Source organism: Anopheles coustani, chromosome 2 (genome assembly GCF_943734705.1).
Source record: "Anopheles coustani chromosome 2, idAnoCousDA_361_x.2, whole genome shotgun sequence".
Classification (NCBI taxonomy): domain Eukaryota; kingdom Metazoa; phylum Arthropoda; class Insecta; order Diptera; family Culicidae; genus Anopheles; species Anopheles coustani.
In genome coordinates, this window is record NC_071289.1 from 47,496,088 (window position 1) to 47,617,983 (window position 121,896).

The 121,896-nt window shown below is 37.8% G+C and overlaps 6 protein-coding genes across 7 annotated transcripts; 4 read left to right on the forward strand and 2 right to left on the reverse strand.

The window, feature by feature from the left end:
• Positions 1 to 8,183: 8,183 nt before the first annotated feature.
• LOC131262525 (probable arginine--tRNA ligase, cytoplasmic) lies at positions 8,184 to 10,693 on the forward strand. Of its 2 annotated transcripts, none has more exons than XM_058264550.1 (5): positions 8,184 to 8,422; positions 8,485 to 8,816; positions 8,903 to 9,965; positions 10,041 to 10,347; positions 10,421 to 10,693. In XM_058264550.1, the coding sequence occupies exons 1-5, from the start codon at positions 8,243 to 8,245 to the stop codon at positions 10,528 to 10,530; spliced, it is 1,992 nt and encodes a 663-aa protein (XP_058120533.1). In that variant the 5' UTR covers positions 8,184 to 8,242; the 3' UTR covers positions 10,531 to 10,693. The 2 variants fall into 2 exon arrangements, with proteins under 2 accessions (XP_058120533.1, XP_058120534.1); XM_058264551.1 differs by having other exon boundaries at positions 8,494 to 8,816.
• Positions 10,694 to 15,950: 5,257 nt separating this feature from the next.
• Positions 15,951 to 16,640, forward strand: LOC131262555 (large ribosomal subunit protein uL18m). The gene is made up of 2 exons (XM_058264595.1): positions 15,951 to 16,163; positions 16,222 to 16,640. Exons 1-2 carry the CDS (start codon positions 15,994 to 15,996, stop codon positions 16,568 to 16,570), a joined length of 519 nt encoding a protein of 172 aa, XP_058120578.1. The 5' UTR covers positions 15,951 to 15,993; the 3' UTR covers positions 16,571 to 16,640.
• Positions 16,588 to 17,001, reverse strand: LOC131262559 (cytochrome b-c1 complex subunit 9). The gene is made up of 2 exons (XM_058264600.1): positions 16,773 to 17,001; positions 16,588 to 16,694 (listed from the first exon to the last, which is right to left on the reverse strand). Exons 1-2 carry the CDS (start codon positions 16,902 to 16,904, stop codon positions 16,656 to 16,658), a joined length of 171 nt encoding a protein of 56 aa, XP_058120583.1. The 5' UTR covers positions 16,905 to 17,001; the 3' UTR covers positions 16,588 to 16,655.
• A 3,995-nt stretch (positions 17,002 to 20,996) lies between these two features.
• Positions 20,997 to 23,053, forward strand: LOC131262527 (ATP-dependent RNA helicase abstrakt). The gene has a single exon (XM_058264554.1). It carries the CDS (start codon positions 21,159 to 21,161, stop codon positions 23,001 to 23,003), a length of 1,845 nt encoding a protein of 614 aa, XP_058120537.1. The 5' UTR covers positions 20,997 to 21,158; the 3' UTR covers positions 23,004 to 23,053.
• A 20,262-nt stretch (positions 23,054 to 43,315) lies between these two features.
• Positions 43,316 to 100,540, reverse strand: LOC131262496 (sodium channel protein para). The gene is made up of 37 exons (XM_058264512.1): positions 100,520 to 100,540; positions 98,946 to 99,205; positions 98,592 to 98,861; positions 83,918 to 84,004; positions 83,572 to 83,759; positions 82,033 to 82,065; positions 78,306 to 78,461; positions 77,922 to 78,127; positions 76,959 to 77,087; positions 74,884 to 74,975; positions 72,871 to 73,083; positions 72,661 to 72,724; positions 72,355 to 72,499; positions 71,848 to 72,012; positions 69,711 to 69,986; positions 68,033 to 68,053; positions 67,087 to 67,149; positions 66,506 to 66,689; positions 64,460 to 64,656; positions 64,287 to 64,386; positions 64,002 to 64,070; positions 56,672 to 56,925; positions 56,388 to 56,561; positions 55,981 to 56,143; positions 53,873 to 54,060; positions 53,601 to 53,808; positions 50,487 to 50,668; positions 50,042 to 50,183; positions 49,706 to 49,971; positions 49,474 to 49,647; positions 46,905 to 47,027; positions 45,706 to 45,828; positions 45,443 to 45,637; positions 45,132 to 45,377; positions 44,781 to 45,051; positions 44,408 to 44,712; positions 43,316 to 44,344 (listed from the first exon to the last, which is right to left on the reverse strand). Exons 5-37 carry the CDS (start codon positions 83,716 to 83,718, stop codon positions 43,316 to 43,318), a joined length of 6,303 nt encoding a protein of 2,100 aa, XP_058120495.1. The 5' UTR covers positions 83,719 to 83,759; positions 83,918 to 84,004; positions 98,592 to 98,861; positions 98,946 to 99,205; positions 100,520 to 100,540.
• On the forward strand, positions 85,352 to 120,988 carry LOC131264470 (uncharacterized). Its single transcript, XM_058266769.1, has 7 exons — positions 85,352 to 85,388; positions 113,829 to 114,234; positions 114,297 to 115,861; positions 117,350 to 117,594; positions 118,185 to 118,360; positions 118,789 to 118,982; positions 120,347 to 120,988. The coding sequence occupies exons 1-7, from the start codon at positions 85,352 to 85,354 to the stop codon at positions 120,364 to 120,366; spliced, it is 2,643 nt and encodes an 880-aa protein (XP_058122752.1). The 3' UTR covers positions 120,367 to 120,988.
• The last annotated feature ends 908 nt before the right edge of the window (positions 120,989 to 121,896 follow it).

Here is a 121,896-nt window from a genome sequence, read left to right on the forward strand (position 1 = left end):
GATTTCATATCGCTGTCATATCCCCAGCAATCTCTGCTATTGGGAATGTTTAGCAATCTTTGATACCTGTCTTTTGTATACGGGACACTCGCTACTAAAAGCAGCATGTTCCGTGCTCCCCCTTGAACCCGCCAACACGCAGTTCACACATTTTAAGGCCGCCGACTTACATTCCGACGTCCTGTGTGCGCCACTGCACCTAGAGCAGGCTTCCTCCTTATTGCACTCGGTGCGCTTGTGCCCAAACTGGCCGCACCGGAAACATCGCAATACATGAACAGAAGTGCTTATCGCACAACTGTCAAAACCTATTTTGACCTTGATGTCTAGAGGACCTCAACTCTAGACATTGTGCCGATTCCTTGTCAACATCGATCACGACATTGTACTTCTGGTACTTGTAGAACCTACTTTCGTACATTCCAACAAGCTCCAGTGTCGCGAACGAGATCCCTGCATTCTGTTCCTTCAGAAGTGCAATCACATCCACACCAGAATACTTCTCCGTCATTCCCATTATCCTTACTCTGGACAACGGTAAACGAACGGAATAAGCATCCCCGAGTTTGGACTGCACCTCCTTGCTAACTTCATCTAACGCGGATGCAGGACACTGTACAAAAACCTGACCTTTCCTACCATTACGGAAGTCCGAAACCTGCTGCTTCCTCGGATCCAAACGGGTACGTAGATCGACTGTTGTCTTGTCGCAAGATTGATCCACCTTCTGTACAATTACTAAAGACTAGGAGAGTTTTTGCTCTGCCACTTTAGCCACGTCTTTTTTACCTATTTTGGGCCCAGAGCCAGCCTCCTTCACAACACTCTTGGTTGCTGTGGGCTTGGTATTAGCTCTTCCCACGTCAAAATTACTAATAATAGTTTAAACCTTATTCTTCAAACTATTATCTGCCCCACTTTTTTTGGCCACTACTGTTGCAAAGCTCTCACTCCCCTTCTCCTTAGCACTCACCGGCGAAGGCTTCTCAATGATAACCTTCGGTACAGGAGGGGCTCTCAATGTAGTGGTGGTGGCATCGCGCAAAGTTGATGTATCTTGGCGCTTTACCGCCTCACACACTTCTTTTTTCATTTTTCCAGTCCCTTCTTCACAGCACTCTCAATCAGTGCACACAATTTTAAATCTGCTGCTTGTAGGGCTTGGGATTGCTCTCCGCTTGACGGTCGGCTTTCTTCCACCACTACATCCTGCATGCCCGGTTTCTTTTTGCAAGCGATACAAGTATCGCACATAAACACAACATTTTTAGACTTTTTAACCGCCTTTGCAACCGACTTAGTCAGATCGGCGCACAGGTGGTGAAAATGACAGTCGCAATCATTGCAGACGATTGAGTCATCGCTAGATAAGATTGAAAGATGATTGGCACCGGGCGGTCAGATAAGATAGATAGCTAGACAATAAGAAAAAGACAGATATATGTTTCAAGCATGCTTATCAAATACAGGTGAACGTCGATTATCCGGGGGTGTCGGGACCGGGAGGTCCCCGGATAATCGAATTCCACGGATAATCGAACATGTTCTAAAGCTGCAGATAAATGACAGCAACTTTCATGCAAGAGAAACTTTCAGTCGTCGTCATTTCAGTGGACTGAAAGTTTCCGAACGCATCACGCGTTTACACGACTCACAACAAATTAACGCTAACTGTCAACCGGCAGTCATGAGTTGGTAAACAAACTATGTAGAATTGTAAACGAGCTGTATTATTTCATCTTCAAAATTAATATTAATACTCATTTATCGTTGTGAATCATGCAAGTGAACTTAAATCGCATTAAACAACTTTGATTATTTCGTTTAACGATCATTTTAAATGGTTTTATACTGTTGACGCCTTCGTAATCTGTCAGTTGCACGAGCTGTCAAGAAACTTTCATTGCTGTGAAAGAAATTTACAGCCCGCCCAACTAACAATTGACAAGCATCTTTGGAACATTCTGTCTGTTCTTTAGAACGTTTTTCCACCTTCCAATAAACCGCTACATTAGGAACTGTAACCCAGCCGTTTGAGTTTTGACAACTCATGGAGGCGGCCATTTTTACCGACGGTCAAACCCGGTGAAAAAGTATAGTGATATGAAATAAAAAAAACGGTGAATTTAAAATAGTTTGTAGTTCCACTTGACGATCTTGCATCTCCCACTCTTTGGGATCAGCCGCTGTATTTCCACCGGTCTCGCTTGTCATTTAGTTGCAACTATTATTGTCCAACCTATTAGAGGGGAATATGGATCATTTGGTTCAAATCTTTTTATAACTAGTATTGTTACTTACTTGTGTTGGTGTTTGCTGCTTCTGAGGCTCGAACTGGTTGGGACAAGAAGAGGTATGTTGTTGTCGGCTCACCAAATCACATGAGCCACGCTCCGCTTCGACGATTGGTAGCTTAGTTGCCAATATCTATCAACAAACATTTTCAACAGGTGATGACCACAGTTATTCCTTGGCACAACGAAAAGCACCAGTCTGTAAAAGTAGCCGCAATATATCTGTATGTATCTGTATGCTGAAGCACTGCTTTTGCTTTGGTTCACTATATACTGCCACCAAACGATTAAATCTTTCTTTTTGATCTTGGTTTTGCAGGTGCGTCTTGTGGGTCAAAATTTGGTTGCTTGCTTTGGGTAATTCCGTGGAGATGAATGTCGGCGCATCACTTGGTGGAGCATCATTTTCATTGTGTGTTTCATTGATTTGGCTACTTTTCCAACCGAACGGTGCTTTTCATAATTCCATGGAAAGATTGTGAATTGAAAACTGAAAAGTGATTTGCTATTGGGTTTTTTTTAACTACACTATTGTGATTTCCATTTTGTTTATTGGTTTCTCTAGTGTTTATGTATACTAATCGATATTTCTTTTATGTGCAGAATTATTTTAAAGTCAAACTCTAATTAAAATGAATCGATGTCGTTAGGGAACGAAAAACCAATATTTTGTATTTATTGTGTATGTTGGATGCCCATATATGTTACATGTTTATATTATTCTTTCGATTGATTAGTCGTTTCTTAACTTACTCCACTAATGAATGAGATAAACGTATAAATAGATGTTGACCCTCCTCATCTACTTGAATGGCCGCAAGCTTGTATTTTATTTCCCTGGTATTGGTTCCACTCAGTGAGGTAAACAAACCTAGGCAAACATTTAGGCCAGTAGGTTCACATAGATTAACAAACGCCCTTCTAAACTAATGTGTGGGAATTCAAATTATATTCGCCTTCGGTAGTACACTTTAAACAACCATGTTTCTCATTGAAGTTTGTCACACCTGAAAACGGACGACACAAAGATGAGTAAAGTAACAATTAGAGAGAAAGAAAGTCTTACCTTTAATAAATGCTCGTGCCGCTGCATCAGCTATAATTGCACGAACTTTTATCTCATGTTGCACTTCGTTGATGATGGCTCCGTAATCAAAGTCGTTAAGCTCCTGCAGACATGTCTTAGGAACTCTTCGACCCTTAGCGGCTTTGACGAGCCGCTGAAGATTGCCACCGAGCCACTTCTGGTAGCTCATGGATGTTCATAACAATCGGCCAAAACGTGTCCAGGCCACGTCTGTGTAGTGGCAACCCATCGATACATAAATTTAGAGATATCGACATTTCACATTGCTAGAAATAAATAATAATTCAACATCACGATACGTGTTAGCGCATTCGACTAGTATTTCAATCATCTTACCTGAATCGTTTGGACAAACTACATGGGATGGCTTTGTGCCAATATCGACCACCATTCACTGCAATAATGTTCGCGACGGTCCTATTAGTTTTCAAAAGAGTACAACCGTTCTTCGGCAGCTGATTCTCTCGTAAAATATCTAACATCTTGTTCACAATCGAATTAAACAGATTTTGAACAACTGCCAAAAACCTTATACATTCCTCCAACGTCGTGTTGCCTTACTTCAAAGTACTTCCACCAAAGCTATCTACACTGCTCACGTTATCCGGTACACCATCGATTCTTGAGACTTCGTCTTGACCGTGATCGTCTCCAGAACGCGTTTCTTCTTCTGAGGTCTTCTTGGACAACTAGATCGAAGACGATCAAAGAATCGTCATTAATCTCTAGCTGACCCACACTGGTACTAGGAGCTTCTAAAATAAATAATCGTTTATTTAAATTTCGCATTCAAATATTGAGCAGCACAAGCACAAACACTTACGATCCATTCCACAAGAATGTTGGCTCTCCTGATCAAATCTTTTCCCATTCACTTTGTACAAATTACCTGAACGCTTAAGCTGCCCTAGAAAGTTGTTTTTGTATGCCATTTTTGATAAAATCAAAATTTCCGAAGTGCTGGAAGCTTGCAACGTTGCTTCTGATTTTGTTTACAAATTTGTGTGATACAGTGGAAAGGGAGAGGCACAGTGGGATTGCTTCCTTAGTCGTGCGCTCTCGCTCTCGCACATGGTATAAACATTGAATGTTCCAAAGATGACAGCTCGTGGTTACCTGGGCGGCTACGTTAAGTGAAATTTTAGTTGCGCAACTTAAATTGTTTGTTTATTTCGCGTTTAGACGTGCTAAGTTGGGTTTCACATGAGTGAAATGAGTGTTTGACAGTTGCTGTTAAGTGAAAGTTGCAATCATTTAAAACGCCTTTAAAATACATTTATAAAACCCAGTTTTGAGTCTCAGCTAGTTCACTTTGGATGCTTCAATAAGTAAGAATAGAATTTCTCGCAATATAAAGGGTGTCCCAGAAAGTATAAGCACGATTTCTAAATTACGTTTCTGGAAAACGGATGACGCCAAACAGTTGATTCTTCGGGTGTTTGATTGTTTACATTCAAACCTACTAGATAGTGCATCGAAACTATTTTTTCAATCGTTTCTGTTAAAATGCGAGGCATTTCCGTCAAAAAGCGCAAAAGCGTTCTGCACAAATGGTGTTCGACTCCTTATCGGTAGGTGTGAGTATCGGAGCCGTACGAACCGCCATCCAAAAGTTTCGGGAGGAGTACAGCTTCGAGGATACGCCGAAAAGTGGTCAAAAACCTGGTCCTATCGACCAACAGTTGAACCGGGAAAGAGCAAAAGCATTCAAGCAAAAATAGGAAAGTTCCATTCGCGATGTGGCTCAACAAATGGGTACATCAAAAAGTAACGTCCAATGAGACAAGGCAAGATTGAAATTAAAATCGTACAAAATCCAAAAGAAATCGAAACGGAGTGCAAATTAGGCTGCATGCATTAAACATCGGGCCCGGAAGCTGTACGACAAGCTGCTGTGTGGTCAACCCTCATGCATCAGTTCGACGAAGAGTCGACCAAGACCAGACCAATTGAGATATTTTGGGCGCTAACGAAGGCACACTTGAGAAAACATTTTAAAGCTGCGAAAAACATCGACAGTTTTCAAAAACACTGTAAAACCGTTCAAAAGTGTCGAAAACCGTGCTGAGCCATATCGGAGGCGACAGATCAAAAGTGCGGTCATTAGCATACGATTAAATTTTTAAAATTTTTGTTTTTCGCAAATAGTCCAGAACAGAACCCAAACACAATTTATGAAACAAAAATTCAGTTTCTGGAACAGGTTTTATTTTTTACCTAATTTTGAAATCGTGCTTATACTTTCTGGGACACCCTTTATACGGGAATTTGTGTTCCAGTTAGTTGATTAATCATAAAAAAATGTTGGAATTATTTTTCAATTGTAATTTTTATAAGTATTTTTGATTCGACCAATTTAGTTTGACATATTATTCCTAAGAAACTTTTGCAAACTAACTTGAAGTTCATTGAAAAATTTCAACATGGTTGTGCAGTTGTCAGTTGCAAGGCCTCCGGATAATCCGCCCCCCGGTTAATCCGACCCCAGATAATCGACGTCTAACTGTAATTGTAAATTTAAATCGAAATATAATTATAAATAGGTAGGAAATAATTCCACAAGATAGGTAATTAAAATTAGGATAATAAGGAGTATAATTTAGATAGGGTAAGATGATCAATTTATAGATAGATCCTGAAAAGGATAATATTGCGCATCACAAGCAAGCGGTCACCTTACTTTAATTACGTCGTGTCATTGGGCCTTTTGTGAAAGATTGATATAAAAGCGCGCTGCGTGCGAAGGAAGATGATTCGTAATAAACGGGTACAGCACGGACTACCATCGGATAAAATCCGTTCGAATCGAGTTGTCAAAGGTCACTCACGTTGAAAAGCGCGGGCAAATCTGACTGTCAAGTTTCACTCACCGCCTCTCAAATGTGTTCATTTTACCTGCCATTTTGAATATGAACGAAATGAACTCTTTTCGCAAATCCGTTCGTTCCCGTTTGTATGGGAAGAAATCCGCGAGGTTTTATGCCACGGATTCTCAGCGAATTCGTACATTTGAGGGTTCTTATTGAAAAAAAGAGAGTTAATTGCTTTTCTGAGGATCCTATTTGTAGTTTTTTTATGAATTTATCTTAATTTTGTATAATTATTGAAATGACTACTAAGAACTTCGTTTGAAAAGTAATAATCATCCACTTCATGGAAACACGAAGCTGGAGACTTCAAAGGTACCTTTGAACATACGATGTATAAACACACAGAGTTCATTTTTCACCGACCGTCGAACGGATATTTTCCGATCGTAGCCCGTGCTGAGTGCGATTATTTAAAGTGCCGGAATATCACAGTATAATTGCGTGCGAAAATTTCTGTACAACAAAGCAAGCTTGTACATCAGTTTGTGAATACAGATTATATTCTCCGTTGGTCATCAGAACTAAACGTACGTGTGTCACCAGTAGTAGCGGGAGAAGAACGACCAGAAGGTTTAGCAGGAGAAATATCCAATCCTTATTTCAGCTGACTCGGGCCTAGAAAGAAATGAAACATTAACCAAAATATAAAACTAGGAAAGATTTTCTAAACTCACCAGGAGCAGCGGGAGAAGAACGACCAGAAGGTTTAGCAGGAAGTAAAATCACTTTTTGATTCAGCTGACTCGGGCCTAGGAAGAAACGAAACATTAACCAAAATATAAAACTACGAAAGATTTTCTAAACTCACCAGGCGTAACGGAATTAGAAATATGCTGTAGAAAAAGCTGTTTTGGTGCCGTTGGACCTGTGAATGAAGCTTTTTTTGTTTGAAAACGCAACTAAAGCATTGTTATATTTAGGTTTACCTTCAATTATATCTTCCTCTGTGAGGACCAACTCTTTCAAAATCCGACGCTTCTTGGCCGGTCCTAAACATGTCATTCGATGCAATATCCATCGCTGGAAATTAAAAAAAATTAAAGACATGTTATGAAATTGCACTGGGTGAATTTTTTAAAACATATTTGCTCTATATATATAGGCATAGTATCATCTCCAGTTACAACGGCACCAACGGTTCAACGCAATTATCGTGCATCCCGATCTTCAACGATCACAACCCACCCGGGATCAAAACAGCACATCGGCCGTACACAAAGGTAATTGAATGGAAAAGTACTGACCTAACAAAACTGTCTCTCTCTCTCCCACAGAAATACGAAGCAAGAAAATCGGCAGCTCGCGAACACACGGAAGTATCAGAGACAATATCGTAGAAGAAACAGCACCTACTCGTTCACAGTTAACATACGACTGACTAACTGACTAAAAATCACAATTGCATATGAATATGCAGAAAACAACCCACCCGCTAGGCAGCTCGAAATATCGTTCTCAAAACGTCCTCCGCGCGAACAAACGTCCTCCATTTTTGTATGGGGATGAAACAAAAGGAGGACGTTTTTCGAGCAATCGTCCTCCTTGTCCTCCTCACCATACAAAACTGCTCGATGTTTGTGTCATGGAGGACGTTTTTGAGGACGATTTGCTCGAAATTGCCTAGCGGGCAGTTGACAGAAATTGACATTGTTGCTCTATATTCTATATTTATACACCTTGAACCGGGTGGAGTTCTGCTCCTGTCAGGCGACGTCGCGCTGTAGTGTGGACCCCGAGTTAGAATCGAATCAAATCAAATCCCAAACAAGTCAAATCTGATTCGAATCCCAATAGAATCAAATCTTTTGAATCCGTCAAGTTGTTATTCGAATCTTTGGAATCCGTATACGGATCAAATCTTCGGATCTTCTGAATCCCGATTCTGCCCACACTTCTGCCAACACTGACATTTTTCCCTCGGGAACAAAATTTCACGATTTGCAAGCCAAGCACCGGTATATTTTAAAAGAACATTTTCCTACAAAATCAGGATGACTGACTTCGATAACGCCACTAAAAGTATCAGAAAAATCGAGAAAGAAATTCTTCAACTGAAATCTGAAATAGCTGATACGCGTCAAGGGCTCGGTTTGGAATTACTCGATCCGGAACTAAAGAAAATAATGGAAGAAAACACGAGGCTGCGCCACCGCCTTGAAATCCTGCAATCGGTAAGATACGTGGCATCATGTTCTGTGAACACTTTTAATTAACGCCAATGATATCCACGCAGTCGGTAAAGCGCGAGCAGTCTTCTGCTAGTGGCAATGATCATGTCGTGTTTTCTATCCTCGGACAATTGCAACAACTCTTCGCCGAGGCCATCACTAAAGCTTACCCGGGAGTAACAGTGCCGGCAGTGATAACGATTTCTTCCTCTGCTAAGTTCGGCGATTATCAATGCAATAGTGCAATGCAAATAGTACAGCAACTAAAACAGCAATCGATTAAGGCTTCTCCGCGTGATGTTGCTGAAAAACTTATAACAGCGTTGGATCACTCGATAAATTTCATCGAAAAAGTTGAAGTAGCTGGTGCAGGTTATGTCAATGTATTCCTTTCCAGGTACGGTAGTGATCATAACAATCTATTCCTCACCATGTCTGATATTTGTATGTGTAGTTTAATTATACCTTTTTTTCGTTTTGCAGGACTCATGGAGAGAAATATGTTATGAACATTTTGAAAGAAGGTGTATTAGCACCACGTCAGGAGCGTAAGAAGGTGGTTGTAGATTTTTCATCGCCAAATGTGGCTAAAGAAATGCACGTTGGGCACCTCAGATCAACAATTATCGGTGACTCTATTTGCCGTTTCCTTGAGTTTCTGGGGCATGATGTGTTGCGCATCAATCACATTGGTGACTGGGGAACACAGTTTGGTATGTTGATTGCACATCTACAGGATCGCTTTCCGGATTTCCAATCTGTTTCCCCACCGATCAGTGACTTGCAAGCATTTTACAAGGAGTCGAAAGTTCGTTTTGATAGTGACGAGGCATTCAAGAAGCGTGCCTACGAGTGCGTGGTAAAACTACAGAGCGGAGAACCGAGCTACTTGAAAGCATGGAACCTAATATGCGATGTATCCCGTAAGGAGTTCCAGACCATTTACAATCGTCTGGATGTTAAGCTGATTGAGCGTGGAGAGTCCTTTTACCAGAGCCGTATGCAGCAAATCGTAGCCGAACTCAAATGTAGCGGATTCCTGGAGGAAGACGAAGGTCGCCTGATTATGTGGGGAGAAGATCGTAACGGCATTCCTCTAACGATCGTAAAATCGGACGGCGGATTTACGTACGACACGTCCGACATGGCCGCCATAAAGCAACGCTTACACGAAGAAAAGGCTGATTGGCTTATTTACGTAACTGATGCGGGACAGGCGACACATTTCCAGACTGTCTTCTCTTGCGCAAGACGATCGAACATATTAGATCAAACTAAGCATCGCGTAGATCACGTAGGATTTGGCGTAGTACTTGGAGAAGATGGTAAAAAATTTAAAACACGTTCAGGTGACACGGTAAAGTTGGCGGAGCTACTAGATGAAGGTCTAAAACGATCGATGGATAAACTGATCGAAAAAGAACGTAATCTGGTACTTTCTCCTGAAGAGATGCGTGCAGCCCAGGAATCCGTTGCGTACGGTTGTATAAAATATGCTGATCTATCACACAATCGTAATAACGAATACGTTTTTTCTTTCGACAAGGTAAGATATAACTGTCATGACAAATCCGGAATGATCGCTTATTTTGCTTGCATATTTCTTATTTTTCTATTGTAGATGCTGGAAGATAAAGGCAACACAGCCGTCTATTTACTTTACGCTTACACGCGTATCCGTTCAATAGCTAGAACTTGTGGAGGTGATTTTGCCAACAACATGCAAAAAGTAATCGAGAATACGAACATCACGCTGGAGCATGAAAAAGAATGGAAATTAACCAAGGTTTTACTTCGCTTTACCGATGTCATTCTCCTGATCACGAAAAATCTCTCGTTGCACCATCTGTGTGAATTTGTGTACGAAATTTGTACAACATTTAGCGAATTTTATGACAGTTGTTACTGCATCAAAAAAAATGCGAAAGGTAATATCGCGTTTTTACTTTTTCAATTCTCTTAACCTAACGTTTTCTTTTGTTTTTTTTTTTTTATTTGCAGGAGAGATAGTCGAAGTGAACGCATCAAGAGTACTACTGTGTGAGACAACAGCTAGAATTTTGGGAAAATGCTTCAACATTTTGGGTCTTAAACCAGTTCATAAAATATGAATGCTTTGCTAAAAGTGAGTAAGCATTGAGATCAAAAGCGAATTATAAAGTTATATAATTAGTTATAAAGCAAACAAATTGTCCGTTTGTTTAAACTGGTTGTTATGCAATTACAGTACAGTAGATATCCGACATACGCGGTTTTCAAAATTTGATAGTAGATTGGGTTTATAACATCGATGTAAATTACTGAGATGTACAACCACGCTAATAGGTATGTAAATTACACATTTTCATAACTTACGCTTTTTATTTCGTTTATTGCAATTTATTTCATCGAATACGTCTGCATTGCATTCATATTAACGGACAAAGTATTTTTTTAAATATTCTAAGATACATGTACACAAGAACGCGATCTCGTAATTCCAAGTATAACCCAATCTGCAAGGTTTGGCTAAAAAGACCGATTGCCTCAATTTACGATGCAGGGTTGAGGAGTTTGAATGGTTTTTACTGCACTTGGTTTCAGCTTGTGTCCGTATAGTTGTGTCAAGCGGGATTAAAGTGCATTTCGTGCAATTTTCAATCTGGTTTTGAAAGTTCTTATTTTTCTTCCTTGCATTGTATTTCTGTACCGTAGAAGCACCATACTTGGCGCGGGTCCAAACTTGGCGCACTTTCTAATATTTTCTTCGATATTAGACTATTTTCAAAACATTTGAGTCTAAAATATGCAGTAAAATATTTGTTTATGTTTGTACAATACATCCGCATCAAAACATGTTATTGATTTTTGTTATTGGATGTAAATTTAATTAAATGAAAAATTCCATCCTACAAGTGCTCCATTTTTTACCCGCGTTAGCGAAGCTGCTAAGGAGATGGTGAAACTGTTTCCAATCATTTATCCGCAAAGGAAAAATTATTAGGGATTTTTTTTTTATCAGAAACTGTTAAAAAGTAAGTATTTCCAATGAATCGTGGTTAGATTCGGCGCTTTTTGAGATTTTTAGGTATAATCCCAAATGAAGCCCCCCCGTCGCCGCATCGTCGTCATTTTTTCAACATGTGCGCCTGAAAGTATGCAATAGGTGGCACATCAATTCAGTTTGAATATTTTAACAGCTGAATTTCCGTTAGAAGCTGTAATGACTTGAACTAATCGGTTAAACTGAGCAAGATGGAGATCATAAACCAATGAGTTGGACTGAAGAAATGAGTTTGAAACGGCGGCGCGCCCGCAGCGAGCGCAGCGAGCGGACTGCGCTAGGTCTACCGAAAAAGGGAGTTTGTTATAAATTTGTGAAATAAGGGGGGCCCGTGGGCCCCCCTCATACCGCACCCCTAGGTTGATGGCGTAGCCGAATTTTCATACACTCATGTAAGTAATGCATGAGGGAGTTTATGTTGTACATCCTTTCCAGTATAATCATCATCTTTAATTTAATGAGAATTCAATTCAAACGGTTTACACAACGGCATTTGTTTCACCAATTGCATACCTTTAAGGTGCATCCGCTCACAAATGGTGTAGCCACAACAGCGATTTCGGCTGGGGGGGCTTCATTTGGGATTTTACCGATTTTTATACTAATTTTGAAGCATAAATATTTTGCGCCAAGTTTGGCTCACAGTGTTCCTAATTATGCACCGTGGAGAATATGACTGTTCGCACTGCTAGATATTTTTGAATCGAAGAAGGCTTTGATGAATGAGATTATAAAAGTTAACGATGAGATAGTTTTATTTTCACGAGAGAAGCCTAAGTCCGCTGCAAAAAAAGCTAAATTATTTTTTAAATTGCTGTTGAAAAGTGTTTCTATTGTTTTAAGTTGAATTTTGAATAAAGCTGTTGAATTCAATGTACTGCGTCCATTTTGTTTTGAGTGCGCCAAGTAAGGAACACATCGCGTCAAGTAAGGAACATTGCAAAAACAATGCGCCAAGTTAGGAACATGTGCCACACGAAAGGTTTCTGAAACTTGAAGAAATATTAATTTAAGAGTTTCTCACTTATTTTACTTGTATTCTATGGTAGTTAGGCAAAACGTAGTATGATTTGACCGAACATTGATTTGGTTATTCAACTTTTTATGCAGAATTTCCTTAACTGCGCCAAATATGGTACATCTACGGTAACAGCAAAACAGGCATGATACGGATCGTAAATATTTGGTTGTTTATTCCGTGCTGCCGACTATTGTAGCATCATAGATCAGAGTTTTTTAAAGCATTCAATCGGTACAATGATCGAAACGGGTAAAAATATTCATCACAGTGAAGAAAACAACAACTTGTAAGAAGATTTGGCAACAGCAGACGACACAGCTGAGGTAGAGGAAATGTTCGGATCATTGTTCGTAAGTTTAACTCAACGCAGTGATCCCACTTCCATCTTCAGACAAAATTGCTTGTATAACAATCTATGCTGTTTTTTGTTTAACATCAGGGGAATATTCGAAAGATCCGGGCGCGATTCCGAATACTGGTTTTTTTTTCGGACCTAACAACCTGACGGGCGCTACCCGTTTCACCACTGGTCGTTACCGCGAGCTTTGAGCCAGACCCGGCGGCGCAAAATGTGCCAGACCCGGCGGCGGCTGGTGTCATTGCTTTACCGCACGATGTTTTGTCGGACGACAGGTCCGCCAATTTTTCTGTAATTTTTTAAATTCTAAGACGATTAAATGAATTTTATTATTTTTCTTAGATGAAAGGCACAACTCCGAGTTTATAAAGTCCAACTTTGTTGACAGATAAAATCGGATGCGTCCATCCGATAAAATCAAAAGATTTTGATTTTATCGTGCGGAGAAATCGTGCGAACCTTGCAGCTGTCAAATCCCATACATTTTCGTCTGTCAAAAGATCGTGCGGTAAAGCACTGACACCAGCACCAGTAAAAGTGCACCGTTTAGAACAATTGCAAGGTGTACTGTTAGGGCTTCTGTTAAGAAGACCTATACGAAGGTTTCGCAAAGAGCTCTACAAAAGGCCTTTCCCTTTTATTTATTTTATTTTCAAGCCCGGTTGACAGAAATTGACATTTGAGGGTATTATGATCCAGTTCCGCGTTATTGCTCGAAAGTTTCCGCATATTTGCTCGAATAGCAACCTGGGTATTTATACAAGTATTTCAAGGTATATAAATATATAGTTTTTAACAAGTTTCGAGCACTTTGATTTTTAATCAATTTTCAAAACGATCGAGTTATTGGTGTGTTTTATACTATGGCTAAATGGCTAAATAAATCAAAGTGACTTGTCAAAACACAACGTTGATATGAAAAGTGCATCCTGAATTATCATGTTCTTGGTAAATACCTAGATCTATAGAACCCACATATGCTCCGGACACATACGGTCTATAGAGATCCATCGACCAGGAGGTGCTTGAAACTGCTCGACGATAAGGACGCGCGTCGTTTCGTATCCGCGCATCGTCTCGACACGCAGGTGGCGTCGTTTTGGATCGTCGAGTCGCCCAGCCATTTTTTCGCTTTTTTCAAAGTGTTGTTTACCTTTTGTATGGGCCAGCGTCGAGAAGTTTATCGTTTCCGCGCTCCGAATCGTAATACCCTCAATTGTTGCTGGTACTATGTACTTCCAGCAAGAGTCCCAGCAATCTGCCATGGAAAAACTTGCTGGTACTACATGACAGCTGCAAAAAATTTGAATTTTTGTCAACCGGGAGGTTTATACAACTCATAAAGATAAATACAAGAGTTTATTTTTACCACGATGATTTTATTACAAGTTTTTACCTGTACATACTTTTAGTGTTTTTGGGTCCCATTTTTTATCTGCAACTATTTCAAGATGCTTCGAAGAGTTTAACTTCGTACGGGATCAGTCTTCGGTCTGAGAGGAAATATCTCACCCATCCAGCTCTTCCTGGTCTGTTTGTTGTTATTTCTAATTGGCACTGCGGAAAAGAATGAATAAACAAATAGATACATGATTAGAAGAAGTTTAGGTTAACAAACAAATCGTTTTAAATGATTAATACGTACTTATAGTTTCCATAAGCTGAAGATGATATTTTGTACAGAGACGATGAAACTTCTTCGTCGATGCTGCAATGGACGTATTCCGTTCCAATTGTACACTTCCCAATAAACCTAAACTTTCCTTAACACGCACCGTACATATTTGGTCTAAGAACTTTGTACTGAACAAGTTTCCAACTATATTTTACTTTGTTTATCACAACACCAACAGCTAGACGAGAATGCAAATTCCGTTCAGCTTCTTAGAGCTTCAGCAGACATATACACTCGGTGTGGTGCACATATCCACACACGGGAAACATAGGCTGTTCGTTTTGACAACTGGCTAAACAGTACAATTTGGCCGCTGGGGAATATTGAATTGTCAAAAATTGGCGAGGTTGCAACCAAAATGTTTTGGTTGAGCAAGTTTTTTTTTGCAAATTTTTCAGACAGATGGCGATACCATAGAATCTGCATATTGGCAGTGAAAGTTGGCGCCAACATTGGCAATGTGTGCAAGAACTTTTAAACTTTAAAGTGTGTTTCGGAATTATCAAAACATGAGATGATTTTTTTGAGTACGAGAAATAATTTTAATTTCGATTGAAACGAAATTTGTATGCATTCTGACACTGACAGTTGACTGTCAGACCGCGTCCACATGGCATAGTAGCGTAGCGATTTCAATTTTCAGCAGAATTTTTCTAAACGAAAATCACCCTGCTAAAAGGTGGCTATTAAAATCCAACGATGGATCAGATATTTAACAATGGCAAATGTAAATAGCAGTTTCTAAATTATTTTAAAGATTATTTAAACCATAAAACACATAAAAAGCATGTTTTATGTGGGCCAAAATAACGACAAAAAGTGTGTTCGGAAAATTTTTCAGTGAAAACATAAAATACACTCATTGATAAGAATTTTAGTGCATGCTTAGAAAGCTACTCATATTGCCATCATATGATGCGCCGGAACTTCTCTCGGGGCTCTGTTTATACGTCCCTGCGAGAACACTCCGTGCTAGAACGCTACTTGACGTTGAGGTTCGTCGTACCCGTTTTGGATCCTCAGACCCGTTTCTTGTTATGTGCCGCGAATTTAATGCAGTCTGGGATCGTTTTGAACCTGACATGTCTAGATCCGCGTTTTTGTTTTCTATTCGTGGGGTGGAACCGGTCACCCGTTAGATTTAAATGGTATTAAGCTATGTATTGTACTAAACTTAAACGCTTCAAGGGGGCCAAATATGGTCCGTTGAATTTCAATAAAAATTACAAATTACAAATTACTCTACATTACCATACCAAGTTTATCGTTATATGATCGGTACAGTTAATGCAACGATTTTTTGTGGTACCCCTTCCCTAAGTTGGCCAAAATTGGTACTTTTACCCTATAAAAATTCTGTTGACAACTGGTTTAGAAATCGGAGGAATGAAACGCTTTGACTGGACCTGGTTGTACGAGATCTTGGCATAACGACACAATAAGTATATCACATCGACCAACCAGCGACACGCGAACGATGGCGGCTAGTGCGAAGAGAATTCTTTCTAAAATTCGACAAACAAATCAAGCATCCAATGGTGAGCTATGTATGGTAAATAGGAACCCACGGAATTTGGAGCGGTTGAGACTGGCGTATAAAACAGATGGCTATCATTTAGAGAAACCAGTACGGAACTTTTGGCACAGGTAATGAACTTGTTGATTTTTTTACAATCTTGTTCAATGCTACTTTTGTTTTACTTAGGCTGGAGATTACTGCTACTAATAAATACGTAACAGCGAAGGTGGTTCACTTTCAAAACGGACCAGTTATTGAATGTAGCACGACGGAATGGGCACTGAAGCGGCATTTATATAAGGGCAATGATTTTTCGGCTTACACCAATCTGGCAAAAGTGTTTGCAGCACGTTGTTTGGATGCCGGATTGACGGAAATGTGGAGTGATCTGAAACCAAGTGCCGGAGGAAAGGTAGAATCATTCTTGCGGACAGTTGAAGAATGCGGGGTTAAACTCCAAGAGCCAGAACGAATTCGTCCATCGTACAGCTGGGACATGCACCGCCCGGAAAAGCCATGGGAGATTACGGAATAAACTTTCAACAACAATGATTAGATTTTTAGTGAGCTACATTTTATTTCGAATAAATTGTAACTGCAACAGGCGTCTTGTAGATTAGTTATTGCTCGTACTTCTGCTTGATATCGTTCCACAATTTCTGCAATGCAAATCATGAAGGAAATACGTGCATTACATAATGAGCGTCAGGAATGGGGAAGATGCAAGGAGCACTTACGCCTTTGTTGTGAGATTCGAACACAGCATCGGTAATCATGTCGAAACCGCGTTCAAAGAAAAACACACATCCAGCTATTCCCACAAGATACGTCGAGGTGCGTTTCAGAAGCAAATTATTTAGCAGCTTCATTTTGGTTGATTTTGCGAGTTGTACTTCTACGTTCTTCACAGTCACAACAACGAATGTAGCAACACTGCGTGTCAAATGTTCTTTGATTTCCGAGCTGTTGACAGCAAGGTGTATAAATTAGAAGGTGAAGTCGTCCAGTTTAAAATGACATTTCATGACTTGACATAACACTTCTGTGGTATTCATTTAGGCCCTTCCCCAGGGGCGCAAAATCGTCAAAAGTGCACCGCTTAAAACAATTGCAAGGTGTACTGTTAGGGCTTCTGTTAAGAAGACCTATACGAAGGTTTCGCGAGGAGCTCTACAAAAGGCCTTTCCCTTTTATTTATTTTATTTTCAATGTTTATACAACTCATAAAGATAAATACAAGAGTTTATTTTTACCACGATGATTTTATTACAAGTTTTTGCCTGTACATACTTTTAGTGTTTTTGGGTCCCATTTTTTATCTGCAACTATATCAAGATGCTTCGAAGAGTTTAACTTCGTACGGGATCAGTCTTCGGATATGCGTTGGGAGGAAATATTTCACCCATCCAGCTCTTCCTGCTTGGATGCGGGGCTGGTCCGTTTGTTGTTATTTCTAATTGGCACTGCGGAAAAGAATGAATAAACAATTAGATACATGATTTGAAGAAGTTTAGGTTAACAAACAAATCGTTTTAAATGATTAATACGTACTTATAGTTTTCATAAGCTGAAGATGATATTTTGTACAGAGACGATGAAACTTCTTCGTCGATGCTGCAATGGACGTATTGCGTTCCAATTGTACAGTTCCCAATAAACCTAAACTTTCCTTAACACGCACCGTACATATTTGGTCTAAGAACTTTGTTCTGAACAAGTTTCCAACTATATTTTACTTTGTTTATCACAAAACCAACAGCTAGACGAGAATGCAAATTCCGTGCAGCTTCTTCGAGCTTCAGCAGACATATACACTCGGTGTGGTGCACATATCCTCACACGGGAAATATAGGCTGTTCGTTTTGACAACTGGCTAAACAGTACACTTTGGCCGCCGGGGTATTGTCCAGCAAACGGTTGCCATCTTTTTGCCTACGCACAATACGCCTGTTGCGTTGTTGCAAGTTTTGACTCGATGACCCGCGATAGGGTAGTTAGCCACACTTCATTCATCAACAGATTATCCATCTTTTACTTTTTGTGTGCATTGAAATAAGATCTTGTTTGCTTGAAGGAAGATTTTTGAGTTAACTCAAAAATCAAAAACAAAAACCTCTTAGCGCCGCAAAGTTTTTGAGTTTGCGGCTCGTGTAGCATGGCTCACAGAATTGGTACCGCAAAACGCGGCTACACGAACCGCAAAGATTGCGGCTTGTGTAGCAGGCCCACGGTTAATGACTCCGGTTATGGAATAGGGGATTTCATGTCCACCATATTGATTAAACTCAAGTGTCAAATATTGTTTATAAACAAAGGGAAAACGGCGAGCACTGACGACAATTTTCCCTTTTTACCCTTATTAGACAAGGAATGTATCTGTCATATGTTTCCAGAAGTTATCTGCCAAATGCTCTTGACAGATACATTCCTTCCTCAAAATCGGAATCAGGCATGACCGGTTCCGATTTTCTTTCGACTGGCATTTATATGTCAAAGAGGCGGTTTGTTTACTTTTTGCTTTGTTGTTTGCAACGGATTTTGTTCGTCACTCTAGGATGAACAATACGCTAAATTCAATCATGAAAATGATCAAATAACTGCAAAACCCATTTTGTGGAACTTTGCGTTATTACACGAGCGGTCATCATTTATATGTCAAACGCCATGCCAGAGCCTACTTTGACAGTAAAAGGATGGAAAAATATGATAGATACATTCCTTGTCTAATAAGGGTATTTCTGAAGGACCCATCCTTACTCATCGGATATCTTGATTAGAACGCCTATCTGGGACAACTGCGTTTCGGCAGCAACTTTCTGCACTTTTCGGCGGCAACCAGATAGCACAAGCCTGCTTCAGATAGGCATGAGTTTCATTCACCTGCTTCACTAGCGTGATCAAGAAGCAAGACAGCGTTTCGTCGTCCACATTGCCTACTGTGCCGCTGACCGTTTCGCACTTTGGAAGACCCTTCAACGTGTACGCAAATTCCTGACCAATAGCAATATGCAACGCGGGATCTTTGCTCAACTTCAGTAGCCTAAGAAACCGAGACAGCACCTTCCGGAAGTAGTACTCCCGATCGCCGACGGCCAGATAACCGTGGCAGTTAGCAGCATCCTTGCAAATCTGCGTTCGTGTGCACTCAAATTATGCGAAATTTTACTTAAAACAGACACAATTACTACAACCGCAATAGCACTCCCCAACACAACGGTCGTTCTAAAAGCAAACAACATTAACCGGACTGTCAAAGGTTTCTTGTATTTTTCTTTTGACGATTTGTCAAAATGCTCTACAGTATTTGACCAGAGTATTACATTAGACCATGAGCAGGCCGGTCAGATTGTAGACCGGTTTGTTTTGGGTTTCATAGATGCAAATTGTGTACACATACATATATAGTCAACCGTTCGAAAAAGACGTTGCTGTTCACAAATTGTATCCACGCTGTGAATAAATTATTTTAAACGATTGAACGGTTCTATTGAATATCTGTTATGGAAATGGTATATTGTAGTATACACAAATCATAGGAGGGCCCATAGAAACGAAAATGTAAGATTTATTCTTACCAATCTAGATGTGCTGCGGTGAAGGTAATTGCAAGTGAGAATTTCAGATTCCGTGATAAACAAGCTCAGCAAAGGAGAAACAGGATTAATTTGCCCACTGAGGAGTAGTGAGTTGGCCTTTTATTCCCCATTGAAACTGGAAAAGAAGTGTTACCGGGCCGCTACACGAACCGAAAACTCCAACCGAGAACTCAAAAACCGTATAAGTTTACGTCAAAATCTTCTCGGTTCGTGTAGCCGCGTTTTGTGGTACCAATTCTGTGAGCCACGCTACACGAGCCGCAAACTCAAAACTTTGCGGCGCAACGAGGTTTTTGTTTTTGATTTTTCAGTTAACTCAAAAATCTTCCTTCAAAGCAAACAAGATCTTATTTCAATTCACACAAAAAGTAAAAGATGGATAATCTGTTGAAGTGTGGCTAACTACCCTATCGCGGGTCATCGAGTTGAGTACCCAAAACTTGCAACAACGCAACAGGCGTATTGTGCGGAGGCAAGAAGATGGCAACCGTTTGCTGGACAATACTGTAGCAGAGCAAGCAAATGAAACTATAATTAACTTTCTTCGCATGAAGAAGGAAGATTTTGATGTTCTCAAGTTACATAAAAAGTGGTAGAATAAAATATTTTGATCTTTATCATTAAACTTTTTGAAACTTTTAGATTTTGGAATCAGTTGGTGGGCCGGACTTTGCGAACCCCTGATCTATAGTGAATTTATAATTGATATTCTAGCTATAAAATAACAAAATATTAACTAACCGTAACTACAAAAGAAACAAGTAAATTTATCACCATATGTTCGTTTATTTTGTTTTTGAGATTTGTTATGTTTACATTTATTTCTTTTTCGTCTTCTTCTTCTGACGCATTTGAGTTTTCGGTTAGCTGCCAAAAACTTCTCGGGTGCAGTTTTCAGCTCACGGAGCTGAAAAGTTTTTGACGTAAACTTCTCGGTTGTTCCCCTCTTCTCGCCGAGAAGTTTTTGAGTTTTCGGGTCGTGTAGCGGGGCTCTAAAAGGCTGTAAAACAAATAAAAAAGACATTTTTCAGGAGGGCCAAACTTGGTACACAGGTGGGCCTAAATAGAAGCAAAACGGGCCAAAATAGCGACAAAAAGTGTGTTCGGAAATTGATAATTTTTCAGTGAAAACATCAAATAAACTCAAAAATATGAATTTTAATGCATGCATAGATAACTACTCTGCATTATCATACCCAGTTTATCGTGATATGATCGGTACAATTAATGCAACGATTGTGGTGACCCTTCCCTAAGTGGGCCAAAATGGGTACTTTTACCCTATTCGCATTCTAGACGTCAAAATGACCTCCAAATATCTACCTTAGTTTACATCTATATACTTCGGTTCAAATTGTTGTTGCCTTGATACGGGAGTGGAGTTAGAATAAAATAAAATTATAAAATAATTGTTTCTTTTGGTAGCAAGAACCCGGAAATCTTTTAGGCACACGCTGTTGCAAAGAACGCTTTGGCCAGAGGTCAAACTTCACATACGGTTGGTTAAGTCCATTAAGCTGTGGCAGAATGTCTGATGTTCCTGTGAAAAAATATCGAAAAGAGTCCGACACCAGTGAAAATGAAGAGGATAACGACAAATTCGTGCCCTATGTTCCAGTCAGAGAGAGAAAAAAGCAACAACTGCTTAAAATGGGGCGCATTGTTCAACTAACGGCTGAAGCTTCCAATGTAGGAAAATCGTCCAGCGAAAATGAACATGACGAGGAAGGCACCGAAGAGTCCTGGGGACGAAAGTTTAACATCAGCTTGCTAGATCAGCATACAGAGCTAAAAAAAATAGCTGAGGCGAAGAAAATAAGCGCAGTTGAAAAACAACTGAAAGAAGAAGAAAAAATTCTTGAAAGTGTCGCCGAAAAAAAGGCGCTTATGGGTGTTGCAGAACTGGCCAAAGGCATTCAGTATGAAGATCCCATCAAAACTAGCTGGACACCACCGAAGTACATTCTCAATAAGCCCGATTCACGGCACGAAAAAATACGTGAAAGACTCAGAATCTTAACAGAAGGGGAAAACGTTCCACCGCCTCTACGTACGTTTCGTGAAATGAAGCTACCTAAGTCCATATTAGCAGCATTGGCAAAGCGAAACATTAAGAAACCATCACCGATTCAAGTTCAAGGAATTCCCGCAGTCCTAGCTGGGCGAGATCTTATCGGAATAGCGTTTACTGGATCCGGAAAGACTTTGGTATTCGTGCTGCCAATTATAATGTTTAGCCTAGAACAAGAACTTCGTTTACCTTTCATCAGTCGGGAAGGACCATACGGCCTCATCATCTGCCCATCGAGGGAGCTGGCGAAGCAAACACACGATATTATACAATACTATTGCCGACATTTACAAGAAGCCGGAATGCCCGAAATTCGAACGGTTCTGGCTATTGGCGGTGTACCGGTCAATGATGCTATTGCAATAATACAACAAGGAGCCCATATCATGGTGGCCACACCAGGGCGTCTCATGGATATGCTCGATAAAAAGCTGGTTAATCTGGACGTTTGTCGATACCTTTGCATGGATGAAGCGGATCGTATGATTGACATGGGCTTTGAAGAAGATGTTCGAACTATATTTTCATACTTTAAGGGACAGCGTCAGACTCTACTGTTTTCGGCAACGATGCCGAAAAAGATTCAGAACTTTGCCAAGTCCGCACTGGTCAAACCAGTCACGATTAATGTTGGGCGAGCTGGTGCGGCATCCATGAACGTTACCCAGGACGTGGAATATGTAAAGCAGGAAGCAAAAGTAGTGTATTTGCTAGAATGTTTACAAAAAACTTCGCCACCAGTGCTGATCTTTGCAGAAAAGAAACAGGATGTTGATGCCATTCATGAATATTTGCTGCTGAAAGGCGTGGAAGCTGTCGCGATCCACGGCGGGAAAGACCAAGACGAACGATATCGATCGGTAGAAGCATTTAGAAATCAGGAAAAAGACGTTCTAGTTGCCACAGATGTGGCATCAAAAGGTTTGGACTTCCCAGATGTACAACATGTTATTAACTACGATATGCCCGACGACATTGAGAATTACGTGCATCGTATCGGTCGTACCGGGCGGTCGGGGTCAAAAGGTCTCGCTACAACGTTTATCAACAAAGCAACAGAACAGTATGTCTTGTTGGATCTGAAACATTTGCTTATCGAGGCCAAGCAGAAAGTACCTCCGTTCTTGGGAGAGCTTTGCTCGGAAACAGAAAAATATGCGGACCTTGGAGATGGTTGCAGCTATTGCGGTGGCCTGGGCCATCGTATCACCGAGTGTCCAAAGCTCGAGGCTATTCAGAACAAGCAGGTATCGAACATAGGTCGCCGAGATTACCTTTCCAACACTGCAGCCGACTACTAAAAATGTAATTTGTAAATGTTTTCACAATAAATCATGTCGATTAGACCAAAGTGTCAGTCTACAAGCGTGTGTTTCACTCACATAAAAAAAATGTATCTTAATGTTTTATGATTGCATACAGTCGGTATCCGACTTACGCGGATAATGGGGACCAGAGAAATCCGCGTATCTCGAATTTCCGCGTATCATGGGGTCCACACTACAGCGCAACGTCCCGTCACGAAACGCGACGTCGCCTGACAGGCGGCCGAACTCCATACAAAAAAAATGTCGCACAAATCGCGCTAGTGTAGAAACAGCGAAAAACGCGACGTCGCGCTAGCTCTTGACAAACGTCAATTCGAAACGTAAACAAACCAACAGCTGGACAAAACGTAAACAAACCGAATCACAAACGCCAGTTCCAGTTCGGTAGTGCATCAGAGCGGATGTTAGCAGTGCACAAGTTTTCCTGAAGTTAGGGTTAGCTGAAAAGTAGGGTTAGCTTAGGGCACGACCGCGTGGTCACGCCGAGGTGGAGCTCAGGTCAGACAAATCCTAGCTGCCGCACATCTCGTGCTGTTTGAGTCAATCAAGCGGACCACGAGGTTTTTGTGTCCTGACAACGGAAGGAATTATCCCTCCCGTGGACGGCGGGTGGACATATGGCTTTTATAGCCGGTCCTAAAGGACGAGTCCCTTTATAGGAGTTCGGACAGAGTCGGTACGCCTCTGATTACGAGTAAAGGAACAAACGTTCGACTTAGCGTAGGAGGATATACCCCGACTCGCATAGCTAAAGAAGAAGAAAGAAGAAGAATCACAAACGCGAACCAAACTCGCAATATTCTTCACGAAACATCGTATTTTTCGTTATACTACTTATTTTTAAGCTTCACAAATGTTATTCAGTTATCAAACTCCGTTTTAATTGATATTTTTACCAAAGTTTTTTCGGGTGCCGAAACGTAAACAAACTGCCCTTCAACAAGTAGGAGATGACGGAGTAATATATACCTCCTACGGTGGGGCAAAATATCGTCGTTGTATGTTTAAGTTTGTTTTCTCAGTGAATTTCAAATGTAGAAGCGCCAAACTCATTCTTTTTTTTTATGTGGCACGACATCCCCTAGTGGGACAAGGGCTCTCTCTGAAGAGAGTTTGTGTGACCGAAAGACGGTATATTATAGATCGGTGGTCAGCCGTTCGTAATACCGGGGGGTGCCAGACTCGAGATTCGATCCCACACCTGTGGTGTGGTGTTTCCTCGCGCTACCGCTGCGCCATGGGCACCCCCCGCCAAACTCACTCAGGGTGCATAAAATACGTAGCTAAACAAATATCATGCATTACTACGTCAAAATTCAACAAAAAATTTTAGCCGAGTTTGTGCCACAATGTGATACATATTTCCACATACTCCCCGGTAAAAGAGTAAATGAGGCCCCGGCCGCCATGTTTTCGATCGTGGCTACACCTCTTGTGGACGTTTAAACTGAATGTATGCAATTGGTGATACATAAATTCGTTAAATTCAACCTACGAGTATTTGAACCGTAGTTTGTACCGTTAATTTCGGCTACGCAATCGCACCCTAGGGGGTGCGGTATGAGGGGGGCCCACGGGCCCCCCTTATTTCTCAAAACTATAACAAACTCTCTTTTTCGGTAGACCTAGCGCAGTCCGCTCGCTGCGCTCGCTGCGGGCGCGCCGCCGTTTCCAACTCATTTCTTCGACTAAACTCATTGTTTCATGCTGTCCATCATGTGTAGTATAGTTTACTTACTAGTAACTTAACATGCAAAAGTATATAAACCCGCATTCAACCTCCACTACGTGATTAGTTTAAACCGTTATGGTCTTTTAAGCGAACCGTTAGCGTTCAAAAATTCGAAACGAATGCATGTGTCGCGCTTTGCATAGCTTCAGGCGCTTAATGTGAACCAGCAGGAAGAGGAGAATCTAGCCCGGGGCCTCATTTACTCTTTTACCTACTCCCCTACCTCTGTCGCGCTTGGCTTGCGCGATTGTTCTGCCGAAACTGGGCTACTTTTGAAACGGGACGTCGCGCTGCAGTGTGGACCCCGAGTATGGAGTTCAGCTGCCTGTCAGGCGACGTCGCGTTTCGTGACGGGACGTCGCGCTGTAGTATGGACCCCGAGTAAGAATTTCTGCCACTCAAGTGCTGTGGAAGCTAGCTTAGGCACGTAAAACCATTTTCTGATGATCTATGATATACTTAACCATTGTTGTATGTACACAAAAGATGAGTTTTGATAAATTATTTACACTTTGAGGTTAAAATTTGTTACACCACTGAAAGGAATGAAATATTACCTTTTTTACTACATAAATCGATGAAAAATTGCCAAAAGTTATCTGGTTTTATAAATTTAACCAACGTTACTGTTTTGCGATACACCAACAATCGATAAAAATGCCCATATTGTCAAAAATATAACTTGAAATAGATCATCTTACAATAAACTTAAAGGACGATGATGTGAGGTTCATTAAAAACCCAACTGAATTGAAGGCTTTTCCTCTATTATAGATGTCTTTTTTTTTTTTTTGTTTTATGTGGCACGACATCCCCTAGTGGGACAAGGCCTCTCTCCGAAGAGAGTTTGTGTGCCCGAAAGACGGTATATTATAGATCGGTGGTCAGCCGTTCGTAATACCGAAGGGTGCCAGACTCGAGATTCGATCCCACACCACTATGGAGCGAAAAGAGCAAATTGCCGGGATAAAATTCAGAATCAAATGTTTTGCAATTTTTTCATTGTAATATCGTGTAATACTATTATATTACACGAAATTATGATGTTTCGGGACAATCCCGCCAGGTGGCGCTGCAAAAACCTCATATTTTTGGAATTTTCTATGGGTGCATTATTTTTTAATTTTTTTTTTATACTAACTTAAAGATTTTTTAAAGTTTGATATAAAACAAACTAAATTTACTACAAACTTCCATTCAAAATATTGTCATCTGGAATATAATTGATATTCAAAGCATCTAACGCGGACATAACGTCTCCTAACGAAGAGCTACTATCTGAATATTCTGAACTTGTACCATCATCTTCTTGGGTTTGAATTGGCAAGGGACTGTTACTATTTGAGGAGCTGTAATCTACGAAGAATGTTTTTACTGCGTCTGGGTATGGAATTTGTTTTTTATTTTTCAACGATTTAGCCAGAGATATTGTTGAAATGTATGGATCGGATGATTGTAATGCTCTCATAAAAATGTCTTTAATATTGAATTCTCGTGACATTTTACGGGCGTGTTCTCTTCTATCCCTTCTGTATATTTTATTTCTACCTTCTGCTGCTTCCTCTCCTAAGGATCCCAATGGAGCTGGGGCATTTACAATGATTTCACCTACATGCGCAAGAACTTTATGGACAGTGGAAGGCATTTTGTACCAATTCTAATGATGTATGTAAAACTTGTATGTATCTTTGCAATATAGACTAATAGTTTTTGGATTTAAAGGCTGTGAACAGTTGATGGCTATTAAAATATTTCGAAACCTTTCTATGAGTTCTGTTTCTATTTGCAAAATATCGCTCAATTTTTCTATGTTTGAAAAAGCCCGACGACAAACATTTCCCGTCGTACTATTTCCACCCATTTGCCTTGGTTCATCTACTTTTACACCAAATTCCTTGTACATCTTTTCCAATACAATTTTTTTTCGATCATTGTACATGCTTTTAAAATTTTTAGTAACCTTCCATTTTTTAAATTCAATTCTGTACGAAATGTGAAGCAAGCATTCGAAAAATCTGATCCAACAGTGCAGTGGAGATATTCCATAAGATAAATTCTCAGGAGTTGGAATAAATCCATTTTCTAAGTGCTCTACACTGTTCATTTCGGTTGGTTTTGCACCACATATACAACATGTTTGCATAGATAGAGTGTCGGTTAAATATGCCAAAATTTTTCCATCAATTAAACTCATGTAAAATGAATAGTTTACCGTCACATTACTTGTTTCATTTAGCTGAATTGTATAAGGAACTAACCTGGTTATTTGGCTTTTGATTTCGTCTACTGTTTGTAAAACTTTTTCTTTTGACTCTTTCGCAAACTCGATCACAATTGGCCTGCAAAACCTAACACTTTGAGGCATCAAGTTTATCCAGATGATATCTGAATCGTCACTGATGAACGAAAGACGGATAGGCGTTAATGCCGATACTAATAAATCACTGTCTGATGCAGTATTTTCTCCGGAACCATGAAGCGGTTGATTGTAAATGCTGTGTCCACTAGATCCGTTAATGCCCCACGAGCACAATAATACGACGCTTAGTGAATCACACAAAGAAGATGAAAGGTGTCGCAAGATTTCTGCCTTTTGTATTTCAATTATTCTACACGCAGTGTGATTAACCAACTCTTGTAGATTAACTTCAGCTTTTGTTTCACTAATAGAAATAAAATCTTCACTTGGTGCGCAGGTTTTTTTAAGTTTGTTGATTTGGTAATATGACGGAAAAACTTTTTTTGATACTTTATGCAAATCATTATACTGGGATTTTGAGAAACTATTGTCTATAAAACATGCCAACGCTTCTTCGGCAGATACTAAAACATCACTTTTGGTTGTCATTGGCATAACACTTGAAGGATTTTTCAAAAACATGTCTATCATACTCATCAGCCTTAACTGCTTTTCTTTAAAAGCTAACAACCTCACTCAGTATAATTCCTTTTCGAGATTGCCGTTGATATCTGTCTCTTTGGCCACACTTCGACGTTTATTCCTCACGCAGAGATCATTAAACTCTTTTTTTGGCCGTCCACGACTTTTGTTTTCCGTATAGGCACTAATGTCAAATGGTTTGTTCAACCAGATTTTCGAATCCTTTTGAAAATTCTTCGAGTTTCTAGCACATTTCTTCAATCTAGCCTTGAAACTTTTTTCCAGTATCATCAACTTATTAGTCACTTTCAATTTATCACACGGTTTGATGCTTACTTTACTTTCAATGAACTGTAAAGCATACCCAATGTTTTCCTTGCAAGAAGCATTGTTTTTCAAAACGTTTATGATATCATTGATTATAAAGGAACCCATCGTGAAATTATTAAATCAATCTCAGATAGATTATTTACTTGAAAACTAAAAAAACGTTGTTCGTTCTCCAAGGAGCTTTCTGACAATTGGTGTTTATGGTGTTCAAGGTAAAGCTTGAATGATGTTTTTATAAACGAACGTATGTTATATATGTATCTTTTCAAATGCATACCGCTATGGTATGCCGTTCGAAGGTCAAAATTTTAACATCTACCTTAGCTGTTACTGTATGGTTAGGGTATATTGTTTTCAAAAGCAAATATTATCAAATATTTGTGTTCACTTCTATGAGTTATCCACCCACAATTAGCGGCGTTTTACCATTAGGGTAGAAAAAGAGTGACAGGTATATCTACCCAAAATTCACGGCTTTTACAGGTAAGGGTACAAACAGAACAAAGTGTTAGTGTAGGGTACATTTATTATTATTTATTATTTTAGTGTAGGGTACATTATTCCGAGGAATTTTGGGTATAAAAAAATGGGTTTGTGAGCTGTAGAACAAGTAAAAGCGACCTGATACATTCAAAGCAAACCAAACCAAGTTTCATTCTTTGCCAGTGACTTGGCTTGTCTTTCCCCTTTTATGTGATGTTCAATCACTACCCTGCTTCACATTTTTCATTGAATGAGAATTTCAAATTTGAATGCATTGAATGAGAATTCATATTTCTTACCACACATGATGCTGCATATGGCATGATGGAGGCGCCTAGTAGCTGATAAACTATAAGCTTCACATCTAAAGTACAGAATAACGTAAAGATGCGCGCGTATGCGCAAAAAAAACTATCATTTATTGTTACAAAACATTCTAGGCTATAAGTGGGTATGCATCATATTACAATCTTTCGCAATCCTTAGCGATGGCATAAGGTTAAAAACAGAAAATTGAAAAATTTTCCGGGAGTTTTGCGAAACAATGCTTAATATTTTGTGACATTCAATTTCAATTAGCTTAAACTGTCAATAATTTTAAAGCTTGATAATAAACCTTTCCAAAACTGTGCTTGGAATCCGATTCCGACCATTATTATAGGAGTTACAGACCTTCAAAGTTGATGGATTTTTTTCAATTTTTCACGCAATATTTTCACAAATCTTGACTTTGAGAGGCTGTTTCTCAGAACCTGGAAGAGCAGAGGCTCTAGTTTTTGGGTCATTTCTTAGTTTCATCTTGTAGTTTAAGAAAACATGTCTCTTTTTTCTGAAATCCAAAAATGAATTTTTGATTTTTATCCCGGCTTCGCTCCATCGTGCACACCTGTGGTGTGGTGTTTCCTCGCGCTACCGCTGCGCCAAGGGCACCCCCAATCTTAGACATTATAGATGTTTAAGAATTTAATAAAACAATGAAACTATTTACAAGGCACTATGGGGAACTTGTATGGAACAAGCGGACATTACTAGATTTAACGAGAATCGGTGGACATTTCGCGGTGTTTTGTTATTGTAGGCACGTGTCTTACTCAAAGCCATCATTGTAAGCATTCTAGAAGCTTTTAGCTTGTGTAAATAATTAATTATTCGATTTTTATCATATTTGAGCGCCCGAAGGTATGCAATGTACAGTACACATAGTTTTGAAACAAAGAAATCTGTGATTTTTTAAATGTATAATACCCTGCAATTTTCGAAACTCTTTATAAAAACAAATTGAAAATGTGTATTACAAAACATAAAAATCACATTTATTAATTCAATTCAATTTCCTTGGTCATTTAAGCTTATTTTAATATGATCTACTTGATTTATTACATGGTCAATTAACATATCTTCATTTTCTTTGTCCACTATGGTAAAAAAAGTCTGTGACGATGGCTGGAAAGCAAAGCTTTTTCGTATTATGTTGTCTATAGCCTAAAGAAATCGAACTTAGACTTGGATCACTACTGTGTATAGCCCGCATAAAGGTATCTTCTAAATTATTCTCCCTAGACGATTTTCTTGCATGTGCTGCCCTATCTGACCAGAAACATTTACGACGCGCTTCTAATGCTTCTTCTCCTAAACACCCAAGTGGAATAAGGGTCTGCAATATAATATCCCGGGCGTGTGCCAACACTTTATGTACTGTGGCCGGTATTTTAAACCAACTATACAGTGACAAAAATTTACGATAAGTATCTTTGCAATACGAGTCAAATTTGTCAGTATTTATAACTTTCTGGCTGCTTATGGTTATCAATATATTCCTAAACCTTTCTATCACATCTTTATCGACATTAAGAACAGTACTAGCAAGTGCAGGGTCGAAAAATATTCGACGACAAACATTCCCTGAGGTGCTTTTTCCTGACGATCCTGCTCGAGGTTGGTCAACTCTCACACCGAATGCATCGTAGAGGTTTTGTCGAATTATTTTTTTCTGCGCTTCATATTCTGCGGTGTACTCATGAGTAATCCTCCATTTCTTAAATGGGACTCTTTAGGAAATATTTAATAAACACTGAAGAAACCGCAACCAGCAATGTAGTGGGGATATGCCATGCAATAATTCGGAAGGTTGTGGGGTAAATCCTGTTTCAAGCAAAGTTAGATCACTTATCTGAACAGGAGTTGCACCACAAATAGGACAACGCATGCCTTGTTGTTCCGTGATCATTGATAAAAAAAAATGATTACACACAGCTTGACAGCTATGATAACCGACTGATAAGCGTGTTTACATAGTAGAATAAAGAACTTGACTGTTTAGATCATTTTGTTTTCAAATCGTTTTCATTGTTTTTTCATAGAGACCAGGAACGATTAGCAGAGTGTTTTTTTTCGAAATTACGGTTGGGGTTGATCCGGGTCCATGCCGGCGGTGAAACTTTGCTAAATACTTTAAAAATAATAAAACTATGTTTCTAAACGCTAATTAGACCAGAACACATCGAAACATTTTTTTTGCTGCATTATCAAAGTTGAAAAAGCGTATTTTTTCCATAATGCCACACAGTTTTACTTAGCAAAAGTGAGTAAGACATGGTAAATGTGCATATTAAATATTTTTTTATGAAAGCTTAACATATTACCTTTCCAACGATGTATAAAACATCATGGTCATAGTTTAAATACCGTAGAAGCACCATACTTGGCGCGGGTCCAAACTTGGCGCACTTTCTAATATTTTCTTCGATATTAGACTATTTCCAAAACATTTCAGCCTAAAATATGTAGTCAAATATTTGTTTATGTTTGTACAATACTTCCGCATCAAAACATGTGATTGATTTTTGGTTATTGAATGTAAATTTAATTTAATGAAAAATTCCATCCTACAAGTGCGCCATTTTTTACCCGCGTTAGCAACGCTGCTAAGGAGTGGGTTCAACTGTTTCCAATAATTTAAAGGCAAAACAAATATTATCAATGTTTTTTTTAACCGAAACTGTTAAAATGTAAGTATTTCCACTGAATCGTGGTTAGATTCGGTGCTTTTTGAGATATTTATGCTAATTTGAAGCGACAACATTTTGCGCCAAGTTTGGCACACAATGTTCCTAATTATTCTCCATGGAGAATATGAATGTTTGCGCTACTAGATATTTTTGAATCATAGAAGGCTTTGATGAATGAAGATTATAAAAGCTAGGGAAGAGATAGTTTCATTTGCGCGAGATAAGCCAAAGTCCGCGGCAAAAAAAGCCAATTTGATTTTTTAATTGCTGTTCAAATGTGTTTCTATTGTTTTAAGTTGACTTTTGAATAAAATTGTTGAATATCATGAACCTACATCCAATTTGTTTTGAGTGCGCCAAGTTAGGAACACATCGCGCCAAATAAGGAACATTGAAAAAATCGTGCGCCAAGTTAGGAACATAATGTACCACACAAAGAGTTTCTGAAACATGAAGAAATATTAATTTAAGAGTTTCTCACTTATTTTTTTTATATTCTATGGTAGTTAGGCCAGCACTGTGCAAAAAATGGTATGATTTGACCGAACATTGCTTTTGTTATTAATTTTTTTATGCAGAATTTCCTTAACTGCGCCAAATATGGTACATCTACGGTACTTGTAAAACGATTGCCATCAAGCAAGCAATAAAAGTTCTCTAGCGCGGACCATTTTTTATCCCTTTTTTGACTTTGACAGATTATTTCTCGAAATCTACTAGTCCTAAAAGGCTAATAATTTGGATTGGTCTTAGTTAACTTGTCTACTGCAAGGAAATGTAACTGAATTTATCATACTCTCCATCGCCTAATGTCCGCCTTTTCCCCATAGTGCAAGGTTCCAAACTATTTCCAGAACATACCCGCAGAACCCTCAAACAACGCCTCTACTTTACAAAACCTTATATGGACGATGATTTTAAATTATGTTGAAAGGTACTCTTACTATTTCCTTCAAATGTATTAATTTAATGTGGTAATTGTCGTCACAGGAAGTATGACTTACATATGAAGCAAACATACACAGTTTTGGTTAGAAAGGCAGGCAGTTTTCTAACGCAAAACGGAGCTGACGCGTTTTAAAAAATGGTTGTTTTAACTTCTATGCCTTGGAGATCATTTGTTAATGTTGTAGGTGTTTATGTGATCACAATGAACTAAAAAACTTATTATTCATTAAAGTAAGATAGATATACATCACAACGTTCATATGATGAAGAAAACTATGACAGAACTGTTGTCAAGCATCAAGAACCGGTCATAGAATATAACAGAACAATATTAAATATCAAAAACTTGTGAAAATAGTTCAACAAACCACGTATTAAACCTGAAAAGCAAGTGTCCAACTTTACGTTTGGCTGGCAAAACTATGACTTTTTGCACTGGACGCAATACGTCCAGTGCAGCATCGACGAAGAAGTTTCATCGTCTCTGTACAAATTATCATCTTCAGCTTATGGAAACTATAAGTACGTATTAATCATTTAAAACAATTTGTTTTTTAACCTAAACTTCTTCAAATCATGTATCTAATTGTTTATTCATTCTTTTCCGCAGTGCCAATTAGAAATAACAACAAACAGACCAGGAAGATCTGGATGGGTGAGATATTTCCTCCCAAGGCATACCCGAAGACTGATCCCGTACGAAGTGAAACTCTTCGAAGCATCTTGATATAGTAGCAGATAAAAAATGGGACCCAAAAACACTAAAAGTATGTACAGGCAAAAACTTGTAATAAAATCATCGTGGTAAAAATAAACTCTTGTATTTATCTTTATGAGTTGTATAAACCATGAAAATAAAATAAATAAAATTGAAAGGCCGGTAAAAGAGTAAATGAGGCCCCGGGCTAGATTCTCCTCTTCCTGCTGGTTCACATTAAGTGCCTGAAGCTATGCAAAACGCGACACATGCATTCGTTTCGATTTTTGAACGCTAACGGTTCGCTTAAAAAAACATAACGGTTTAAACTAATCACGCAGTGGAGGTTGAATGCGGGTTAACATATTTTTACATGTTAAGTTACTAGTAAGGGGCCCCCCTCATACCGCACCCCCTAGGTTGATTGCGTAGCCGAAATTAACGGTACACACTACGGTTAAAATATTCGTAGCTTGAATTTAACGAATTAATGTATCACCAATTGCATACATTCAGTTTAAACGTCCACAAGAGGTGTAGCCACGATCGAAAACATGGCGGCCGGGGCTTCATTTACTCTTTTACCGCGAAATTCATTGTTATCAATTCTAAGTACTCTAAAATCGATCGCAAAGTCAGATAAGTGTTCTTTTTTCGACCGTCCCACTTACCGATTGGCACACTGTATATTCAATGTTTATGAAATTTTTTTTTTCTAATTTTCATCAGTTATAACAATGTGATACGCGTTTTAACTTCCACTTCATGATCGAATCTTCTACCCGTGTATAACGACCCCCTTAATCCGACTTTGATCATTTTTGAGCTAAAACGGGGTCGTTATACACGCAAAAATACGGTATCAATTAAACCAGCCGCTCGTAAGAAAATACAAGACGACACAAACGAATGATGATTAAAATCAAAGCCAATCGCATTTTTAAAGCAGTCAAGTTCTATATTTATCATTTATTTTATTTGTACAAACTTCAACAATTTTTTGTTTGACATTAATCATAATTAATAATAAATCTATAATCTTGTTTTTCCGCTTTTGAAGAGTTTTGCTGCGCAATATTTGCATGTCGCCTATTTGTGGTTTTTTATTTAATCCTGTAGTCTGCAAACGTACGATGTTTGAAGGTTTTATTGTTTTCAGTTTAGTTGTGCGCGCATTTGCATGTATAAGTGTCGCTGAGCAGTTGTTGTGAGTCTGCTGTGAATGTGTGTGTGTGTGTGTGTTTGTGTGTGTCTGTTTATGAGTATTTCTGTGTGTGTTTACGAGTATAGTGTGGCATTGTGGGTGGGTACAAGCGATTTTGTTGATCCGTTTGTAATGTAATGTAATGTAAGTTCCCTTCCTTTCCATTTCATTGTTGCAGAAACGGTAATCCTCTCTGTAGTACTGCCCACCCCATGTGTCATATGCGGTACTTAGCTTCCAGAGGGAATGTGGGAATGTGTGCGTGTTGCGAGACTAGAGATGATGGAATCCAACAACATTTTATTACACAAATAACACGCCGACCATAGCTAGTTTCCCAGGCTTTGCTTAACTTTTACTCGAGATGTAGCTGGAAAATAGGTAAACTCTATAGGGCAAGCTATATCGAATCATGGGTGTTGCAAAGCTCGATGTTACACCAACTTGCAGCATTCATTTTCTTCACAAATAATAGACGCTTTGATTATATTCATGCTTAAATTAAATTTCATTATTTCAGAGATCGTATCATACATTCCAGAATGTCCATGTTATGAGTACACGCCTGAATCAGTTTTAGCTTTTCACGTATTTTATCGCTCAACGAACGTGTGTTGCAAACGACTGCTTGGCAAGGTCATAATAGTTGACGTAAGTAAAGTAAGCATATATTCTTTGTTTTTCTTCATTCCTTAAATGGTTTGTAACCACGAATATTTTTGAGTTGGATCGCGTGAAATAAGTTTGATGGTGGGCTGCTTGTAAAGTTGTGTGGTCTTTGTGAGTTATCCTCAATATGATCGTCATGCTGGAGCTTAAATTATTTCTTCCATTTTTGGCGATATTTATGAAAATAATGTACTGTTCCTCTGTTGTGGTTTTCTAATTCTTTGGACAGCACACCGAATCCCATGCTCTTACTTGATTATGTGATTTTAAATGTACGGACGATTTCATAGAACACTTCATATCCAAAATGATAATTTATCGAAAGCCAGCAGTAGCCGTTAAACAGGTTTGCTTGAAAGAATAATCCATTGGATTTGATGATTTGGAATGGTTATAAGTGCGGTCCAGAGTAATGATAACATGTTAAATTTTTGAAGAAATGTTGGCCTTAGCGATTCTACTTTCTCTCTCTGCTTCAAGCACAATTTATTTTTGCCATAGAGATAAATGCATCGTATGCATGTATTTTTTCCAACGCTATCATCCATCAATCATGATGTTTCATTCAGTAAAGTAACACACGCTTTCTCCGTTCCAGAAGTGAGAAAGTCAGCCCAACTTGCTGCATGCCATTCGTTACCACATTTTCTAGCGCAGTGATACTTGACCTTATCTATCCGTATGGCTTATGGTTGTATAAAATCACGTTGCAATGAAAAAGCGAAAATGAGTTTCATATTTCTTGTATTGAAGTCGATCTACTCAACCGTTGAATATTCTTCGATACCTACTATTCCAGTTGAATATAATTCGCGCTCTTCGCGCATTTTGTGTAATTTTGATGTTGTGGTTTCATATTCTATTTTTTATTTTGATTTTCATACCATTAATCTATAGTTTTTAATTAGTTCAGTTACCTATTCTTTTTACACTATTTTTATAAAGTCTAAGCTGTACACTTACAAGTTACGCAATGCTGGCTCATTTTACATCTCTTTCGCAAAGTTGAATAGTGTTCTTGCGTAGGAGAGTGTGAGTGTGTGAGAGTTTTTCTTCATTGCTTTGTAGTTCTAGATTGATGTCTAGACATTCTGTAGATTTGGGCACAACTATGCAATACATGGTGAACAGAAACCAATTGTAAAATTGTTCATCAACAAAAGCGATACACGGCGTCCCGGCGAAGCTCTTTCTGTTTCTGTCTGTAAATCCGCGGCTTCATCATAAGCGGATTCGTGGTCATTCGATTATGGAGGCGAACCCTGTAGGGAAGATACAGGAGTTCATCGCAAAGCGGTTTCGTGAACCTTTTTCTAATACTAGTATTTTTTATTATAGTTCTGTGGTATTGCCAGAAACAAAGGAAATAAAATTGCTTTTCACTGTGATATGTTTAGAAGTGGGGAATGAAGAATCCTTTTAAACATCTCCAGTAAAAATACAACACGGAGACCATTCACTATACAAATTTAAAGGTGTGTCTTCTTAACTAAACTTCTATCATTTTAAGCCTTTGTTTCCATAACCCACTTTACATAATAGTACTTTATCCTGTGGTACTGTTGGAAAATGAAAAATGATTCACGAAACGTTTTGCTGTGCCACCACAGTGTCATGGGTGTTTTTTTCCTGTGGAAAATGAAAAACCTACTAAAATTCAACCCAAAAAGAAAGTCAAATGAGACTGAAGCAAACACTACAAGGTCTATATCTCTGTAGAATGATGTCACAAGATATGCTGTTTGAGATATTAATATTTTGTTGCTCAACCAAAGACGTACCCATGCATGTTAACCAAGCATATTGCAGAAATGTGAAATAACATTACACTGATGGTGCAATTGCTATACTGAATGCGAATAGTATGCGTATAAAACAAGTTAATATTTACCGCATCGTTTCGATAAGCTAATTGTGCCCGTTTATGTGTGGAATGTGTTAGACGTGCACCCAGTCCTTTCGCACTTGCATATTTATAGTGTTTAATGAAATAATTATAGCCGTCTTGCACACATTCCTGAATCGCTTAGATTCGTCTGATTTCACTTTGTGCCCTGTCTTTATACATTCAGCTGGGGAAGAAGCTGTGTATAAAACCTGTTCCATAGTATCCATTCATTAGTTCGAACAACCATTATTCTTCTTTCGTTTTCGTTTCGTTTTATGTAAGTTAACAAATGGTAATACTATGATGACCGAATTCACTTCATAATTTAAAGAAAAACAAATTGATTTCAGTTCGTACATATAATGCACAGGAACACAATTTCAACATCTCAATTGATGGATATTAGAACGTTACGGATTTGGATCGTCTCAAACGATGGATTTGATGCGAATTTTATGATTTGCTTACTGAAGTAAAAACAAACTATGAATTTGGACAAAAAGTATCGGACACTCCAAGGGTACAATTACCAGCTTAAAAGCTCCCTCGCCGGGTGCAGAAACGGTATCAAGCTAACACTGACTCAATTGGCAACACAAAGATTTTTGTATTGTACATTGGAAATATTATGCCTATTGTTTCTCGTTGTTGCAATTTAAAATTGTCTGTTGATTTGTGTTTAGCTTGTGAGCTCTGGTGCGTGTAGCAATCTTTGTGTTCTGTATTTCTTTATTTTGCTTCTAGTTTAGCATGCCATCCTTTGCCAAATACTCTTAACCATCTGCTTTCGTTTTCCATCAGTATTAAATGTTCGCTTGAAGTGGCGTTAATTTTTCTCTTGATTGTACAGTTTATAGCTGCTTATAAGCGAGTGATTACTATTGATCGTGATTACACCTATTTGGCATGGTACAACAAAATAAAAAAGATCCTGTTTCATGCCACCGGGAGCTATACTTCCAAACACAGGACCGTAATAGATAAATCAAGAATACTTGGTTTTTGCTGGTTAGGCAGCGTTTTGAGCGATTCGCTCCCTGTGTAGCTACCAGATGGCTTGGATCGGATCATTTCATTATGTGTGACGAATTTTAAGCGTATATACGTATTGAATACAACAGAAAGGGGTGGATCAAAACCAAAAAAAAACAAATCAATACTAAACTGAGGGACAGTACTAGCTCTTGTCTTGGCAGTAAACAACTAGATAAATCAAAGCACCATAACATCCGCAAAAAATAAATCCAACACACCATAACATCCAAATCTGTAGTAAATAAATGTTTGCCTGTTTGTTAATTTGCAATCAAAATTACATCAAACTACTTTTTAACATAAAACTACTCTGAATATCATTAAAAAAACTGCTCTAAAGATGTCAAACTAAGAAAGAGTTTCAAACAAAGCAAATCAAATATGTTACTATAACGGTTTGCGTAAAGGTAAAGGTTTTTGAAGCCTCCAATTTGCTTTTCAACGCATTCTAAATAAACCTAATGACCTATTTTGAACAATTAAAAGTATACTAACTTGTATGGATCTTATTTTTCCAATTTCTTCCACAGATACCACCTTGAAGTGTTACGTGTCTCTTTGGTTTGGAAATCGCCTTCCAAAATTTTCACTAAACTCTATACAACGAATTTTTTAACTGTTGAATGCTCTATTTTTCGTTAAATTTTACTTATTTGGTTAGTCTGCTGGATTGATTCTGTTTTGTATCACGCTATATCCGTTCATTCATTCATAGCTATTCCTTCAAGCAGTAAAGGTCCATCATGGGTGTTTTGTTACTTGCACGTTAATTTTTGAAAAGGCACTGAAATTGTTGTTTATTTTTGGACATTTGGGACGTGTTTCCCACAATATTTTCGACTGTTTTATGTGAGCTTTGTTAATATTGTTCATATTATGTGCTAACTTTAGCATTTAAATATTTTGTTTGCGCTAAGATTTTCACGTTGCATTGAAGCTTAACTATCATGCATTGATGCCTAAGATGCGAATTTTTCGCTACACCTACCACACTCTGTTCTTTAAAGGTAACCGCAAATATATAGTTAAAAGCGCGCGTCTGTGGTGTCGTTCTTGTTACTGTTTTGTCTCACGCTTTTTAAATTGCTTACTAGTTAATTCTGAGATGAAAATTGCGTTCTATCTTATTACGCATGCATCACTTTGATAATGCATGATATTAACCGTTCTCATTATTTTATTTTTCGCATACTACTAGATGACTTTGGTGCGATTTTCTTCTGCACAGTCATTGTCCTTGCTCGTTAAATTTCTATATTTGTTAAGTTGTTCGGTTTTGTCTCCTGCTTTATCTTACTTGTTCACTTTAGTCGTTTTGCAACGAGCTCTGAGATGGATTCTTACAAGACGGAGACGTGGATGATTTCAAATGCGGTTAAAGCACAAATAGCAGGAGGCATGCTACTGGGATGCTAGCAGTAGACGACGACGACGACGACGACGAAATTGGCTGGTAATGGATAGTAAACGCTGTTTGTGGTAAAATATACCTTCGTCAGTTACTTAGCGTACATACATGTTAGTATGACACCTAATGACCGACGGAGAACTTGTCCACACTCATGCAGCGACGTTATTTGCATCGTCATACAGACCATACAGTAGTTATGCCGTATGCTTACGCGAGATTCCTTCACCTCTTCAAGCGAACATTTTGTATTCACATGATGGTAACTTTTTGGAATGACACAATCTGTAAACATTTCATAGTTATTTTTACACTTCACAATGCACTACGAATACTGCTCGGGTCGTTAGTATTGTTTACTAAAAGAATAATAGTGTCCTAGTTTACAAAAACGAATAGTATAGAAAAGGAAGTGGAATTAATTCGTCAAGAAATTGATAGAACTAAACGTAGGGACCTGATTCATTGAAGTTACACACGCATAACTTAAACCAGGTCCTTTGGAGTGAGCATCTATATTATTGAATGCATATGGTAGATTTTTTTCATCTAATAAATATTCTGAATTTAATGCCGTACGTGTAGTCGTGTCGAAATCGTTGTAGTGATTTGAATGACAGTGTTTTTTGTCGTAGCTCAGAGAGTTCACGTAAACTGGTTGGTTTTAAATCTTTGGTATGTTTGCGGTTTGCGACCCTTTGTTGGAAAGTTGTTTCCTGTGTGTGCTTTGACTGATTACCGTGCGAACCCAGGTATGACCTTGGTGGCGTAAACAGGTTCGTTTTCGATCATTCTATTGCTATCTAACTACGTAAACCTCATCATAATTTTTGGAAATATTTACGCCTTGGTTTCATAAAAAAGAAACATAAATCTGATAGCAACGGTCAGGCTAACCGGAAGCAAAGTACTGATCGTTACACGACTCAACAAGGTACAAAAGCAACAAATCATTAAATTAGGAAATTTGTAGCCTCTTCAAATATGTGTGCTATTGAATATGAGTTGTTATTGCATTTATTGTTTTGTTTCAGAACAAACATTTTATAAAACTCATATCCGAAATCTTCGACTACTCGTTTGAAACTTTTACTTTTATGAAAATTCTTTACATACAAGAATGTGAGGGAATGCACGAATGTGGCAGTGATCCATACGCATAATCTTGAGTATCGCATAAATATGAAAACTTTCAAGTGTGTCTTATTTTCTTTTGAATTTTGACCCCTGCTTACATTCTAAACTTCTTCATTGATGCGTCTATACATTCGTTGAAAATCAAGCTGTTTGTTTTTATGGTACGATAATTGGCCAGCTAACATAATTACACACGATTTTGTCATTGATTTGTTATGCGTGCGTTACTTTGGTTTTTACAGATGGCTTTGGTGAAAATTTTAAGAATAAATTTAGTTATTTTGTTTCGACTGCAGGCCTATGTTAGATTCTTGATGTTCTATATTGTAACAAAATCTGGAACGTGTCCACAAAAAGGGGATGTCTCTTGCTTACTTCATATCATCAAGCATTCTAATCAAGCACATTGTAAGGAAAAACGTAGAATCGATGAAAAAATCATTGACTGTCACTATCTTTAGAATAGATGCATCTTAGGTTTAAATGCATAATGTATGCATCAAGCCCAGCTTTTCTATGGTTGTATCAACGCTATTAGATTACATCACTTATCGTTCAAAACCGTTAGTCGTCCTTATTTTTTTGGTTTCATTTTTCATTGTAAATGATTGATATAATAAGCCTATAAAAAGCTTATAGCACATCCCCTTGCCGACTACAAGCTTTATACTGTATTTTTTTTTTTGTTGCTGTTCTGTTCATGTCTGGTAGTGTACTTCCTTGCGTATTGTTACTCTACTCTGCGTAATACTCTGAAACACTGATTAGTTTGGAGTTGCAGTGCAAAACACCTATTACACAGCATTACTTTCTTTTCTGTTACACTGAGTTCGAAAGAACTGTATTTCGATTCGTACTGTTTTCGTGTTCTACCGTTTTACCAGCAAACAAAGATAATCTTTTTTGAACGACTGGCAACAGTACTTTCTTTAAAAAAAGCGATTCTAGTTTGTATAACAGTATGTGTTTGAAGGAATGTTAATTTTGACTCTGTATGAGTGTCACTGCAGTGTACGCATGAAAGTGTGTGTGAGTGTACATTTGTATATTTTATATTAAGTATTAAATTTAAGATTAAACATCATTATTAAAGTCTCGCCCCGACCCCTCGCATTTGATTTTTTTTGTTTCATGTGCCCATTTGCCAACCAAACTGATTATGCTTTTAATAGTAATCATGGAACAACCTCAGCCTCTCACTGTATTTTGAGGTTTCATGTTGGATTCGATAAGTTGTTGTTTTTGTTCGTGGCTTTTTTGATTGCACGCAGAAATATATCAATAATGAAACTTGCCAAGCTTGTTTTTGCTTTGCTACTGGTACTTCGGTTGGTTTGACGATATAATTATTATTGCATGCTTTTTATTATCTTTCTTCATGAACGGTTCAGCTGACTTCTTCTGCCATAGTGATCAAGAGAGTAACTTGCTTTATCAGAAATTCCAATGACAACACTCCGGCGTGAATGCTTGTGAAAAGATTGAAATGTATATCCGTGTGCAGAATTAAATGTTTGCAGAGCTTTTCATGTCTATATGAATTTCTCCCATCATTTTCTTCATCTCATGTTCTTCGGTTGCTTTTGATCTTAGTTACGAGTATCTGGCCTGTACCTTTGACTTGAAAGTGTGTTGGATGTTTTAAACAACATTATTTGATTAATATTGCCTCTGTCCCAATGCTGAAACTTTTCAAGCCGAATTTTTCGATCAATGGTCACTTACTTTTTGTGTTAGAAACTTATTGATAAGATTGTATTGAAAAAAACGAAAGCAAACAAAGCTTTGAAAAGAAATCAATTTAATCTAAATTTTAAACTGTTATGTTAAATATGTTTCATCCCATTAACATTCCATGATGCGCATCTAATGAGGTTGGTTCGTAGTAGACTCCATGGCATTAAGGTAATATTAGAGACACAGATCTCGATGACTTGTTAATCTTGATTTTAGTAAAAAGCTGGGGAATCAGATTATTCTTTCTTGAATAGATTCTTTACTAGCTCTGAATATGTTCTATAACATGATGCAATAAAGTTGTTTAACACGTTAGAAAAAAATGCCCCGTTGTAAGGAACGACTACTTTGTACTTGATATATCGATTACCTTAAGCAAAATGGGATGTTGTTCACAAACAAAATTTTGTATTTATAAAAAGCGCTCCTATTTACTTCGCGTAATTTCAAAAAAGGTTAGCAGCAGCAATGCAAAACTACTTTCGAGCATAACTAATTTCGGGCGTTACTTGAATTTCGTAAAGTAATAGGATCCGTACTCTACATCGGTGTTGCAGGTGTTAGGTGCTAAAATTACTCCCAGTAAGTTTCGCTTCACTGACATCATGTATAGAACTGACTCAGAAGAACAAATATAAACAAGGATAATGAAATGAACAATTGATAGCTCCTAATAGACGTTACTAGCAACGTCAACAGTTGGACGATTATAACCCACTTGCAGTGTCAATGTTGTCCACACCTGCGTAAAAGAAAATAATTTACAGATCGGAGCCATTCTGATTTGTCTCGAAAATGGTTGAGCACTGTTAATGTATGTCCCTTTGCCAGTATTTATGCTTGGTAAGAATATTCATGTGTAAAATGAGCAGTTTTCCGCTACCCTTTCCAGCTGGACACCCTTTTGGTTTTTACCGCATTGAATGATCGTTTGTGTAAGTTACATTTTTATCAGCCGATTGCTCATGACCACGTGGCACTAGTTGCAATCAGCATGTCAAGTATGTTTGATATCTTCGCGCGAAGTTGGGAACTGTGATGAATTTGCTTCGACGTTTCAGAATCATTTTAATATTATTTCTGTCGTGCTTCGGAATCTGAATCCGAGAGAGGGGGGCGAGGCCTGGCTCAGACATCTGCCGTACGTGATGTTATACTGGGCGATCGTGAGTGTATTACGACACGATGTCCGTTCTTAGTAACAAATCCATCACTTTCGACAAGAACGGCCGTTTGTCGGCCTTGCGGATCACCGTTTCCATCTGGTGACTCTTTAGGTGATAAGCTATGATCCACTATACCTACATTTGCCTGAGATCCTCCTAATATTCCTTTACTCTTACCACTACCAGGAGTGGTGCTGCCTCCTCCTATACTACCTGTACCTGCGGCACGAGACCCAGTGTCATTGCCTGCGGTACCAGCTCCACCTCCTCCATTACCGTCGTCATCACTTCTCGTGCCCCCTTCGTTGCCGTTATCACAGGCATCCGATTGCTGGTCATCACCGGAACCATCGGCGCCTCCGCCCCCGTGGCGTTGTTTATAGCGCTTCCAGGCGTGTTGTATCAGCCGGGCACAGTATTCTTCACGCTGCCGCCAGAGGGTTGAAGATACCGGTTCATATCCCACCTCGTCGGGTCTCTGCTGCACTTCACCCAGCTCGGCCGTTTCTTCGATAGGGTTTCCTTTACGTGCAAAGAAATCCTTCGTCAATGCATCCAGAATATCGACGCAGAACATCACGTCCCCCCGGCAGATAGGGATATCCATTGAGATTATCTTATAGCGGTTGGGCTTGTGTATTTGCAGGGGTGGTTCCAGTACGTCCAAGAAATCCGATAACTGATCGAGTCGAATGTACTGAGTGCCATCGGGATCAAACTGCTGCCATATTTCGTAATACATATCGTAGTCATCATCCGTCAAACCTTCTTGCACATCTTCAGTGGCTTGGGAGTAGTTTTCGAGAATGACAGCGATGTACATGTTGATGACGATCAGGAAGCTGATAACTAGATACGCCAGCAAGTATGTGATTCCGATGGTAGCTGAGCCACAGTTGCCAGGATATCCCTCGTCGGTATTGGGTGGTAAACAGCCTTCCTCATTGATAATACCATCCAGTACACCATCCCATCCAGCCGAAGTTGACATCTGTAAATGTGTCATATTAGCAAAACACGCTATCCTGTATAGTTGGTTAGGCTAGAAACCTACCTGGAACAACAATATCATGCTTTGTCCGAAGGTTTTGAAATTGTACACATCGTCTAAGCCGCTCTTATCTTGAACGTGCATGAAGAACGACATTCCAAAGATCGCAAAGATGAACATCACAAGGAAAAGCAGCAGACAGATGTTGAACAGCGCTGGTAGCGACATAGCCAAGGCGAACAGCAACGTTCGTATACCTTTAGCACCCTTAACTAAGCGCAAAACGCGACCCACCTTCGCCACTCGGACAACACGCAAGAGTGTGGGCGATACAAAATACTTTTCGATAAGGTCACTGAGGACCAGACCTATGCAGTGAGGAACACTCAGTTAGAGAAATTGTAAAACAAGAACCACAATTCAAATCGTGTCTTACCTAAAATGGACAGAATAACAACAACGAAATCAAATAGATTCCACGGCTCTATGAAGTAGTGATAGCGCAAAGCGAAAATCTTCATTAAACATTCACTGCTGAAAATGCAGATGAAGATCATGTTTAAGTAATCAAGTACGGCGCTGAATGTTTCCGACTGTTTGTAGTGATCGAGAGTCATTGTGAGCATATTAAATCCGATGAATAACATGATGATCATATCAAACTTCTTGTTTGTTACAATTTCAAACACTATTGCTTGTGGTCGCCACTGGAAGAAAGGCAGTTCAATCAATAATTCAATAAAACCAAAGAGATTGTATACAACGTTTCAAAAATATATACACTTACCCTCGGGCGGGGTATAGCTTTGAGTGGTTTCTTGGATCCCATTTTTTTCATAGCATTGTAGTATTTCTTCTGATCCTCTGTCATAAACATTTCCAACGATCCGCCGGCTTTCTTTTTTTGTTCGTTAAAATTATCAATAATCACACCAATGAATAGATTAAGCGTAAAGAAGGATCCAAAAATGATGAAGAACACAAAGTACAGATACATATAGATGTTTGTTTCTCTGATCGGTTGTTTATCAACCTGTAAAATAGACACAGAAAAGTTTGGTGATCCAGTCCTTATTTGGTTCGCAAAAAAAAACATACATCTCGCGAATCTATTGCATCGTTCATTATTTGTATCCAGCCCTTGAATGTAGCGACTTGAAATAGACACAGATATGCTTTTCCAACATGATCGAAGTTCATCGGTGAATTCACCCACGTATAATTCTCGGCCGTGCACGCGTTCTTATCTGGTATTATCTCGTGAGATATTGTTGTTTTGTTGCTGTCCAGACACTGCAAAAAAAAAAAAACATTACAACACGGTGATAATATGTTGGATTTATGTCAACTCGTTGTATTACCTTGTAATATTTTCCTGCAAATAGCTGCACACCCATGATGGCGAAAATCAGCCAGAATATCAAACAAACCAGCAACACATTGAAGATGGACGGTATAGCTTGCACCAGTGCATTGACGACAACCTAAGTTTGATATCAGATTTGAAATGTTACTCCATAGAAGGTTAAAATTCACTAGATTTGGTAAATTAAAGACATACGTAATATGCTATCACCATGCGATTAAAAATATTCAATTATATTACAGTTTTATTTGATGAGAAGATAAGAAATTTAGCACAATTGCATCATAAGAGCAAGATAGCAGACACTATTATTAATGCTTTAAACTCAAATCATTGGCGACAAGCATTTACTTTACACAAGCAGTTTTAACATATAGATGTGCGGATCTTTATGACAATGCGATGCATGATGATATTCATGGGGTAACTTTATACTTGGTGGCCTTCAATGGTGACAGATATACCCGCTAAAAATAATCATTAAGCCCATTATGTGCTGCCATAATGGGCACATAAACTATGTGTCACACATAACAAGTCATTAACAAACATAAAAAAAAACGTTGTGAAATACAGAAACAGATATCAATCATCTTTTATACAACATTTACTTACTGCTACGCAATAAAAGCCGTTGGAAATGATTGATTAACAAAAGCTACCCAATAGCTGGCAGTAAGACTAAATGAACATTACAATGACAACTTTGTTATTTAAAATCTAGGAAGAGGAAAAAAGATACTTCAACAGAAAAAGTGGTGATAACACTGCTGTACATTGTACCCGTATCCTCTAAAAAAATGTTGCTTTGAGGAAATTTTAAAATTGCCAAGTGAAATTACATTATAAAATGCGCTGAAAACAGTTATCTACGATACGGTCCAAAAAATCATACTAACAATGTTGCAGATTACTGTATTTGATGTTTAAAAAAATGCGTAATTATAGTAAAAATTAGTTGGAGCTACATAATTTTTATTAATATTTTTGCAAAATAAAAAATTATTAAATGTGAATATGAACGTTATGAGGAAATCTTAATGTATTAAATGCAATTTAGCAGGGTTATTGTTACTTAAAAATTGAGTGTTTGTAATTATAATCAAAGGCTAATGCATGAACTAATTTATGATGTCTTTAAAATATCTTTAATAATAATTAAGATTGACAATGGCTACATATTGAGTTACGTACCCTCATTCCCTGCATACGGGACATGGCACGTAGCGGTCTCAGGGCTCTAAGAGTTCGCATGGTTTTGAATGCTTGAATACCACCAGCCCCACAAAGTGAAGCAACGAAGTTTATCAAAGATACCTAGGAAGAGTATAGGTCAAATTTGTAGAGTAAACCGTATGTAGCGAATTCAGTGAACCTTTCAGTGTCCATAACTGTTGATGCCACCAATTTAAATGGGTTATATGAGCTGAATTTGAGATGATTGTGTGTAAACATGTAATGTGACTCATTTGTAGTTGCAACCTCTTCTAATTCATTAGATGTATGGCACCCGATAATGTAGGTGTTACTTTTCATAAATTCTCTTTTTTTTATTTAATTTCTATCTATTTCGTATTTATCCCCATTTTCTATCACAGCTATCCAAACCAATATTCTGATACTGAAGAGTTTAAGTAGAATTTTGAAAAACCAAAAGTTTTAAAAACCAAAAACACCGATGCACAGTTAAGCATTTCCTGTAGGAACGTCGAGAGTCGAAGCCAACACCAGTAGCAACGATAGCATTTATACATAAAAGCCTTTGCTTGCATCAATCTGAATGACAAAGCTTGAATTACAGTTAAAGAAAATATAATCACACATTTTGAAACAACAAAATGATCGTAGGTTTTTTGTACAGCTTCGTCGAAATTTTTATCTTAATTGTAAGGATCAGGATAAATGGGAAAGAATATTCCAAAAGAACATCATTCATCATGTGTACTTCATTTTCATTATAAATTATTCAATTATAAAGAAAATAAAAACGTTAAAATGTCTCTCGGGTTCATCCGTCAATCTCAACTCATGGTATGGTATTTCCCGTTAAAGTATACAAATTACTTCAAAGAACAAAAATGAACCAACACCAAAGATTGCAGTCATAGGGCAATAAAGTGATAACAGAGTGTTATAAAGATAATGGATGATGTTCCTGTAATTATATAAATAAATAAAACTCGTGAAACAATAAGCCAGTTGATTTTATAGAAAAACTGTTATAGTAACTGCATCCGAAATGAAACGAAATCATAGCAACTAAAATATGTGTCTCGATGAAATTAAATGATAACCGGTATTAGTGTACAAATATTGAATACCAAAATATAATTAGAAAACACTACACATTTTATACAAGTACAGCTGTGGACTGTAACAAAGTGACATACATTCAAATTCTAAACCCAATCCATACAAAGATTTTGTTATATGAATGAATTTAGAGAGCATCTCTGGTACCTTCAACAAAAACGTCTCAACAAGGTAACAAGTATTACTTGTTTAATAGAGAGGCTTAATAGAGAGGTTTTATTATACACGGTAGATAGATAAAGAGGAAACAGGCCGGTCAAACAGCTAGATTGAAAGATATAGGGAGAAAAATGAAGGAAGTACAGTTTGGAACAAATAATAAATTATTGAGGCCAAGTGACAACAGACGCGAGATAGCTTTCACAAACATTGCTTCGTTACGAAGTTCGCCATCAAGCCACAATGTGCCTTCCACCAAAGATCGATACGGCAAGTTAACCAAGACACTTGGTACTTACTCTCATACCCTCCCATCGTGAAACGGCACGAAGCGGGCGTAAGGCGCGAAGCGTACGCATCGAACGGAAAGCTGGAATATCCGCCGCTCCTACCCATGTGGCGGCAAGATTTATCAGCGATAGCTAAAGAAAGATTGAGGCAACGGATGGTAACCGATAAAATGAAACAACCGACCGTGAAAAATTTAATAAATAAATTCGTCGAATGAGGTGATTTTTTTCCTCCCGAAGCCTTACAAAGGGCTCACTGTGGGTGTCATTAGTTTGGGGCCACAGAGCAAGATTATATTTATTTTAAGTATGATTATGATGTTTGTGTATTTTATACCCAATGCAGTGTGTGGTACAGGTATGAGGTGAAAATATTCTTAGTTTATCGGAATATGTTGCATCAAGTGTTGAGACTGATGCAGTTTTTTTAACCCTTAAGGACCTAGATTGTTTGGAAAGTTTCAAAACTGACAAATAAAGATAAAAGTTTGCTCAGATTTAACACGTTGACTACCATGTCACCCAAAAGTACGTGACAGCAAAACTCAGTTCTAAAAAGTTTTTGACTCATGAATCAATGAAAATGCAACATAAAAATTATAGTAATATTTTATATCAATTCGTTAGGAAGCTAAGTTTTAGCTTAGCCTTCAAAATGGTTGGTTTAATAAATGTTTAAAACAAATTAAATTCAAAAAGATTGTTCTAAAAAAGTGTGCTATAAACGCTTGGCAGTCAACGTCTTAATGAGCGCACTATTGTTAAAATAAAAATCGACAACGAAACAGTGCCGAGCTGCTCACTATTATCAAAATTACAAAAAAAAGTAAAGACAGTTCTCTTTTTCGTCTGTGTATTGAATTTAAACAAGCTACAATTCCTAAAAAATGAGGTTTGAAATTTTAATTCAGAAACTGTTTGCCATTTTGTACTACAACTTTTTGCCTTTAAGGGTTAGAATAGTCAACGGTACTATAAAGGCGGTAGATTATGTAACTTACCATGACAATTATAAAATCAAGCCAACACCAAGCATTAGTAAAGTATACTTTGAAACCTAAAGCTAACCACTTGATTAACATCTCTATGAAAAAAATGACTGTGAATATTCTATCCATGTAATACAGGACGTCTTGAAGAATTGGTCGCTGTGGAAGATGTACATCTTCGAGGGCCTGCAGAGGGATTGAACAGATTAAATTCATGTTGCTTCACAGTTTACCGCAACCTTACCAGAGCCAAGCTGCTAAGCAAAATCATAGTAATAACAGCAGTCTCAAAATACTTGTTCTCGATAAGCTGAAAGGTTTTCAGACGCAAGTTTCCCCAGCCTTGCCAGAAAGGGGCATCGTCATCTCCGGCAAGAATCGGAAACTTTTTGTAGCAGTTATCTGGGCAGCAATCAGCAGGTGCATCTTCTATCACTTCATCTTCTTCCGCGTGTATAATGAGCTCTCCGTCTAGGGGACCTTCTTCGCCCTCACCTTCATCATCTAGTTCTGAAAAAGGAAAAATGGATTGAAATATCCACTACATTTTCAACAAGCCAGTCTTTTGGTTAAAGATTACCTTCGTCAATTCCGAGGTCTTCCTTACTGGCATCACGTTTTTCTTCGCCTTCCATAGTTTCGGCGCTGCCTTTGTGGCTTTCGTCCTTGAATGGGCGATTTTTGTGACTACCGTAAGATTTAATACTGGCAGTATCATCGTCCTGCAAGGACACGCCTCTATGATTCAGTTCATGTTCTAATTTATTATCTTGATGGTTACTAATAGAATTGCCTATCACCTAATCATCGAAACATAAGACACAGAAAATGAGTTCAACGGTTCATTTAACGTTTCGTTGGTTTTGGGCTTAATGGCAAAAGAGCATGTTAGGGATCATTTAGGTTGGTTGAGTATATTCAGCTTACTTGGAAACAGGATGGTGACAAAGGGGTTATCATAACATTCATTGGATTCAGGATTGGAAGGTGCAAAAATGGTTTAGACTAAACAACAATGTACGTACCTTCGAATTGTTCATGAGTTGCTTGTTCTTTTTGCCCTTATTCTTGAGATCCCCGTGAATTGTGAACTCCATGCCGTCGCCTATGGCCACTTCCAGCTGGTTATGTTCCTTGACTCCCTTTTTCAGCAGCCCATCAGCCAGTATGTCATCTGGAGTAAGTTCCAGCTCATTTTCACCATGCTCTGCAGATATACATGGACATACCCCTTTTCCTAACGTGTTTTTGTGTGTCGTGGTGATTTTTAAATTTTCATGTGACCCCCGTTCAAATGGATGATGGCATGCCGGATTGTATATGATGTTGGAATGGTTATCAATGATTGGGCATCGTTCCACGTCCATCGAATCGTAAATGCCGGAGAATTGGTGCGTCAAAAGTTTCACATGATCAGATTGCCAAGTTCATACGTTTCATGTGTTTCATTCATTTGTAATTGATATTGCAAAAAAATGGAAGAATAATAGATAAAATGAAAAGAAGAAATTGAGATAATCAACTGTGTTGGGTCATATGTGATCAGAACAGGTACTTATAACAACACGTTTAAAACACAAACACGACAAAAACACGGGATCATTTCTCCAACATATGAATCTTTCAATGTCTACTTTCACAGTACAGGATGCTGGTGTATACTTTGATTCAAATAAAGATAATGTAACACGGTCTTAAGACTGAACATATTATGTACACACTATATTGAACTGTGTCGCAGATGTTGCAGACATGTACAGTAAAATTTTTCTACTCATCTTCCACACTACAAGGGACTGAGTCACATACATACTCTTTAGCCATTAGAAACTAGATGCTACGAATTCCAATTTTATGATCTTGTTAAGTCCATTATGTTAGGTTATAAATATGAATCCGTAGAATTTCAAACGATAAAACACGATTGTTGTGGGGCAATGAAGGGGACCGATCAGTTATTACACTGTAGCCTAGATCTAAGTAATCTCCAAAGACCTAACGAAGGCTTTTATTGAATAAATAGCAAATCATCAGTCCATTTGGGAAACATTGGGAATATAGCCTTATCTACGACTAGTAAAAATTTCAAACCATTCCAAAAGAAGTAATGCCACAAATGGTTATACGAAGGTGAATGTACCCACACTGTGGAAATAAATTTCCAATGGAAATCTGGTTTCATATGTTTCTTCTTCTTCTTCGCGTAACGACCTCTTGGTCTTGCCTGCCCGTTAAGGGCTTACGAGACTTTTTTCCCTGTTTTACGTGGATAGTCAGTCCTCTCGTACAGGGGAGGGTCCGGTCTCGGTTGGGATTCGAACCCACGCCGTCGAGGTGGTGAGCCCCGGCGCTCATGGGCCGATTTTCTAACCGGCGCTACCGCTCGGCTGTCGCGGGTTCTCCTCGTATTTCATATTTTTATACCTGGTGATTTAGAATCCACATGAAACATCTGAATAACACGCTACTCAACCAACACAAATAAGAAACGATGACTGCTGCTATCGATTCGTAACCAATTCACATGACCATAATACAATCGTGGTGTTATACTAAACTAAGTAAAGCAAACACTATGTGTTAGCAGGAAATGCTTTAATACTACACACACACACAAACACACACACACACACACACACACACACACACACACACACACACACATGTATTTAAATACACACTCATATACGTACATATATACGTGCAATAATTTTTATATTTCATGATGCGCGGATGAACCTAAAAGGTATGTAATGGGTGAAACAAATGCCGTTGTGTTGACCGTTTGAATTGAATGTCTCGTTTAATTAAAGATTATGGTTATACTGGAAAGGATGTACAACATGAACTCCAATAGGTTTATGGTGACCTTTAACTCCAATAGGTTATGGTATCCTGAATGCAATACTTGCATCAGATTTTGAAAATTCGGCTACGCAATCAACCTAGGGATGGGGTATGAGGGGGGCCCACGGGCCTCCCTTATTTCACAAATTTATAACAAACTTCCTTTTTCGATAGACCTAGCGCAGTCCGCTCGCTGCGCTCGCTGCGGGCGCGCCGCCGTTTCAAACTCATTTCTTGAGTCCATCTCATTGGTTTATGATGTCCATCTTGCTCAGTTTAACCAATTAGTTCAAATCATTACAGCTTCTTAGCTTCAGCAAATATTCAAACTGAATTTATGTGCCACCTATTGCATAACTTTCAGACGCAAACGTTTAAAAAATGAGGACGATGCGGCGACGGGGGAGCTTCATTTGGGATTTTATCGAAATTTACGAGGAAAAGCAAATTGCAATGAAATCTAACCAAACTTGGCTTTAAGTAATTTGCAAATTCATCCCTTGACAAATGGTAAAAAAGCGTTTATGAATGTTTGCTGTGATTCGGTGATAACTAATTGCTGAAGTGTACTACAAACATGTTACTAACAAACGAGCAGTAAACTAAATATATTTAAAACTGAGCAGGATAGAAGGGTAGAATCCACTTTGGCTTGCATACTGTCTATACTGGGCTTAAGGAAACGTCCTATTAATTCGTACAGTGGACAAGGTTGGAAACAAATGATTGGGAATCTTGTACAACCTTTTTGGTGAAGAAAAACAATCAATTGATTATAGCATAAGGCAGGGATCGACAAACTATGTTTAAACACGTTTCAGATTAATATTGCTTTCTTGTCATTCTCATTACACTACGTTTGAAATGCTACCAGTGGGAGAATGGTGTTAAACATACTTCAAATTCACTTTTTGTTTGGCTGAAACCAGAAGTATTTGATTGAAGTCGTATGTTCATTTTGGCACAGATTGACATTAGACCTTGAGCGGTTTCGTATGGATCCTCATTTAACTGATTCCACCAACCGAGTGTGGAACCCACTTAGAAATATGTTATATAACCATTTTTATAACAGTTGTGTTTAGTTTGTCGTCCCCTAGCAAAATGGCACACATATACGAGAAGTAACGGCAAGTACAATGAACAAATTAGTTTTGGTTGTTACTGTAAGGGATTAGGTAGTATTAGTTACATGGCCAACAGGACAGACAAAGATAGTAGTAGCGTAGCGTTAGGTGCAAGTGGATAATAACCTTCTTTCCAAATCCAAGAGAGATGATTGTGCTGCTCACCTGCTGGCTGCACGGACGCAATTTGACTTGTTAACTTAGTTTTGAAAAACTTTAGTGCATTCGCTATGTTCATTTTGATCCAGTTAGAGAAGCGGGAAATTCGGTTAAACGCTTCAGCGATTTTATTTGTCTCGTTATCTGCCGTTGGTGCAGAGAGTGATGATGATCCGAAATTGGACAAAAGCAAAGCTAAGAAAAGATTAAGTACCTGCAATGAAGGTGTCTATTTATAATCTGAACAAGTGCTATCATCTCACGTTGCAGTTACTCACCACCAAGTTTCCAATTACCACAGTGGCTAAGAAGAATGGGATGCATGACACATCTCCGACGAGCATACAGTCCCACATTGATTCGATCCACTCTCCACATAGTACACGAAACACGATCATGAAGGAGTGCATGAAGTCTGTGAAATTCCATCTGGGCAGATCGCCGTCGGGAAATCTATCCATATTGTCTAAAAACATGGGATGACAGGAGTAAATAAAGAAAACAATATGCATAATATAAGATGTTTGCCCGCCGGTTCTATTGTTTAAAAAATGTAGTCAATCACATAAGCCAGTTAATATACGAAGTTTAACGCAAAGCTAATGCTGCTTATAGTAGGTATTTTGCAAGCTACTAATCTTATAAGCTATTTGCTAGGCACTTTGCTAATATTAATTTATAGAGTTTGTTTGCTGCAATTTTGATAACTAGTGTTTAAAAGCGCGATGTATTATTTGTAAAAACAGACCAAAGTACTCCCATTTGTTTACTTTGCTGATCATTTTTGATACTTATATTTTCTAGATCCTTATACAACAAAGTATTGAGAAATAGAAGGCATTTTCGAATGGGAATGTTAACTTTCAAAATAATTTTATTTTGGGTTACAAATAATACACTGGGTTTTGCAACAGTGAATGAATGGATTTGCTAATTAGCAAGCATAGTTCAGTCGATGTCAATACAAATTTGACTATTTTTTCTATACTCTACCTTTAAATATTTACATTATATAAATGCAAAATCTCTTGCGGCCATCTTAACGTAATAAGTGGCCATCTTAATTTAATAAGAATAAGTTAGCACGACATGAACAAAGACCCTACTAGATTCTAATGGGAAAGCATTCTGCTGTTTAAAATGCTAGCAACCATACGTACTAGCAGTTTACGAACAAGTTTGCTACCAAAGTATAGTATAGTATAGGTTCATGCGCTGTTTAACATGTTAACCTTATCTCAATAAAACTTAAATTTAGTTTTATGTGACTAATGTTTTTTTGTCGTTGGCCAAATCGATTTATTGTGATCCTGTGTACCGCTGGTATACGCTTTAAAGTGTTGACGGCACCTGTGGTCGCCATACTTACCTAAGTAATTCTTTCCGAAAAGCTGCATCCCCATCACGGCAAAGATGAATATGATAATGCAGAGCACGAACGTCAGATTACCTAACGCACCCATCGTTCTGCCCATGATGGAAATGAGTAAGTTCAGTGTTGGCCACGATTTAGCAAGCTTGAAGACTCGAAGCTAGGTCATTTAATCACAATTGTATTTGCGTAGGCGATCCGGTTATGATACCAGAGTATTTAAGTATTGTGATTTATATGTTTTAAAGAAGTGAATAGTTAAACAATAAAAAAATTAAAAAAGAGAATGAAAAAAGAGAAAAAGAGAAGTAGTAAAAAAGACAGCTAGTAAAGTTATGCATATTTCTATCACACGAGTTGAAGCTTTCGCATTCCATCATTGGTTTTTCGTGATGGTCACTAAGTGGTATGGAAATAGTTCAGCCAACTACCTTTTTCAAATATATTATTTCCTTCCATGACATCTCTGCTAACAGAGCCTGCGAGTGTTTCGTTTTTTTAATTTTGGTTATTATGCTAAAAACTCATTTTAAATCGATGCAGGGGTAAATATATTAAGCACTAAATAAATTCACTAACGAGCGCTGGTGATGCGAAGCACGCGAAAAGGCAATCAATGCACAGCTCTGGTCTTATTTCAATCTTTTCTCGTTCTCTGACAACCGGCGAACGAATCACTATTTTGAACGTGTTCTCGTGGAGCCATATTTTATGTCAATCGAGAGGTGAATGTCAGTTTCAGTTTTCTATGGTGCGGATTACAGAGCAAAGCTTAAGCTGGTCTAAAATTTACCAAAGTTTGGAAGATTAGATAGAAGTATAGAGAGTATCTCAGCGATAGCAGTATGTTGTAGAGATATTTATTTTTATTCACGAATGTATAAATATATTATATGTAGAGAGCAAAAGAGAGATAGAAAGAGAGAAGGAGAGTGTAAAGAAGATAGCATTAAGAATATTTTGGATCACTAGTCCAAACATCTGTTGCAACTTTAGGGGCACGTTTTACACTACCTGTGTAGTTCTTGCCAAAAAGTTGCATCCCCATGACGGCAAAGATGAAAATGATGATACATAAGACGAAGGTTAAATTGCCTAGAGCACCAACCGTCCGACCCATGATAGAGATGAGCAGATTTAACGTGGGCCACGATTTTGCCAGTTTGAACACTCTCAGCTGCAATTGCAAGAGTACCGTGGATTGAGAATCTCCATTGGAAGAAAGCATCAGCGTTGATATAATAAATAGCTGAAGGTTGTAAACATTGTTTATCATCATAATCAACACCAGCATATGTCATGGAATCTTAAACCCCTTAAACCTGTGTAATGAGTTCCTGTCATAGTTGTCTCGTGGAATTTCACTCTATCTTTTATACTCGTGTTACCGAAGTCGTAGAGATGGGTGCCTTAATACTTACCAAACGGAACGATCGTAATACTGACAATCCTTGTACTCCCTCTAGTCCCAACTCTAGCAGGGACAACGCAACAATTATGAAATCGAAGATGTTCCAACCTTCCTGAAAGTAGTACTTAGGACTCATGGCGATAAGTTTCATAGATGCTTCGATAGCAAAGGTTGCAGTGAAGAACTGAAATTGAAATGAGATGTGTTAAACACAATAAAATGCTCACCGAGTCCATTCTCGTTTAATACGCGAAAAAGTCTCAGTCAACAAGAGTTAGATCTGGTATTACTTACATAGTTGCCACTCTTGAGCGCTTTTTCCATGTCGGGATCCATATCGTGATGATCTAAAGCCATGAATAACGTATTCACCACGATGCAGAGCGTAATGAATAGCTCCACAAATGGGTCAAACACTATAAAAGCTACACCTTCTTGAAACTTTAACCAAACCCAGCAACAGTCCCAGACGCAGAAGATGTCAATTATCTTCATTAGGAACTCCATGGCCTTATCCTTGAGCGTGGGACCGTCCTCGTCGTCGTCCTCTGTGGGGAAGTAATAAACAGAGACTGAACATCGGAGGCGAGCATTAGTGGCGCGGGCTTCGACTCACTTTCAATTGTGTTGTATTTTCTTTTTTGTTATAAACTTGTATTTGCTCCATTTAATAGGAGTTTCAATAAAGGGGTTAGAAATAATTGACTTTTGTTTTTCATTTGCGTAAGTCAATACATTTGGGGGAATTACTGGTATATTTGAATTTCGAAGATCTCTTTGTCCGATTGAATGCGCCTTGTCTTGAATTATTGTGATATATTCTAAAAAAGCTATCTAACTATTATATTCGAAATCTAATATAGAAGTTGTTAATCTAAAGTCTAATTTAATAAAGGTAACATGTAATTATAATTCCGAAAATAATGTTTCAAAAATGTTATTGCAAAGCCACAAGTGACATATACAATTCTATTTAATTTTTATGGAACAATACCAACCGGATACAATTGGAATGCGAATAATAGCTTGCGTTATATGTTTTTCGAAACCCTACGTAATTTGATGTTCTAACATAACATTCTTAACTTTTCTCTTCTAACATTGTTTCGTATTTAAAAATCTTACTTTTCACAACCGTAAGTTTAGTTGACTATTACCTATTAATAATTTTAAACTAGACAGTATGGCATAGCATTACAGCATACGATAATTACTATGAGTAGCATGGCATGGTGCTATTTTCGATGTGCTGTTTTTTTCATTCTACCATGTAATCAATTAGATATATTGCGCTCTCTCTTAGTAAAATGCTCAAGCGGCAAAACAGTGAAATCAAGCGTGCTAAAAATGATACTATATGTTTCAGGGGTTTCCGATTTCAGTAAAAAATCATAGTTACTTTCACTGTAAACATATAAGAAACTGAAACGTTCAAAGTATGAAGCTTATGTGATAGTTCCTAATAGTACTGCACGTATTCATGATCTGTTTTTCAAGCTGTTGTAATGTATATAAGCTGCAAAAATAAATGCTGCTAGCACCAGGATACGCAACTATTACCATTTTTTGAATGATATGCTAAGAAAAAGTAAGAACTTAATTTTATTCTAGTCACTACTGGTTTGCTTTCTTAGATAAAACCATGTCAAAACTGGTGTTGGCGTAAATTGTCTGTTGTTCACTACACATTTAGATCACATCTTATCAAGCTGTTTTGTCAAATAATACAGCATTTACCGTTGTAGTTTAGCGTAGCTAAAGGTCGTTTATTTATTATTGGACTTGTTGTTAAAGAAAGTTGTAACCCTGGGGAATGGACAAATAAATCAAACTAGTCGGTCATACGAAAATCATTAAATAACTAACTGAAATCAAAACATTACGTTTGACAAACTTGGTGCTATACATTTCAAGATCTGTTATCTGTGTATACCCAATAAGTAATATAACTTAACTCTATTCTACTTTAACGAGGTGTTTCGTGCAAATAGCGAACACTATGCTGCCAACAAATTCAAAAAAATAGTTTTATTGTACCATTTTATCGTATTACATTGAACATAAAAAAATCATAGTTATATCATAGCAATATTCGTTAAATTTTAAGTATACATGAGCTACTAGTGTTTGTTTTTTGTGCTTGGTGGCATAGTGGTCAATTTAAAACTTAAAAACAACACATTCTACGCAAACATTCCATGAGTGGTACAACTATACTACTAAAATACTTGCTTTTGTCTGTTTATTCAAAACGATTAAAATCTTACGTTGGATGAGTTTACTGTACCATGGTAGGCATTATTCATACGGATAGAAATCTTTTTATTAACCCCCCAAAAAAGATAAATAAAACACAAGAAAGTGGAGTCTAGGAGTTTGCGGGCAACCTACATTTTGGACACAATTTATTAGAACACATATTGGGATGTGAAATATTAATAATGAAATGAAATATTACTAAAATTGCAGGAAACAGTTAGTACAGTCTATCGAAACAATGTTATAAAAATAAAAAAGAGAATTATAAAAATATTACACTGAATATTCACAAACACTACAAAGACATTTTAAACATAAAATCAATACAAACAAATAGACCCAAAAACCAAAGACGGTAAAACGACAGATGAATAAATTATTATTGAATTACACTTTGTTAGAAATGTGACCGTTTGACTATTTATTATTATAAAACAAATAAACATATATGTTTTTACAAATTTGACAAAAAAATTCAGTTAGTGTGATGAGCTTTAAAAAACGAGCAAAAAATTATTTTTAAAATATATGGGTAAAATGTGGTTACACCCATCGCCAGTTGATAAACAAATAATTTTGCAAAATATGTGATAATGTGGTTTACTTAGCTATTTGAAATGTTAAAGAAAAACATTTTCACGATAGCATGGAGGAAGCAAGATCGATTCAAAGACAGGTCGGGTCAAATCTATTTTCTGCTCCGGCCTGATCTATTGTTGACGGTTGGTTTAAAAAGTGTTTAGAAACATACTTGCATACTTGTGGGAGATCTTCGCAAAAATCTCTTAAACGAAATAGGTAATTCTAAAAATTTTGGATCACAGTGCCAATGGTCTCGCGGATAACAACTAAATATCTGTGTGAAGTTATGGATCCTTTTGGTCGCCATGATTCTCGAAATTAACATTTTGCCGTCAGGAGACCCCATACGGGGTCCAAAAGCCGTATCGGTTTTCATCCGATTACATCATTTTGGTGTGCTGTCAACGCTGTAACTAGACACCCGCCACATGCTACTGGATGTAAACGGTAAAAGGGTAAATGAGGCCCTGGTCTGCATCCAGGTCTTCCTACTTGTTCACATTAAGCGCCTGAAGCTATGCAAGGCGCAACACATGCATTCTTTTCGAATTTTTGAACGCTAATGCATTTTTTTTACGCCAACTAAACTTTTACTGCCAAAGTAGACTCTGGTAGGGCGTTTGAAATAAAAATGATGTCCGCTCGTGTAATAACGCAAAGTTCCACAAAATAGGTTTTGCAGTTATTTCATCATTTTCATGTTTGAATTTAGCGTATTGTTCATCCTAGAGTAACGTACAAAATCTGTTACAAACAACAGTGCAAATAGTAAACAAATCGCCACTTTGACATCTAAATTCCAGTCGAACGAAAATCGGACCCGGTCGTGCCCGGTTCCGATTTTGAGGAAGGAATGTATCTGTCAAACGCGTTAGACAGAAAACTTCTAGAAAAATTTGAGATACATTCCTTGTCTAATAAAGGTATAATAGTTCGCTTAAAAGCACATAACGATATAAACTAATCACGCAGTGAAGGTTGAATGTACGTTAATATACTTTTACACATCAAGTTCCCTTGCAAATTATACCACACATGATGGACAGCATGAAACAATGAGTTTAGCCGTAGAAATGATTTGGAAACGGCGGCGCGCCCGCAGGGAGTGAGCGTTCTGCACTAGGCCTACCGAAAAAGAGAGTTTATTATAATTTTGAGAAATAAGGGGGGGCCCTCATACCCCCTGGTGGCAAAATCAGCATGCTTTCTCGTTCTGGTGGTATCAATTGTCAATTGGACAGAACGAGAAAGCATGCTGATTTTGCCGCCGGGGCCGCATCCCTAGGTTGATTGCGTAGCCGAAATTGACGGTACACACAACGGTTCAAATACTCGTAGGTCGAAATTTATGAATTGATGTACCACCTATTGCATACTCAGGTACAGTGAACGGCAGGAAAAAGTGCCCACTTCGAATTTTGTTGATTTTCGCTCAATAATTTTTTCTCAATCCAACTAAATATACTGCAAGTATTTTTAGTATATTGATTTACATATTTCACATAAAATCCACTAATGAGTAAGCGAAAACAAACATATTTTGATTTTGAGAAAAAAATAATAAAAAAAGGAATCTAAAAAAACAGTGACAAGAAAAAGTGCCCACTTTTAAAATTAGAGCTTTGCATAAACTTTTCCATTGAGGGCTAACCAATTTATTGCGTTTTAATATTTTTTAGGTTTGTTAGCACCATTTCCGATATTTATACATGTATGATCACGTGTTTAATTCATATTTGGTTGTAGATATACAATTTGTTAATATCAGGTTTTGGTATCTCATTAATTTGAGTGTTACAAGAAATTACCTTGCATAAAATATGTTTTATGACACTCATTTACATTGAAGTAATTCATTCAAAGCACGAAATCCACAAGGCAGCGGTAGGAAAAATCACAATGAAATTTTAAACGTAGGCGGATCGCCCTGGTAGGGGAGACATGTGCAAAACAGATGCACGCATGGACACTAAGATCATTCGTTAGATCAAAAAAATCCAAAAGTAACTGTCAGAGAGGTCATGGAAACACTTCACTCATCAGTTTTCGAAAGAACTATCCGTCGTCGGCTTGTTGCATACGGGTTACAGAGCAGACTTGCTAAGAGGCTTCTTTATATGAGCATGACCAATAAGGCCAAGCGTCTTAAGCTCGCTGAGGAACATGGTGCTATGCCTCTGGAATCCTGGTAAACGGTTCTGTGGTCTAACCAATCTAAATATGAACTTTTTAATCGAAGATGGTATGAACGTATACAGCGCAGATCGAAGAAGGCAATGCTGCAGGTTCGCCACATCCAGGGCACAGTATGCCATGAAGGAGGCAATATGGTGGTCTGGTGTTGTTTTTCGTCCAGTGGAGTGGGGAGCCTTGGGAACATTAACGGTGTTAAAACTGCAGATTACAACATACACATAAACATCCTGCAACAAAATCTGGAGATTTCACTGATCCTGACGGGCCTTGAAGAGAAGTTCGTTCTCCCGGCGGGGGCAAGTTCCACGCAGCCCGGTGGGGCCAAGTTCGACATACTGCCAAGAAGACGAAGTCTTTCTTCCCGTCTTGTCGGACAAAACTGTTGAAATGGCCTCCTCAGAGCCCGGAGATTAAGAATTTGTGGGCAGTTCTCGATGCCAGGGTGGCCAAAACTGATGTATCGAATAAAAACGACAATTTTGATGCTCTAATGCGCGCTTGAGAAGAATAAAATCCCCAAAAACTAAAAATCCTAGTAGAAAGCATGCCAAAGCGCCTTCAGCAGGTTCTAAAAGCTAAAAGAGAACACATAAAATATCAAAATGCATTTATTATTTCTTATTTTGATGTATGATAATGAATAACTGAAGTGGGCACTTTTTCTTGTCACGGTTTTTTTAGATACTTTTTTTATTATTTTTTTCTCAAAATCAAAATACGTTTGTTTTCGCTTACTCATTAGTGGATCTCATATGAAATATGTAAATCAATATACGAAAAAAAATACTTGCAGTATATTTAAATGGATTGAGAAAAAAATATTGAGCGAAAATCAACAAAATTCTAAGTGGGCACTTTTTCCTGCCGGTCACTGTATATCGACGTACAAGGGTACACCCCTTGCCACGACCGAAAAAACTAAAGCAGGGGCCTCATTTACTCTTTTACCGACAAAAATAAAAAGTAAAAAAGTAAAAGTGGTAAGAAGTAAACAAAATTCCAACCAACTGTCAAACAATGTCTCAACCTGTGGTCACAGCTTTCCGCAACCGCATGCGGTTGCGTTTTTGATCTGTCAAACGAGCACAGCTTTTTGCCAAAAATAATACTTTAATGTTTGAATATACCACTTATATGAGCATACAATCTCATTAAAGTCTACTAGGAACAAAATTTACTGTTGACATATAAAAACGCAAGAGTCTGCGGCAAGAATCAAACTCGTTTGATTTTTTAGTACAGCAACCGCAAGGTCTTGCGTCTGCGGTGACAGCCCATGACAGCTCCTATCTCTCCCATGGGAAAAAACGCAACCGCATGCGGTTGCGCAAAGCTGTGACCAGGGGTTCACGGTTGTGATTCGTTGCATAGTATGCTGCGACCTCTTTTCCATCGATCTTGGGAGGAAGTAGTTTTCCATAGTGACGTTTATTTATTCTTTGATATGTCCATCCTAGCATTCATTTTAAACAGAAAATATCATGGATTGAAAAATACTTTTTGAAATTCTAATATGACGACGTTTATTTGATGAATTTGAAAAGTTTATAAATCCGTTAAAACAACTTTTTAATTTAAGGCTTAAAGTATTATTATTATAGGTAATTTGTAATTACATGTTTCATATAATGATGTTCAAGATTTCTTTGAGTAGAATAACTGAAATCCCGTTTCATGTTTTTCAAGCTTAGAATGAAAGCTTTCAATGGTGTGTGAATGATTGATGAAATCAACAATTTATAAGCAATGTTTAAAAATTTCAGTTCCGTTGCTGAAATCAACTCACGAATGACGAAAGGCGACAAAACATGTAATATCAACTAACAGGTCTTCAAATGCCTAAAATTTTGCAAGTTATTCACATAATACAGTTTTAAAAATAGGAAGTCCGCGACATCCGAGCGGTACCACCGCCTAGAAAATCGACCCATCAGCGTTGAGGCTCACCACCTCGCTCACCAGACATGATCATGATGGTAGTTACGCCAAGAAGAAAAAAATTTAAAACCATTTTAATAAAAACAATATATAATCAAAACCCTGAATGAAAAAATCATAAAGTTCTTAAAATACTTCTTTTAAGGAGCAAAATGTTTCCTAAATGGAAGACAAAAATCGGTTAAATAAGACCACTTTATTTCGCTTTATTTCGCGTTGCTTAACAAAAACTTGACTTTATGTATTTATCAATTTTCTAGACTGTGAGCAAACATTATCAAAAGATGATTGGATGACAATCTATCTGATCGAATAGAATGAGCAAAACATGGTTTTTAATGAATTTGAAAATGTTGTTCAATATTCCATAGCAGGAGTATTTTAACCAGTTTTTGCAACAAAAACAGGTTTTTGACGCCTTTCGGTTCTTTCTTTCACCCGGTATCCCATCTCCAGGGGCAAGGACATCAATAATCTTACTTATGTGGAAAATAGCATAACATAACTTAAGACAAACAATGGATTAATCAAATTATTATACCAATCAGTACCAGTAGATCAATTTGATATTTACATGATAAAAATGTCTCATTTGGCAATAAAATATATATACACAAGGACGTATGTAATAAAACACATTTTAAATTACCTCCATGCTCACTAGCTCTACTATGCCGACCAGCAGCTTGTTCGATGATATCGTTCAACACCATTACGTCTAAAAAATCAAAATCAATCATTAGACTCAGGAACGCACCGTTCAAGTGATCGAATTAGTTTGCCTGCTCGACGTCGATTTAGTTGGTTTTTGCACGATTTTACACGTCGTTGAGGTTAACATAAGGGAATGTTCGACGCCGACAAAACAAACATGTTCGATCGCTTGGATAAATTTCGGATTTTGTCTTAAAACAAATTTAGGACATGCAGTTACCTTTCATATCTACAACAGTTTGCGTTTGAGTAGGCTCTATGAAAGGATTGTCGTTGTGTTTAATTTTGCCTGCTTCATCTGTGCAGTCTTGTGACATGTCCTGGAAAGAAAAAGAATTCCAGTTCGTTTAGATGTGCCTAAGGGAAAGATGTGAAAGCTGCTGTTTTACTTACGAAATCGCGTTGTCCCTTATGGTTAGTATCGGCGTAGCAGAGATTAGTTGCATTCGGAGGGGGCACGGTTGAATGATTGGTGTTTCGCGCAGTTCGATTGCGTAAACGACTTTCTTTTGTCATTCCACCGAGAAGATCGCCGTGAGATGTGTACGAAATACGCGATTGATGAGAGGTATACGAAGAATGCCTCGATCCTATATGTATAGTATGATAGTGCCACACGACCGTCATCAACAGGAAAAGTGAAAACAATTAATAATATATATTCACGGGACTAACTCGTTGTTCGCGAAGCAGCAACTAGGATGTGCATAAGTTAGATATATTCGGGTGGTTCAATAATTTTATTGCACTCTATACTTTGCATTTCAGGCCATATTTCTTGGTTTAGTTTGGACCTAACATGAAAGTTACATTTTTAAAGAAGTCAGTCTTAAAGAAAACGATTGACGTATTGACCCAACTCGATATCTAGGTAATTATGAATATTGAAGAAAATGCATAGTTGTAGATTGTACGTAAAATTATGGATCCACCCTTTACTTTTAAAATTGTAAGTCGTTTTTCAAGACTGTGATGAAATGGGATGAATTCTTCCATCAATGAAGTTCGGGTGTTGGAAATGTGCAACATTTTTCGATTAGAACCGCTATTGGAAGTAAATTTGTTTTTTAGCCCCCAGACAGATAAAGACAGAGAAGATCAGCGAATCAAAAAGTGTACAAAAGCTTGTGGTTATGATTATCTTTCAGGTAACCAATTCTTAGAAAGTTCAACAGTTGACTTTTAATGCTTTGTCTCTTTGTTTACCACTCCAGAAATATTGTGTCCATTGTATTTCTACACCTCAACTATCTCAATTATCCGTTTCAATTATTTTTCTGTATCATGCTCAGTATTCAGTTTTGCCCAAATTAGAAACACAGAAAAGTTCTAATTACTCTCATGAAACTATCTATTTCATGTAAGCATCATATCGTTAATTGGGTATTGTTATAAGATTAGTTAAACGTGTTAATGTTTTATTTAAGTACCGGATATTATATATGTTTATTATGAATGAAACGAGTTCTAGTACATTATCAGTTGCTCATTTCGTACTCATTTCGAACTTAATTAGACGGAGTTTGTGACAATACTTGCATTATCAACATGTAATAAATTATCCTATAGTTAAAAAATAAGTTATGTATCGTGTTGTCATGTAAAATACATGACAAAACATTACGTTTGACTCGTAGCATGTACCAGTAAAATTGGTTTCCTTTTCTAAACAATATATATATATATATATATATGTATATACATATAACGTAGGTTCTAACAATAGATATATATATATATATATATTTTTTTTTTTTTTATGTAATTTGAACTTAATTGAATTTTGTATCAAATTCAGTATTGCGCATGTCGTTCACATTTTTATCAAGCCAGTGACAGTTTAGTTTTAGCCAGACTTGCTTTACAATGGATGCAAATTTGTGTAAATACGAATAATGCGAAAGCTTTAAATCAGCTCGGTTACTTATGTTTTATTATTATTTCAACTTATTCCAGGAATGATATATAGCAACGTATTTGGTAACCGAGCTGAAGCGATTCATTTAGCGATGGACACTATAAAAAATAGGATTATGTTTGATTGCTTTTGTCGAATTCATTCTCTCTTTCAAGTCATTACATCCCGCAACTCCGTATTGAATCATGCTTTGTTCGAGTACATTTATTGGCATGAACGAATTAGACAAAACATAAGGAGTTACATATCGTTTTGCAAGCATTAACGGTATGAAATCTGGATACGAAAAAGATTAACATGAATAAATCCAGTTTAATAAATGTAACCGATTTAAATTATGAAAGACTCAGAAGTTATATAAAAGAAACACAAAGCTTTAGAATAATTGAAGAGTCTTATTACTATATGCTATTTCATGAATGATAGAGTTAAAAAGAATGTTAAAGAAGTATGAATAGGAGATGAGAGAGAAGGTTCAGAATTGTCAATCTTTTGATAGATATTCTTTTTTTATAGTGTACCTAAATTAGCATAGTATACTGGAACGATGATTGCACCATTTTCCTCCGACATTGGGGTCACTGCGTTGGAATCATCGGCATATGGCAGGTGTTCTTGTGCATCGAGATATGTTGAGAGTACCAGTGGTTTTCTATCGCTACCAGGTACACCAACGAAACGTCCTCTACCGTTACGTATCGTGAACTGATGGAAGTTGCAACAGTGCGCACGTGTTGCAGTTGAGTAAGGATGGAAACGCATGAAGGTTAGAATAGTTTTGAAAAAAATCCTTGAAGTTATACGCTCAGAAGGTATACGAGTTGAGATTATTTTGCATGTGTTAAGTGTGGGATAGTGAGTGGACTAAAAAAGGATTCAAACTATTTGTTTACGGTCGGAAGAGCAAAAGAATTGTGGTAGATGAATTTGTTATCAAAACATGAGTGTTTAAAAAAGGTTTAAAATTCGATAAAGGGAATCAAAACTATTATAAATGAAAAAAGATTGTAGAGATATTTATGAGACCAAATTGGGATGCATGGATAACTTAAAAAAGCGTAGAAAAAATAATAATAAAGTGCATTTTTCGAGTTGATTGTACCTGATGTGATCCTCTAGATCCTCTACGAAGATTAAATGGTGAACCAGGTAATGAAAGTGAAGCCTAAAAAGTAATAGGTTTTCATCGGTTAGTGTGGCACTGTTGCATGGTAAATTGAGTACGTGTTAAATGTTTCTAATTCAATATAAAGCAACTCTTTAAGAATACATCTCATTCAACCGTTTATTTGTGTGTGGGTGTGGCATAAAGAGAGAATAAACTTTTCGTGTTTATTTTCCATTTTTCAATATTCCATATTGACTTTTATGAGAGCTGTAGCTGATATGACTGACTGTGAGCTTTACACGTATGCACAAATTGTATTATTCTTAACCTAAACATAACAGATTGCACATGAATAATATGAAGCCTGCACGAATAATTATTTTAAAAAAATGTATTAGATAGATGTAGCTAGTATCAACTGAACTGAAGGATAATGTTTCAAAATATTTCAAATGCTAAATAAACTCACGTTACATACGAACTCACGAAAACATAGCTTCATAACACTTCTCGGCTATGATAATCTGGCAAATATGATCTTTATTTGTTGTTTTGCTATGTAAACACAAACATTTTAATAAATTATTATACATACTTTTTTTCTTAAATTTTATATTTATTCATAATATTCTCTATCTGATAATAAGAGTAGTTGGTTGTTGAAGGCCAACAACACTAAAATAGTGACGCATTTCGACCATTCAATACTCAAATATTTTTACGATTATAAAGAACCGAGAAGGATATAAGTAAACTCAACCTGCAGAAACTTTATAATGAAGAATTTTTAATTTACAATTCCTAGAAAAAAATAATCAGATAAATTTGATAAAAAGCAACATAATTTGTCATAAATTTCTACCTGAAATTATAAATCCATAATTGAAAATCGTATTAAAATAAATATAAAAAATCCATCAAACCAAAGCGTTCAACCTACCTTCTGAACAGTGGCGACCCCCTGAGCAGTGGCCGATCGAAGATGAGCAGTTTCAAAATAATGTTGTTGTTGAATGTCGTGTGTTTTGAACGAAATTATGGGAGTGTGTAATGGTAATCGGAGAGTTATTTTTTTCGCGTAGCAGATGAGGGAAATGAGCATCATAAGGGAAGGAGAAAATACAGTAAATGGTAGTACTATGTTCAAATTGCTGTTGATCTCATCTTTCTTAATCATACACGATGGTTATTTTAGCATAGACGTCTACATCAAACGTCTAATTATCAGCAGTTCTGTGATGCAAAACTCCAAATAAGGAAAGTAGTGTAGAAGAACAACAGATGATCCTCATTTAATGCCTTTGATAAACGAACAAACTGATCAAAAGTGCTGTTTACAAGTAAACTACTTCCTTGAATATAATTGATTAGGAATGTTGTTTTATTTTAGAGTTTCATGTGAACGAAGTGAGCCTTATGAACATAATCCTCTAAACTCATGGATTGAAATGTGTTAACATAATTTCATAGTGTGTAGTACCAGCGCAGCCTACATTCCAATAAATGCAACATAGTGGCATTGTGAAATAATTCTTATCATTTAGTGGTTACTTGTGGCTTCTACTTCCTTGCGAGGAGAATGCATTTTATGTTCACTTTTTTTAAATCACTCCGTAGAGGATGCATTAGAGAGGATCATTGGAATGTTTATTTGTGTGGGCATTGACGAAGTGTGTAAATTGTAAGTGTGATGATTTGTATATTATATTATTGTTTATGTCAACCAAAAACTCGAAAGCATAATTGACATCGATTTAAAGAAAAACTAAGCAATTTAAACTACAAAAGATACATCTCAAAAATTAGTCATAGAAAAGTTAACAATATAACAATCTCAACCTAAAACGGAATAAATAGTAAAATAGCTAATTATAGAAGGATGCTATACATTTTGATCGAGTTACAAGGTTTAACAGATCAACTACAAGATCCAGCAACATTCCTTGTAAATCACACTTTCTTTCACGTCAGCAACAAAATTGAAGTTGTAACGTCAACAGCGTTATGTGTAAACATGAAGCCATAACTAGACACGGAGAGCGTAATCGATCATTGCCAAAAAGGAACATCAATCAATTTTGCTGCAGACGTGAAAGCAAGTGAGATTTATAAGGAAAGTTGCTGGATCTTGCAGTTGATCTGTCAAACCCTGTAAGACTTTTTAATCGCCCAACACGAAGAGCAGACGACATAGGGTCGGTAAACATCGATCGAAAAACATTAGTCATCAAATATGTATGTTTTTTTCCAGACTTCGAAAGTAAGCATTGCATCCTTCATAAAAAACTAAAGACTTTTTAAACTATTTGAAATCAATAACTGTGAATTGCCGATCTTCGTCCAGTGATATAAAAAAGGGGGAAGAAAGCAGCAGATGTGTATCTTGATGAATTAGCTTTAGAACTTCAAAAATAGATTTGTTGTGTACAATATGCTGAACTAAAAAATTATGTTATTGTAAATATTATGGTCGAATTAGGGGTGATCAAAAGTGTAATGTACGAGAATACGAGTGTTCTGCATTGACCATCAGGGAATCGTTAGTTCAACAGACAGACAGAGTAGAAGAGTATAGAATAATTGTGATGAAAGTGCGCCAAGCAATTATATATACTTACCGCGCTCACTTTACGGGCTTTTGCAGTGCCAGCTGCAGTAGCTGTTGGTGCGGTTGTTCTTGTGATTTCGCTCACCGACTCCAATCCTTCGCTTCTGATTGACATCTTCTCCTTGTTGTTGTCATCATTGCCTTTTTCCTGCCCCACAAACAGTTCGTAGCTGTGGCAGGAAAAGTCCGATGGGCTCTTAGCGATTTCTGGATTGGCTGCCGCAGCTGCAGCTGCTTGATGAGCTTCCAACTTAGCTGCTTTCGCTGCAGCTGCCTCTTCCGCTTCCTGCAGGCGATCGACGCAATATCGGTTTTTGAGTTGACAAGAAAAAATAATTATTAGGATTCGTTTTACATAAGCCACTCGAACATACGCGTTGGCAACATTAAATATTCAAACGAATGTACATAGTGCGTTTAAGTATGCGCTGAGGTATACTTAAAGCCCACGTAAGGTAGTATTTACTGGTTGGTGTTTTGTTGCACGAATTATCCGCAACATATGCCAAAACTGCCATACAAAATTATCACCCGCACACACAATAAATGCACAAACTTCCACAGAGTGTAAAGTGCACACGGATGTTCAGGAAGATTTAACCGAGCTATCAATAAACAGTAGAAGGAACGAACATCTCAATAAAAATGGAACAAAATAAAATGTATGTAAACGACAGCCTGGAATATTGCAATTTCATTACGAAGAGATCGGATAATTTAGATTTGAATGCGCATCGTGCTTTATCGTTTTTGTATGACAAAGTTAAACATATGCTATATAACGTATGGTAAATGTTTAGATTGGCAAAAACTACATTTTCAAATGATTCAGCTTTCATGATTTAATTAAATTCTCAAATTCTTTCATTTCATTCATTTATTAATTTAAAAAAAATGTTTTAGCCCGTGAAAAGGTGCAACTAAACCAGGGGTCGGCAAAGTGCGGCCCGCGGGCCAAATCCGGCCCGTCAAATGATTTTATCCGGTCCGTAAGAATATTTTAGTGCTTAATACGAAAAATCTATCCCAATTGTTATTGGATTTGCCAGGTTTGTTTTCTTCCCAAAAATGAAGATGAAAATTGTTCAACGAGGTGTTCCTGTTATATGTTTATCGATAACATTTTAAATACTTTATCTTTTCCCACTTTTTATGTAACTTTGCTATTTAGAAAGTTCCTCTCTCCATTACAAAGGGTTTGAAAACATTAAAGCATCTTTTAAAGTATCCCGCGCCTTCGGTTTCTCTTAAATCATCTGGCCCTTTTTGGAAAACGTGTGCCGATCCCTGAACTAAACTGTTGGTCCTCCTATGAATTGATGCGACATATTTTCCATAGTAAAAGTATTGCAGGAAGAAGGAAGTTTTAAAGCAATATTGTACAATTAATATATATGTACATAGATATAAATGACATTCACTATTAACAGTTTGGCTGCCAAAGTTCATAATATTTATTAAATCAACGGTTTCATTAAACCAACGGAAAAATGAAATCGTATATTCGCTTGTAATTTATAATTTTATGCTTGCTGAATTATTTTTTTGTGATGCACCATTTAAGAACTCATGGCAGCTGGCTATCAAAAACAAAAAAGGTAAAACAACGTGCTGGATGATGAATCACACAATTGATGTTTTTTCGTGATTAAATTATTAAGTTTGTCGAAGATTTGAATACAAATGTGTACACATTGAAAGCAGCCGGCATTTTGTGATCAATACACAGAACACAATCGAGAATAATAAAGCTAGTGATAGTTTATATATAAACTCACATTAAACAATATTTAACCAATGAAAGTGATGAATAAGAGCGAAGTATGGGACTAGGTTGTTAGGGTAGGTACATTTAAGAATTTATGTTACGATCAGTCAATGGTAAAGTTAAGCCGCTAATGAATAGCTGAGATAAAAGGAAGGCGCTAACTTCTGGCATACTTCAAAATAATTGCTGCCACATCAATAATTTATTGGGCGAACGCCTACCCTCACAACCTGATAGTTCTACCGTGATCAATACATGTTTGTAAATATCAAGTAATGAACGAAAAAGAACAACACATAACGCTTTGGAATTAGTTGATGAAATAAAGAATTGTCTATAGCGTTTGCGATTGTTTTGTTCTTTGAAATAATATTCTCACCCGCAGTGCTTCTTCCTCGGCGGCCTCTTCCTCTTCGGCCTTCTTCTGGAGTTCGTCGTACGACATGGCGACAATGGCCAAGATTAAATTTACAAGGTAAAACGAACCCAAGAAGATAATCACAATGAAGAAGAGCATGTGCCACGGTCCAGCTGATCGTAACACCTGTTTTGCACACCATCGAAGAAAAGGATTGAATTTTGTTTAGTAAGTATAACACCATTTCAAGTGATAAAATAATATGTTCGGTTACATGTAGAAAGATTGAATGACAAAAAAAAAGGAAAACCGATAGTGAAAAAATATATTTAGAGCAAGGAATGAGTCATAGGCTAAATGAACAGTTAGAGGAGGAAGGTGGTAAAATCTGTTTAGATAAAAGAGTGACTATTTCAAAGTTAATAATTTAAATGAGAGTCATGACGACTTAACGAAATCACGATGGTAATCAACTTATAATCAATGAGCGTGTAGTATCTAATCTAATTGCTAGAATGCAGTACGAACCAGTTGATATAAATTCTCCCAATAATCTTGAGTCATTAGACGAAAGGCAGACAAGAATGCCCATCCGAATGTATCAAAACTTGTATACCCGTAATTTGGATTTTTACCATAACCTTGTAAACAAATGTAGTCTTCATCACATTGTCTGGAACGGCAGTTAAGAGTAGTATATTCTTAATATATTTGCGGATTCTATCGATTCTTTCACATGTTTTTGTTCAAATGTTTCTTATACATATGTATACATTTACAACATATATACATTTACAACATTTGAACTTATCATAATTGCTTAACAGTACATACCCTGCGCCGGACGAATTTCCGCAAAGAGGAGGATCAATTAAATCGGGGTTTCGGTACCAATTGGCTGTACAAAGACACAATAAACCATACAATTTTTTATTTGAATCATAGGTTGTTATATACACGTTCTCAACAGCAGCATTATTCAGCAATAGCTCTAAAAGGACGAATCTGCTGAATGCAAATTCTGTGTCCAAATGTTCAACTTACTTTCATTGTTGTTGAAATTTTCCCAGTTCTCATCTGTCAAATTGCCCCATGAACCGTCTAATGGGAATTTCCTGATGCACTTCTGAGTAAGCACGCCCATGTAAATTTGTAAGCCCATCAAAGCAAACACGGACAACGAAAACATTGTTAAAATTATCACATCTCTGAGATTCTTTACGGATTCTATGACAGCTCCGACGATGGTTTTCAAACCTGCAAGTTGATAAAAAGTATGGTTAATAATCATGGGTCGATGGGATAAAACAAGTGTTGCACAGGGAATAAAAGAATGACATATCATGCTGGTATGCTACACACAAACAGTTCACTTGACGATTAAATCTTAAATGGTGCTATGTTGTTTCGTATGTATGAGGAATAGAAATCAAAAAGACTATTTCTGATTAACGTTTCTGATAAACAAATAAGGCTTTTCTTAAGATCCAAAGCTACATTTAAAACAAACAATTCTGATTTTTATGTTCGATCAGTTCCTAGAACCAACTTCACTATCCCTAGAAAGCTTTTGAGCGGTCATTTTGACCGCTCTTTTTATATTTGTTTTTTACTATATGTATTTTGACGTTTTCGGATTTCCTATGCACCTCTTCATCGTTCCCCAAGCTTGGTGTATAGCAAAAAAAAAGTCGAAATTAAGTTTTTCTCCACTTTAATTCATTAAAATATATAACGTAGATCCAGAAAAAAGTGGATCTAGAAGGCTAGTATGTTGAGCCACATTAAAAAAATAATATAATATTTTTGCGGTTACAAATGATGCCATAAGTTGGCCTCAAAAATAACGAAAATAACACCAATTCCCATACAAAAGTATCTCGCATAAAACTTCGAAATGCACGCGAAATAATGGAACGAAAAACAGCACGGAAACAACCTATGGAAAATTTCAAAATCCACATCTTTATAGACAATTTGGGGTGTCATTCGTTTTTTTTTTTTTTTTTGTGGCACGACATCCCCTAGTGGGACAAGGCCTCTCTCCGAAGAGAGTTTGTGTGACCGAAAGACGGTATATTATAGATCGGTGGTCAGCCGTTCGTAATACCGTAGGGTGCCAGACTCGAGATTCGATCCCACACCTGTGGCGTGGTGTTTCCTCGAGCTACCGTTGCGCCATGGGCATCCCCAACATTCGTTATATGACAATATTTTTTAAAAAGTTGCCTAAAAATAAGAATTTTCTTTTTTTTTCTTGGCGTAACGACCTTGTTGTTGGTCATGCCTGCCCGTAAGGGCTTACGAGACTTGTTTCCCGGTTGTACGTAGATAGTCAGTCCTCTCGTACAGGGGAAGGTTCGGTCTCGGCTGGTATTCGAACCCACGCCGTCGAGGTGGTGAGCCCCGACGCTCATGGGCCGATTTTCTAACCGGCGCTACCGCTCGGCTGTCGCGGACCCCATAGAATTTTTAGAGAATAAGAAATAAGAATTTTAGACAACACTTTTTTAAAAAATGACAAAGTTATAGCGAGTTAGAAATAGAGGTAAAAATTAACGCTAAAAAGCATACGGCAAGATTCCCAAGCTATGTATTCTAGCGTTAAAAGATATAATAAACAGTGTTCTAGAGAATAATTTATCTAGCTTATGATATGTGCTTGCATGCATGTATAATCTATCATACTAATTTGTATCATATTTTTCATGTTCAATTTTCAAATCAATTCACGTAGCTTCTTCGTTTTTATCGAATCTTTGATTAGTCGTCTTGTAAAATATTAATCTATGAGTTCAACTACAATTTAAATGACGCATTTGTTTTAGTCGAAATAAATTGCCACTAGCAACTGTTCTGTTTTTGTAGTGTACCATGTAGTTACAGGGCCCTGCAAGAAACCTTTACGTGCTTGGTAAAAAACGATTGCTGTCTTTGCTGCTAATATGGAGCGATTATTTAGTCAGATTCGTAGGTCAGATTCAAAAAGGAAAGCTTGTTACCACAACCACATAATATTGTAGGTTGACAGCATGAAATACTGTACGAATTACTTACCCGGAACGATGGCTACTGTCTTGAGAGCTCGTAATACCCTGAATGTTCTCAATGCAGCGAGATTACCCAAATCTATACCCATAGTTACATATCTGTTGTTTTCAGCAGCGGAGTAGTTCCCATACAATGGTATCAGCATTTGAATGAAATATCAAAAGATAAAAGCATGTTTTAATGATCTCAAATTTCTTCTTTATAAGCTTCCACTTTTAAGATGAAATTGACATACATGAATGCATGTCGTGTTTACTAGACAAATGAATGAATTGTATCTCTGTTTAGTTCGAACCTGTTGAACTGTGAATGTAGTTGATTTTATTTTTCCGCAATTGATTCGTTCAAGCTCTTAGGCAAAGATTTTTTCACTAGAGAAGTTCAACATTTAAGCGTAAACAAAAAGTTTCCTAAACAATTACATGAATTGAATAAACCACGTTTTGGGTTCATGGCAATATTGGTTCATGTCAAAAGTATAGAATACTGGTTCATGTTAAAAGATATGACTTGATAATTTGCGGTGTGTTTACAACAATTTTTTTCATGCAATTCACTGACAAATAGCAACAGTAGTATTCGAGCTGTTTTGATAAAAGTTTTACTCACACACATTGAATACTTAGTGAATGTCATCACCATTACCCTTAGCAATATTTCATTTTGGAAGCGTCGATGAATGATCAAAAACCATTTCGGGTATAAATATTCTTGTTCCTGTGCTTGTCTTGATGGAACAGCTATCGAAATATTTTTCGTTAAACAGAACCGGAAGCCATGTTAAGAGCTGTACATCGCCTATACGTAGGTTGCCTTTTAAGTTTTTACATTTTTTAAACAACACAAATGGCGCTCGTATGTCAAAACGTTCTGAGTACGTATAACCTCAAAAACGTCAAACTTTACGATAAAATTGTTAGTTGGTAGATTGCATCACCAGTTTTTCCAAATCCCGAAACTAAAAAGGCAACCCTCTTAGAGATAAAATTAATGCTACGAATCAAATAACGCTTATTCAGTAAAAGTTATTAGTTGTCTAAATCCTTGTGTATGTGTCTGTATCCAACCGTTATATGATAAGTTCTAAACTTAACGGTGTCTAAACTTTGATGAGTCATCCGCCATATAGTCCTGGATCTAGCACCAAATGTCTTCTTTTAATTCCCGTACGTAAAAAATTTACTGAGAGGTCAACGTTTTTCAACACCTGGAGAAGCGAAGATCTCTGAAAAAAGACTCGTGTCGATTGAAACTTTAAACATTTTTTTAACAACACAAATAGCGTTCGTATGCCAAAACGTTCTGAGAACGGATAACCTCAAAAACGTCATACTTTACGATAAAAATGGTTAATTAACAGATTGCATCAGCAGTTTTTCCAAATCCCGAAACTAAAAAGGCAACCCTCGTAGAGATAAAATTAATGCTAGGAATCAAATAACGCCTATTCAGTAAAAATTATTAGTTGTCTAAATCCTTGTGTATGTGTCTGTATCCAACCGTTATATGATAAGTTCTAAACTTAATGGTAAGAGTGCAGAAAGAAAAGTTATTGAATTTATTTATATTCAAAGTAACAATATTTTCATTATTTTGAATTGAACGTCGCAAAAATAAATCAACTACTTCACCCATTCATAACTCTCGCGTTTTAGAAACGGTATGTTAAAAAGAATTTAAATTAACATTCATAGGGTACTACACGCGTAGGGCAATTACCACATCTTATATGAATATATTTATAATTATTGCAACCATGATTGGGTATGGAGGTAGGGAAAATTAATATAATTTTCTTTTTACTCTATGTGTACGTGGATAGTCAGTCCTCTCGTACAGGGGAGGGTCCGGTCTCGGTTGGGACTCGAACCCACGCCGTCGAGGTGATGAGCCCCGGCGCTCATGGGCCGATTTTCTAACCGGCGCAACCGCTCGGCTGTCGCGGATCCCCATAATTCGTAAAATTAACAAATGGAAGTTTTGTAGCAATTTATTGTAAATCTGATACCATACCCTTTCATGATGGCCGTAAAAACAAATGTTTAAGATAGTTGACTGATATCTAGAGAATTAAAACTCACGCTAATGCTATTACTACGAAGTCCAACCAATTCCATGCATCTCTAAGATAAGTAAACGGTTGTAATATGAAACCTCGCGCCATCACTTTTACAGCTGATTCGAACGTGTAGATGCCGGTGAATATCACCCTGTGGTTATGAATAGTAACACAAGACAGGTTTATAAATAATTATTTTGACAGTTTTATAAATAATTATGATGAAACTATTCCTTTTGGTCGTTTTTAGATATTTCAGTACCACCATGAATAAAAAATATGACGTCTAGAGATGAACAATGGCCAAAATGTAGTGGAATTTTATCAACGGCATGTTAAATCCCCCATCCCATGAGGTTAGAGAATGGTTTTAGATACCGCCTAAGATATCAAATATTTTAAATATTCACCATTCCTGATTGAAGAACTTAAATAGGTAAACTATAATCAAATGTTTTGTTTGTATGGAATAATTCTATCAATATTTCACAATTCTCTTTAGAGTTACTTGAGAACAAATTGTCATTTTCTGATTATTCAATTAATTCCATTCCACATTTTACCTTAAAGATAAATCAGAAAAGATGTTAAAATTCAATAAGGCCTAATAACTAATGCTTCACTCTAGCGCTAATCAATCTCTAAGTAATTATGTTAAAGTATGCTACAATATGTCATATATAAACATGGTATGGTACGACAAAGATTAATCGAAAACCATACACCTAAAAAATATCGCATCAAACATAACTGATATTCGAAAAATACAGGAAATCATTAAATCATGGTAAATCATGACCTAATCACCTCGAAAAAAGAAATATTCATCATCCTGCAAATATCAACGCTCAAATTCTAGGGAAAGGATAGATTATGCAACATGGACAGTTAGTTTGAATTTTCTAGAATAATGTCTCTGCTATTGAATACTAACGATTGAAAGGGTCAGTTCTAATAGTATGAAGTGTAGATATTTAATACTTACTCAGTGGATTCAACTGTTGGCGTGGTAGGCATAATCATTAATATACAATTAACAAGAATGGTTGTTATTATAAAAAGTGAAAACAGCGGATGTACTAAAATATAAATAGCTACGCGGCGTATAGGGTTGAACGGATCAAGTACATATAATGCGTTTGTGGCGGAGAAACGAAAAATGTCTTTCCCTCTACTAACTACTACGAATGTCTGTGAAAGAGAACAAAAAGAAAATAATGTTAGAAACTTTGAAATTACAATAAAGAAATTGAAAACACGTTCAAATTTATTTATTATCTGTCTTAATTTGCCGTAATATTGCATGGAAAGGGGTGCACTACTTCTGGGTAGACTTGTGAACAAAATAAACAAACATGTAGTTCCTTACCCTTTGATTCGAATAAAAACTGTCGATATCCTCGAGAGGGGTGGAGGCCAATTCCGGAGGGAAGCTGCCCTGCATTCGAACTGGGACCGGCACTCCCTGTTCAAGTGTAGGGTCCGGTTGAGGGCCTTCATCCTCATCTTCGTCATCGTAACGTATCTGGGAATTTTAACGGCACGTTGTCGATCCCCGCAAAGTTCGTGGTTTTGGACAGCATGTTTAGGAGATTGATAAATTAGAGTGTCATTGGGATAGATGGTTTCGAAGAAGTCAAATAGGAAAAAAGAGAAAAAGAAAAATGTCTTATGTTATGAAATTGTAACACATTTCAATAACGTATATTTTGTTTGGTTCATTATGTTTCATAAATATATAAAAACATTAACCTATCACAAATAAAATATATTGAATATTTTCGGTATCATCGGTCTAAAAAGTGAGGTCTTGAAAGCCAAATCGAAGTATCATGCCATTAGACAAATCAATTAAATAGCAAACAAATATGCTTAAGCTTGGGTATAGAATAAACAAAAGTATTATTTATGCGATAAGCATAGCAACAGTACGTTGACTAACTTTTTTACAAGGTACACCTCCAACACTTTTTTACTTAAACATTGTATATATTCTCGCTTCCACAATGTGTAAAGGAAAATTCATAAATTACCATGATTATCACTGTATTAACAAACGTTTAGAATTTCTCGAAGACGAAAATACGGCTTACCTAAGATTCAATATGAAGAGTTGACTGGTATGTTTTACTTGATCTAGATTAATATCTTGTCAAAGCTTAAGGCATATCACCCTTAGTATCATGGTTTCGATCGAAATAGTTGTCAAAAAATGTGAAAAATATGTATGAGGTCCTTTTCGGACTATTCTCGATGATTTTCTTCAGTGGAAGACCGATTGGGCATACTTTTAATTTTAAAATATATTTTAAAGCGGGTTGCATAATAATCATAGTTTTATATTTGTTGTTGTATGAACAATGATATTTAGTAAATTTTGTAGTTTGTTTTAGTAAATTTGTCAGCCGAGTATCAATTGAATGCTAGCAATTTAGCCTCAAAATTCTCTAAAGTCACGCGTCATGTATCCAGACCAATGGTTTAGACCAAGCCTTTAATTGGGTAGAGGATGGTCGTAAATATGTACAAATAAAGTAAGTCAACACCTTTAGTGGACCGTTACGTAGAACAATGAATTCCCGTAACATGTACATTTATTTACGACTATTACATCATCATCATTTTGCTGAAACTTGTCAGTTATCGCCTAGGGACATATACGAGTATAACCATGATGCCCAACCCAAGCATAATACATTTGCACAGTAATCCGTCGCATTCCGTCTCTTTCTATACCATGGCAAGCAAGGTAGTTGCAAGTAATTATGAAACATGAACACCAGTTTCCAGAACTTATCCAGATTAAATATTGCTATTAACTATTAGCAAATTAACAAGCAACTCTCTTCGAAAGAGTTACTGTGACCAGAAGACGGTATATTATAAATCGGTAACCAGCCGTTCCTAATACCACAGAGTACCAGACACGAGATATTTTCAAGTTGTGGTTGTAGATGAATACTACATATCCGGCGTTCCTCCTGTACTAGGGAGATTTTACACAATGCTTAATATCTAACACAGTGTTGTATCGTAATAACTGCATTATTGTGAAGGTAAGGTGCAATGATTTAGCTTTCCAATAGCAAAATAAATCTGATTACGCTTGACCCGAATTACTTCCATTAGATTACTTCCGAAATATGAAATACTTCCATTAGATTTTTAAAATAGAAAATAGTAGTAAATTTTTAAAAGTTTTTTTCTAACTTTTCTATTCTAACAAAATAGTAGTAGTTTTGAAAAAGTATATAAAGAATAAATTCTCGCAGTTCTCAAACTCTAAAAGTACAGTAACATTTACAGTTGCCTATTAAAAATATAACTGTATCATTAACCGCTTAAACTGGTTGATAGAGGCACTTTCTAAACTAAATATTTAAATCCATTTTCTTATTCCTAATAAACGCTGGCTTACCACCGTACCAGGAAAATAGATCCCTATGCAGAATATGAAATTTTGACACCAGCAAGATTTTAAATCAGAATTGATCTCGCGTATGTTTTTTATCTGATAATTACATAAGATGCATCGATTTTATTGCCATTATATCAGCAATTGGTTATTCAGACATTCTGTTGACGAATGGTCTCGAAGACCAAACGAATGATTTATAAGAATTTATTACTTAAGCCGTAGGTATGGCATGTGCTCATTAGCGACCCTTCGGACAATATGATACAAATCATTGGAAATGGGATAACAACGGAGATGGATCTAGTAAGATGAAGATCGATCGGTGTCATCCAACCGTGAAAGTGGCTCACAAGTGGAGAAGATTCAAGCACTAGTAAAACTAAATATTGTCAAAGCATATATTTCAAACTTCTGGAGGCACTGACGTCACTATGTCAATAAGTGTTTCTACAGATTCAACTATTTAACCGTTTTTCAAAACTCATCGGTGTTTTCACCAATTATTTTCCAATGGTGTTCCGGTGTTTTTACCAATGTAAGCACTGTTAATACAATTCCATTGTTTTATAAAGCATAATTGCATACAATATACTATAATTGCAGAAAGGCTCGTTTAATTGACCCAACAAGATTATACTATCTTTTGCAATCCAATCCGTCCAATCATACATAATCATTATGGAAATAAAACACACACAACTGTGCGTAAGGAAAAAGCATGCTTGAAAGTATTTTTGTTCAAGGGGTAACAATTTGATAGTCGTAGCTATAGAAAGTTCTATGGAACATTCTAAATCCATGAAAATTTCAGCGATATTTTATTTCACATTACATATTTTATAAATAATTCTAAGCAAAATACACATTGAAAGCTAAGTTACATACGCGGAACCTTGAAAGCTTTTTTTTACAAGCACATTTAAGGTCTTCATGAAAGATGAGGAGTTCATTTTTAATTATATTAAAAATGCAGCCACTAGCAATTTATCGATATTGGCCGGAGCATGAGTTTTGGTAGCAGTACTTAAAAAGTCAATATACATTCGTCCCAGTATTTAATAAACAAAAAATACAGCGCGTACCACGTGTTGATCAAAATCTCTCGATGTGTTACAATCATTATTTATTGTAATTATATTTAACATGCCACTTCCTTGAAGCCATTTGCTATTATTTTAAATGAATTTAAATGAATTAATAATCCTAAAAATTTCTTGTTGTAGTACAAAATAGATACAATAACAGCCGACATGTTTTTCATATGACATCTGCAAACATCTGCAACTCATTCGTATTCTAAGTTTTTGAATGACTTGTCAAACATATAGCTGAAGGAAAGTTTTATGATCGTGTTACGCGCTGTATTTCATTAAGAAAATGGATTACATAATTAATAATTCTCCAATGAACGTGTAAGTTGTGTTAATGTTTATACACTGTGTTAAACACATCTTTCTTGTGCTTCTTTTAATTCTTTGCACTACGCGATGCGAATAATGAAAAGCTATAGTAAAATTGGAAACAAAAACCATAGTATAAGTGAAACATATGATGAAAAAAATAAATTTAAAAAAACTATAGAAAATTTTAGTTATTTTGCATCTATATATATCAAAGAATATATAGATTGACATACTATTATTCTTGCTTGCTTGAATAATGGATTTAGGAATCTTACTTCTTTTTTCTTTTTCTTCCGACCAAAATCACTCTGCAAAAGAGGTGATAGTTGATATACATTAGATATATTATCGAAATTATTCATATCTAGCAATGGCCTCTACGTTTGCTTTTAGGTGGCGTATTTGCAGTGATAATGGGGACAATGCTTTTGCTTGCGAATTTTGCTGGCGTGTTCGTGTTTCACGAGAGAGTCACTTAACAGCATAGGGGAATGAAACTTGTAAACTGTTGAAATAAGTTTAACCAATGTTGGTACATCATTAAACGAAACAGATCAAAATAATTGAAACAACTATTTTGATTGACTGTTCGATTCTCCAATTTAGTTTATCCTTTTTTACTGTTTGTTTTTTTTTTGCGAGTGAAGTATGAAGTCATTCATGTCGATGAAATATAATAATTATCCATTACAAATGAATGGAATACATACATTTGTATGGAATACAAGTAATGTTACCTGTAAATGACAAATAAAACGAAAAAAGGGAACTGTCATTAAATAACAACTTTTTCAATTGAATAAATCATGGGTGATTTTCATTGTCAATACGATTAATCAAATAATGTTTTAAAATAAGTTGTGTGGAGACAATTAAAAATAAATAGATCAATTTTTATTCTAGCATTTAAAGCACGTAACTATAGTGGTGAAGCCATAAAAATGTTTATGACTGAATCTAGAACAGGAGCATTTATTAGTTGAAACGGTTTGCAACTTGACAGAACATTTGTTTGCGATTTAAGATAAAGCCTATTTTTTCACAGGAAAAACACACTGGTTAATTGAAGAGTTCATGCAATCCGAGTTTATTAATCAAACAGGAGTATGTTTTTTCGAAAATTAAAAAAACTCTGCGTGGTAGTGTGTTACCTTACAGATATATTACTATTTTTGAAGTAATATAACACTATTTCCAATAATAGAGCTGAAATCTGCTTGAAACTAACACTATTATTTTAGTTGGAAGATGTTGTAGTATATTAAAATTCCTGCGTGTATCATCATGGTTAAAAATATTAAATACAAAACTGACTCGTAGTTTTTGTACAACGTATTTGGATAACATTTTTGAAGTAGAATTAGGTTTATAAAAATAGCAAACATACCAAATAGATTTTGATGTAACTACAAAAACCAACAAAAATATAAATTCCCACGAGAGATAGACGTAAGAATATATTATATACACACAATAAGAAGTAGCGAGGTTATTACAGCTTAAATGCGTTCGAAATTTTACAATTTTTATGACAAATAGATGTTCACATCACAATTGAAACTATATTTAGATGACAGTTATACGACATTGATGACAATCATAAAACATGAGCGATTTTCACATTCAAAGTAGAGTTGGCATAAATCTGGATATATGAGTTTTTAAAAGGTTGATAAAAGCAGGAGAACGATTAAAATAATAACAGGTCGAACCTAAGAAATATCCCTGAGGTGAAAGTTATTCACTTGGGAAGATGAATGAAAAAAGCGTTTTCAAAGCAGGACGCATTTTAAGCAAAGTAAATAAGCATTTACCTCCCCCTCGGCTCGTTTTCTTTCCAATTCTCGCTGTTTTGCTTCTTCATCGGCAATACGCGCTTCAATAGCTTGTAATGATTCACGGGTGAAAGGACGGAACAAACTACGTTCTTCCTCAGATATCGAATCGGAGTCTTCGGTCATTGTCTATATGGCCAACAATGAGAGCCTCAGATGTCCAAGGCCTGCAAAAGTTACCCAATAGAATAGCAGATTTGGAAAACTAGTTTATCTTATCGTAGGCATATTGTAAAAGAAGTAAAAATTATAGTTCCGTTCAAAAGATTTAGCTTTTACAAAATTCTTCCAAAACTGTACATGTACTCTGTTCTTGCTTACTTACATGAGGCTCATGAATTTTATCCACAGATCACAGTTGTATATTTTTCGCCATGTTTTAAATGACGCGTCTAATTCCTTGGACCAAATTCTGCGAAATAGAATATAAAACACCACAGTAAATCAGATTGTTCTTTTTGGAAAATGTGGATTTTATAATTTTTCGTTTATTATTGCAATGATTTCCATCGACTTATATAATATAAAAATTTGCTTTCTTAACGGTTTAAAATGATTCTCGGTATTATGTTTATGAATATCGCATAGGATTTCATGATATGTAAGTAAAGCTAGACTACAACCCAATTCAAAGGAACATTGATAGATAGTAGGTTTCCCAAAATATTGGCGTATATTATCAAGTTGAAATCAACACTGTCTGGATAATCGCGTAAGCGTTTTTATTAAAACGATGTATTTCACCATAAAATGGCTCCTCGTGTCAACAGAAAGAGTTTCTTGAAAGGATCAATGATGATAAAAATACCATATAGCTTCTTCTTCTTGGCGTAACGAGCTCTTGGTCATGTCTGCCCGTTAAGGGAAACTTGACTTGTTTCCCTGTTGTACGTGGATAGTCAATCCTCTCGTACCGTATCCTCGTCAATCCCCGGACCCCAAATATAGCACTTAGGGTAAAATGAGAAATCTTGTAATTCATTGAAAAATAAAAAATCAAAAGATTTAATCGTTTGAAGATTCGAGAAGAAAAGAAGATGATAGTAGTTTGAAATACTGTAAAATTATTAATGATAATAAACTGACACAATTCATAACTATTCATTGCAGTCGCCAAAAATGGTTGATTTTGTATAACACATCATTATCATAAATGTAGTGGCTGTATAATGTTTATAAGTGCAAATTTTGTATAACAGACAAGAACCTTCATCGCATTCTTCAAGATATGTTAAATAGAAAAAAAGGACTATCGCCAATAATTTTTATGTAACACTAAACTTCAATGGTAGACGCTATGCAATTTGAAGGGCATAAATACACACCAGTGATATTAGTACATAGTAATTCAAGTTAAAAATTCATAGATTCAGAAACTAAAATGATGTTCAAGACACTGTCGTGATCTCCATCATTTCTCTATATACAGTCAGCCGCAATATTGATCATACGCAATATTGGTTCGTTAGAAAATCGGTTCTGAAATTGGCATGTCAAAATATAAAATTTACACTCAGACAAGAAAATGAAAGTAAAGGAAGGAACAAATACAACAAAGATGGCCATAAAATGCTTGGATTGGCCAGAAAAGGTTGTTGGTCTAACACAGAACAACCACGAGTAAAGTTTAGGATAAACGCAGAAGCATAAAAACAGCGATTATCGCTGTCGTTGCACCAATGCAAACTCGCATGTAGATTACGGTAAAGGAGACGATTGTTACTTTCGGTATCAAGTACAATCGTGGACCAAAATACACATGACTTCCCGGATACGATTCATCGAGAACGAGATGTGTAAGCATGCGTGCAACGACAGCGCTAAACGTATGGCGCGGCAAACATTAATAATTAAATCAAAACATGGCATGCTCAAGCGTGGGAGCAAAAGACAGGGAAAGCAAGATCGCTTAAGGCCACAAAGCCGAGACGCCACGTATGCGTACGCGAAACAAATTCCACATAACCAAAATCCAACGATAAAACATTGTAGAAAGAATCGCGAGCGGGCGCGATCTAACAATGTTTTAACAAGTACAAAATCCAGATAACCGAATTCCAATGATACAACATTATAGGAAGAACGAACAATCATGCGAAGCAAGAACGCATTGATAAACAATCTTCAGTTGTTTACTCGATCAACATAATGGTCCAAGTGCGTGACCAAATCATGCGAAAGTCAGTGAGTCAGACCAAAGCATACGCATCTAAACCAAAACAACAACATTTCAACAGAAACCCGGGAATATGTTCGAACGAACATGAATGAACAAGTTGGAACAGGAATTTACGTTAATCTAACGCAACTGCAAACAAATCTGGATTCTGGAGCGAGATCTTTTATCTCGCTCGCGCTCTTCAGTTCATCGAAACCTTTTAGGTATATAAGACCGAGAAATTTGGAATAAAATCAGACTTTCATGGGAATCCATCCGAGGCGGTCACCTTGACCGTCTCGGTACGAGACTCGTGGATGTTCTCATCATCTCAACCTCGACACTTGCGAGGAAAGGAAGTTCAGTCTAATAATTTTTTACCTTTTCAGCAACCTTACCCTAAGGACTTAGGAAATTTTGAGAGCGTCCCCTCCAGCGTCGGCATAGTCACGGCACGGACCAAACTCTCAGGAAATCCACAAGTTCAATTCCCTCCTTACCCCAAGGGCTTAGGAAATTTCGAGAGCGTCTCCTCCGGCGTCGGCATAGTCACGGCACGGACCAAACTCTCGGAAAATCCGCAAGTCTAATTCCAACCCGGTTGTGATTTCTCCGTTGTCGGCGTAGTCACGGCGCGGACCGATCGTACCGAATCAACCTTCCTATCCCAGTCCAAAGGACTCAGGAAAATTCGAGAGCGTCATAGTCACGGCACGGACCAAACTCTCGGAAGATCCGAAGTTCTATCCCATCCTCGGTCGCGATTTCTCCGTTGTCGGCGTAGTCACGGCGCGGACCGATCGTACCGAAAGCCAGCTTCCTAAACCTATCCGAAAGACTTAACGATAATTCGTTGGAATCTCTCTCCGTTGGTGGCATAGTCACGTCGCGGACCGAATTCTCGGTTATCGTCAAGTCCAGGTTTTAGCATCACACGTCGTTTTCTCCGGTGTCGGCATAGTCACGGCCCGGACCGAACACGTTGATACTAAAGCCGAAGGAGTCAAGTGCACAGTAAAAGGTGTTCGCGTTGGAGACGACTGACGCACACGGTCAAGCTACCTTCGCGCTTGATCGGACAATTCCACGTCGTTACATAAATTTATCAGACAACACTAATATACACTTTTTTTTACCTAACCTAAGTCTATATTTTTTATGGTAAAATATAAAATGGAAAAAGGGCCTTTTTCATCTACGCAAAATTGAGCGATTTATGTATTACATAATCTAAGGACCAAATTGGGAACAAAATGAAAAAACGCATTTAGTTATTATTTTGTATGACTATCTTTGGGACCTTTGCTGCCTTGCAACCATTTCGTAAACGACTCCACTATTTTTTGGCCACTAACGAATGCATACTATTTCATGTAGGGGTGGATGGGGTAATACGCACCCCTCAAGGAAAAATGTAAATATTTAACAACTTGGCTCTTGATTGTTCATTTTATCACTGAATTGGATTCGGTAATGTTCAAACTAGTTACCAGTTCAGGAATGTTTGCTTTTTTGCTAAGAAAAACGTATTTTTTCAGTTTTAAAAAAGTTCAATTTTTGATCGATCTGTATTGAGGCAAAACGCACCTTTGCTAGGGGTAATACGCACCACAACAAAGGGGCAATACGCACCACAACAAAGGGACAATACGCCCCACAACAAAGGGACAATACGCCCCTCAACAAAGGGACAATACGCACCATAACAAAGGGGCAATACGCATCTCAACAAAGAGGCAACATGCACCGTCAAATAAAAATACAATTCACTCTTCAGAAAAACGCTGGAGCATATTGCCCCCATTCATAGTTGAACACATTTTCAACTAAAACATAAGTAAACCTGCATACTTACCGAAATTTTCATGAACACTGCACACAAGCACTGATTCTCAATTCATCAAATGTCGTATTCCTCGTGGGTAACTATCGGTGTTTGCACTTAATATTCCTTAGCGGAATGGTACGTCAAATTATAACAATTTGTCTGAGCTGAGAATGATTTTGTTCTGCGTTTATTTCGCGTTTCTGTTGATGCAGAGCTGTCAAACTCACAGAGTGACCATATTTTAGTTTGAGCTTACAGGGTGACTACTTTTTACGCGTCCAAAACACGTTTTTCCAGAGAAATTTTAAAGGGTGCGTATTACACCAGCCACCCCTACCCTGCATCGCGGATTTCAGTCCTATTTTGTACTTAGGTGTTGGTCAATCGTTGTTTTTCAACTGGCGCATTAATCGGCACCCTGAATGTGTCATGGGATTGTGGTCCATTGATCTAGGAAAGTGTTTTAAGTGAATAAAGCACTTAATAAAGTACCAGTGGGTTCGAATCCCAACCGAGACCGGACCCTCCCCTGTACGAGAGGACTGACTATCCACGTACAACAGGGAAAACAAGTCTCGTAAGCCCTTAACGGGCAGGCATGACCAAGATGTCGTTACGCCAAGAAGAAGAAGAAAGTACCAGTACCGCACGACGTACCAAGTAAGCTACCACATCATCTGCTTATATTATGACTCGAATAGATCGACTGAAAACTAATCGACGAACAAACGAAACGATTTTATCTAAACTCTTTGGACGTCACAACATACTTCATTTGGTTTGCTTCAATTGTCAGTTTGATATATCCTAAAGTTCAAGAATGCATATTATAGCCTTATCACACTGTTCACCAATGGTGGCTTTGCAAAGCCACCGAACTGTCAAAATTTGGTTTTGGCATCCAGTTTGACATAATGGTGCCTCTTGGTAGTGTGATAAGGCAGGCCACCTGGGAGTGGGAGTTTATATAATTCACTTTCGGTTCTTGCGGTTTTCGGCAGTTTAAGATCAAAATATCGAAATTTTATAATCTTATCATGCTTATAATTAATTATTAATAAAATTAAAAAACATGAATCACTTTCAAATCAAGCTTAACATGCCAGATACACCAAACTCCACACAATGACAGCTCGGTGATACAGGTAAGCTCATTCACCAACGGACCCCCAGCAACTCCAATGTCATTCGTTTTCGATGGTCGTTTGACAATCCAGTGCTTTTTCCATGCCACCATTGGTGACCAGTGTGATAAGGCCATTATGCTCAGTAAAGACGGCGGTGTATGCTCAATTTTGCGTCGCTAAAACCTGCCTGTTTTTACAAAATATTGTTTTATAAGAAACAGGAACAAGTAGTAACAATGCAATTTGTACTATTATTGTGTTCAATAAACAAGCTACAAAAGTAAATTTAAAAGACAGCATGTTATCAATGTTTCTTTGAGTTATGATAGAAAAACCAATTCTCCCTTAGATGTATGCTCAATTTTGCGGCCGACTGTATATATTTTAACTTCCAAATTCGGCTATTCTATTTCCTTGCTTAGCTTCGTTTTCTTCATCCTGTCTCCAGCCACTCTGGTCAAGATCAATCACAAGACTGTCTAATTTAGGCAGCGCTCTGTCAGTGGAATCATGTGGAGGTGCTCTGTCAACCTGTGGCAGTTCTTCACAATTCGCAGAGCACCCTTCGAACAGTGTCGTGTTTGTCTGGTTTGTTGGGCTGTTCACAGAGCGCTCCCTTAATCGATCTCACTTCAATCTACTTTTCTTTGCGTTGAATTATTTCAGTTCTAGTAGGCCATAGCTCGTACGATTTTCATTTTCACTAACTCAGCTCAATCCTTACAGTCACATTATGATTAACAAAGTGGCTACACAATTTTACTCATCATCTTTTTTCTGGTCTTTCTTCATCTCTGCCAGTAGATTATAATTCTAATATATTATACGAATTTTACTCAACACAAGATTGAAACAGATTGGATTCTTCTTAAAACTTAAAAAATTATCAAAAGATTTTTATTTAACCTAACAGTTGCAGACAAGTAACTAGTAAACCGACTTAATGTATGGTACGGTCATTTGTTTCCAAGGCGACGCATTCCGCAATATTTTCAATCTCTGTAGCATGACGTCAGGTCAAACATGCGCATTCGTTTACTGAAAATATCCCGGCTTTACTATTAATCTTCCTACAATGACCCTGCTATGTTATTACCCTTCAGAACACAAACTTCTATCTTTCAGGGAATACGCAAGTTGTCATCTGCAATTACACTTTTTTTTTTCTAAAGTACAGGCCGGTCATGAAAGTCACAGTATAATCATGAACACTACCTAATTACTGAAGAAAAGCATTCTGCCAACTCTTGTGCGTTGGCTCCTATATTCTACTGTCATAGCCGCTTGTGGACATGTCAGTCCCTGAGCCTAACTAATAGTCTGATTATTTTTAAACTTTTTTAATACCTGAATAGAGTGTCAAATTAGAGTTTTAAATTTAGTTAATTTCCCATTTGAAATGCAAGACATTATACTAAACTTTGTTTTTTGAAGTAAAATTTTGTTGTCACATTGTTTAAAACTTTGAAGAAAGTCTGGTTAGAACATAACATCCATAAAATAATTAAACATGTAGTTACCCAGCTCTAAAACACAGCCGCTAAACAACTATGTTTCGTAAAAGTTATCAAGTTCTGAAAAATGCATCTTTGACATTAATATCTATGCATTTGTTTTAAAGGACGATAGCATTGGGCCTAAAAGTGCTTTATTTTGATTTACGTATTTCTTACTGACTTTCGCAATAAAGTATTGTTATAGTACAATATAGCAATTCACTTGTGTGAAAAAGATGGTTCACGGCAGTACCCCTATTGAGTTTGGCTACTGAACCAAACAAATATATGTTTATGATAATCAGCTGTGACTATACTTAACATTGACATATATATGTAAAGACGTAACCACACGTCCCGTTAGGAAAGCCTAAACTTTTCACATACGTGTATAGGTCTATTACTCTGTTACTTACTCTGTTGTTACTCTGGAAAAATCTGTTTTACCATTGTTGAAAATCATATGAAAACACCCTCGAATGGAAATGAAAGTGTCGTAATACGCATGCGTATCGTCGAAGGAAATGTCATAAACATAAACACGTAGCACCACTACAATGAAAGAATCATCCTAAACAAGCTATAAGGCTATGGTCAATGTGTGTGTTTACAAGTTGAGTTCAGCAAGTAATAAGGTTTTCATTGCCGTGAAGAAATGAAAAGAATTTTCTGGAAACATCTTCTTCTTCTTCTTCTTCTTGGCGTAACGACCTTGTTGGTCATGCCTGCCCCGTTTAGGGTTTATGAGACTTTTTTTTACCCTATGTGTACGTGGATAATCAGTCCTCTCGTACAGGGGAGGGTCCGGTCTCGGTTGGGATTCGAACCCACGCCGTCGAGGTGGTGAGCCCCGGCGCACATGGGTCGATTTTCTAACCGGCACTACCGCTCGGCTGTCGCGGACCGCCTGGATATATATAAATTGTAAAAATATTACGTATGATTAAGTGGTTTTGTTAACAAGACGTTACATTTGCTACAACACTTAGTATTAAAAAACAAATATACGTTTATACAATAATCGTTAAAGCAATAAACAAAAGTAAAGTTTGTTTGTATCAAAGGATGGAAAACGAATGAACTATAGCAGATTTTGGCAAAGTCCGGCCTGCGGGCCAATCTCCCGCGGTTTCGGTTTCATTCCATCCAGCCCTATTAAGAAATGTATGCCGACCCCTAAACTGTATGATTGAAGCGATTATTAAAACTAACACATACATCACCATCTTTCGCTGCGTTTATATTACTAAAACAAATGCATTATCTAATGATGATGCAATCTGCATCATCATTAAAACAAATTCGTAACTATTTATCATTTCAGTTGAACCAATAACATTAACAGCTTAGTTTAAACTCCTTTGGGGTCCGAGCTTGCGCATAATCCGTTGCGAACACTTCGTATAAGTTTTGGAGCACTTCCTGCAAGCATAAGTTCGAAATCGAAACAGGACTATTAACGTGTACAGAAAGTACAACTTGCCCCATCATAGATAGGCAAGATCCCGCTTGGCAAAGAAGAAGAAAACGAAATTCGTTGATGTCTATTACCAGGGGAATCACTTCCAAACAGTGCGTGACATTCGTTCCGCACACCTTCTATAAAATACTAAAATTTATTCAGCAAGCAAATTAAAAGTTTTTGCATGCTGTAGACGCACTTTTGCAGTACGATACTTCGCGATAATACAATAAAATGAAACGGGCCAAAATTGGCAAAGAAAAGGAAGCTATGTTTCTTCCAATGTTTAAGAAAATACAATAAGTCTAACAAAATGTGGCAATACAATTTGTATAAAACGTGGCAAAGTATTTACGTGGCAATGCGCTTATTCACCAAAGAAAACGGTATTCACTTTGATGAACGTCACCACTAAACGACCATATGAAAAGCATGGCGATTATCAACTGTACGATATCCTTACTTTACAAATTCAGAGAGTTTATAAAAATTATATCATTTTAAGCAAACGCTTACAAGTACCGTATGCATGATAATGTTTGCACCATCTTACTAATATGGTTCCCTTTCCATCCACATAATCCTTAACTCGTACCTAAACAGGTTGTGAATGAAAAATCTTGTTTTACTTAGTTTAGCACTTGCGCCATGACCAAGTAGCACCAGTGGACCGTGAGAAAGGTCTTGGACAGGGATAAGGTTGGATAACTATCCTCGAAGGTATCTACTTGACCTCGAAACGCACCCAAAACTATAGGCAGGAACATCTTAAGTTCTGGTTGAAAGATATGTGGCCACCATGCTGGATGCCGGGCTACTCAATATGGCGCTTTATGAAGGTCAAGGCTTACTCTAAACGCCACCCAAGTATGACAAGTCTCCTGAAAACATTGACCAGTTTTTGGAGAGAATTAGATCTAACTTACATTTTTAGGACCTGCAGTGCGTTCCGAAAGCGCATAGAGACTATAATGGCCACAAATGGCAAATCAAATGATGGTTTACATGCTTAACAACATTGACTTACACGTCTCTTTAAAATAAATGAAAAACCTACATCCTAAAATGTTTGATTATATTTCAAATCTTGTTATTGCAAAATAACGCAACCTTATCACGCGTACGGTAAATACTTGAGTTTAACAATGGCATAACACTGTGGCCATTCTATACAAATAAAGATTAAGAAACAATAGTGATTTCCTCAAAGAATAACAAATTTGCATCGAAACTGATCAAATCGAAACAATTGTTAACTAAGGCTTGGTTCATTTAGAAATGGGGCACCTTGTATTGCGTGTATCTTTTACACCATTAATTCAATTGAAAAAATTTGTTTGAATGAATCGTAGGTTTTGATTTAATGTATTTAAAACAAATATTTAAAAAAATTACGCTCTGGTTTTACGTAGAAATTCTCGAACGTTTTTGTTGATACCGCCTATCAACCGGCGCACAGCTGCTTCAGTCACTGTTCTGGTCAGTAAATTCCACCAATTCTTCATTTGTTTTAATCCTTAATTACTGCTCCCTTCTTCTTTAACTTTTGTTTCATTACTGCCCAATATCGCTCAATTGGGCGAAACTGGAAGCAATTTGGTGGATTAAGGGTTTTTATATGAATTTCACACTATTATCGCTGTACCATTGTAGCACGTCCTTGCTATAATAGCAGCTGGCAAGATCAGGCCAAAACATGATTGGACCATCATGAGACCTAACAAATAGCAAAATTTGTTTCAAAAGCCCTTCTAATACAAGTTCGAATTTATGTTCTTATTCGTCACAAACGCGGTAGTCTTTTTGCCACATGTGCAAAATCCTTGCCAAATCATTTTTTTAGCGAATTTATCGGCAAAATAAAGTTTGAACCTCTTGAGGACGTTGCCACGAGCATAAGCCTTATGAAATTTAATGCTCGGAATTTGTTTAAAATCGACTTTAATGTAGATTCCATGGTCCATCAAAATGCAACCATGCGGATTGGTTAGCACATGATCGTACAGCTTCCGAGCCGGGTTTTTGACCATTTTTTTTTTTTGTTTTAAGTTTCAATTTGGATGTTTACTGACTCGAAAACACTTAAAGTCTTCTTGAAATCGGATTCGCCGTTCAGAAGAGCGGTCGGCGTTAACATTTTTGGCCAAATGATAGTCCGAGATGTTTGGGTTAGCTTTGATTTTCCGAATGACTCTCAATCGCAATTAAACGATTCACGGTTCCACTCCACCGCTTAGTTTGCACCTTACGGGCACTTATCTGTGTTTTTTTTTGTACTTTTTAATCACTCACGCAATGGTCGATTTAGCAAACTTAACCGTTTTGCCAGCTCCCGAGATGACACTGAAGGATTCTGCACATAGTAGTGCACAATTAGTTTTCGCTTCCCCTCTTGCATGTCGAGTATCTTGGAGCAGGAATAACTAAATGGCGTGGAAATTTGACCAACTAAAGTATATACTTTAGTCACCAAACGGTGTAAAAATTGTCCATTTTTGTCCACGGGGGGCTCCAGTATCATTCAAACAAACTGCTCCATTTCTAAATAAGCCAACTCTTACAGAACATTTATTGTATTTTCATTAGTTGAAATCTTGTTGGTCGAATAATTTAAAACCATAACTCTTTGAATATGGTATAAACCCTCTAGACCGCCATCCATATCAAAAATCGACTCACGTACACCTGCCTAATGTTTTATTGCAGCTATTACGATACGTTAGCAAACAGCTCATCAGCTCGTATGATCGCTGCCCATCAGCTCCTTCTGTGTGGACCAAAGTTACCATAGAGGTACAAGCTGCGTCCGTTATAACTAGCATGAAGTGCCAAGGAGTCCATCTATGTTTGCATGTCTACGCTTGCCTGTTCGAAGTGAGATTAGTGCTGACAAGAGGATCATTGTACTGCGGGTATTTGCCATCCTCAAAATCATTACCACCAACGATAGTTTGACTGCTTTAAATGCCCTCGCCTGTCCTTTGTCGTTGTGAACTTCGGGTGTAAAGAACTCGAAGAACGTATGCGGTACACTAGCTGCATCATTCATTCTGCTTAATGTTGTATGAACAATTAAACTAAAATTAATAAGCAGCAAAACAGTTCCAATCCCTTAAACTGGCCATAACATTCGCTTTACTCTCAACAAATGGAATTGACATTATTATAAGGCAAACAATTTCAATGGATTTTTCATGAATTGTTACACATTTTTCTACTATAACTTTTCTAAAAGCATCTATATATCATTTTATCTTGAACAGTGTAAAGTCAAATCCATTGATCACATCGCTTAGCCGATTCGTTCACTTCTTTTTCCGTCCGCGATTTTCCAGATCATTTTTCGATTTTTAAGGATCTAGCATCGATGTTGAGAGACACGATCAGCAAGTTCAACACTAGTCGATAAGAAAAAGATGCATAAATATTGCTACATGGAACACTAGGCGCCTCCATGGCGAACTAGGCGCCTCTGGGTTTTAATTGTTCGAAGATGCTTAACAAAATTGTTGCTTCACACTATACTAAAGTTATTTTAACAACAAATCAGAACATCTTCTTCTTCTTCTTCTTCGGCGAGGACTTACTCCAGTACGGCTTTTGAATACAGATTTCTGGGCCTTCGCAAGCTATCCTGGAGACATTTTTTTAAATGAAACTGTTCATTTACTCCTTTCGCTAATTATTAATGCGAGGCAGTACCTAAGTCGTCATTATTCAGCCGAATGCTTATACAATCCATACTCGAATGCTTCCAGAAACGTCACTCCAAACTCGTGCAAAAGTTGTACAGCAGGAAACGCACACAGAGTTGGATGATCTATACCAGATATCATTTATGAACCGGTTTAATGATCGGAATAACCGGAATAAATCTGATAACCAGCATCGATTGTAGCAAATTAATAGTTGAGAAAGCAAAATAGATTCTTCAAACGATTATGAAACATGAAGGTGTCGTCTGTACTTTTGCCCTTGCAAAAGCAGAACTAACGTACATACGTGCACAACCAAGATTCTTAAAACGTTCGCCTAAAGCCTTGTGACAAGTTTTTAATGCATTATTATATTTTTTTAAATTAATAAAAGTTACAATTTATTATCAACATCCATAAAACCACCATTAGTGCGAGCACGCCTGGAATGCGATCTACAAGCCACGTCTTTTAGTTTGTAAAATTGGGACTCTATAATCTTTATTCTCTATTTGAATGCAATTTTGTTACTTGTGGATTTGTAGCTTTCTTGATTTGGAGTAGATAAGTTGAAATAAATCAAACGCATGATACGTTTTTGCCTTTGCAAAATGGCAGCTTTCAATACCTTTCGAATGCACCAAAAGTTATCGGCGGAGTGACGCCAAGCGGGACAGGGAAACCTACTGACGCTCCAATATCCTTGGTTAACTGTCACCCATCATCAGGTTCGTGCTCGCTAGCGACATGCTAAATTATAAGTTTGCGGCATTGGCTTGTCGCTGCTTAGCCACTTTCAATCGGTAAAAAGGCTAAAACGATAGTTTCCCATGTACTCCTGCTGCCTCCATGTCCGCTATTTACATCTATGTTTTACTAACGCTTTCCGAATGCAACCGGACGAAGACGAATACAACGCAAGGAATTCTCTCGATTACTCTGGCCTGCTCCGAAGAGCTGCGAATGTCTCGCTCTCTTTGCTGTTTAACACGTTGCGTACCGCGTCACCCAAATATGGGTGACGGCAGTTTTAGTACAACAAAGTTTTTGACCTATAAATAAATGAAAATGCAACATAAAAATTATTGTTATATTTTATATAAATATTTTAGGAAGCTAAGTTTTTGCTTGGCCTTCGAAAACAATCGGTTTAACAAATATTATAAACAAATTGTAATTAGAAAAATTGTACTAAAAATTGTGCTAAAACGCTTGGTACGCAACGTGTTAAGCACAACATCCATATGGTGAAAAATAGTATCCAATCCACTCTAGGCACTGAAAACTCGTTCTCTCGTAAATTTTCCTTCCACGTTTCCGCAAAACTCTCTATTCCTATTTCGTTCATTTTTCTCTCGTATTGTTTCTCGCTTTTTGACAGTTCGGAACACTTGACAAACTTATGCATTGGAATCGTATCACTTCTCTGTTGCAGTGCCTTGCCCGCCCAGAGAGGCGCCAACTAAAATCAATATCAAATTCTCATGTGTTCCACGGTGTGTGTTTTTTTTCTTGTATTCTTTTCCCTATGTTCGCCTTCTTCTTCACGTGCAGTTCTATGTAGCTGCTCGTTTTGCAGGACGTACACGCGATGGGCTCAAACAGACCACGCGTATGTCGTACAAAGCTTCCATGTACTGCTCAACTATACGTTGCCACTACCCTTGGATGCCAACATGAAATAGGTTTGCCCTTAGGCTAGAGGTCGCGTGACTAAAGGCATTTCTCCGGCTGTCTTTACCGATACGTTGGTCCCAATGATGTTGATGTTATTGCCGCATGATATCTCATTGAGGCTGACCAATCTTTTTTCATGATTACCACTTACGTCGATGGATGCAGGCTGCAGGGTACAATTCATGCCTCGCGCTACCGCAGCAAAAGGGTATGTACTATGGGAGTATTTAAAAAAAAAACCATGCTGCTAATCTTAATGGCAGCAGTTTGCTTCATAGTAGTAATGGTCTTTTTGCGAATCGAGACCGGTTTCACTATGAAAAATCATCAATAAACTGTCCAGCAAAACGGAACAGCTAGGAAATCCATGCTGCAGCAATGACTGCGTGCGGACAACAGAGAGAAAAGAGTTGTGTGTAGGTAGATACAAAAAAGGACGTTGTATGACTCACAAGCGCGCGGTAGTCCTGCATGTGTGCATGACAGCGATCTTTGGGTGACCTCTTAAGCACACGAACACATTCAGCCACATGGAGCCCAAATAGCAGGCGACAAGAGTAGAGAAAACAGTTTGTCTGTAAAACCGCTCTATTACTACCTCAAAAAGCTTCATCCTATTACAATAAGAGCACATGCCGTGATCACTGTGCAATAGAGCCTGGGGTTCACTTTTACCAATGCAATTTGCTCGGTCTTACAAGGACCGGATGAAAGCTTCCATACAAGAACATGCTGTATGACAATGTTTTCTCATGTTTTCCACGCAGCTACTCATACAAACATAATGGGTTCAACCACTACCAAAAACGTTGACCGTGCTATACCTTGCTGGAACACAAATACTGGTGAACAAGTGAAAAATCGCACAAAGCTTCCGTAATCGTGATTGGGGCCGACGTACTTCAAAGCAATCGGCAGCAAGCCCAATACATGGAACCTATGGCAGCTTAGAAGCTGTACCCCAAACTAGTAAAATACCTCTCTCAGACAGAGAAAATCAATACTGCTCGAGTAGAAAAAACAAAAGTCTAATTTTAAACCCATACATAGGACGTTATTTGCTTTCAGAACAATAGACTTGCTTGCATAAATGTTGACACTCAAATCCTGCTCGAATATTGTAAATGATCTTATCCAAAGTTCGTCGGCGAAGTAATTGAAACGATAGGAAAAAATAATAAATATTAATACGCTTGCAACAAATGACAAGTTTACTGATCAGGTGAATAAGAATTCAATGAACATCAAGAACGAAATTCGTTTATGTTAAAATGTTCAAATGTAACCAAGTACTGAAGAACGTTAAATTTTTTCTTGAAAATGCATTTGAAAATACTTTATAGATCAACCGTCGAAAAATTCAAAACTTCAATCGGCCTTATGCAAGGTCTGATACAAGAAATAAGATTTAAATTGGGAAAATCCTTATTCGCTTCGTTTGTTTGTTGGTGACACAACGCTCCTTGCAATGCAAAAAAATGCATATCGTTTGTATTGTGTGGAATTGGAACATAATCAATTAATAAAAACAAATCGTTAGATAACTGTAATATTACCGTTGAGTATATTCGGGTTAGAAATAAAATTCTCCTTGGCGTAAAGCAAAATCGTATGCAAAACTTTTCCTTTTGCACTGCGGGCCCTACTGCTTCTCCAAAACTATCGTGTGTCGAAGGGCTCTGGGCTGCTGTTGATGCTACTGCCTTTCCTACTGCTACTGTTGCTGTTGCTGCTGCTGCTGCTGCTGCTGCTGCTACTGCTGCTGTTGTTGCTTCGGCTGGTGATGATGGCGATGACGGGTAATGATGATGCAGTTGCTACTTTTGCTGTTATAAGTGCAATAATGATTCACTACACCCGATGATGGCAATTACACCCGATGTTGGTGTTACTAATGGTTACTGACTTACAACTTTGGAACAATTTCACGAGCAATATGGACGTTATTTCTCCACGACGATTGTTATTTCAAGCAGCAGTAAAAAATACTAAGACTTCTTAGTGCCACTACTGAACAACTCGTACCCAGCAGAACACTGTTTCACCACTGTGCTAAGCATCACATGTACACAGACAATACATGCACACTCACAAACACAACCACTTAACACATTCTCACTTCCTCGATTATGAACACTGTTTTCTTTATTTTTATTGAATGGAGAGCTGCCTGAAAATGAATGAAATTAGCAATCATTCCAAGAATTCTTTGCAATCAACATACACTGCCATTTAAAAAGCACAAAAATCGCCGAACAGTACCAAATCACACGCAACTCAAGCATTAACAAATATAAAGAAGCAAATTATTTTACATCCGTTTGAACATGATTTTAGCTAAAAAGGTCCCAAAAATAGTCTGCTGTTTAATGTTTCGTCATCAAGGCTATATTAATTTGCTCCGAATATTTCAGATTTAAATCAATTTAAATAATAAACACTAAGAAACGTAAACTCACGTTCAATGAATTGGAAAACTATTCGTAGCCACATTGAACTTATTTCTTTTCTTTTCTTCCTGAAGATTAACTACCGTCGATCGATAATACGTGTTATTCATGCTTCAAAAACTCTATCTTATGTTTCTCCACTAGAACACTGTGAGGATCAGAGATTTTAGATGTTTATTTGCTTCCATTTTTCCAAAGACAAACGCATGCTGTCTCCCGCAGTTATATTTGAACCGACCGAAGAAAATATACCTAACCTATCCCCTACTAATGACATTTGTGTACTGCATTACGCATCGATATTGCTGATACCATTCGTCTGAGAGAAGAATTTTCCACTTTCTCCAACATCTCGTCTCTCGAATTCGAATCCGTAGAACCCTCCCTAAATGACTTTCCTTAATTTGCTATATTCATGTATGAGTAGCACACGGCGCAGATATAGGCACCTTCGCTCACAAACATTCACAAACAAAATGTATAACACTCGTCCTTTTAAGTCATTAACGTGTACTCTTACTTTTGCTCATTTACTTTTACTCATTTGAAAACGATTTTTCATTGTTTTTTACCGTATCTTTTCTGCCCTGTCTCTAATTTGGCGTATTAAGGTACTCTTATGCCAAAAATCGTGACACAGAGGAAAATACTTTCAAATTCTTCCTTTCTTCGTTTGCGTACATACGCACTTAGACACATCACTAATATCAGCACACCGACGGCACGAACTGGAAAGCACGAATGAATGAAAAAGCTCCGAATAACTCCGCAGCACCGAACACCGCATAAGGATGAAGAAAGGACAAATGCCCCAGCCCTTTCCAGCTATGCAAGGACAACAGGGGGAGGATCCGAAGGTACTTTTTATGAAAACCGAGAAATTTTTCAATAAAATTTGGGTTTAAATAGAATGCTTTCGCTAGAAAACGAGTTATACACAATACACACTCCTTTAAAATGCACTGTTAACATAATTTTACAGAATCGATTGAATATGGAAAGGGCAAATTAAAATGTTCTCAAACCATACTAACGAGAACACTACGCTGTCCTGGAGACACTTCCGTCACTCATTACAGCTCACACTAAACTGAATCCGATGTGTTAACATCTCGCTCTCCGTAGTTAAATTCGGGTCGACGCTTGAAAAAGCTTCCGATGGGATCCCATTGAGCTACTGAGTATTCCTTGGATTCTTGGTATTAGAAATACTGGAATTAGTTCCAAATAGAGCTTTAGATGAAATTTCAAATGAGAGGCACTTTTATATTAACACTACATACAATTAATTTGGAATATTGCTCGAATGCTTTTTACCGGTCTTACCGTCCTTTAACAAATGCAACAGTATTATTCTTTATTTTTAAAGATTTTTCGAAGCCGTAAATGGCTACTTTCTAGTAAGTCAAAAAAGACTTCTAGAGGTATTTTAATGCACCTCCCCATCATTAAGCTAGTTCGGTTTTCCTTTTTTATTGTTAAAAAACCAAAATATGTAAACTTGTTTTGACAGAAATCAAGTAAATTCAGAAAGTAAATAAATTAAGCCATCTTTAAGAGCGGTAATTTTGACCTCAACCTCAAAAACAAGGCCTTCAACTAAAACCCAAAGCTGCAATAAAAAGTAAAATTTGATTTTACTTTGCTTTTTTACGAAGATGTTTTACACGATTACTTTTTCGTAAAGTTGTTGAAGATCTGTTCGTTTTCGGTTTTTTGATGACCCGCTTTATCATTTCGCTAGCTTGGTGTAAAGCAAACAAGGTCGGATTGAGCCGAATTTGAATCTTTTCCAAATTTTAATTTTTGAAAAAGTAAAATATAAATTCATAGAAAAGTATGCTCTATGCCCGCATCCGAAAAATCTGTACGTCTCCCCCTCTTAGCTCAATGATTAGAAATAAGAATGTTAGTCGTTTTCTCAGGGAGAGAAAAGGTGCTAATGCTTCCCATGCATATTCTATCCTTTGCAACCATCCAACGCCAAACTATCCCCAATATGTTTACTGTGTCGTTATCCGCGTACACGTACGTGCTTACGTACAAAGCTTATTTGAGATATGTGAGTTTGTTTCTTGTTGGAGCAACCACAGCATCATGTATTTGCGCATTCTGGTCATAGCAATCTCAGAGGGCAGGTGCAAGTGCATTGAGCAGCAAGTGTTATGATCGTGCCATTAATACTGTTGAGGTAAGAACAAACTAATAAACTTATGAAAATGATGGAAATCTAGGTAATGGAAATCAGTACAATCTTTTTTACTTTTAGGATTGAAACGTGAATCTAAAGAATGTATCGAATGATGCCTGAGGTGAACAGAAGAAACAGCCGATCACAAATATCATCGTTATTAAACGTCAGAACGAGGGGCTTTGCTAGTGCTGTCAAGAGTTTCCTACCAGTTTCCTACGAGTTTCCCAGCTGTTGCGGGAACTGAGTTCGACAGTTCGACGGAGGAGAGTTCGCTATGTGGAGATGAACAGTAATAAACATCAGATGACTTAATCCTTAAAAAGCAAATGTTTTGATTTCATCGCAGCATCATGCGGTTAGAAGAAAATATCACATTAAAACTATGACGTATCCAGTTTCACCAGTTTCTGGCTTCGAAGAACAGGTTGACACCAGTTTCTTCGCATCTGGCCGCCCTGTTTATGCACTTTTTTTCTATTTTAGAATATACGTACCTACAGCAAAACGCTCTGCGAAGTTTACTACATTCCATTTAATGTTTGTTTACATCTAGTATAATGTGGTGGGTGTCATTTAACAGCGTGGACAGCACACCAAAATTATGTGATCGGATGAAAACCGATACGGTTTTTGGACCCCGTATGGGGTCTCCGGACGACAAAGTGTCGACAGTTGGTTGAAATTTTGGGTAAAATTCCAAATGAGGCTCCCTTGTCGTCGCGTCGTTGTCATTTTTTCCAAGTTTGCGCCTGAAAGTTATGCAATAGGTGGCACATAAATTCAGTTTGAATATTTGAACCGTTGAATTTCCGTTAGAAGCTATAACGATTTGAACTAATTGGTTAAACTGGGCAAGATGGACAGCATAACTCAATGAGTTGGCGGGAAGAAATGAGTTTGAAACGGCGGCGTGCCCGCAGAGAGCGCAGCGAGCGGACTGCGCTAGGTCTACCGAAAAAGGGAGTTTGTTATAAATTTGTGAAATAAGGAGGGCCCGTGGGCCCCCCTCATACCGCACCCCTAGGTTGGTTGCGTAGCCGAAATTTCATAAACTTATGCAAGTAATGCATGACGGAGTTCATGCTGTACATCCTTTCTAGTATAACCATGTTCTTTAATTTAACGAGAATTCAATTCAAACGGTTCACACAACGGCATTTGTTTCACCCGTTGCATACTTTTTAGGTACATCACAAATGGTGTAGACACGACAGCGATTTTGGCTGGGGGGCTTCATTTGGGATTTTACCGGATATGAATCCTTTTGGTCGCCATGATTGGCGAAAAGAAGTGTGTTGATCTGCCTCATGCATAGCCTTCCTCCGGAACGTATTCCGAACGCCTCAATTACTCGCTTTATTGATGAAATATACCACATTTGCAGTTTTACCACACTTTCTTAGTTGTTCGTGAGAGGTAAACAAAATTTTAATTTAAAAATTTCCGCGGTTTTTGGTTCGTTACATGGTATGCTGCGACCTCTTTTCCATTGATCTTAAGATCAATTGATCTATACTATTGAAGTAAGACAAATTTAACAAACATATGAAAATGATGGAAATCTAGGTGGCAACATTCAAATTTTGTGAAATTTTTGGAATAGACTGGAACATGCCAACGATGCATGGGCTGGATAGTAGACGCCAAGAAAATTAGGATCGTTCTGCAACCGCAAGTTCACTGCAGAGGCCGGATCTCTACACTGGTAAGTCGGGAAACAGCATGATCACATACACTGCACCCATGAAGTCAGTACACAGCAGGCTAAAACTGAAACAAAGGCCATTTACTTCGTAAGGAACAAATGTTTGGAAAAAGTGAAAATGAAGGATTGTTCTTTGCACTATCCTCTACATTTTGATGTAATTTGGCAGCGATACAAGTTAGGCAGCGCTCTGTGAACAGCCAAACAAATCAGACAAACACGACACTGAACGAAAGGCCTCGCACTCTGCTAATGTCGTGAAGAACTGTAACTCATCCAAGCAGCAAGGTAGCAGAATAAACATGGTATATAGAGTTTGCAGTGTGACACAGACATGCACGACAAAATCAAACTGTTTTGTTCTATGTCATGTTTGTCTGGCATGTTCTATGCAGGTTGACAGAGCACCTCCATATGATTGCATGGGTTTGTTTGTGAGTTTTTGTCGTGTTTGTCTTGTTCGATAGCTGACAGTGCGCTGCCTTAGGGTTCCCGAGATATGCTCAAAATTGTGCCGACCTCGCGGTACAAAACTGTTTTACCCACCCTACCCTGCAAACTGCTGCTTGCACACAACAGCTAGCTACCCTTCACCCATCGTCTTCCAGCTTCACCCCTTATGGCATCCATGGTTCAAATATCTCTAAATAGCTAAATCTATCTTCTATAAATTATAAAATTTAGGAAAGTGCGCTTACAAGTTGTACAATCTCATGTTGCACGCAATCTCAAGTTGCATGCAAGTGTGCTATGCAACCAGTAACCTGCTGCTGGAATAGGAAAAACTATCCAAACCAACAAACCCGCGCAACAGAATAACTGAATTAGCGTTTTCATGATCGGTCCTGATGCGCTTGGCTCTCGGTTTGAAGTCACTAACTTGCAACGAGGTTTAGTATTTTCCACAAATATGAAGCATGAACAAAAATATCTAAGCGTATTGATTGACATTGCATTGATTGCTATAGCAAACAGCTTGATTTGAGAAAGAGTAAATATACTTGGATTAACAAAAAACACACAAAAAAAACAGAGGAACAACTTATCGTGGGGACGAGGTGGCAGTTCCAAGAAATGGAATAATGAAGTTGTTCAGAAGTGTCAAAGGTGTGACAAAACCCACTAGGCAAAAACTTGCATGCAAACTCCTAATTTCTGTGTCACCTCGATTTCGGCCATACAAAAATAAGGAGAAGTTAGAAAAAGTCAGGAGTTTGAGCCACGGGCTTATGAGCGTGTGTAAGTGAGAACGTACAGCCCAGATCTGTGCATGTGTTGGTGCGAACGATGGAATTTATGTATGATAGTGTATGAAACTTCTGGACACATCCTGCGGTTCGATTTGATTGTAATCGTCTGAAACGGGAGTGAGATTTCATTACGCTGCAACTGGTACCAAATGAACAATGGCATGCTTGTGCTTACCCTTTTTAACAAGGTTCAGGATTGGCGACACCGATTGCGTCGGAACTTCCGACTCCGACTTTGCTGCCTCGCATGTAGTTTCCTCGCTCGCTTTGTCGGCTTCCTGAGATGCTGCTTTCCTTACTTTTTACAGTTGAGTGTCTTCATCGAACTGAAGATAACAATGTTCTGGAATCACTAAAAGAAATTACAGATCCGCAGAAACTAAAACAATTACCACGATTAGCTTTGCTTTCGCGTGTGTTCAACTCACTTCTTGTTGTGATACTGATCCGGCTTCTCGAACTTGTCATTTGCTCACTGGCTTTCTTTCCACGCACGGTTCCACTAACACAGACAAATTTTTGAATCGCTGTGTCCAAACACGGGAAGTTACGTTTATACCACCCGGGTTGGATCCAACAGAACGTTGATTTATACAGATGAGCGGGACAGACGATGACGAGCTACACGCTAAAAAGAGATGGCATACTCGACATCTTGTGTGCAAAGACCGAAGTATGGGCCAAGAGGGATCGGGGGTGGGAAAACTTGTATGGTAACGGCTAAATTGACTAGTGGGATGTTGACAGCATGGACGCGGAAATATCTTTCGTTTCACCAACGGTACTTGTGCCAAAAGGAAACAAAGATTTTAGGACAGTGATTGAATATAGAGAGGCAAACAAGGCTATCACACGCGATCCGTATCCTATGCCTTCGTTGGAGAGAATTTGGTCAGATATCCCCAACAACAATGGAAAGATCCTGTTTATAGCATAGCAGATGCTGCATCGAGGCTTTATAGATCGACAGGGGATCCACAGTTTGAGTCTGGTGAAGAACCGCATGAACTTTGTTGTGTTAGTGCATGTTTGGATGGAATCAATGACCAGTTGTTGGCGCTAACTTCAGATCAAGTTAGAACAGAAAATCAAAAAGATGCCACTCTAAAAACAGTTATAGATTGGTTACCAAAGGAGAATGGATGGCCGAAGCAGATAAAAAGGTATCAGGCGTTTCAAAAAGAACTGTATGTGGAGAACGGGATACTCATGAAACAGGAAAAGATGGTTCTTCCAGAATTTGTAAAGAGTTGCCCGTAATGCCAGCTAGTAAGGTCAGGAAGCACACTAGTACCAATAGAGATAACGGAATTGCCACAGAATCCGTGAGACTATGTATCTATGGACATTTCAACAACAACAGAGGATGGTAAAACTTTAGTGTTGACCGATAATTATTCCCGGTTTCTGGTGGCTGTCCCAGTAGAGCTGGCAGATTCGCATGGAATAAAAAAGGCGCTTAACTAGATATTCCTAACGTACTAAGTGCCAAGGAAATTAAAAGCAGACAATGGCCCCCCATTCAACGCGTTAGAGTTCAAGGATTGGCTTATAAATGTTTTGGAAATTAAACTAATCCATAGCACGTCCTTAAACCCTACAGAAAATGGATTAGTCGAACGTGGAATGCAAGGCATAAATAAAGTTGCGATAATATCGCGTTTAGAGAATAAAAGTTGGAGAGAGGCACTGGCGGAATATGTGGCGGGCTATAACTCATGGCCACATCATGGAACAAAAATTCCGCCAGCGGAGCTAATGTTTGGAAGAGCATTAAGGTACTGGCTACCGAACCCGAAAGTAAATATTATACAGGTAGATGACGAGGAGCGAGGAAGCTGTCTATAAAGAATTCTTACATGAGGTAATGGAAATTACAGGTGCATGTAGAATTACAGTGAAGGAAATGGGTACAGGAAAAATTTTTGATGGGAATATTAAACAAATTAAAAAATTCTTTAAAAGGAAAGGAGAAGAAGGAGTAAGATCCAGAGAATCGACCGGATTAAAAGAGGCGCGAGTGCCTAGACAGATAAAGAAACCGAAACGGTTCGTTGAGAATTAAAACTCAGTACAGTTGGTCCCCGCAGTACGCGAATGTTTGGGACTGAACGCAATAGCGTATTGCGGATTTCCTCTGCCATATCGTTTATACCCCATATTGAAGAGTTGACACTGAGAGGGAACCGCTTATTTAACATATCTTTTATCCAAATAACTAATAAGTGGTCCATTTCTTATGTTGCATAATATTATCTCTGTTAAAAAGTGCATATTAAAAACTTCATTCTACCAAAACAAAGTAAAATTGACTAATCAAAACTCGAGCAACGCTATGAGCTGTCAGTTTTAAAAAATCGCGTATTGCGAATTCGCGTATATCGAGTATCGCGTACTGCGAGGACCAACTGTAGTCATATTCGGCAGGGAGAGGATGTGGTATAGTAGTTACTAGGTATTAGGTATTATACCTAGGTATTAGGTGATGAGAGCGGAACAGGTATCAAGTGGAAAGAGCTGAGTTGGAGAACGTGAATAAAGAACGGATGTGTTAAGCTTGAGGATTGAGGTTTTTGGTATGGTCTAGTGCGGTTCATTGCTCAGGTCGGTAAAAGAGTAAATGAGGCCCCGGCCGCCATGTTTTCGATCGTGGGTACACCTCTTGTGGACGTTTAAACTGAATGTATGCAATTGGTGATACATTAATTCGTTAAATTCAACCTACGAGTATTTGAATCGTAGTGTGTACCGTTAATTTCGGCTACCCAATCAACCTAGGGGTGCGATGTCGCGCTATGTTTTTTTTATATGGAGTTCAGCTCCTGTCAGGCGACGTCGCGCTGTAGTGTGGACCCCGAGGCACCGTCACGTAACGCGACGTCGCCTGACAGGCGCAGAACTCCATGCAAAAAAAACCTAGCGCGATTCACGCGACATCGTGAATCCGTGAATTTCCCCGAGTAACTCGGGGTCCACACTACAGCGCGACGTCGCCTGATAGGAGCAGAACTCCATATAAAAAAAACCTTGTGCGATGTCGCGCGGATCGCGCTAGATTTTTCTTTTACAGGAATAATTTCGTAATCAGCCCGTAATTTAGCCGCTTGTACAGTATTTTTAATTTGCTTTTTTTATTGTCCAAATCAAAATTGATTGAACATGAAAAGTCTGAAAAGGAACCTCGTCATGTTTTATGTTTTTCTGCAAAAATGTTTATTTTCAAGTCTTCGTCACAGGACCTGTATTTCGTCAACTATACACGGCGTCCAACCCAAACAACAATTATTTCATAATATTAAGTTGAATTTTCCGAGAGTTTTTTAAATTGACATTCGTATATATCTATTACAGCATATTTTTAGGAATCGCCGTTTCAAGCGACACGCAAGACTTCTATCGCTATTTTCTCTCATATTCGAAGTATCGCTTGTTTATATTAGAAAGTATTTATGACCACTAAAACTAATTCACTGTATTGAAGTATGGTGAATTGGAATGCTGGTTTTTCTAGATAAAAAACAAATTCGTCAACTTTAACCCGTTATCAGCTATGGTTCAAACAATCAATCATAAATGGTTTTTAAACATTATATCATTCTTTCCCGAGTAACTCGGGGTCCACACTACAGCGCGACGTCGCCTGATAGGAGCTGAACTCCATATAAAAAAAACCTTGCGCGATGTCGTGCGGATCGCGCTAGGTTTTTTTTGCATGGAGTTCTGCGCCTGTCAGGCGACGTCGCGTTACGCGACGGTGCAGTCTGGAAAGCGTGTATAAAAACTTACAGGGTTTGACAGACCAACATACAACTGGGGCAACGTTCCTTCTAAATCGCACCTTCTTTCAAAACAATAACAAAATTGAAGTTCTAACGTCAACTGGGTTATCGATCAGCATCACGCTGTAACTTGACACGGAGGGCGTAACCGATCAGTGTCAAAAAGGAACTTGTCAATGAAATGAGCGTTCTAGACACGGCAGAAAATCATCACGCTTCTGATGTTTCATATTGTTGTACTTTTTTCATTGGAGTTTACCGCTGTATATATTTTAAAATTCGCGCGCTTTTTTGTACGTTAAGTTTCACATACCTGGTGAATTACATTACATACATACTACATTACATACATACTTTAAACATTTGTCCGGGTTGTTCGGAACTGGGCTGACACCGGATAATCGAATTCCATGGAGAATCAGGCTTTCATACAAATGCAAACCTTCGTTTTCTTCTTCGCTATCCAACATCTCTATCTCAAGGAACTCGTTGAATTCGTTCTCACCCTCCATTGTTCAATACACAATGTAATTTCTCACTTGAATCTTCACAAGACACTTTTGCTACACTTTGTAATTCACCAGGTATGTGAAACCAGACGTACAAAAAAGCGCGCGATATTTAAAATATTTACAGCGGTAAACTCCAATGAAAAAAGTACAACAATATGAAACATCAGAAGCGTGATGATTGTCTGCCGTGTCTAGTAGTAGTAGTAAATATGGTTTTGAGAGGCTTTGAGCCGGGTGGCCTCTTTCACCTCTAAACTCTGCCGTGTCTAGAACGCTCATTTCATTGACAAGTTCCTTTTTGACACTGATCGGTTACGCCCTCCGTGTCAAGTTACAGCGTGATGCTGATCGATAAACCCCTGGTCACAGCTTTGCGCAACCGCATGCGGTTGCGTTTTTTCCCATGGGAGAGATAGGAGCTGTCATGGGCTGTCACCGCAGACGCAAGACCTTGCGGTTTCTGTACTGAAAAATCAAACGAGTTTGATTCTTGCCGCAGACTCTTGCGTTTTTATATGTCAACAGTAAATATTGTTCCTAGTAGACTTTAATGAGATTGTAGGCTCATATAAGTGGTATATTCAAACATTAAAGTATTATTTTTGGCAAAAAGCTGTGCTCGTTTGACAGATCAAAAACGCAACCGCATGCGGTTGCGGAAAGCTGTGACCACAGGTTAACCCAGTTGACGTTAGAACTTCAATTTTGTTATTGTTTTGAAAGAAGGTGCGATTTAGAAGGAATGTTGCCCCAGTTGTATGTTGGCCTGTCAAACCCTGTATAGCTCGGCTCTGAATCGAGTCACATAAAATTGAAAAAGAATATGATTCATAATCGTATCAAATCGTGTCCAAACGAATCAAAACTGATTCGAATCCATAATATCCCAACCAGGAATATCTGTCAAAAACATAGGCGAGGGCGAGTAGAAGGAAAATCCCCGCCCCAAGCGGACTGTCAATGTTTGAATGTGTGTAATAATGATATAACCGGGCCGCTACACGAACCGAAAACTCCAACCGAGAACTCAAAAACCGTATAAGTTTACGTCAAAATCTTCTCGGTTCGTGTAGCCGCGTTTTGTGGTACCAATTCTGTGAGCCACGCTACACGAGCCGCAAACTCAAAACTTTGCGGCGCAACGAGGTTTTTGTTTTTGATTTTTCAGTTAACTCAAAAATCTTCCTTCAAAGCAAACAAGATCTTATTTCAATTCACACAAAAAGTAAAAGATGGATAATCTGTTGAAGTGTGGCTAACTACCCTATCGCGGGTCATCGAGTTGAGTACCCAAAACTTGCAACAACGCAACAGGCGTATTGTGCGGAGGCAAGAAGATGGCAACCGTTTGCTGGACAATACTGTAGCAGAGCAAGCAAATGAAACTATAATTAACTTTCTTCGCATGAAGAAGGAAGATTTTGATGTTCTCAAGTTACATAAAAAGTGGTAGAATAAAATATTTTAATCTTTATCATTAAACTTTTTGAAACTTTTAGATTTTGGAATCAGTTGGTGGGCCGGACTTTGCGAACCCCTGATCTATAGTGAATTTATAATTGATATTCTAGCTATAAAATAACAAAATACACGTAAATTTATCACCATATGTTCGTTTATTTTGTTTTTGAGATTTGTTATGTTTACATTTATTTCTTTTTCGTCTTCTTCTTCTGACGCATTTGAGTTTTCGGTTAGCTGCCAAAAACTTCTCGGGTGCAGTTTTCAGCTCACGGAGCTGAAAAGTTTTTGACGTAAACTTCTCGGTTGTTCCCCTCTTCTCGCCGAGAAGTTTTTGAGTTTTCGGGTCGTGTAGCGGGGCTCTTAGAGCCCCCCGGAGCCCCCCGGGGCTCTTAGAGCCCCGCTACACGACCCGAAAACTCAAAAACTTCTCGGCGAGAAGAGGGGAACAACCGAGAAGTTTACGTCAAAAACTTTTCAGCTCCGTGAGCTGAAAACTGCACCCGAGAAGTTTTTGGCAGCTAACCGAAAACTCAAATGCGTCAGAAGAAGAAGACGAAAAAGAAATAAATGTAAACATAACAAATCTCAAAAACAAAATAAACGAACATATGGTGATAAATTTACGTGTATTTTGTTATTTTATAGCTAGAATATCAATTATAAATTCACTATAGATCAGGGGTTCGCAAAGTCCGGCCCACCAACTGATTCCAAAATCTAAAAGTTTCAAAAAGTTTAATGATAAAGATTAAAATATTTTATTCTACCACTTTTTATGTAACTTGAGAACATCAAAATCTTCCTTCTTCATGCGAAGAAAGTTAATTATAGTTTCATTTGCTTGCTCTGCTACAGTATTGTCCAGCAAACGGTTGCCATCTTCTTGCCTCCGCACAATACGCCTGTTGCGTTGTTGCAAGTTTTGGGTACTCAACTCGATGACCCGCGATAGGGTAGTTAGCCACACTTCAACAGATTATCCATCTTTTACTTTTTGTGTGAATTGAAATAAGATCTTGTTTGCTTTGAAGGAAGATTTTTGAGTTAACTGAAAAATCAAAAACAAAAACCTCGTTGCGCCGCAAAGTTTTGAGTTTGCGGCTCGTGTAGCGTGGCTCACAGAATTGGTACCACAAAACGCGGCTACACGAACCGAGAAGATTTTGACGTAAACTTATACGGTTTTTGAGTTCTCGGTTGGAGTTTTCGGTTCGTGTAGCGGCCCGGTAACAGCCGCGTTTGCTGTTTGTGTTTTGGAAGGCAGCTGCCGGCAGCTGTTCTTTGGCGCTGTGCTGTCCCGGATGACTCTCAACCGCTGCAGCCGATAGAGAATGCATCGTCCGTATCACATATCCCAGCATTCTGGCGCTGTGCAGAGCAAGAGGCCTCTCAACAGATGCAGCTAAGAAGTCATACCCCGAATCCCGGCATTCTGACGTTGAGCTGATCCGGACGCAGAGCAGTACAGTCGATGGAAAAGGCATCTCCCGGATTTCACACGGAGACAGGACGGACATCTTAACACTTTGTTGACGGGCGTTTTTTTCCCAAAACTAGCTGCTGTCACCGGGGCCAACCGCTCCGGTAACGAACGACCGTTCGAAACGGATACGACGAAACGAACGAAATACCCGAATGCTCGACTATGCAATGGTATGGGTGCAACGTACATGTCCGTCTTTCCGTCCTCAACGTTGAGTCAAAAACAGACGAAGATCTTCGTCTCCCGTCAACAAGGTGTTAAGTTTAACACGTTGCGTACCAAGCGCAAAACGGTATAGTTTCCTGCGGGCCCAAAAAACGCAAATTCTGCTTTGCAATCGTTCGTACGATTGCGAATGCAATCGTTCGTACTGTGTGTGGGACCGATCCATCCTTTGGTTCGTTGGAGAGAAAGAGATAGAGTTATTGTCATCTCGTTCTTTCTAGCCGAAAGGTATCGAAGTACTATTTTTATTCCGACTGTTTTTTTACTTTGAAAAACACCTTCCAGAAATGAAGAAAACATGTTCGAACATGTTTTTGCCTGCAACTACTGACCAAGTAAAAAAAAATATTACAAAAACTAATACTTTCTGTGCGAAATGTCCGAATGCTCCACAAATGTGTAGAACTTGTTTCAATGAAAACCACACGGGATTGTTGTAAAAAAAAAATCACATGAAATATATGAAATCTCTTTATAAAACATAATTTTTATCTGCTTTGTTGAAAACTATTTTATTAACCCATGTAAAATTGCAATTTTTACCTAACGTGCACATTAGCTACTTCCACACTTGATGCGGTTCCGCTAAAGCAAACGCGTCACCCATATTTGGGTGACGCGGGCCCCCAGGAAACATAGCCGTCACCCATATTTGGGTGACGCGGTACGCAACGTGTTAAACATATTGTTACCGTAACGAATAGTAATGTTGTAATTTGTAATTCAATGTATATTTATTGAAATAAACGAATATGTGCATTGAAATTATGAATTTATTATTGACATAAATTGAATAATAGTAAAATAAAAAAATGGCTGCCTCTGCTGCCTATATGTGCGTGAAGCAGGTGTTTACATGTGTGCGTGCACCCATCGGCTTGTATTGACGGTCTTTCGTGCTTCCGTTAGACCCGATTGCGGACCGTCACCAAAAATTGACAGATTTTGCTGGTTGTGATGGGTTCCCATAACATAGAATCCGACAAGGCATCGAGTCTTCGAATCTTCCGAATTCTACCAACACTAGACCACACCAGGCTAGACAAATTGTCAAGATAGCAAAAAGGAGTAGAAGCAGCTACTTCTGCGAGGCACGCTCTAATATTATTGCGGATTACTTTGGCTTAGAGAAAGTTGTTATTAGAAAAATTAAATCCCGCAGTTAAGGAGACCATTTTTTTCCTGCTCGTTCCTCAAGAGCGTACGTATCAAAAAGTTACCATCGCAACATGCGATAGTTTGTGGCTCACAAGGCAATGAAAACAAAAGTGTCCAATTTTTGTCTTCTACCGAATCAGGGATCGAGACAGTGACAAAACGCATCTGCGTTAAGTGAAATAAAGCTTGGAAAGTTAAGGTAATTCAGACAGTCAAATGTAGTCTATAATAGAAACCAAGTAACGTGTCAACTACAGCATTTTCTATAATTCTAGCTGCTAGTTTACATTCACGTAATTTGTAATCCGGAATTATTCTATCTACTCTTTATGATGTAAGCTTTTCTACACCTTATATAGAACTATTTCATTCAATTGTGACTGTTCGATAGCAAACCATTTTTCTTTAAGGAAATCAAGATGTTCTTCAAAGCGTGTGGAGTGTAAATATCCCCTATTCAAATTAATACGACTATTAATATTTTTCCGAGCAACTCACAGTATTTCTCATAAGACAGTGTACAGTTTTGTTATACCGTTTGTTCAGTTTCTGTTATTTACTGTTTTACCGTAGATATCGAGATGATACGTCCTCATTTTGACCCTAGTGTCGATTACCAGCAACACCAACAACACCAACAGCATCATCAGCATCAGCAACATCATCAGCAGCAACAACAACAACAGCAGCAGCATCAACGACAGATATCTAAGATTGTTAGTAGCCCTCCACCAACGATAATAAGCACCGCTAGTGGGGCAACAATGTGTGTAGCAAAGCTTATTATTGGTCTGGAGCATGCTCCACCAGCGTTCAATGTTCGATCCCGGGTGCTTGGGGACGGTGGTACTAATTTGAATTACATCCGCACTGAAACTGGTGCTATGGTTACTCTACGGGGTCGTGGGTCAATGCATCTTGATCCGCAAACCATGCAAGAAGCACCAGAACCGTTGCATCTTTTCATCGAACACTCATCGTAAGTGTGCTCCGGTAGATATTTCCACCTAGTACGCATAGTAACATTCCGCATTCTTGCAGATTGGATGGTTTACAAGGCGCTAAGCAACTGGCAAAAAACTTAATTGAAACTTTACAAGATGAATTATCGTTCTTCCAAGAGAACAATGTTCCGAAGGCAAATTTTCAGATAATGCCCCAGCCCAATATAGTTCAAACGTCGCAGGTAACTCAGATGCCCCCGCTCATGCGGACCCAGCACGTAACCCAACCAAATGGGATCATACACCAGCCGCCACCGACGGTTCTTCCGCCGCAAAGTTTTGTGCAACATCCGCCATCTTTACCACCAAGTCAGCCTCCACCTCCGCAAATAATACAGCAGCCTCCGACGATCATTCAATCCCACGTGCCTGTACAGATACACCAACAACCAAATAATGTTGTAATCTCACAAATTCAAACAGCACCACCACCGCAGCTGGCGAATGTGAGTAATCCTCCACCAGGAACGCAGATACGGCCACCCATAGTACAGATCAAAAACTCGCCAACGCCGGCACATCTGTCCCAACCACCTCCGGCTATCCAAATTCAGCAAACACCGGCAGAAGCCCCACAGCAAATCATCGTAAATCCTGCACCTCCCTTTCAAGTGCAGTATATACAACAAAATCCTTCTATCCAAACTAGTAGTGGACCGCATCCTAATGGGCAGGTCACGATTCAGCATCTCATACAACCGCAACCTCAGCCGGTTCAGGGTATCGTACAAACAACGTTACCTCCGCCCCAATTTGATCACTTTCAAAGGCCACCGCAAACGCAACAAATTATTACTGTACAGGGCAGTACGGCGTTTATGGTGCCACCACCAAACATCATGCATCAAACGGCCCCACAGCCACAGAATCAAATCATTTTTCAAACTCAGCAACCGATTCTAACGCACCATCCGCCCCCCGAGCTGACGCCAATGGGGCAACAGGCGACGCTAGCGCAAGCATCAGGAATGGTGTCGAACGGAGCAGACGATAAAAAGGTGGTCAGTGGTCCCGGAGAAATGCAGATTAAATCGGAGTCGGTCAAATTAGACGAAGGACCCTCGGCTGGAACCCTGTTGCAGCAAATTCCAGCCACTAATCAGCTCGCCAAAACAACTGTGATTCCCGTTTCGTCGATGCCCGGTATACCGATTAGTCAACCGCCACCACCAATCATGTCAGTGCCTCCACCGACCGTGCAGCATATAGTCGGTAATACAATAATCACTTCGCAGCCGAACCCTTCGATCAGTCATGGTGGTATCCCACAGCAAATCTTTAGCCAAATACCTGTCTCTATACAATCGTTTGCCCCCGGACCACCGCAGCAGATGCAAGTTAGCGGATCGCACTTTGTCGTTAGTGCACCACAACCGTGGCCCGTCGTAACCGCATCAGCTGCTGCACCACAAATACAGCAAGTCCCTGTTAGTTCCGTACCGAGCATTCAAATTACCACGCAACCAATGCGCAATCCGAATGAGATACACATCATCAGCCAACCGACGATCATCAGCGCCACTGAATATCGATCGCCAGCGCAGCAGCAGCAACAAATAATTACTACTAGTGCATTTAATCCGCAAATACAACCGCCTCCAGGTAAGGGGTTATTTTTATATCTAATCGGAAAAGGAAGGAAGGAAGAGTACGCTTATCACATATGCGGTACTTGAGCAGGGATCTGTTACATTATCATGCATACATACAAGGTGTCCAATTTATTCTGATGCTCTTTTTTCGACGAATTGCAGTGCTCACGTCAAAGTTCATACGCTTTCTACATATTTTTTAAATATTCTGATGTATTTACACAAGATGTAAAAATTAGAGTTGTGTAAATCTGATTCAGATTCATGAATCTAAATGAATCTCTGCCTTATAAGGGATTCATAAATCTTTCGTCGAGAGATTCATGAATCCCTAAGACATACTAAGTGGTGAAAAGTCACCAGCCAAAAATGGGTGGCTGCTCCCTTTTTTTTTTTGGTCGCCTTTGTCCACGCCTATGAAAGAATCGGGGAGATTCATGACAGATCCATGTAAGATTCATTAAGGTTTCGAAAGATTCATAAAGCTTTGAAGATTCGAATCCGCAAAGATTCATGGATCCATCTGAATGAATCTTAGGTGAAAGATTCATGTGAATGAATCTCGCCAAAAGATTTATTAAGCACAACACTAGTAAAAATGGTTTTTTGGTTCTTGTCATTCATTGTTCATATTTAATGAAAGATCTATACAATACGGCAAGTACCGTAAAACTAAAATTTAAAAAAAATTAATGAAAGATTAAATAGTCCAGGAATGAGATGAGTAAACCCTTCACGGCACGCTGGTAGCTTGGTTTCTATCCAAAAACGTTAAGGTCAACTCTGTAAATTATTTAATGGTTTTTTACAGGACGTCGAGAAGACAAACATAGAAATGTTGTAGAAAAGAATGATATAATGTTTAAAAACCATTTATGATTGATTGTTTGAACCATAGCTGATAACGGGTTAAAGTTGACGAATTTGTTTTTTATCTAGAAAAACCAGCATTCCAATTCACCACACTTCAATACAGTGAATTAGTTTTAGGGTCATAAATACTTTCTAATATAAACAAGCGATACTTCGAATATGAGAGAAAATAGCGATAGAAGTCTTGCGTGTCGCTTGAAACGGCGATTCCTAAAAATATGCTGTAATAGATATATACGAATGTCAATTTAAAAAACTCTCGGAAAATTCAACTTAATATTATGCAATAATTGTTGTTTGGGTTGGACGCCGTGTATAGTTGACGAAATACAGGTCCTGTGACGAAGACTTGAAAATAAACATTTTTGCAGAAAAACATAAAACATGACAAGGTTCCTTTTCAGACTTTTCATGTTCAATCAATTTTGATTTGAACAATAAAAAAAGCAAATTAAAAATACTGTACAAGCGGCTAAATTACGGGCTGATTACGAAATTATTCCTGTAAAAGAAAAATCTGTATGCACCTATTAGATGGTTTTGACCAGCTCAAATTTATCTTTATGAACTTCGCTATGCTCAAAAGTTGTCCAGGCTTCCTACTAAATATTCGCTCTTGTTGCAGGAGTGCAAGTGCAATTCCATACCGTACCGCCACCAACGCAGCAGATCATCACAAGCTTGCCTAATGCTCAAACGCAACCTCCACCACAAGCTCCTCCACCGCAGATACTGGAAAATCAGCCAGGACCTCCACACCCGGCACAACCACAGCATCAGATTATCATCAATGCTCCGGTGCCTCCCCAGCCTCCTCCACCACCACAATCGTTTGCAGCTGTTCAATATTCACAACAAGATTCATCTAAAGTAAGTACTAAGATTCGTTGAGGTGCCTTTTTATTTTTGGATTATTGCTACCGCGACTGCTACAAAGCAGAATATTCAATATCGGTTAAGTCCGGTACGTGACAGATAAATAAATCCATTCACATTTATAAACAGATCCATTTTTTTTAATTTGCTATTATCCAAACCAATTATATATCGGGGGTTGCCCATGGCGTTGAGGCAGTCCGAGGAAACACCACGCCACAGGTTTGTGGGATCGAGTCTCGAGTCTGGCACCCTCTGGTATTATGAACGTCTGACCACCGATCTACAATCATAGAAACACTCTCTTCGGTGAGAGGCCCTGTTCCCACTAGGGGATGTCGTGTAACATAATAATAATTATCCAATCCCTCAACAACGAAGAACTAACAAATAAAAAAACTTTCAAAATAAGATGTGAAATAATAATTTAACAGTAGGATTTCAGCAGCCCCCGTAGCAGCAATTATTCCTAGTTTTTATTTTGCCACTTATTTTATACTGCTACAGTAAGGCCTGAGTGCGTTACATTGCACGTGAATCTATTACACTTGAACACCCTTTAATTGCATCGTTTCACATTTCAGCCGAATGTTGATCAGCTACAACAGCGACCTCCCCAACAGCCGCAGCCTCCCCAACAGCAATCTTTAAACCATCCCCCTCAATCACAAGCGCACACTCACAATATACGACTTGGGCAAAAGCGTAAAATGTCCGAAGACGATATACACAAATCAATGCCGCCCAAAATCGGAATGGGGTAAGTTTGACTATATTATTATCATAAAGCATGTTAATTTAAAAATATGAAGAACTCATATGAATGAGATGCTATGTATTCAACTGTTAAATTATTTTTTTCATTTTGAAGAACTTTTTGTTTAAGCTTTTCTTTTCCTATAAGCTATATTGGATGTTCTTATAATAAAAAATTGATAAATAAATTTCCCTTTGAAAAATGGATAAATAAATTTGTTTCCCTTAAATTAACATATATAACCATATTGCTCAACTGACCAGTTACCGTTTTTTGATAATTTTATAGAAAATATTTAAAAAAAATACAATAGGTAATTAATGAATGGCCCAACTGGAGCACCCAGAATACTGATTTACAAGAAAATACATAACTAATCAGTCAAAATATAATCATAAAATGCCTTAAAATATAATCAACTGACCATTATCATTAATTTACGATGCCAATACGTGTAGGATGAATGGTGCTGGAAGACATTTTTTAGTAGGAAGCCACAGAGGAATCTTGACTCCAGCACAAGCAAAGTGTGTAATGTCATCGGTATCGACGGGGACGGTAACAACAACGTCAACATCGGGCGGTGGCCTTATATCGTCTCAGATATCTCCAGAACATTTAACAGGTAGCGTATTTGTGACTGATTTACTCGCTTTCTCGTAATTGTTGATCTTTTTTATAATGTATAAGCCGATGGCAATGGTGTGCAGGAGAGAATTTTACGACTCAATCGTTCCGGATTTTTACCATCTTATTCCAACTGCATCAGTTGCTTTTGTTGAAAAGAATATAAAAAAGATCTATTTAAAAGTTGAAAGTTGTAGTAACTAAGTAGTAGTAGTAAGTATAGTTTATAGAGGCTTTGGGCCGTGTGGCTTCTTTCGCCTCTTTGTAGTAACTAAGAAATAACAGAAATTGTTCAGGAACAAAACCATGATTGTTTTATATATTGTTAAGATATTCTCCTTAATTAAATTCTCAGGCATAAATGTTTTATTCTTTTACAATGTTAAGATTTGGGTGATTTTGGAATTGTTTTTATTTTCTTTAACATAGTTGTTTAATAATAGGAGCAACTTCACGTTGTTCATTACAGAGCCGATATTCCCATAATGACCAAAAACAACATGTACTGTTTTGTAATGATAACACAATGAGTTCAAATTTTCTTTATTTTTCGTTCAACTCGTTTGACACACAATAGTAATAGTATATTGATATCGACAATTATCCAAAGACTTCGATTCCTGGTTCAGCTAGATCTTCTTCAATGGATAGGTATCTATCTAATCATAAGTATTTAATTCACCCCATTCATCACAAACAATTTAATTGTATTTATTATGGTATTACGGTCCTTGCCGTATTGTAATCACAAACAATTATTTTGTGTATGAAAGTGTGAATCTTTAAAGCGTTGTTTGCAGGAACTTCTCCCATGGTTATTTGAGTCTCTTCCACTATTTAATAAATGCTTCAAAGAAACATTTAACGGTAAAGATTATATAAGTAATCGCTACACATAAAATAATTAACACGCACACAAGTAAACGAGGACTTAAAAAGAGTTGAAACATGCTGTAATGCTATCCGGTATATTGTTAAGATGTTTTCCCTTTTCCGATCGATGTTATTTGAGTTGAAACCAACTCTTCTATTCTTTTAATTAAGTCATAATGACTTGTCATTGTCATAAGTTTCCCATGGAATCCGCCACTAGAAGGAGCAGCAGGTTGTGACTAATAGCTGGGAGAAGATCTGGTCAAAAATGTGGATTTACGAACTCTTGTACTATATTGTTATAATCCTTCTATACTATATTTTCCTTAAAATACTAGTTTTCTTTTGATTAAACACGATTTATTTGAATAAGGAAAGTAATAGACCATAACTATATTTTTAGGTAATATTTAAACTGTATTGCATTATTTTTCAAGTTTTCTTTTATATCTTTCTCGTTTTTGCTTTCGACTGGAAATTGGAATACAGACTTCAGGAGGCGGAAATGAAGAATGGTGGACCGAGCAGCATTCCGGCAATAGCATCTTTATTCTTCAGCATGCCAGCCCATGCTCTTGTGTCGGTGGCTTAAAATTCAATTCGTTGAGATGCAAAAATACCCAGAAAAACATAAATAAATTTTACTAATGTCCTCAATGGCGCTAATTGCAACGATTGAAATCATATTAATAGGGCAAAAATCATATGCCGCGAGAGTAAAATTCCCATTGACAGCAACAGCTTATTTTAAAATCTGACACGGAGTCAAAAGGAATTATTCGTAAATTTACTAGCTGCATTGTATTTCTCGAACGGTGATAGCTGTGAGAAACTATAGCTTTTATTACCGTGTGTCGCTCGAAATAGTGTAGCTGCGCTAACAACCGAGCAGGAACTTTGTTACAAACAAGCATAACCCAGGTTGTTTTGTAGGTGAAACATACGGTTGATATTGTTAACTGTTAACTTATTCGTGTTCTTAGAAGGAAAAGGGCGTCACTCTCTTGTGCTTAGATACACGAGTATAGTTTAAGGAGTCACGATTGTACAGTCTGGCAAGGGATTGTGTGAGCAAATTTGTATGATACTGTAATTACATATTTTTGATTTTGTAAACTGCGTTTAACTGCTGAATTCATTAATAGTTTTGAGTAAAGTAAGTAATGTGACATACATGTAATTCGTTCTCATCATGAAATATATGTAAATTAATTTATTGCAGGACAAAAATCAAACGTACACATTGGCTGTACTATAACTGAAAAATATCTCAATCTTTTTTAATCTGGAAGGCGGCTTTTGGATGCTGGTGACGTAATGCTGCGATATTGATTTTATTTTGCAAACACATCATTTTCCCTACCAAAACAGGTAGCCCCATTTTGTCATGCTATTTTATTCAATCCGAAAAATGTATGTAAAAGAGATTATTTATCTGAGCAAATAATTCAAATGCCTCAAATATGTAATAGAAATTTTGGAAGGTCAAAAAATTATTGTTTCTACGTTTTTTATGTTCAACAAATTTGTATGAGTAGACTGCCTAGAGTATTTAGCACAAATTAAATATGATAGGAATAATCCCTCCCATGATTGTTGTTTGTTTGTTTGTTTTAATAATTTATTAGAAAAATAATTTATTTGACCTATTTATTCACAAACCTTACATTTAATCGTAAATTACTGCCGATATTATGGAAATTAGATCTCTTGAGACTTTTACGGGGAGGTCCGCGACAGCCGAGCGGTAGCGCCGGTTAGAAAATCGGCCCATGAGCGCCAGGGCTCACCACCTCGACGGCGTGGGTTCCAATCCCAACCGAGACCGGACCCTCCCCTGTACGAGAGGACTGACTATCCACGTACGTGTACAACAGGGAAACAAGTCTCGTAAGCCCTTAACGGGTAGGCATGACCAAGACGTCGTTACGCCAAGAAGAAGAAGAAGAAGAAGAAGAGACTTTTACCAAGGTGTATAAATATAGAAGGTGACTTCATGTCGCTTTGGCATTTGTGCCATATTTGAGAAGTGTTACCGC

Bases quoted from the DNA above. Each gene is read 5' to 3' on its own strand.
- LOC131262525 (XM_058264550.1), top strand. From the start codon at position 8,243: ATGACTGACTTCGATAACGCCACTAAAAGTATCAGAAAAATCGAGAAA. The intron at 8,817-8,902 runs GTACGGTAGTGA...TTCGTTTTGCAG, and splicing joins GTCAATGTATTCCTTTCCAG to GACTCATGGAGAGAAATATG. The intron at 10,348-10,420 runs GTAATATCGCGT...TTTTATTTGCAG, and splicing joins CATCAAAAAAAATGCGAAAG to GAGAGATAGTCGAAGTGAAC.
- LOC131262555 (XM_058264595.1), top strand. From the start codon at position 15,994: ATGGCGGCTAGTGCGAAGAGAATTCTTTCTAAAATTCGACAAACAAAT. The intron at 16,164-16,221 runs GTAATGAACTTG...TGTTTTACTTAG, and splicing joins GTACGGAACTTTTGGCACAG to GCTGGAGATTACTGCTACTA.
- LOC131262559 (XM_058264600.1), bottom strand. From the start codon at position 16,904: ATGAAGCTGCTAAATAATTTGCTTCTGAAACGCACCTCGACGTATCTT. The intron at 16,695-16,772 runs GTAAGTGCTCCT...TTTGCATTGCAG, and splicing joins TCGAATCTCACAACAAAGGC to AAATTGTGGAACGATATCAA.
- LOC131262527 (XM_058264554.1), top strand. From the start codon at position 21,159: ATGTCTGATGTTCCTGTGAAAAAATATCGAAAAGAGTCCGACACCAGT.
- LOC131262496 (XM_058264512.1), bottom strand. From the start codon at position 83,718: ATGACCGAAGACTCCGATTCGATATCTGAGGAAGAACGTAGTTTGTTC. The intron at 69,987-71,847 runs GTGAGAATATTA...GATCGCCTGCAG, and splicing joins CCGAGGAAGAAGCACTGCGG to GAAGCGGAAGAGGCAGCTGC. The intron at 56,926-64,001 runs GTAATTTAAAAT...ACTTCCCCACAG, and splicing joins TAGAGCTAGTGAGCATGGAG to AGGACGACGACGAGGACGGT.
- LOC131264470 (XM_058266769.1), top strand. From the start codon at position 85,352: ATGACTTCCCGGATACGATTCATCGAGAACGAGATGT. The intron at 85,389-113,828 runs GTAAGCATGCGT...GTTTTACCGTAG, and splicing joins ATTCATCGAGAACGAGATGT to ATATCGAGATGATACGTCCT. The intron at 114,235-114,296 runs GTAAGTGTGCTC...GCATTCTTGCAG, and splicing joins CTTTTCATCGAACACTCATC to ATTGGATGGTTTACAAGGCG.